The 144,179-nt window shown below is 41.7% G+C and overlaps 1 protein-coding gene and 1 long non-coding RNA gene across 6 annotated transcripts; one reads left to right on the plus strand and one right to left on the minus strand.

The window, feature by feature from the left end:
- Window positions 1–2,171: 2,171 nt before the first annotated feature.
- On the minus strand, window positions 2,172–30,998 carry LOC138849008 (uncharacterized). The gene is made up of 2 exons (XR_011387320.1): window positions 30,861–30,998; window positions 2,172–2,476 (listed from the first exon to the last, which is right to left on the minus strand). It is a non-coding gene; the product is annotated as an uncharacterized lncRNA (long non-coding RNA).
- Window positions 28,932–88,206, plus strand: ACTR3 (actin related protein 3). 5 transcript variants are annotated; one of them, XM_070071013.1, is made up of 13 exons: window positions 29,880–30,278; window positions 49,924–49,979; window positions 54,095–54,141; window positions 54,729–54,853; window positions 58,302–58,412; window positions 60,175–60,270; window positions 62,812–62,919; window positions 65,855–65,998; window positions 69,141–69,314; window positions 82,569–82,661; window positions 82,842–82,967; window positions 85,767–85,850; window positions 86,954–88,206. In XM_070071013.1, exons 4-13 carry the CDS (start codon window positions 54,782–54,784, stop codon window positions 87,047–87,049), a joined length of 1,104 nt encoding a protein of 367 aa, XP_069927114.1. In that variant the 5' UTR covers window positions 29,880–30,278; window positions 49,924–49,979; window positions 54,095–54,141; window positions 54,729–54,781; the 3' UTR covers window positions 87,050–88,206. The 5 variants fall into 5 exon arrangements, with proteins under 5 accessions (XP_002712451.1, XP_069927114.1, XP_051705590.1 ...); XM_051849632.2 differs by lacking the exon at window positions 29,880–30,278 and adding an exon at window positions 30,608–31,347; XM_002712405.5 differs by lacking the exon at window positions 54,095–54,141 and having other exon boundaries at window positions 28,932–30,278.
- Window positions 88,207–144,179: the final 55,973 nt, after the last annotated feature.

The raw sequence follows: 144,179 nt of genomic DNA on the forward strand, positions 1-144,179 counted from the left end.
ATTGTGAAATAGTTCATGCACATAGGGAAGAATAGAAACTGATACAGGAACACATATTCATCTACCATTTAGCCTTTTTTTTTTTTTTTTGACAGGCAGAGTGGACAGTGAGTGAGAGAGACAGAGAGAAAGGTCTTCCTTTTTGCCGTTGGTTCACCCTCCAATGGCCGGCGCGCTGCGGCCGGCGCACTGCGCTGATCCGATGGCAGGAGCCAGGTGCTTCTCCTGGTCTCCCATGCGCGTGCAGGACCCAAGGACTTGGGCCATCCTCCACTGCACTCCCTGGCCACAGCAGAGAGGTGGCCTGGAAGAGGGGCAACCGGGACAGAATCCGGTGCCCCGACCGGGACTAGAACCCAGTGTGCTGGCGCCACAAGGTGGAGGATTAGTCTAGTGAGCCGCGGCGCCGGCCCCATTTAGCTTTTTAAAAATCTTAACATTGTAATATATTTGCTCCCCTTTAAAAAAAAAGAAAGCATTAGATGCTTGATCATGTAGTGGTTAAGTTGATGCTTGGGATGCCAGTATCCCATACAACAGTGTCTGGTTTGAGTCCCAGCTCCTCTGCTTTTGATCCATTTTCCTGCTAATGAGATCCTGGGAGGCAGCAGATGTGGCTCAAGGACTTGGGTCCTGACCACCCAGGTGGGAGCTCTCTCTCTCTCTTTCTCTCTCTCTGTACCTCTGCCTTTCAGATGAATAAAATAAATCTTAAAAATAATTTTTTTAAACAGAAACCATTGTCGATTTATTGCCAGCTTGTGTGCTGCAGAATGACTCTATTTCTCTTCTACCTTAATATTTATCATGACATCAAAAGTTTTCTCATTACCCAGTATTTACTCTTCTGCCACATGATTTTATATTTTGATATACACTTTGCCATCTATACACATTATATATCAACAATGACATTTTCAAGCATAATCTGGAAGCTTCTGGGAATTGGTGAGCACTAATCTTTCTAAATTCTCAGCTATTTTTTGTAAATCTTACTGCAAAGCAAGCAAAAAGTTTCCAGAGCATGACTCACAGGCATAAAGTACACCATAAAAAGGCAAGAAAGAATAACTTTGTGGCTTAAGAAGTATGGGACACATCAAAGGAAGGAATACAACAGATTATTTTTAATTTAGCACCAAGACAAATTTTAGATTGGGTCATCCATGCAAAGAAATTGAAGAGGGTGTTACCTAGTAGTGTCTTCTCACCACACTCATGAGTGGATAGAAAGAGTCAGGGAGAGAAAAGTACAGACTAGAACAAATCACACTTCACAGAAATGAAATTTAAGGAAGAAGGAACAAGGATTTGCATAGTGACCTCACTTCAGCTTATGCATAATTTTATAGCTAGAATAGAAAACTTAGAAGGAGTCTGACTCTAGACATTTTAACACTTGAACATAGACTAGAGAAGGAATAAGAGTCACAAAGGAAAATACAAAATGAAAAGAATAAGGGCAAAAGAAAGCTTAATGGCATGAAGACAGAAATTTAACATACTTTTCTTTACTACAAAATAGACAAACATCTTTGCAGTTTTTGTAGTTAGCCATAATTCCCACATTACTGTTTAGTAAGTATTGTTCCTTCATATTCCTTTCCAATTTTATCCTCCTTTTTCTACTATGTATGTGCATAAGATGTACACAATGTCTATCTAGCTTTAATTGCAGTATAATACACAATGTGGAATGCCACCTTTAAATTTTAACACATTTAAGGGCAGCCATTTTACCAGGTGGGTAAGATGCTAGTTGGATGCCTCATAGCATATCAGAGAGCCTGGTTTGATGCCTGACTGCAGCTCTCAGCTCCAGCTTCCTGCTAATACAGACCCTAGGAGGCAGTGGCGATGACTCAAGCAGTAGATTCCGGACACCTACAGGGAATATTTGGGCCTGAGCCCAGCCTCAGCTGTTGTGGACATTTAAGGAGTGAACAACTGATGTGAACTTTCTGACTATCTGTCTCTCAAATTAAAAAATAAATAATTTAAAAATAATTTACCATGATTATTGACCCAAATTCATCCATTAGACTTATGAGTTTCAAGATTGTTTGATATTGGGCCTCTCATTCCCAGGCTTACTACTGTAAATTATGCTGCTATAGGGAGTACTCTCAGCATAAACAGGGGAGAGCATGCTGAAAAAATCAGAAAAAAAGTAAAGATTCTATTTTTATTTATTTGAACATCAGAGTTACAGAGTGAGGAAGAGACAGAAAGTGATTTTCCATCTGCTGGTTCACTCCACATATGGCCATAATGGTCAGGACCCACAAGGAGCTTCATCCAGGTCTCCCACATGGGTGCAGGGGCACAAGCATTTTGGGCCATCTTCCACTGCTTTTCCTGGGCCATTAGTAGGGAGCTGGATTGGAAGTGGAGCAGCCGGGACAGGAACAGGCGCCCATGTGCAATGATGTCACAAATGTTTTTTGGCTTTACTCACTATGCCACAACACCATCCCTGAAAAATAAAAATTTAAAAACAAAAAAGTAAATGTGAGAGATTTAGAAGTTACCTTACAGAGATGGTTGATTCAATAGAATTGGGTCCTGTTTCTCGTACATAATTATAAATATTTTAGCGTTATCTAGTAGGTATGCAGTTATGTGCATGGGGATTTTGGTTTTCTTTTCTTCTTTTTTCTTTTTTGACAGGCAGAGTAGACAGTGAGAGAGAGAGACAGAGAGAAAGGTCTTCCTTTGCCGTTGGTTCACCCTCCAATGGCCGCCACGGCCGGCGCACTGCGGCCGGTGCACCACGCTGATCCGATGGCAGGAGCCAGGTACTTCTCCTGGTCTCCCATGGGGTGCAGGGCCCAAGCACTTGGGCCATCCTCCACTGCACTGCCAGGCCACAGCAGAGAGCTGGCCTGGAAGAGGGGCAACAGGGACAGAATCCGGCGCCCTGACTGGGACTAGAACCCGGTGTGCCGGCGCCACAGGGCGGAGTAGATTAGCCTAGTGAGCTGCGGTGTTGGCTGGATTTTGGTTTTCTACTTTGGAGATGTTTACAAATAAAGAAAACCATATATAATAATAAGATTACACATGTACCCAGAATTAATCAATGTTCATTACATTTTAAAATTTGTATGTATTTATTTATTTTACTTTATTTGAAAAGCAGGGAGACAGAGAGTATTCACACCTCAAATGTATTCACTCCTCAAATGCCCACAACTGCTAGAATTGGTCCAAGCCAAAGTTATCATGCAGGAACCTCATCCAGGTCTCCCACATGGGTGGCAGGGACCCAATTATTTGAGCCATTACCTGCTGCCTCCCAGGATGCACATTAGCATGAAGCTGGAATCCGATGTGGAGCCAGAACTTGAGCCCAGGGACACTGATATGGAATGTGGGTGTTCCAAGTGGTGTCTTTTTTCTTTTTTTATTTTTTTTCGACAGGCAGAGTGGATAGAGAGAGAGAGAGAGAGACATAGAGAAAGGTCTTCCTTTTGCCATTGGTTCACCCCACAATGGCCGCTGCGGCCAGCACACCACGCTGATCCGAAGCCAGGAGCCAGGTGCTTCCTCCTGGTCTCCCATGTGGGTGCAGGGCCCAAGCACTTGGGCCATCCTCCACTGCACTCCCAGGCCACAGCAGAGAGCTGGCCTGGAAGAGGGGCAACCGGGACAGAATCCGGCACCCCGACCGGGACTAGAACCCGGTGTGCCGGCGCCGCAGGCAGAGGATTAGCCTGTTGAGCCACAGCACCGGCCCCCAAGTGGTGTCTTAACTGCTGACCCAAATGCTGGCTCCATGTTTTTTAAAATAAGTCTCCCTTGTACCCTTCTGTAGTCACATGGGCAACCTCTTAATGATACCAACGAATTACAAAACAAGTCCTAAAATAGTTCCCATAAATGATGGTAAAGAGGGATGAGTGTAATTTATAAGGAAAGAATTTACTCTTTAATGGGTTGCTGTATCTAACATAATTGCAATAATACTTTACGTCTATATGATGCTTTATAGTTTGCAAAGTGCTTTTGTGGCCTGTACTCATATAACAAGGGATGTGAGGTAACTGTCAGCCAGGACTGCCCCACCACAAAAAGGGTATGGAATGATGAATACATAAATTTCAGCAGCTAGGGAGGATGCTTACTGGAATAGCATAGAAAATAGTTTTTGGCCTCATTGGGGAATTTTTATCAAGTGACACTTTTCAAGTTTTCTTCATGTTAAAAGGTGAGCAAGATGAATCTCTTTTCTTTGAACCAGTGCAGCTCACAGGCAGGTGAAGGAGGAACAACTTTAGACAGGTTGAAAGAGAAATCAAGCAAATATACTATTAAGAGAAATGGCTCCATCAACCTTCAGCATGAAACTTCAGAGTTTAAACATCTGCATGGGTTGGAGGAGTCAAGTTCTGTTCAATCTGTAACACTCATCTTCATATCATTAGCATCCAGTGCAGTGTTTGGCCAATGTATGCACTTGGTACATCTTGCTGAAATGGAACCACTGCCAGTAACAAACAGATCCTGTTGAAGCAACCTCTCTCTGCCTTCTCATGCAGTTGTAAAATCACTTTTCCCCCTTCAGGCAGAGAATGAACAGCTATTCTGTCAAGTTCACAGGGGCTTTCCTATATTTTCTCCCATAAGGGAATAAATTACATGCCTTTTCCACTGAGGTTAAGACACTAATTCTTCTTATGTAATGTTAAAAAAATAATAAGGCCTATTAGAGACCTAATACTAAGACTAAATAAAAAAGTTTTACTGCCAAGTGGGGAAGCTGGCTCAGGCAGAGCACAGGAAGAGATTTATGAAGACAGAAAGGGGGTAGGTCTTTTAAGGCCAAACCACTACAACTGTCTCTATCCCATACCAGGAAAGTCAAATGCTTGAGTGATGTTGATTGGCTGGCGAGGTCTGGGTTTGATGTTGCATAATTTCAGAGCTGTCGAGGTGTTCTGCTGTACACATGGAGGGCACATGTACCTCATGACCTGCCCAAATGGGGACTGTATCATTTACTTGGGTGTCAGAAGATAACGTGGTTTCACAGGCTTGATGGACTGATCAGAGGTTAGCCTTACACACAATTAACCTAGGGTTCAGAAGCTTCCATTTCTGTCCCTAATAAGATGGTACACCCGCCTTTGTCTCCTGAACTGTGGGGGACTCCTCCCTTTGGCAGTCTTCCTTTCACAAGGCAAAGAAGAATGAACTCTCATTCATTGCTTGCTATGGTAGGAACTCTACTGTGCTTAGAGAAACTTTACAAATGACATTATTTGGGTATCACCACTTGCAGCAGATACCACACAGCTATTAGATGGTAAACCCAGGATTCACAGTCTGGTCTAATCTGGCATTACAACCTTAGTAGAGAGCCACTAAAGCCTGTCAACACCTTCAAAGGGCTCAGTGGCTCTCTTACTACCAATTAATGAGCTGGGCAGCTGGCTATGACATACAGGGCTGGATGTTATCCCAACCCAGACTTCTAGGTCTGACAGATCTTGTGTTAGTTCATTAGATTGAAAGAACAGCAATTTGTCAGAGTCAATGAATGGACCAGCAGCATAAGGTACTCTCGAATGAGGAGGAAAGAGGAAGGAAAAACTAAAGAGGAAACAGTGGAAGGCTGAAAATATTGAGGTTAAAAACACTAGCCATGTTGGATGCTTTGTTGGTGGGAAAAGGGTACAAAAATGCTCTTTATGTTGAAAATTCACTGAGATTCAAATGAGGTAATGCATCTGATATGCTTTAAAAGTATAAAGTGTTATACAGTGTTAAAAGTATAAAGTGTGAGGGATTACTCATGAAAGAAGAAAGTTTTTATAAAAAAAACTTGAAACTTTGGTGGTATTTTTGCCTCTTGAAGAACTGGAGCCATTTTGACACTTGCTTTTTGTTGAAGAAATAACTCATTTATTTTCTATTTGGCAGGATCAAAATTAAACAACAAAATTACCTGTAGGAGAAGAAAGTCGTGGAGTATATGAGGTTCCTTTATCTTTCTCTGAGCTGTGTCCAAGAAGATTGGATAGCAAATTTTAGGGATAATTTGAAATAAAAAGTATGATAATTTAGATGCAATCTAAATTAAACATAAATAGTATGCCTAGACTACTTTATAGTATACTAGACTACTTGGAACTAGTGAAATATTTTTACCTAAAAAATCAATTTTTAAAAAGTATTTATTTGAAGGCAGAGTGACAGAGAAAGAGGGAGAAACAGAGAAAGAAATTTTCCATCCTCTGGTTCATCCCCCAAATGGCTGCAACAGTAGGGGATGGGCCAGGCTGAAGCCAAGAGCCAGGAGACAAAAGCTAGGAGCCCAGAACTCTACATGGGTCTCCCACCTGCATGCCAAGTGCCCAAATACTTGGGCTGCTTTCTGCTGCTTTCCCAGGTGCATTAACAGGGAGTTGGATGGGAAGCCGAGCAGCTGGGACTGGAACCAGTGTTCTGAAATGGGATGCTGATATTTCGAGGTCGTCTGCTGTACACAAGGCCAGCCCCTTAAAAAAATCAATTGTTGTTTGATTTTTTTTTTTTAAGATTTTATTTGTTTACTTGAAAGTCAGAGTTTCGGAGAGGCAGAGGCAGAGGGAGGGAGAGAGAGAGAGGTCTTCCATCTGCTGGTTCACTCCCCAGTTAGCTGCAATGACCTGAGCTGCGCAGATCCAAAGCCAGGAGCCAGGAGCTTCTTCCTGGTCTCCCATGTGGGTGCAGGGGCCCAAGGACCTGGGCCGTCCTCTACTGCTTTCCCAGTCCATAGCAGAGAGCTGGATTGGAAGTAGAGCAGCTGGGACTTGAACCGGTGGCCATATGGGATGCCGGCACTGCAGGCAGTGGCCGTACCCACTACACCACAGCGCTGGCCCCTGTTGTTTGATCTTTTGCAGATATTCCATCTGTTTCCATCTTCTTGTTTTGGTAAACCCCTCCCCCCATTCTCTCATTCTTTTTCTTTCCAATTTGTCATCTCTCCTTGCACTAATTAGAAGAATTGTTATTTTACCATTCCTTTCTCCTAAACTATATCTTTTATCCTTTATGGCATCTGATAAAACATGTGGTTCTTTTAAAAGTTTGTGGAAAAGTGGAATTAAAAGATAAATTTACTTCAGTTCAAAAATTTGAAACCATGTGTGACTTTCCAAAATTTCATAGAAATGCCTACTTTGAAAAAATTATACATGGCTGGCGCTGCGGCTCAATAGGTTAATCCTCCGCCTGTGGCGCTGGCACACTGGGTTCTAGTCCCAGTTGGGGCGCTGGATTCTGTCCCGGTTGCCCCTCTTCCAGGCCAGCTCTCTGCTATGGCCCGGGAGTGCAGTGGAGGATGGCCCAAGTGCTTGGGCCCTGCACCCGCATGGGAGACCAGGAGGAAGCACCTGGCTCCTGGCTTCGGAACAGCGCGGTGTTACAGCCGCAGTGCGCAGGCCGCAGTGGCCATTGGAGGGTGAACCAACGGCAAAAGGAAAACCTTTCTCTCTCTCTCTCTCACTGTCCACTCTGCCTGTCAAAAACAAACAAACAAAAAAAACAAACAAAAAACAACTATACATGAATTTCAAAAATTTTCCATCGAAATCAATTTGCTTTTTCCACTTTCCCATAAAGGTTTTGAAATACTCTTATACTTTCCCTGTGTGTCTGGGAACACATTGTGCCTTCTGTCTTTTATTCTTCCCTTCTGCTTGTTCCTTTATCCATACCCTTACAACCTTAGAAATTCAAGCTTCCACAATTTTAAATCTAGAATATTTTGCTGTTCCTCCAACTAGAGAGTTTAAACTGTCTCTAATTACACCGTTTTCCAGCCCATTTCCTCTCCTTTGCGATGTACATGGAGCACTCAGCACAGTCTGCTGACTCTCCTCGGATCACTTGTGCTATTTTGGTGGAGTGCCCCCTTCCAAGAGTCTCCGGTCAAGCATTTCTTCTGCCAAATATGTGCCACGAGACAGTTGCCCAGTTTTTGTGAGTCTTGGGTATCTCATCAATAAAATGGAGACATTAACATGTGATTGAGGTGGTGGCCACTACATTTGGTGTAGTGGTTAAGAGGCTGCTTGCCTACATCCTATATTGTCGCACCTATTTCAAGTCCTGGTTCTGGGTTCTGACCCAGCTGCCTGCTGATGCATACCCTGGGAGGCAGCATATGATGGCTCAAGTACTTGGGCCCCTGTCATCCTTGTGAAAGACCCAGACTGAACTCAGGGTTTGCAGCCCTGGCCTAGCCAGCGCTGGCAGTTGCAGCCATTGAGGAGTGTATCACCAGATGGATGATTTTCTCTCTCTCCCTCTCTCTCTCAATAAATAAATGTTAAAAATAAATACATTTTAAAGTCTGCCTATCAGTTTTCTTCTTTTTCTTATCTTTGTCCTTCTTTTTAAAGTTTAACTTTTTAAAATACTTTCTCATGGTTTAAAAACCAAAAGGTATACAAAGAAAGAGAGAGGCCGGGGCCGGCGCCGCGGCTCACTAGGCTAATCCTTTGCCTTGCGGCGCCGGCACACCAGGTTCTAGTCCCGGTCGGGGCGCTGGATTCTGTCCCGGTTGCCCCTCTTCCAGGCCAGCTCTCTGCTGTGGCCAGGGAGTGCAGCGGAGGATGGCCCAGGTGCTTGGGCCCTGCACCCCACGGGAGACCAGGAAAAGCACCTGGCTCCTGGCTCCTGCCATCGGATCAGCATGGTGCGCCGACCATAGTGCGCCGGTCGCGGCGGCCATTGGAGGGTGAACCAACGGCAAAAGGAAGACCTTTCTCTCTGTCTCTCTCTCACTGTCCACTCGGCCTGTCAAAAAAAAAAAAAAAAAAAAAAAAGAAATAGAGCAAAATCTCCCAGCAGAACAATGCTCTCCATCTCTCTAAAGTACTATTTCTTACATACATTTTTCTAATATTTAAACATATTTAAATGTGAACATTGTAAGTTCTAAAAATAGTTTAAAATCTATATATTAAATACTATGTATTTAACATGCATAAAATCTGGGTTCCAAAACTATCAGTTTATGAATAATAAGCTAAGACCCACAGAAATTCAGTCTCTTTGCCAAAGGCACTCAGAGAATTAGTAGAAGGGCTTGAATATTAATTACACTTGTCCAGCAGTCTTTGGGGTCTCACATTTAATAGGCTAAAGCAAAAGTTATAACAACCTTGTTTGTTAGGCAAGCAAAGCCCACCCATTCCCCCATTTCTGCTTTATGGGCATAGAAGCCAGGTGGAGTTAGAATCAGTTCTATTAGTCCTTGAGCCCCTGCACCTGTGTGGAAGACCTGGAAGAAGTTCCTGGAGCCTGGCTTCAGATTGGCCCAGCTCTGGCCATTGCAGCCATTTGGGGAGTGAACCAGTGGATGGAAGACTTCTCTCTCTCTTTGCCTCTGCCTCTCTGTAACTCTGCCTTTGAAATAAATAAATAACTCTTTAAAAAAAAAGTTTTCATAACCCCAAAATCAATGTCTAGCACTTTTGCAATCATTTGCAAACATATGCAGAAGAGCAAAACACTTGAGCTGCTCATTGCACACATTTCCAGCCGAGTTTGAAGACAACATTCAGCCTTTTTGATTCAGCCTGCACACTGTATACAAGAGTCCTTCTTCCATCTATTTACCACCATGTTTCTCATAGTTTTGGTCTTTTTTGGATGATACTGCTACCTAAAATGGCCTCCAAGCATCATGCCAAGTGCTGTGTAGTTTTCCTAAGCACAGCAAGGCTTAAGGAGAAAATATATGTTAGATAAGTTTCATCTACACATGAGTTATCATGCTGTTAGCTCTGAGTTCCATGTTTAGTTCTAAGATTTATTTATTTATTTGAAAGGCAGAGTTACAAAGAGAGATCATCTATTAGCTGATTTACTCTCCAAATGGCCACAACAGTTTGGGCCTGGGCCAGGGCAAAGCCAGGAGCCTAGAACTCAATATGGATCTCTTATGAGGGAGATAGGAGCCCAAATCCTTGGGCCATCTTTTGCTGCTTTCCCAGGTGCATTAGGAAGGAGCTGGGTCAGAAGTAGAGCAGCCAGGACTTGAACCAGAGCTGGTATGGGATACCTGCATTGTAGGCATCAGCTTAGCTCATTGTGCCACAACTTTGGCCCCAGGAATCCAACCTTTTATTTCCTCTAGGAGTAATAGCTTAGCACTATGAATTCAAGTCTGGAATAACTTCATACTACATAACTACCATGAATAATGAAGACTGGCTATATTTTAGAGCAGAAGACATGAATTCAAATTCTCCCATTATGTCTTAGTTTTTGGTGTATGTTTAACTTTTACTTAAATATGAGAGTTGTGCTATCATATCCTGTATTCTCGAGATAAAAACTGCATTTTGGGGACTACTGTTGTAACACAGCAGGTTAATCTGCCATCTGCAATACTGGCATCCCATATCACAGCACCGGTGTGAGTCCTGCAGTTCCATTTCTAATCCAGCTCCCTGCTAATGTGCCTGGGAAAGTAGTGGAAGATGACCCAAGTTCTTGTGCTCCTGTCACCCATATTGAACACTGGATGGAGTTTCACGCTCCTGACTTTGGCCTGGCCCAGCTGCAGCTATTGTGGCTACTTGGGGAGTGAACCAGCAGATGGAAGATAGCTCTATCTTTCTATCTCCTTCTCTCTCTTCCTTCCTCTCTCACTGTCACTCTGCCTTTCAAATAAATAAAAATAATTCTTTTAAAATAAACTACATATTTTATAGGGTGCAAAAATGGCTCCTAAGCACATATTTGGAGAGGTACCTAAGCAGAAACGGCTGTTGCTCTCTGTGGCTTAAATATTTTGCTAACTGCATAGCCTCTGATTCACTCATGAGGTAACATTGCTGATATATGAGTAACTACCAGGATTTGAAGTTTCTTCAGGAATATTTCTATCTTTCATTAGTATTCAAGAAAATATTTACAGTCATCAGTAGATAATTATGAGTACATATAACTATCACCAACCTGGATCTCTATTTTAACAGTCAGAAAATACAGCTTTTGTGTTAATTACAAAGAAAATCAAAGCTTTCTTGACAAGTTTTTACTCAAAATCCCAAGTTTTGCCACCAAAAATTGATACTTTAAGAATGGGTATAATCCCTTGTGTCTGTTTAAAAGCATATATTTTCAAGAAGGTCAACGTATTAACATTAACCAGTTCCTTATCGTCACTTTATACCCTTTTGGACAATTGTAGACAAAGAAAACTGGCTTCTTAGACCTCAGTGTGAATGTATTAGCCAGATGTTTTCCTGATCATACAGGTTCTACCAAAAGAGGATGAAGGAGGAATATGGCTAAGTGGGTATATATAAGAGTTCGTAAAGAGATGGTAGGCTAATCATTCAGTCCAAACTGCCTGTTATGGGTTGAATCACATCTTCCTCCCAAAAATGATCTGCTGAATTCTTAACCCTCAGTACTTCAGAAAGTGGCTTTACGTGGAGATAGTATCTTCACAGAGGAAATCAAATAAAAATATGATCATTGGGATAGGCTGCAATCCATTATGACACAAGCACAGGGAGAATGGCAAGTGACCATGCAGGCATAGGTTGTGGGAATGCAGCAGGAGCCCAGGAAGGCCAAAAGTAACCAGTAAACCACTAGAAACTGGGGATGAGCATGGCACAGATTCTCCCTCATGGTCCTCAGAAAAAAACAGCCCTACCTACACCTTGACCTAGGACTTCTAGGCTCTGGAACTGTAAGATAATAAATATCTGTGATTTAAAGCCATCCAGTGTGAGCCACTTGGTTATATAGCATTCTTAGCAATCAAATACACAGTTCATCATTGGTTAAAGAATAAAATGAACCCTCACTGTGGCTTCTTGTTCTGCTCTATTCCCACAAAATAAAAAAAAAAATTTTGCTTAGAAACTAGCCATGATGAACCAAATGTTGCCCAAGATCATGAAACTACAGCCTAAATGTTTCACAAACACAAACAAATCTGATTCTTCAAAACCTCTTACAAAGGATGGGTCACTCCCAGGCCATTTAAGTCACAGACTACTGTACTGGAATTTTCCATATAATAAGCTTATATCACTTGATGTATTGCATGCTGTTGTGTCTTGGGAATTGCCAAATTAAAGCAGGGAGAGAAAGAGAGAGAGTGAGTTCTGGTGGGAGAGCAGCAGGGGTCTTCAGAGAAAGTGTAGTGTTGAATGCATTTTGTTACCTACTCTGGGTTCTAATTACAACTTTCTTTCTCTTGTGCAAGCAAATCCATTTGGAACTATTTTGGGCTTAGCGTGGGCATCATTCTTTGTACTCTGCTTCATCCCCATGGTTTCCCTATTGATGGGAAATTGCTAAAGAACAAAGATAAGAACTAAATGAAAGTAGCTTTAAAGAAAATTTAAAAGACTCTGTCTCCATTGAACTATATACTTTCAGTAACATGTTCATGAGTTATTTTACTTCTCCACTGGACATTTCTTGAAAGTGATCCTTGCAATACCTACATGAATTCTATGATTATGATAATTATTGTGCTCTTTGCATAACAACTTGCCAAGTGTTGTCACCTCACTGTGTGGGATGGGGTTCAGCAAGAAATCAGGGCCCATGTCAGTTGGTTCAGTTGAGGCATTTCATACCAAGAAGGAAGGGCAGGGAGCCAAATGTGGAAAGGAAGGGCATCCCAGACAGTAGCAATAGTAGGAAGCCTCTATTATTCATCTATGGGGCTGAAGAGGTTGAAAGAGGAGGTAGGTTAACAGAGCCAGGGAGCCACTGCCTATGGCTAGAAGAACAATAACTGTAGAGGAATAGTAACCTTCTTGGAGAAGTTGCTGGAATTAAAGAGGGGGGATGGATGTTAGATTCTCCTTTTATTCTTCTACCCAAATTATGATTCCACTTTATCTTTTTATCTTTACTGTATTGTCCTAACTCCTTTTAGCCATGGGCAAATGAGTCTAGGAAAGGCAGCTAGCAGAAATCAACATCCTGCCCCTTAGAACCAGAGAATGGCAAGTGATGAATGGAACTGGGATCAAGGAGGCAAGTGCAAAGCTTGTGCAAGATGTTATGAGTATTTTGGGTTTGGGGCAGCAAAAGATCAAAGCAGGTCTGGAAAGCCAAAACGAGGTCTGGACAAGGTCAGTAAGGTCTAAGAGCATTGCATACAAAACAGAGAGTCATACACAGGAGTGGTGTCAGTAGAGGAGACTAGCACATACACACCATAAATTATAAATAGAGAATCATAAAACAGCCTTCTGTAGATCAGAGGAAAGAAGATGGTGTAGATTTTCAGGATAATTAGACTATATCAATGAGATGAACATCCACACATACAAGGAAGTAACAGACTTCCAGAGGTACAATTCATTACTCACATATAGGATTCCTTGCAAATAATTAGTTAGAAATGTAGGCATGAGACTGTAAAAATTTGCTTTTAGTTTTTACCAATACCCTTGCTGTTTACATTTAATTTTTATAAGTTATTTATTTTATTTGAAATAAATAAGGTTGAGAGAGAGAAACAGATAGAGATCTCCCATCTACTGGTTCATCCTCGAGTGCCTATAATAGCTGGGGTTAGGCCAAACCAAAACAAGGAAAAAGGAACTCAATCCAGGTCTCCTACACAGGAGACAGGGACCAAAGTAGTGGAGTCGTTGCCTGCTACCCAGTGTGTGCATTACCAGGAAGCCAGAACCAGGAGCCAAAGCAGGCGCTCAAACCCAGGCACTTCAAAATGGGGTGCAAGAGTCCCAAGTAGCACCTTAACCACTAGGCCTACCTAGTGTCTCCCTCCCATTTTACGTTTTTTTGAACATCCCAAGTTAACATCAACATTTTTTGGAAATTTTGTTTTGAAATTGTGGATATTAGTTTATTGTCACTCTTCTTTCTCTTGAGATTATAAAGAAAAGTGAAAGCTATTTCAATTTTTTGATGATCTGAAATCTCAAAATAGGACATTCCTATCTGATGCTCAGAAGGCACTTATTTGCCAAGAAGGCAAAGATGATAGAGAATAAACAAAAGCAGGAATCATTAAATCCATGAACAGAATGAAACCATACACATAGACTGATACAAATTACAAACTTGTCAAAATTTTTTTAAAGACTTATTTATCTTGAAAGTCAGAGTTACAGAGAAGGTGGGGAGAGACTGGGTTGGGAGAGAGACAGATCTTCCATCCACGGTTCATTCACCAGATAACTGTAAGGGCCAGTGATAAGCTAGGCTAAAGCCAGGAGCTATATCTGGGTCTCCCATATGGAGGGCAGGGGCCCAAACACCTGGGCTATTTTCCTCTGCTTTCCCAGGCCATTAGCAAGGAGCTGGATTGGAGACACAAAATGCAGCCATGTAGGATGCTGGCATCACAGGTGGCAGCTTAACCCACTATGCCACAATGCTGGCCCCTCTCTTACATTTTCTTTCTTATATTATTTGTGTGTCATTCATGGTAGTTAACTATATTGGGGCTTGAGTAAATTCTTTCTTATTTATTCCATGTAACATCATATGAAAAAAAGTTACATAGATACTTTAGAAGTGATTGCAGGCTGGTGCTGTGGCTCACTAGGCTAATCCTCCGCCTGTGGCGCCGGCACACCGGCTTCTAGTCCCGGTTGGGGCGCCGGATTCTGTCTCGGTTGCCCCTCTTCCAGGCCAGCTCTCTGCTATGGCCCGGGAGTGCTGTGGAGGATGGCCCAAGTGCTTGGGCCCTGCACCCGCATGGGAGACCAGGATAAGCACCTGGCTCCTGCCTTCGGATCAATGCGATGTGCCAGCTGCAGCGCGCTGGCTGCAGCGGCCATTGGAGGGTGAACCAACGGCAAAGGAAGACCTTTCTCTCTGTTTCTCTCTCTCACTGTCCACTCTGCCTGTCAAAAAAATAATAAAAAAAGAGAAGTGATTGCAATTATTTATGAGTCAATTCAAAAGAAAAAGAAGGGTGGGCATTGTGGGGCAGTAGATTAAGCTGCCATTTGGTATGTCTGCATCCCATATATTGGAGTGTAGTTTCAAGTTCCAAATCCTCTGTTTCAGATCTAGCTTCATGCTAATACACCTGGGAAGGCAACAGATGATGGCTCAAGTGCTTGGGTTGCTACCACCCAAGTGGGAGACCTGGATGGAGTGCCTGCCTCCTAGCTTTGGCCTGACCCAGCTCTAACTATTGCATGCATTTGAGGAGTTGAATCAGTGATGGAAGATCTCTCTCTCTCTCTCTCTATCTTTCAAATAAAGATAAAAAATCGTTAAAAATGAAAAAAATTATTATAACAATCCATTTAAAAATAATCTCTATGAATCCACAGAAGCTTATTTAGATAACTATACTGAAAATTATTCCTTGCCTTTAATTAAATCCATTGAAAAATTTAAAAATAATTTTTACTAATCAAGTGCCTTTTGGTGGGATTTAAATTAATATGTGTAAGAGAAGCCTCTTTCACCAATAACACAGTCGTCGTGCAATAATTAGATGTATTTTGCTTACTCTCTCATTTATCACAAAAATGTGCTTTTTGGAAAGTAATAATGGAGGCATGTAGAATTACAGAAATACAAGTGTATATAATTATCACAAAAATGAGGCCAAAGGACTATTCAGATATAATGAGGTGCTGTAGCTGTGATTATCTAGGTAATAGATAAAATCCATTCACCTAGAAATTGTTAGTGAGGATCAAATATGTGCAGATATTAGACTAGGCTCTAAGAACATACAAATAAACCATAGTTTCTGGCTTCAGGGAGTTATATATAAAGAAAATCTAACAATAGGGCTATGAGAGTGACTACTAGCAGGTAGCCATAGATAGCACAAAGGCAAGGTGTCCCTGGACAAGAGGTGGCTAGCCAGCCTCCAAACTCAGAGTTCCCAGATCTGAGCCTCTGGATCTTGGCTAGCGTAGGCCCAACCTTTGGCTTCTTGCCCATGGCCAGTTCCAGCCTGGTCTCCCCCCTTGAGCCAACATCATGCTGTAGTATACACAGCCACACCTCCTGCTTACCACTCACTCCCAGGTCTCAAGGGCACCCTTTATGAGCTGGAATACACTCTACTTCCCACTTCTTTTCCCACATCAAAAGACCATGTAGTCCTGTGAATTACATTTCTTATTCTTTTTTCTTGTAAAGATTTATTTATTTCATTCAAAAGGCAGAGTGATGGGGAGGCAGGGCGGGGGAGAGACAGAGAGAGATCTTCTACCCTCTGGTTCAAACCCAAAATGCTCAAGCAGAATCTTTTTTTTTTTCTTTTTAAGATTTTATGTATTTTTTTTGAGAGACAGAGTTATAAACAGACAGCGTGAGAGATATAGAGAAAGGTCTTCCACCCACTGGTTCACTCCCCAAATGGCCACAATGGCTGGAGCTGGGCTGATCTGAAGCTAGGAGCCAGGAGCTTCCTCTAGATCTCCCACAGAGGTGCAGGGACCCAAGCACTTGGGCCATCTTTCACTGCTTTCCCAGGCCACAGAAGAGAGCTGGATTGGAAGTGGAGCAGCCAGGACTTGAACCGGGTCCATATGGAGTGCTGGCACCGCAGGTGGTGATTTTACCTGCTCCGCCACAGTGCGGGGGGGGGGGGGGGGCAGGTGGCATCTTAAGCATATCAAATGACCACACCTCTACATCTCCTGATTTGATTTGCTCTACTACAATGATCCAGCAGCAAGCAAAAGGCCCCTCCTTCCAAAACGGGTTGTTCTCTTTTCCAGTACTCTGTGATGGGTACTGCTTGTCTGCATACAATGGTTCTCAAAGTTGGCTGGGCTCTGGAGTCAGGTGGGGAAGTTTTTAAACACAGATTCCTCATGAACCAAAATTTCCAGAAGTAGGGCTGGGACGATCTAAATTTCTAACAAGTTCTCCTGGTGGCTCTTTCCTGTTAGTCTGGTTTTAGTCGAGGGACCAGGGTTTTGAAATTACAAGGTAAAATCCAAGTACACAAAGTCATTCTTCCCTGGTACACAGCCTAGAATCATTACCCATGTCTTAAATACCCAGAGTTTTTTATTTTAATCCTATGTCACTGCACCTGTTCTTCTCTTCTGAAGGGCCTTTCATCTCCTTTACTACCCTGAAAAGCATTCCCTAATCTCTCAGTTGACAGTCCTCCTCTGCTTCTACGGCTTTCTCATGGTGTACTTTGGTTTTTCACCTGTCTATTTCCCTTACTGCACTTTGACTCCTTTAAGGGGTGGGACTGCAAATTACTCATCTCTTTAATCTCAGGAGTCCATCTATGTTCCTGGTTCATAAGTGGCACATATAATTAATAAATGAATGAACAGAGTCCTAGTTATATCATGATAAAGAATTAGCTATGTATGAGGCCATTTTTCTTTATGAACTGAATAATTATATACATTCCATTAAAATATTAATTATAGATTGTACAAGCTCATCAGCAATTGAGATAAAATGCAAACTAAAATAAACAAATGCTACTGCAAAAAAAGTAGTGATTTCTTTTTCCAGTGAAGGACTGATTGAATCATTAAACATTTAGATTAATGCAATGTTTGGCAGATTTCCAGTGTTTTTATTTTTCATTTACCTTTCTGATCATTTGTGGTCTGACATTAAAATGCACACATATGGCACATCACTTTTTTTCAGGCAGTGATTTTTTTCAGTGCATTTCTTTGTTTAATGTATTTACAGTATCCTTTTCCTCAATGTTGGTAGTTTTTAAAATAAAAATACAAACCCCTACTAAGCAAGAAATTGTTTAGTTGTATCACTGTACAGTATAAGGTAAACGTAAGTGGAATTTTTAATGGACCTATTTTTTTTCTTGTTTGCCTTACATTCATTACCCTTCTTGGGTACTTAACACCTACTTTCTCTTTTGTGAATGTACTCTCTGTTCATGTGGTTCTTTTCGGAGGTGGAGTTTGTGATAAGAATGGGACATGTTGGGGCTGGCACTGTGGCGTAGTGGGTGGAGCTGCTGCCTACAGTGCCGGCATCCCATGTTGGCGTGGGTTCGAGTCCTGGCTGCTCCACTTCTGGTCCATCTCTCTGCTATGGCCTGGGAAGGCAGTAGAAGATGGCTCAAGTCCTTGGGCCCCTGCATGCACGTGGAAGACCCAGAGGAAGCTCCTGGCTCCTGGCTTCCAATCGGTGCAGCTCCGGCCGTTGCAACCAACTGTGGAGTGAACCAGCGGATGGAAGACCTCTTTCTCTCTCTCTGCCTCTGCCTTGCCCTCTCTGTAACTCTGACTTTCAAATAAATAAATAAATCTTTAAAAACAAAAACAAAAACAAAAAAACAAAAAAGGACATGTGATCCAAGCTTGGTTAACTAGACACACAGTGCTATCCTCAGGAAGGGCACCTGATTCAATTCAGCCAATGAGTTAGATCCTAGGTCTTTGTTGGGATCTGGGAGAAAGGTGTACCCTTTCCCTGGGTTCGTTCAACTGTTCAAATACAAAACGTGATCACCAGCACTTGAGCAGCACTGCCCGAGAATGAAGCCGACACAGAAGCAAGCAGAGTCAAGGGACAAAGAGAGACAGATTCTGATGACTTTTTTTGAGCCTTTGTATCTAGCTATGCCTGAATCCAATGTGTCCCTTAGAATTTACACTTATCAGAGCTTCACTCATTCGAAAGAAAAACATTCCTTTTTATTCTTATCCTGGTTTGAGTTTGGTTTCTCTCATGTATTAGCAAAAGACCACTGGGACAGTATGCCATCCTTGAATTTGCTATTTTCCAGAAGAATTATGTAGATTTTCATTGTAGCTTTTACCTTCTATGAATTTTAGTTTGTTGTCAGATCCTAAATCACTCCTCTGAGTGCCAATTACCCTGTTTGCTAAACCAGGGAGCTATAATGTCCCTTCTGCAAAACTATTGTTTTGTGAAATACTCTAGAATATCTGATACAGTATTAGATAATCAGCTGCTATTTAAGGATTGTAATTCCCTAGGCAAATGCTGTAATAGCACAGGTTGTGTGTCAGCAGCTTGGGTGGGGGAAGGAAGTAGGAGGAGAAAGTTTGATAATTTTCATTTTAGATAAATTAAAAAGTCAAAAAATTATAATTCATCTTATTATAATTATCAGCTTCTTCTATAATTGGAACACTTATTTCAGACATGTGAGAAATGTCACAGTCGTCAGAGTTACCAAAGGATGAACACAGATGCGTCAGGCAAAAATGTACTCTCAGTTCACTTTCTTCTCCTCAGACCAGGACCAACTGCAGTTTCAGATTGAAATGAGAAGGCTGAGCATTGTTCAAATGTGTGTTTTGAAGAGAATGGCAATGCCTGAGACAGAAGTAAGGGGAAAAATGACTATTTTAAAATTTTGACTGTTCTAAAAGTAGAAATAGTTTTAATAAGAACAATAGGATTTGCTATACCAAATGAAATGTATAAATAGGGCCACACTGTAATCTCAAACAACTATGAATGAACTTCTTTCTCTTTCTCTCTTTGAAAAATAATCAAGATACTCTTTCTTGGAATACTTTTTTTCCCTTCAAGTTTGCAAGGTTGCAAGGCTAATGCCTGACTTCCAGTACACTTACAACTACCGAAAGGCACTGCAACTTACTGTTTTTGTTTTCTCTCTCATGTCCATATTTTCAAGTTTTAGATATTGACACTTAAATAAATGGCCTATTCCTAACATAGACTGGATTTGTTCAGGCTGAATTATCCTATAACTATAAGTATTTAAGTTATGACATTTGCATTGGATTTTCAGTCTGCACAACTTCTCAGCAATTTCCTCCCTACCTCATTAGATTTTCTTCAGGTTATAAAATTAATGTATGTTCATTTTAATAATACAGAGTTATAGTGAGAAAGGTAATAATGTCCAGCTCCAATCTCGTCCTTCCAGGTTCCCACTGTTTAGTGCACAATGTTCCATAGCATCTCTAAGCTTATACCGCATATACATATACACATGCAGGGCCCACCTTTCCTTCCTCCCTCTCTTATCTCTGTCCCCACCCCTTTCAGTGTAGTTTTCCAAGTGTTAGATCATGCTTCAAAGGTCATAGACTGGTAGCCTACAGTCTACATACAGCAGGGAAGTTTTTTTTGGTTTTTGTGGAATGTTGGGGGAAATTTAATACGAGAAGCTGAAAGCTCATAATCCTCAGGCCTACATGGTGATGCTAATATTGATGCTGATGGGTTTTCCTGCTCACCTGTCCTCTCCATCCCCTGCTTTTTATACCTTCCTTAATCCACCTTTCTATATTGCTGGCCTAACAACCATAAATATTTGAGTTTATAGTGTTTGGATATTATTTAGCCACTTATTTTTTGCATTTGTCATTATATCATGTATTATCAATGAGAATTAGATTCAGTTGCATACAACCTAACATGCCAAACTTCAGTGACTTAAACATTGAGTTCATTTTTTTTTTCTCATTTAAAATAAACCTGGAGGTGAGTAGTCTAAGGCTAATATGGCACTCCAGGGTCATGAGGGTCCACGGCTCCTTCTTTCGACCTTCCTCAGGACATGCTGAGAAGTTCTGTTTACTCCTCTGTATTTCAGGCAGAAAGGTGGAGAGGAAAAAATGAGGCACCACCTAATTGAATCAACTTAAAGATATTTTCCAGAAGTTCTACCAGATACTTTTGCTTATAATTTACTGGCAAGAACTTAATCACACAGCCACACCCAGCTGCTATGGGGATTTAGACATGTATTTTGGCTGAGCACGTAGCATCTGAACAAAATCCAGGTACTGTTACTAAGGAAGAAGTGGAAGGATCAGCCTCTACTCCCCCTAGGTTAATATACACATATGGAAAAGACTGCTAGTTGCACCTCAAGAGTCAGTCTTGCTCTTCGGCACTCAGAGAGCTCCTTGAGATGTACCTGGCCGTAGTAACATTTGGAATAAAAGGTGTATTTCTAAATCTGATTTTTTTCCTTTTTGATTTTTATTTTTTTCTTCTTTTTTGTTCTGTTTTTTTTTTCTTTTTTCGTTTTTCTTTTATTTTTTCTAAATCTGATTTTTAAAATAACTCTTCAACATCATAATCTTCTTTCTCTCTGACATCAATATTTTTATTTCTTTAGGATTCACCCAAATTATGTTTTCAGGTGTAATAGTAAGAGGGCTTCAAAAAGTTCATGGAAAAATGAGTATTATGTAAGGTCTATGCATGGATTTAAACATTCTTTGCACTAAAATTAATTGATCTTTTAATTAAATTTCCACAAACTTTTTCAAGCCTTTTTTTTTTTAAGATTGATTTATTTATTTGAAAGTCAGGGCTACACAGAGAGAAGGAGAGGCAGAGAGAGAGAGAGGTCTTCCATCTGTCGCTCCCCCTCTTCGTGGAGGAACGACACTAAGCCCTGCCTAGGCTTCCTATCCGAGTCACGGCACCATTATGTCGCTCCCCGTCTTCGTGGAGGAACGACACAGGACCCTGCGCTGTTCTTTGGTCTGCTCGGCCCTCCCCGGGTTTGCTGCTGGTTCTTCCCGGGTTGGCTGCTGGTCCTTCCTGGGTTGGCTACCGTCCCTTCCACCTCCGTGGAAGGGCAGTTCCCCCTGCCACATTCCCCACTTCCGCGGGGGAGTGGCACACTGCTGGCCGGCTCTCTCGGGGGCTGCACAGGTGTTCCTTCAGGTAGATGTTCCTCTTAGATGTTCCTGGTGCATGCCGTCTCTCTCCTCCTTTATAGTCCTCTTCCACCAATCCCAACTCTGCTACCCACACGCCGAGTACGCTGCTCTCCTCCAATCAGGAGCAGGTCCCACAGTTTATTGGTTGAACTGGAGGCAGCTGTGTAGAAGCTGTTTCCCTTCTCAGCGCCATATTGTGGGAAAGCAGATGCATAGAATAAGTCTTAATTCCAGTAACTTAGTCTAGTCCGAGTTGCTCCCAGTTGCTCCCCACATCCATCCACTAGTTCACTCTCCAATTGGCTGCAATGGCTGGAGCTATGCCGATCCAAAGCCAGGGGCCAGGAGCTTCCTCTGGGTGCAGGGGCCCAAGGACTTGGGCCATCTTCTATTGTCAAGCCTTCTTGTGCATGTGAATTTTAAATTGCAATGGGGCCAGCACTGTGGCATAGTGGGTAAAGCTATCCCCTGCAGTGCTGGCATCCCATATGGTCGCTGGTTTCCAATTTAGGCTGCTCTGCTTCTGATCAGCTCTCTGCTATGGCCTGGAAAAGCAGCCGAAGGTGGCCCAAATCCTTGGACCCTTACACCTGTATGGGAGACCCAGAAGAAGCTCCTGGCTCCTGGCTTTGGATTGGCCCAGCTCTGGCCATTGCAGCCATTTGAGGAGTGAACCAGTGGATGGAAGCCCCCTCCCACCCCCCCACCCCCCGCCTCTCTGTAACTCTGCCTTTCAAATGAATAAATAAATCTTTTTTTTTTTTTTTTTTTTTTGACAGGCAGAGTTGGACAGTGAGAGAGACAGAGAGAAAGGTCCTCCTTCCGTTGGTTCAACCCCCAGATGGCTGCTATGGCTCGCACACTGCGACAATCCGAAACCCAGAGCCAGGTGCCCCTTCCCGGTCTCCCATGCAGGTGCAGTGCTCAAGCACTTGGTCCATCCTCCACTGCCCTCCCGGGCTACAGCAGAGAGCTGGACTGGAAGAGGAGCAACCGGGACAGAATCCGGCGCCCCAACTGGGTCTAGAACCCGGAGTGTCGGTGCCGCAGATGGAGGATTAGCCTAGTGAGCCGTGGCACCGGCCATAAATAAATCTTTAAAAATATTGTAATAATTATTGCTATATAACCTTCCAGGAGGGTGTGGTGATCTACATTCTTAGCATGTCCACTTTCCCATACATTTATCAATTTGGAATTTTTTCTCCAAGTATTTTCTTCCTTTTCTATTGCTTTAAAAATACTTTTAGACATTGAAAATTCAAATATTTTCCCAAATTTTCTTCTGATACATTTATAGTTTTGTTTTCTACTTAATGCAACTTATTGGCTCAATCAATAAATATTTATTGAGCACTTATTATATGCCAAGACCTCATTAAATTCTCATGGGAGCATTTTCTGGCTGAGAGACTAAACAAATGAACCAAAAACTAGCTAAGACATTTCCCTGAAGGAATATACAGGCTAGAAAGCTAGGCAGGCCACCTACGACTGGGTGGACAGAAAAGGGTTGCCTGAGCAGTGACTGATTCCAGAACAGCTAAGGAAGGTGCAGGTGGGACTGGCTTGATGTGTGTGACCAGCAGCAACAAGGCTCACGTGGCTAACCAATCAGGGGAAGAGACCAGCTGGAGAGGGAGGTGGGTACCATGAAACTCAGGACTTTGCAGACCACAAGAAGCAGTGCCAAGTTTACCTTAGAAGGGAGTTTTTACTGCATCTAGAATTTTTTTGCATTATGTTGCATTTTAAATAAATTATTTATTCTTTGTAGGAATGAAGAGTCCAGGGTGTTACACAATCTTACCTAATTCCAAACATTCTAGAAAATATATTTTCAATTGATATTAAAAATATAATCAATGTTTTTAACAACGTTCATTTTCATCTTGAAAGGCAGAGAGGGAAAGAGAAAGAGAGAGAGAGAGAGAGAGAATTTTCCCTCTGTTGGTTTATTCCCTAAACACCTACAACAGCCAGGGCTGAAACCAGGAGCCCAAAACTCAATCTGGTTTTCCCATGTGGGTGATAGGGACCCAAGCACTTGTGCTATTATCTGCTGCCTCCCAGGAGGCATTAGCAAGAAGCTGGATTGGAAGTGGTATAGCCTGGATTTGAACTGACACTCCATTATGAGACACAGGCATCCCAAGTGATGGTTTAACCTGCTTTGTCATTATGTCTGCCTCATAGAGAGTGAGATTTTTTTTTTAATTTTATTTTTTAAATTTATTTGAAAGGCAGAGAGACAGAAAGAAGGCGAGATACAGAGAGATAGAGAGAGATCTTTTATCTGCTGGTTCACTCCCAAATGCCTGCAATATCCAGGGCTGGACCAGGCTGCGGCTATGAGCCAGAAATTAAATCTGGGTCTCCCATGTGAATGACATCCAGGTACTTGAGCCATCATCTCCTGCCTCCCAGAGTGCATATATTTTTAATATTTATTTATTTATTTGAAAGGCAGAGTTACAGAGAGGCAGAGGCAGAGAGAGAGAGAGAGAGGTCTTCCATCTTTCGGTTCACTCCACAAATGGCAGCAACGGCCACAGAGCTGGGCCTATCTGTAGCCAGGAGCAGGAGCTTCTTCTGGGTCTCCTACACGGGTGCAGGGGCACAAGGACTTGAGCCATCTTCTACTACTTTCCCAGGCCTTAGCAGAGATCTGGATAGGAATTGGAGCAGCTAGGACTTAAACCAGTGCCCATGTGGGATGCTGGCAGCAGGTGGTCACTTTACCCATTATGCCACAGTGCAGGCCCCTCCCAGAGTGCATAATCACAGGAAACTGGAATCAGTTGGTATTTGAATCCAGGCACTCTGATATGGGATATGGATATTTCAAGTTATCTTAACTGCTGCACCAAATTTTTGCCCCTATAATGAGTATTTTCACCCTAGTGTCTTAGGTGAAACTGCTGTAACAAAATACCATATGTTTATAAACAACAGACTGTTATTTCTCACAATTCAGTAGGTTCGAAAGTCCAAGATCAAGGTGTGGACAGGTTCCATGTCTGGTGAGGGTCTGCTTCCCAGTTCTTGCTGTGTCCTCACATGGTGGGAAGGGTGAGGGAGTTTTTTGGGTTCCCTTCTATAAGGGCCCTAATTGCACTCAAGAAGGCTCTACCCTCATGACCTAATCACCTGTCAAAAGTCCCACCTCTAACATCATCACCTTAATGGGGATGCTTTCAGTCTATAGTCCTAAAGGATGTGTTCCTTGAATAAAGTCTTCCTAGAACTTCACTGTAAAACCATGATAGCAGTTCGTAAATCGCACATGAAAATCAGCTTTATTTACAGTCATATAATATTTTGGACCAAAAATACAGCCCTAGCGGAGCAGACATTTTATTCCCGGGACTTGACCCTGAAGAAATTACTTTTGACCAATTCCAAAAATTAAATCTACCCAAAAAAGGGCAAGATAACCCACCAATGAAGACACTGAAAAGAATGCCACGAGGCCAGCCTTGTGGAATAGCAGGTTAAGCCACCTCCTGTGGCGCTGTCATCCCATATGACCACTGGTTCGAGTCCTGGCAACCCCACTTCTGATCCATCTCCAAGCTAACATCCCAGGAAGCAGTGGAAGATGGTCCAAGTCTTTGGATCCCTGCCACTGTCGTGGGAGACCCAGATACAGTTCCTGGCTCCTGGTTCCAGCCTTCCACAGCCCCGCCAATTGCAACTATTTGAGAAGTGAACCAGCAGACAGAAGATCTGTCTGTCTATCTGTCTATCCCTCTCTCTCTGTAATTCTGCCTTTCAAATAAATGAATAAATATATATTTAAAATAAAAGGACTATTTTGAAGGCAAGTCTGAAGGAGCACTTCTGCAAGTAATTTGCACAAAGGTAGCACATGGGCACCAAGATAATGTTGGAGAAGTGATGGGCAAGTTTTAGTATGCTAAAGTCTGTATGTTTAAGTAATGAGGAAAAGGGCCATTTCTTTACAGTTAAACCATATTCTTCTTAATCTTTCTGTACTCATTCTATAATTCATAATATGCTTTTAAAAAAATTCAAAGGCCTACAACCTGAACACTGTCTGCCCACTCCCCACATTCCCAACCTGCACACATTTGTCATCTTGATAAGCTCAGAGGATGGGGGAGAGGCAAGAGGTGGAGGATTAGCCTATTGAGCCTCAGCGCCGGCTCTATCTGTTTTTAATCAATGCTCTCTGTGGGTTTGATGGGATCTGCCACTATGCAAATAGTTATCACTGTAGTAAGTACTGAGGGCATATCTTTACTTATCCATAATTATCATTTATTTTTTTGAAAGATTTATTTGAAAAGTAGAGTGACAGAGGAGGGACACACACACACACACACACACACACGAAATTTCTAGCTGCTGGTGCCTACAACAGCTAGGTGGACCAGACTGAAGCCAGGAGCTCAGCACTCCATCTGAATCTCTCATGTGGTGGCAGGGCCCCAGATACTTGGGCCATCATCCAATGCCTTCCTACTTGCACTAGCAGGAAGCTAGATGGGAAGCAGAGGTGCTGGGACTAGACCTAGCACTTCCATATGGGATGCAGGCGTCTCAAACATCTTAACCCGCCTTAACACCCACCCTGTTCTCATTTAAAAAAAAAATAGAGATCAAATGACATATGAATTTTCTGGATACGTTTTAAGATCCAAAGACATGTGGTAAGTGGGCTGTAATGCACAGGAATAACCTAGACAATCTTATGATGATTGGTAACCAGTGTATCTCTCAAAATGAAACATTGTTTATGGCATTACAATGAAAGATCCCTGAAATGGGGTTGAAATTATGGTTTGGTCTGAACTCTGTTCTTTAGTTTAATATATTGGGAAAATAATTTAAATTCTGTGGGCTCCAATATCACTCAGAGTCCTTAAATTTATTGCAAGTAATGGGGATTGGTCACGGCTAACTTAAGCCAAAGGATAATTATTGGAAAGATACTTCAAGACATACCAATGTTTGAAAAGTTGAGAATCAGGCTTGGATATAGACAAGAACCAAGCGTCTGGTTGATCTGAACTAAAAGAAAAACAGGTGCTGTAAGGGAGGAATTGATGTATGGTAGTCAAACATTGCTTTCCTTTTCACTTTGAATAAGATAATCTCTAAGAGGCCCTTTAACTTTGGTGTGCTCTACTTCTGTGTTTGGAGAAGATGAGCAGGAGCAGTGAATATGCAAACAGGATGACCAGAAGTGCTTTTGCTGCGTGTGTATCTGCAGGTTCTGTGCTGCTCACCACACCGGTAGCTGACCAGTTTTGCATACAGCAAACAGGAAGTAGGAGGGCTCTTAAGCAAGCAAAGTTTAGGTCGATAGATTATGAAGAACAAGCACAAATGCTTTAGCATTAGAAGTTTCCAAATGCTTCCAGCAGTTACTGCCTTTACAAACATAGGCTGTTATGCATTATGTGAGACTGTGATAGATGCCTATGAGATAAGAGGTAATACCTACTACTGATATGTCTTCCTATTTGAAAGAACACACTGCTAAACTACAAAGCCAAAGTTATAAAATGAAAGCCCACAAGTCAGATAAGGCCTGAAGAAAATTAGTTACTGTATTTTTTTGTGCTGCTGTAATAGAATACCAGGGACTCGGTATCTTATAAAGAATATTTAATCTATTCTCATAGTTCTAGAAGCTGGTTAAGTCCAAGGTTGAGGGTCCAGCACTTAGTGAGGGTCTTCTGAAGCATCATCCCCTGGCAGAAGGCAGTACATGGAGGGGTGGGGAAGCCTGCACTCATTCTTTGATAAGGGACCCACTTCCACGATAATGATAATGGATCCACTCCTGTAATAATAGCACTAATCTTTTTGTAAGGCTAGAGCTCTCATGACCTCATCATCTCTTAGAGGTTCCATCTCTTAATACTACTGCATTGGGGATTAAATTTCCAAAACATGAACTCTGGGGGACACAGTCAAACCACAGCAGCTACCAAAGACAAAAACAGATTTCAGATTTCTCTTGTAAAAACAACAATAAAATAAAGCCCCAATGGCTCTGCTAACACCAGGCCTGAATTTCTCCACAGCAACAGCTGTCTGTCGTCAGGGGAGGGTTCTCCATGTTGTCGCACCTGCCCCATGGCCCCCTTAACTTGTAACCTCACCTTGCCTGGACCTGAAAACACTCACTTTCTGACACTTGATGTAACTACTTCCATGACAACCACCAAAGACCAGTGTGGGCTACCGAGTGGCATCTTCAAGGTCCTAGTCTCTGTCCTTGTGATCCCTTTGTGATCTCTTATTACCTGTAACAGCTGGAAACAACATTCACTCTGCCCCTACTGAGTCACACCTGTCTCTTCTAACAGCAATTTTCAAGTGTATGCTCCCCCAAATGCTCCTGATTATTTGTGGAAGTGGCAGCAACCAATCCCCATCTAGAACCTTCTTCCAAAATCTAATGGAAAAACCAGTATCAACGCATTTGAAAGAACCATCTCTGTTTGACTTCTTTGAAGACAAACTCTTAGAAAAGCCTTGCTTTAGGATTATTTAGTATGAATAGCTATGAATTTGTTGCACACTAATTGATGATGATACCCTTTGGGGAGCGTCTTCTGCACGTGTTGGCTCTCATGTGACTACTGGCCTTCTAAACTCCAGCACACAATCCATGATTCATTCTGGACTTAGCTGGACCCATTCTCTACAAGGCAGTCACAACATTTGCTTGCCTGTATCCCTTGGACAGTCTCAAGTTGCTTTTAGGATAGACTTTAAAATGCTTACAGCAGCCAAGATTCTTACATTGTTTGATTCTCCCTTCTCTCTCAGGCTTCACCTTCCAATATTTCACTTCCCATCGCATGTTCCCTGGCTCACTTCACTTTGACCACTTTGGTCCTTGAATTTGTGCAAGAGGTCAAGCTTGTTCTGGCCTCAGGTCCTTGACGTTGCTGTTCCCACTTCCTGGGGGACTCCCCTTCCTCTCAGCTCCTACCACTCTCAGGCTTCAGTTTTAAAATATTTCCAGGTCAGAGAAGCCTTTTTTATCCCCTTTCCAAACTCCCACTCCTCACTATTTCTCACAGCTCCCTGCTCTCTTCCTTCCATTGCCTTTACAGACACAATCTGTCTGTAAACTCTGGAAGAGCAGAGATCTTGTATCTTTTGCAACACACTGAATATTCAGAGTCAGCACCGTCTCTGCCAGAACAGAGTAGGTGAACAATATTTTTTTTGCCAAACGAATGAATGAAAAACCCATATTCCATTCCCCGGGCCAGCTCAACATCACATTGCATGATCTTCTGGACTGAATAAGACACTTTCTTATGAAAACTATTTTAATTTTAGCCTCATATAAACAAGCTCAGGATGGTTTATCAGAAGATACAATGCCTGGCAGAGAGAAAAGCTATTAACCTTCTGCATTCTTTAAGTGGAAACCCAGCTATTCGTGAGAAATGCAAATTCTCAGGGTTCTCTTTAGACCAATTAATCACAAAACTCCAGGGCTGTGGCTCAGCAAGCTGTTACAGCAAGCCTTCCAGGTGATTATCACACAGGAAACCGTGAAAACCCTTGCTTTAGGTCTTTCAGTTTTAAATTTAAAAATATTATTTTGACCCTTAATCCTGGTAGTTATTCTGATGGTAGAATCTATTTCAGAAGGAAATGTTCCTCCACAATCCAAAAGCCTTGCATAAAGGGCATTTGTAAAGCATGTGCCCTATAATATCCTGGAAGGCAGGCCCTCCTGGTTGACAGGGGCCTGCCCGCTGGGGGGCCTGCAGTCGACAGCGTGGCAATGCCCAAGTGTAGCTGAACAGAAGCGTGGAACAAAAGCCAGAGGGCCACCGTGCAAGCCTTTGTTCATCCGTTTCCCGAATGAGCACCCACGATCACAGGAGGACTCTTTCCCACCCAGAAAAACAGCCATTCAAGTTCCAACAATGGCTGCAGGCCGCGAACGCCGTTTTCAATTAGTCCGTTTTCCCCCGGGGCACTGGAGATACACGTAGCTGCAGGATGCGCTTCCATTCTTCCCTCAAACTCGCACAGAAATAACTGAAACTAAACCAAAGGGTTGCACCGAAAAGCTTCAAAAAGACAACTGGAGGAGGCTGGGGCTGCGTTCTCCGTTTCCACCTTTTTGCAAAACCCGAAACGGATCGCGTCGACGTCCGGACAGGAGCCTCGGCCGGCGGCCGCACCTCACTGCGCATGCTCTCTCGCCCCTCCCGCTCGGAGCCGGAAGGGGGAGCGCTCGGGGCCTGGGCCTGGCCTGGCCGGGGCGTCGGCACCGGCGGCCATCTTGGCTTCCTGGGGAAAGGCGGCGTGAGGGGGAGAAGTTGTAGGGTGGGGGCAGGAGTGAGGAGGAGGGAAGAGAGAGGGGGAGGAGGCCGCGGCGGGGCAGGGCGGGGACTGCCTGGCTGCCTGGGTTGCGGAAGTGGTAGCCGCTGACCGAGCCTGCTGCTTTCTTGCTACTGCTTCGGCTTGCCAGCTTCCCCCCCGGACGGAGAGGGCGGCCCGGCTGTGGATGGTCAGATAGTTCCCATCTCCTGCCGCCAATCCCTGGCCCCAAGCAGCACGGAGCAGACGGCGGCGGCAGCGGCAGCGGCAGCAGCAGGCGAGGAGGAAGATGGCGGGACGGCTGCCGGCCTGTGTGGTGGACTGTGGCACGGGGTAAGGGGGCTCACGGGCGGGGGTAGGGAAACTGAGGCGGAGGAAGGAAAATGGCGGGGGAGGGAGGAGGCCGGGAGATGAATGGTGCGGCGAGCTGCAGCCGCCGGCTTGCAAGGGGTGGGGCCCGCAGCCAGCGCCTCCCTCGTCCCCTGGCTTCACCCTCGTGGGACTGGGACTGGGGCAGGGGCAGGGGCGCGGGGCCGAGAACCCCCCCGGGAGCGGCTTCGTTCGCGCGACCCCTTCCAGCGCTTCCGTCCCCGCGGTGGGCAGCGCCGCCCAAGGAGATCTAGGTGGGAACGTTCGCCTCCCCGGGGGCCGCAGTCATCTGGGGTGGTCGCCTTGCCTAACCCAGCCCACCTGGCTTCCTTCCCCGCTCTCCGCGCCGCTTCCTGCCCGTGGGGCTTGGGGAGCCAGGGGCGCGAGCGCGGGGACCAGCCTGGCAGAGGGGCGAGAAAAGAGAAGCGCTCCTTGTGGGTTTTGCAAGACTGCTGTGACAACACCGCCCCGGGTGTGGGTGGGGAGAGGGAAGAATGGGACTCGGAAAATGGGAAGCTGGGACGGGGCTTTCGTTCGACCACCCACCTCGTGTCCACTCCCGGTCTTTTCCATCTCCCAGGGGGTTTCTACCGGTGAACCAAGTCACATCTTAACTCGAGACAAAAATGTCATGTGTTACTTCTCTTGCCTCAAAAAAGTCCCCTAGTGAGCAAGCGCGCTGCAACTTCCTTAGTTTTGTCAAAGCCGCTTCCTGCTTTCAGTCTTTTATACCCTTATAAGGTAGTTTTTCGTTTCCAACCTGAACACATCTTACTAGAACTTTCAAATTTAACCAGGTTCCAGAGACACTTGGATTGGCAGTGCTAGATAGCAGTTTAGGGGAAGGGGGAAGGGAAACACCCTGGAACAGAAACCGGGATCTTAAAGCCAGGGGGAAGGTGTGGAGGTATAGAGGAATGTGCTTCCTTTGCTGGGAGTCGTTTGTCATAGAGCTGTAGAGCCCTTTACTAAAACAGAATGGCTTGAAAGTAGTCTTTCCTTTTGCATTAATATAGACATGCAGAGAGTTACGGTACGTGCTATATCCTTACAGAGAGAATAAACTGCTTATGTTTTAATGTAGAATGACTGTTTTATGTTGGTGTATTGGAAGCGGGAGTTTAGTTTTCTTTTTGGCCCATGCTGATCATATCTGTTTAATCCCTAAAACCTTCCAGTTTTTTTGAGGGGAAGGGAGCTGTTGATAGCCTTTTCTCCCCCTTTTATTATTCACCATACTATTGTTACTTAAAATATGACATCTGCTTCTTTCTTTATATACTCTATTTAAAATTTCCCTTGTCTTAGTTCTCAAAACTTGATGCTAGAGTGACAGTTTCTGAAGCCCCAGTAAGGCAGAAGGAAACAATTGACTTCTTAATATTTTTCCTTGGGAACCACTCTTCGCTTAGCTTTGGAATATATGTATGTATTTATTTTGATGGATATCTTATGGATATCTTATTATACCTTATTCTTCTTGGAGTCTTGTTTCCCTGAACTAGTGTTTTTTAAACATTTCTCTGTTAATCTAATTGCTGAGTAATTTGTGTGGAAGATTGGTTTTAAAATTAAATGTAGCCTGAGTAGGACTTTTCAGGTGTGTTTTGTTAAAGTGACAAATATTGCTGCTAGATGAATGCTTAATGCTTTAGATATTACTGGATTACCCATAAAAGTAGTATCGATAATTGTCAAACTAATAAATAACTTGGTAATCTAAATATGTTAATTTTTCTCTCCATTTATGTTACAGTTTTGGTTACTTTTGAAATATTATATTAGGTTATCTTATTGAGGGTAACTGTATTTAAGTGACCTCTTTTCTGAAAGATCAACCTTGGATTTTTTTGCTGAGTGATCAGGAGGAATGAAGAGAGGGGTTAAATCTATTTTTGTTTGTTTTAATATGTCAATTAATACGTTATTACACTAATCTTACCTCATAAAGAGAAGTTATTAACTGGATGCTCAATGACTGTAATGGCACTGATTACAGTTTCTTTTATTTTGGGCCTCAAAAGGGTTTTTTGGTCTTTCCAGTTGCCTATTAAATGCCACTCCTGGAAAGTTAACACCTTCAACTTTATTTTTAGCGTGTAGAGGTAAGTCCTTGAGGTTGGGTCAGATAAAAAAGCATCTGTAAGGATAGCCTTAACAGGGAGTTTTGGGTTCTAAGATACTGTGGTCCCCAAATGCAAACCACATGTATAATTTGTATACTTCTTTATGCTTAAAGAATGCATTCCTCTCTTGGGTCTCTAATTAAAATTACCCACTCAGTATAAGTGAAAAATTATATCCTGAATCAGGTTGCTCATTTCATTTCATTATGTAAGTTAAGCAAAAGGTGACCAAAAAAGTGACCGTCTATGAAACTTGGTGGTCTTAGATGATAAATGTTGTGAGAGTTAGTAATCATGAAACTCAACCTCTAGATTTTAAATTAGGGATCTTCCTCAAAATAAGAATGACCTAGACTTAAGGTCATAAGCAAAAATACTTATTTTCAAAAACATTTAGAAATACTTCCTTCATATTTATACCTTATCTACACACTTCCTGGTCTGTATTGGAAAAGCATTGTAGAATAAAATTTGGGCACACAGATTCCCATTGATGGAGCTGGTTGTTTAAATAAAACTGAATTACAGAACTCAAATTTGCCATTAGTGATGAGAAAAACATTAGCAAATTTTGTAAAACATTGTAATATTTGTGAAGGTTAAGATTATCCCAAGTGGGTTCCTTTTTTGTTTTGTTTTTTTGGCATATTTTCACTCATATTTCTGCAATATTCAAGTCAAATAAGGGAACTCCTGCTGTCCTGCTAAGGTCTAGCATGTTTATAGAGCTTTACTTTGTGATTTTCCTTTTCCCTTTTATGTCCCCCTCTGACTCCTAAACACTACATTGGTAAGTTATTTCTGGTGATTATGATAGTAGAGGTTAATACAGCTTGTTATAAAAGGTATGTTCAGATCTAGAGTAAATTAAGAAATTTCCCTAATTGACTTTAGCTTCTTAGCAATCTTAAAATGTAGCATATTTTGTAGAAGTCAGTGAATGATGAGTTTATTTAATTCATCTAATGGCCACATTCCAGAAATTATGTAGATAAAACATGATCTTGTTTGAAAGCAGTGAGGAAGAGCTGGGTGGATGAGGGAAGACTTAAGTGGGAAGTACATGTTTCTTCCATGAATTCTGTACCTATGTTTAATAATAATGTATTTTCTCTAGCCACAGGGTTGAAATATTCAAAGTATCTTGTTAACCAAAAAAGCATTAATTAAAATCCTTAATCCGCGATAGAACATTTTTACATGCTGTTTGAAGGAGATACAGCAGCCTTGCTCCTGTTGAGAAGTCAGTTTCTTAGACTTAGCTAAAATCTCTTCTCTTTTCCTGCCAGTATTTTTTCCTGCCTGCCAATTTTGTGTTTAAATACCTCTATTGATCTTAAATTATTGTATCTGGTGAACTTTCCAGCCTTACTGTAAAATGCAGTTGAGAATTTTTATTTTTAAGCACAGGAGGGAAAGATCCACTGTGAGTAGAAGACCTGCTGGCCAGGCTTTTTACATGATCTGTGACAGCTATTTTTGCTTCATTGTACAAGTAAGAAAATAGCATTAGAGAATTTAAATAACTCTTCTAGTATCATGCAGTTGTTTGAGCTGTTATTTGGACCTAAATTCTTCTGTATTTAAGCCCTGTGTTCTTTCTATTAACTGCAGGTACTCCTGAGCCCCTTTTTGGAACTATGTACATTTGCTTTATTTTTGTTGATAAAGTTAACTCATTCATAATTTTACAAAAAAAAAATTCTATCCTTAGGCATTTGATTTAGAGAAATCTTCATGGCTTTTTTTTCTGGATATGTGAGTTATTAGAATTTTCCTTGTCAATTTGCTTAAATTTAGTTTTTAGGAAATACACTCTGGGTTTTGTTTTTAAGGAAATAATTATAGCTGGCATTTAACAAGAAGTTTGTGTAAAAGCCTATGCTAAATGCTTTATGAATATTATCTCATTAACTTTTCACAGCAACCTGAGATGTATTATCTCTGATTTAGAGTTAAAGGAAATTTAAGTTTGAAGAAGTTAAGCTATTTGCCCAGAGTATTGTAGCAAGTAAGTGTGGCAGAGCTGCTACACTATGTCACACTTACGTGGAGGGGGATCCTTTAGATATTTTGAGCTTTTAAATATTTTTACTTTTTTTTTTCGGAGGAACACCTTGTAATGCTGTAAAGATAAACATTTTTAGTGTCTTAAGGATGACTTACACAGGTTGGAAGATATTATTGTCAAATTGAGGCTTACCACGTACTTAGTAGCAGCTAGGCACTCTTGGAATTATAATGAAAATTTTACAGTCTACTTCCAGGAACGTTAATTGAACAACCTAAAATCATTAAAAAAAAAAAAAAAGGATGGTAGACAATTACATTTAATCAAATGTTAGGATATGTGTTTTTTAGACAGTGGTGGCTATCTAAATTGTAAGGAAAGAAGGAGATTTTTGTGTTTAGAAGTTAAGCAAACTTTATGTCAGAATTGAGCTGTCTTTTTTTAAGAATTTGGATGGATACAGGACAGTATTTTGCAAACGAGAAGGAAAAGACAAAAGGAAAGAGTGGCTGCTTCTTGTGTTTAGCACTTTTAGCATGATGTTGGGCTGTACCCCTCCAATATGAATTGTGTACTATGTAGTAACATGTGGATCTGAATTATATAATGTGAAAGGGAACTAGCATTTGTTGTGCCTCTTCTGTATCAGGTATTCCTATGTCAGCAAGGCTTTGATTGCAAAAAAGTTTTGCTTGATAGAGTATAAAATTTTCAAATAGAGGTATGAGATATTGAAAATAGGGCTTTTGGTATATTTGTAGAATGCTGTAGGATCAGTTGTACATGAGATATTTGGAATGAAGTTATGGATCTTTGTTGAAGTGATAAATGAAAATAGGAATTAGGAATAATCAGAAACATCTCATATCTAGAATCTCAAGGATTGGGCCTATTTAAATGGGCTTTTTACATAATTCTTAAGCAGCTACTCAGTTCCAACCTTGTAAAAATTCTGCCATAGCATATTGGTGGTGAAAATAGAGTAGAAGATACACATTAGGAAAATACTGCTTTTTTTTTTCTTACTTTTTTAAGATTTATTTATTTGAGAGGCAGAGAGAGAGAGAGGGCATGAGAGAGCAATCTTCAATCTTCCATCTACTGGTTCACTCCCCAGATGGCTGCAACAGCCAGGTCTGGAATGAAGCCAAGAGCCAGGAACTGCATCTGGGTCTCCCAAGTGGGTGGCAGGGGCCTTAGCATTTGGGCCATCCTCAGTTGTCTTCCCAGGTGCATTAGCAGGAAGCTGGATTAGAAACAGAGTAGCCAAGACTTGAACCAGCACTCTGGCCAGTGTCATAAACGGTGACTTAACCTGCTGTACCACACACCAGCCTCTTGTCTGTACTTTGCTTCTGGCATTTTTTTTGTATTGTTCACTTACAGCTAGAAAGGGCTTTTTTAGTTTGCTGTTTTTTGAGTTCAACCTTTACCACTACTAGCTGTATGACTGTGTGCTTCAAAGCCTGCAGGTTGTCTTACTCCCATCTAATCTGAAGGTCAAATTATGGCTTTTTTTTTTTAAATAATCAAGATGGCTCAGCATAGTGCCTGGCACATAGTAAGAACATAATATGTTTCAATTATTTTAAGCATGAGTTATCCTAAGGAGAGGAACATTGTTTTAGCCTTATTTTCTTACCTCTTGCAGGTCTTGGGCTGCCTACCTCACTTCCTTGCAGAATAATTGAACAGGTCTTTGCAATCAGGATATTTTGTGATTTGAGAGATTGTGAGTGTGTAGCTAGGACCTGGCAGTTGATTCTAATGGATTATAAGTAGGCATCAATGAAGATTTCAAGATTGAGAGGTTGAGTGACTGGGATAATAATGGAGTTTGTTTTAAGTAAATGGATAAAATTGGAATTTGTTGTTGAATTTTTAATGATGATCTGTAATTGGAAGTGTGCTAGAGGAAGTTAAAAACTTGGGAGTGGGGGGCTGGCACTGTGGTGTAGTAGGTAAAGTGCTGGTGGGCACTGGTTTGGGTCATGGCTGCTCCACTTCCAGCTCTGCTATGGCCTGGGAAAGCAGTAGATGATGGCCCAAGTCCTTGGGCCCCTGCATCCACGTGGGAGGCCCGGAGGAAGCTCCCGCCTGGCTCCTGGCTTTGGATTGGTGCAGCTCCAGCCATTATGGCCATCTGGGGAGTGAATCAGTGGATGGAAGAACTCTGTTCTGCCTCTGCCTCTCTGTAATTCTGCTTTTCAAATAAGTAAATAAAACCTTAAAAAAATAAAAAAAAAACTTACAGAGTGAAAGTGAAGATTTGGGAATCATAATAATTTATAAAATTGAATGTAAAATAATGAACGAATAGAGAGAAAAGAACATTTAAAACACTGTGGCTATGTGGTCCTGCTTCTTGAGCATCACAAGGATGAGTGAGTACATGTGGCTGTGAAGCGTCATCAGTTATGCTGATTGTCAGTCTTCTCTGGTCTCAGTCTACTTTCTTTTCATTTTTTTTTTTTTAATATTTATTTTATTTATTTGAAAGACTTAGAGAGAGGTAGAAACAGAGAGAAAGAGGTAGAGATAGCGTTCTTCAGTCTGCTGGTTCACTTCCCAAATGGCCTCAATGACCAGAGCTGGCCAATCTGAAGCCAGGAGCCCAGAGCTTTCTTCCAGGTCTCCCATGTGGGTGCAGGGGCCCAAGATCTTGGGCCATCCTCCACTGCTCTCCCAGGCGTATTAACTGGGAACCGGATTGGAAGTGGAGCAGTTTGGACTGGAACCGGTGCCCATATGGGATGCTGGTGCTACCGGCCAGGGCTTTAATCTGCTGCATCAAAGCGCCAGCCCTTCAGTCTACTTTTTAAGAGTGAAATCCTTAAGCAGGAAAGTTTAGCTCAGGGTAGTGTTAAATTTCCCTTGGCCAGCAAGCTGTACCTGTCCCAACAGGTGGAAACACCTAAGTGCTTAGACTAGGGGCAGAAGTGTAGAGTGGTTAAAACGTGGCTCTAAGTAATATATTTCCAGCAACAGGATTCCGTTATAATAAAAGCATTTGAATACTCCCCTGTAATTCTTTCAGAACTTGTATCTTTTTTTATGATATTACCTATCTGTAATAACAGCAAACATAAAGAAGAGCAAAGCAATTAAGTGGTTATACTACAAAAATGTGTGCTGTAGCTTACCAAGCACTTACAACATTCATGAATTATTAAGCAATGCAAGATAAGGTGATGTTATTGGATTAATGTTTTAGATTTGGTTATCTAAGATAGTGATTGTGTCTCTTTGCTTGTTTTACAATTTTATGTAGGATTTTCTATCATAAAACATAACTATTATATAATTGACTAATACCACAGTAAAGACATCTAAATAAATCTAAATAATCTAAAGGATTATTTTGTGAAATTTTAAATTTTTTTTTCAAAATCCTTTCCAAACATGTTCCCTACAACCAGGAAAGGAATATCCTTGAATTTGTATAATGTGTGTATTTTATTTTTCTACTCCTTCTTGTCCCCAACCCTGATACATACCTCAGAAGAATATTCATCTGTTATGCTGCTGAATATTCCATCTTTAAGCATTCTCGTTGCTCTTCTTGCCTTTTGTGAAAATGCAGTAGTCCTGAGAAAGGATGTCTTTGGATATTTTTCAGTATTTAGTGTGAATTAGGGATTGCAGTGAGGATAATAAATGTCTTAAAAGACAAGGTGTAGAAGACCTTACTATTTAGAGTTGATTTGAAACTGTAAATATGGAAACAACGATTTTAGTAATGGTCTGTGATAGAACACAAGTATTGACTTAAGTTTTTGAGAATTGTAATTAAATTTAGTGTGTTTTTCTTCCGATGTATGCATTTCTAAAACTAATTTACTTTGAGACAGAAATAGCTTTTAATGTGTATTTTTGAAGCTTGCTTTAGTGAATTAAAGGAAATACCTAATGATTCATGTAGAATTACAGAGCTGAAAAAAAAAACTTCGAAAATAATTTAAACCACTCTTCATATACAGACTAAACAGACTCAGAGTTGAGAAATGTCTTTAGGAATGTTACTAGTTAGTTATTAATTAATCAGTTTATTTATTTTAAAACCCGAGAGAGAGATCTCCCATCTATTGGTTCACTCCCCAGATGCCCTCAACAACCAGAGCTGGGCCAAGCTGAAGCCAAGAGCTGGGAACTCACTCTGGGTCTCCTACATGAGTGGCAGGGACCCAGCTACTTGAACCATTATCTGCTATCTCCCGGTGACACATTACCAGGAAGGAGAACTGGATAACAGTCTATACTCAAAAAACCCAGGCACTCTGATCTGGAATGTGGGTATGCCAAGTAGTGGCTTAATTTCTGTACCAAACCTTACCCTGTTCCTGCTTACTACTTGCTAGTACAGTTATATTCTCTTAAATTTTCTTATGAATTCACATATATGAGTTACAGTAATTGAAATTTGCTTTTGGTAGTTAGAATAACGTAATGTAGGGGTAGATGTTGTGGTGTAGTTGGTTAAGCTGCCTGTTGAGACACCCACATCCAGCTCCTTCCTGCTAATGGCACTTGGGAAGCAGCAGTCTTTGCCATCCACATGGGAGACCTGGATGGAGTTACTGGCTCTTGGTTTTGGCCTAACCAGTGCTACTTATTGTGTGCATTTGGGAAGTGAAACTGTGGATGAAAAGAAGCTTACTCCATCTCTGTTGCTGTTCTACCCCTTCCCCTCCCCACCTTTTAAAAAAGATTTGTTTATTTATTTGAAAGAATTAGAGATCTTCCATCAGCTGGTTCACTTCCTAGATGGCTGCAATGGCTAGAACTGAGCCAGGCTGAAGCTAGGAGCCAGGAGCTTCATCTGGGTCTCCCACATGGGTGTTAGGGGCTCAAGCACTAGGCCATCCTCTGATGCTCTTCCCAGGCCACTAGCATAGAGTTGGATGGGAAGTGGAGCAGCCAGGGCATGAACTGAAGGCTGCATGGGATGCTGGTATGGTAGACAGTGGGTTTCCTGCTATGGCACCACACCAGTCCTGTTGCTATGCCTTTCAAGTAAATAAAAATGAATACGCATTTAAGAAAATGAAAAAATAATTTTAAAAAGAACAACATAATGTGTGTTATTTATAGTTAAATAGTTAAAATAGGCCTGATACAATACATGCATCAGAATTCTTTAGTGTTTTGTTATAATGCAGAAGCATACTGCAGGACATAAATGAAAAACTATTGTTTTCTACAACTGCCATTTTAAACTAAGTTTAGAAACTTTTTTAAAAAAAGATTGATTTATTATTTATTTGCAAGGCAGAGTTACACAGAGAGAGGAGAAGCAGAGAGAGATAGAAGTCTTCCATCCACTGGTTTCACTCCTCCATTAGGCGCAATGGCCAGAGCTGTGCCGATCTGAAGCCAGGAGCTAGGAGCTGCTTCCAGGTCTCCCACGTGGGTGCAGGGGCCCAAGGACTTGAGCCGTCTAGAATTTTTTTTTTTTCTGTAGGTATACTGTGGGGAGCAACTGGGAGCAACTCGGACTAGACTAAGTTACTGGAATTAAGACTTATTTTATGCATCTGCTCTCCCACAATATGGCGCTGGGAGAAGAGGAAACAGCTTCTACACAGCTGCCTCCAGTTCAACCAATAAGCAGCAGGACCTGCTCCTGATTGGAGGAGAGCAGCGTACTCGGCGTGTGGGTAGCAGAGTTGGGATTGGTGGAAGAGGACTATAAAGGAGGAGAGAGACAACATGCACCAGGAACATCTATCTGAAGGAACACCTGAGCAGCCCCGAGAGAGCCGGCCGGCGGTGTGCCGCTCCCCCGCGGAAGTGGGGAAAGTGGCAGGGGGAACCGCCCTTCCACGGAGGTGGAAGGGACGGTAGCCAACCCAGGAAGAACCAGCAGCAAACCCGGGAAGGGCCGAGCAGACAAAAGAACAGCGCAGGGTCCTGTGTCGTTCCTCCACGAAGAGGGGGAGCGACAGTATACTTTATAGATACCATGACAAAACTCTTTCTTTCTTTCTTTCTTTCTTTCTTTCTTTCTTTCTTTCTTTCTTTCTTTCTTTCTTTCTTTCTTTCTTTCTTTCTTTCTCTCTCTCTCTCTCTCTCTCTCTCTCTCTCTCTCTCTTTCTTTCTTTCTTTCTTTCTTTCTTTCTTTCTTTCTCTGAGAGGCAGAGTTATTTAGAGAGAGAGAGGTTGTCTTTCAGATGGCTGCAATGGCTGGAGCTGGGACAGTCCAAACTCAGGAGCCATGAGCTTCTTCCTGGTTTCCCATGTGGGTGCAGGGGCCCAAGGACCACACAGGCCATCTTCTACTGCTGTCCCATGCCATCAGCAGGGAGCTGGATTGGAAGCAGAGCAGCTGGGACTCGAACCGGCATCCATATAGGATGCTGGCACTGCAGGCGGAGGCTTAATCTACTAAGCTACAGCGCTAGCCCCTGACTACTTTTTTTTTTTCATTTTCTAAACTTTTATTTAATAAATATAAATTTCCAAAGTACAGTTTATAGATTACAATTGTTTTACCCCCCCCATAACTTCCCTCCTACCCGCAACCCTCCCATCTCCCGCTCCCTCTCCCATTCCATTCGCAACAAGATTTATTTTCAATTATCTTTATATACAGAAGATCAATTTAGTATAAATTAAGAAAAGATTTCAACAGTTTGCACCCACACTGAAACACAAAGTGTAAAATACTGTTTGAGTACTAGTTATAGCCTTAATTCACATTGTATAACACATTAAGGACAGAGATCCTACATGAAGAGTAAGTGCACAGTGACTCCTGTTGTTGACTTAACAATTTGACACTCTTGTTTATGGTGTCAGTAATCTCCCTAGGCTCTTGTCATGAGTTGCCAAGGCTATGGAAGCCCCCCCTGAGTTCACTGACTCTGATCATATTTAGACAAGGCCATGGTCAAAGTGGAAGTTCTCTCCTCCCTTCAGAGAAAGGTACCTCCTTCTTTGATGGCCCGACAAACTACTTTCATAAAATGAATGCTCTTCTGAAGAAATATGCTTTTTAAATGTTTCAGAGATTTAAACCTTGAATTTTAGTTATTCAAATATATACTAAATTAAATGTGTACATGGGTCGGTGTTGTAGCACAGTGGGTTAAGCTGACGACATGTAACAGTGCTGGCATCCCATACTGGCAGGTTTGAGTCATGGCTGCTCTGCTTCTGATCCAGCTTCCTGAAAATGCACCTGGGAAGGTGGTGGAAGGATGGCCCAAGTGCTTGGACCTGTGTCACTGCTATGAGACCAGAATAGAACTGACTCCTGGCTGTAGCCTGGCCAGCCCTGACTGTTGTAGCCATTTGGAGAGTGAAGCAGTGGATGGAGGATGTCTCTGTTTCTCCCTCTTTCTCTCTGTCATTTTGTCTTTCAAATAAATAAATCTTTAAAAAAAAAAATAGAATGTGAGCATATCAGCTGTTTTAAGTTCTTTATATACATCCTACAAATTTAGTTTTTGAGATAATAAGTTACTACCTTTATAGAAACTTGATGAAGTAGGTACTGTTGTATAATCTCTATTTTAAAGGTGAGGAAATTGAAGTATACTTAAATAGTAGATCTAGAATTTGAGCCCTCTGGCAGTCTTACTCCAGAGCCCATTGTTACACTGTTCCTAGTTGGGATGTACTGTAGTCAGTAAGAGTGGTTAAATTGTTAATCTAGTTTTTGAGTAATCCTCTCAAACATACATACTTAAAAATCTATTTTTAGGACTACTAATTTTTAGTACAAAAGTAACATATATAGGGAGGCCTTAGTAAACCTTTTTTTTATTATTGTTGATTGAGGCTGAATTAAGGACATAATGTCTAATTTCATTCTGTGTGAAAATGAAGGCATACGTAAATTTGAAGCTGCAATTTGAAAATGAATCTCTACTGATGCGTGAAAAAGGTCATTCCTCTCATTAATGACTGCGTAAGACACAAATGAAAAAATCAAAAATAGAATTACTTAAGGAAACAGATACCCTTGAAAAAGGAAACATTTTTTATTAGATGACTTAAATTTGGCATTTGAATCTGAAGATAACTACTATATTGGTGTTACTAGAAAGTAGATATATTCTAAATTAGGATGAAAGAGTTTGTTATCTGGAGTATATTACCAGTTTGGGAGTGTTTCCTTTGAAAAGCAGAGGGAGAGGAGATCTGTCTGCTGGTTCACTCCTCAGATGGCGGTATCTGCCAGTCCTGGGCCAAGCTGAAGCCAAGAACTGCATCCACGTCTTCCACATGGGTGGCAGGTGCCCAAACACTTGGGCCATCCTCCACTGTTTTTCCCATGCTATAAGCAGGGAGCGGGATTGGAAGTGGAGCAGCAGGATTTGAACGTGCCCATCTGGGATGCTGACATCACAAGTGACAGCTTTACCCACTACACCAAAATGCTGGGCCCAGCACACAAAGTTGTAGTGAAAGTGTATATGCTTCTTGTTTGAAAGTCTTTTAAAACAATTTTGCTTTATAATAAAAAATATAGAAGTGATAGAGCAAAGGAAAGGGACTTTTGGGGGGGCATTTTCCTATCTTGGCTAATTTGTTATTTATATAAAAGATTGAGAATTTTATTGCTTCTGAAGTGCCTTTCACAGGTGTTTTAGCTATTTGGGTTTAGAAATTCTTGCTAAAAGATGAAGATACTCCTTGATTGCCATTTAAAACCTGTGAATAACTTGCCTAACTTGTTTCACTTTGCCTTGTTGTTAAGAAAGTTACTTAAATCAGGAAACAAAGCTTTGAATCTTTAAAAAAAATAGATTTTAAAATTCAGGGCCGGCGCCGCGGCTTACTAGGCTAATCCTCCGCCTTGCGGCGCTGGCACACCGGGTTCTAGTCCCGGTCGGGGCGCCGGATTCTGTCCCGGTTGCCCCTCTTCCAGGCCAGCTCTCTGCTGTGGCCAGGGAGTGCAGTGGAAGATGGCTCAAGTGCTTGGGCCCTGCACCCCATGGGAGACCAGGAGAAGCACCTGGCTCCTGCCATCGGATCAGTGCTGTGCGCCAGCTGCAGCATGCCGGCCGCAGCGGCTATTGGAGGGTGAACCAATGGCAAAGGAAGACCTTTCTCTCTGTCTCTCTCTCTCACTGTCCACTCTGCCTGTCAAAAAATAAAAATAAATAAATAAATAAATAAATAAATAAATAAAATTCATAAGAAGACTCTGAGAAGTAAAAATGAGAGAAATGTAACTTGTGACTATGTAGACAACAGCAACAAAATTATTTCAGCTAATAAAGCCAAAAAAAAAAAAAGGATTATTGAAAGGCTGAGGCTGTGGTATAGCTCATAGACAGGAACACTTAAGACTCTTAGAAAAGGAACAGTAAATAATGAAGGTAGGTGGCAATTCACCCCCAAAGTTGCGCTGCAGACTGGACTAGCAATATGAATTCAAAGCTGTCTCTTCTTCATATAATTGCTCATTCAGAAGTTCTGACTTAAACTCAGATGGGCTGGACACATACCATGTGTTACATAGTAACTGACAGCAGTCTGATGGATTATTGTCAGTTTCATCTTACACAGAGCTGTCTGGTTTTGCAGTCTACTAAGACTTAATTATTGGTGAGTCCCTCAGGCTAGGAGCAGGAATTAGAGTTCACTGAAAGAGAAAAGATGGGGATGGGATACCCATTTTTCTTTACATCACTAAAATTTATTTCCTTTTTATAACTGCTTGATTTATTTCTAATTATCAGTTTACATTAACACAGTTTTCCAAAGGCACAAAAACTCCTGTGAGTTTCACAAAGTATTCATTCTGAACACCTTAGAAAGCAGTGTTTTTTTTTTTTTTTAAAAAAGAATGATTCATAATGTAATAACATAGGATTTTTCACTAGGACTGGTATAACAAGTAATTTTGGGATTATGGAACATTTTCATTAAGTAGAACTGAATCTATTGTATAATCGGCAATTAAAAATATTAAAGATATAAACTAGGATATAAAGAACTTGAGTTGTACTCAATTTTTTTCCTAGAAGATGGGGTATCTACATAGATATATAGATAATGATATATCTAGATAGATATATTTATATTGATAGATAATGGTATCTCTAGATACATAGGTAGGTATTAGTTATTTTACATATGCGTGTGAAAGTAGGAGTGGGAAGTAGTTTATGCATTCAGATTGTTTATAGTTGGAGAAGTTTTCATAAATAAATAATTATCAAATATGTAAATGAATACTTATGATAGTTGCTATGAGGAATATAAAGATGTATAGGAAATAGTGCCTACCTTAATGAAGCTGACGTGTACACATTATAATATGGTAAGTGCTCTGACACCAAACTTTTTTGGAATAATAGATTAAGGAATATGTGTTTTCCAAGAAGGATGAAAACAAGCTTCCTGGGGGAGATAGGAGGAGGGCCAGTAGGGATGAGTAAAGTATGAATAGGTAGAAATAAGACTAGTGTACCAGGTAACAGAACAGTGGAAGGACAGAAAGTGCAGTTGGAAAGCCGGCGCCGTGGCTCAATAGGCTAATCCTCCACCTTGCGGCGCCGGCACACCGGGTTCTAGTCCCGGTTGGGGCGCCGGATTCTGTCCCGGTTGCCCCTCTTCCAGGCCAGCTCTCTGCTATGGCCAGGGAGTGCAGTGGAGGATGGCCCAGGTGCTTGGGCCCTGCACCCCATGGGAGACCAGGAAAAGCACCTGGCTCCTGGCTCCTGCCAGGATCAGCGCGGTGCGCCGGCTGCAGCGGCGGCCATTGGAGGGTGAACCAGCGGCAAAGGAAGACCTTTCTCTCTCTGTCTCTCTCTCTCACTGTCCACTCTGCCTGTCAAAAAAAAAAAAAAAAAAAAAAAAAAAAAAAAGAAAGTGCAGTTGGAGAAGTGAAGGTTGAATCTGGGGATGCCATGCATGACTGGCATGTTAGATATGGTACAGTGAAGTAGTGATAGAACCTGATGTATGGTAGTTATTATAATTAAAACAGCCTGTTGGAACTGGTCTATGGAGATTTGAAAGTCCTTGAATTCTACACTCAGTGTGGTCATGAAGCCATGATGTGTTGTAAACCAGACTTTTTAGAGTAGGAGGAATATCTGATTACTTCATTCTGGTGATTTGTGATGATAAAATAATAGCCAACATCACCTAGTATATATTAATGCTAGCTACTGTTCTAGTTAGGGATGAGTAAAGTATGAATAGGTAGAAAAAAAAAAAAACTACTGAACCAGGTAAAAGAACAGTGGGAGGAAAGAGGCAATTCCTGTTGCCCCCTTTTACTGTGGCACAAAGTGTAAATTGCTTGTCAGAGATCATGTAGCTAGCATGATAAACTGCTATCATCACTACAAAGAAACACTGATTTTGTAGGTTGATTGATACTTGAGATTGAATCTAGCTTTACTATTTCTTTGAATATTTACTGTTTCTCTGAGCTACAGATTCCCAATGTGTAGAGACAGAGTATTCATTTTGCAAGGTTCTGATGAAGATTAGAGATAATATAAAGCTCATAGCAAAATAATTAGTATTTAAAAGCAATTAATGTTAGTTACACTTAAAATGATTATATACAGTTATTGAAAGCGATCAGTTACTTTTTTTTTTTTTAGATTTATTTATTCGTTTGAGAGGCTGAGTTAATAGAGGGAGAGACATAGAAAGGTATTCCATCCACAGGTTCACTCCCCAATTGACCTCAATGGCTGGGGTTGGGCCAATCTGAAGCCAGGAGGCAGGAGCTTCGTCCAGGTCTCCCACATGGGTTCAGGGCCCAAGAACTTGGGCCATGTTACATTGCTTTCTCAGAGCATTAGTAGGGAGCTGGATTGGCAGGTGGGACTCTAACTGGCGCCTATATGGGATGCCAGCACCGCAGGCAGAGTCTTAACCTATTATGGCACAGTGCTGGCCCCCAAGTTACTTCTTTCATTCGTGTTATATGCTCAACAGTATGCGCAATTCTCTGCTGAACTATGGCATATATAGAAAACTAAGGTATGATTTCATACTTGAGGCTTACTGTTTAGTTCCAGAAATGAAACTAAATTTACTGTTTAGTTCCAGAAATGATTACGAATGACTTCTTGATGTTTAATTGTTTGGAGAAACTATGTATTATTTGGAGGATAGTTTATGAAGGAACTAAATGAAATCCTTGGAAGAGCACAAACATGAGGAAATAGACAGATATAATCAAGGAAGACTTCATCAATATGAGATACATGAGCTAAAATGAAGTCTCTATGCTGGCAGGAATTCTCTTGTTCATTCTTTCTCCATGTGTTGCCTTAGTGTATAATATTGAATGATGCCCAGTAAATATTTTACTGGTGAGGGGAAGTCAGAAAGAGTTTCATCTTTGGGGGAAGGGTCAGTTAGGAAATTGCCCTGTTCAAGATTGAGATATTTCTTTTGGAAGCTGTGGAATAGCAAGTAGCTTATTTTATTTATTCATATCTTGCTCTATTTCAGAAGGATTTTAGTAGGGAGGAATGGTTTGGAATTGCATTGATTTGAATTAATTTGATGGACAGTAGTAGATTGCTTAGATAATTGAGAACTAGAGTCACAAAAATTTATGCAGTGTTTGAGTCTAGTATTCTGTTTTAAATAACTTTATTGAGATAGAATTTATGGTGTGTATGTATGGTATATAATTAATTGGATTCTAGCATTCATAATAAATTATAAGGTATCTTCATCACTCCAGAAAGAAATCCTATTCTCATTAAGCACTCACTGTCACTCTCCGTTCTCTATATCCTCACTCCTTTGGCAGACACTGATTTACTTTCCATCTTTGTGGATTTGCCTAATTTGGTCATATTATATAAATAGAATCATATAATTTGTGGCCTTTCTGTTTTCCTTCATAGGGCAAGTATCCACTGCTGTAGTGTATGCATTCAGTGGTGATATTGGATTTGGTAGTAGTGAGGAGTTAGGGAAATGTTGTTAAGAAACTTTGAAAGGATAATTACAGGAATGGAAGAGGGATAAAAGGAGATCTATGGATAAAGGAAAATTATCTGGGGGAGGAAGTGTTTACTAAATAATTATTGACTGCCATCCATTGTTAATGCTTAATCTGTATAATCACTTTGTGAATTTAGTGTAGTAACTTAAGCATTAGGAACCTGTGTCTGTGATCATAGACCTGTTTTTAGAATCATAGGATCACAGGCTAATAAATGGTGGAAGAAGCATTTTCATTCATGTCGTTTTCTCTTTTAAATTAATTTATTTGAGGGGCTGGTGCTGTGGCATAGCAGGTAAAGCTGCCGCCTGCTGTGCTGGCATCCCATATAGGCTCCAGTTCAAGTCCCAACTGTTTTACTTCCAGTTCAGCTCCCTGCTAATGCACCTGGGAAAGCAGTAGAAATGGCCCAAGTGCTTGGGCCCCTGCACCCTGTGGGTGACCCAGATGAAGCTCCAGGCTCCTGGCCTTGGCCTGGCTCAGCCCTGGCCATGTGGCCATTTGTTGGGGGTGAACCAGCAGATGGAGGAACTCTCTTTCTGTCTCTCCCTCTCTGTAATTCTGACTTTCAAATAAATAAAATAAATCTTTTAAAAAAATTATATTTTGAGAGAGAGAGAGGTGTACACAGAGAGATCGCCCATTTGCTCAGATTTGCTCTCCAAATGCACACAATAGCTAGGGGTTGGGCCAGGCCAGTCAGGAGCCAGGAGCTCAATCTGGCTCTCCATTTGGGTGGCACAGACTTAACTATTTGAGTCATTACTGCCACCTCCCAGGGTCTGCATGAGCTGGAAGCTGGAGTCAGGAGTTGTAGATGGAGGTGGGTATGGTACCCAGGCACTGATATAGGATGCTTATGGGATGTAAGATTAGACCAGTCCCCTTCTCACTCACAGCTTTTTGATTCTGGGGTCCTCATTTTCTCTCTGCTCATGAAAAGCAGTTGCATTCTAAGGTTTAGGCTTGAAAGGACTGAAAGACTGTTGTTTCTGTTGCCACAAAGAAGTCCAGCTTTTTTTATTCAACAGTTTATCAGTCCTTTTTGTCTGGTTAAATGTTTATTTGCATCTAATGAGAAAAACATTGGAGGAAATTGGTAAAGCTTTTTAAACAATTATTATTCATCTTTGTAGCTAATGTTGTCTTACTTGGCAGATTTTCCTGTGAATCGGATACTGTATTTTTGTTCTTAATGTCCCTAACAGCAAATTACCTTTTTTTGAGCTTTGACATGGTATGAAGAAAACTATTAAGTAGAGACATGAGATATTATGGGAGAAGCATTGAAGTTAATTTGTAGAATTTCATTAAAAATTTGGTAATTTATATCATATAAAAGTCATGTGATGTTTTGTAATTTTTTTTTAAGATTTATTTATTTGAAAGAGTTAGAAGGAGAGAGAGAGAGAGAAATCTTCCGTCTGCTGGTTCACTCCCCGAATGGCCACAATGACTGGGGCTGGGCCACATCAAAGCCAGGAAGCAGGAGCTTTTTGCAGGTCTGCCACATGGGTGGCAGGGACCCAGGTACTTGGGCCATCTTCCTCTGCTCTCCAGGGCATATTAGCAGGGAGCTGCTGGGATTCGAACCAGCACCCATATGGGATGCCAGTGCTGCAGGAGGCAGTTTAACCTGCTGCCCCACAATGCAGGCCCCTTGTTTTTGTATTATGGTATGGATAGATTCAATGTTAATTTTCCACAAATATTGATCAGACGGTGGGCTTTTATGTGGTGTTCTGCTTCAGAAAACTTTGGACTGCCTTGTTTTATTTATTTATTTAAACTCGTGTTTGAGTGGCATGGAGATAGAGCTTCCGTCTGTTAGTTCACCCTCCAAATGTTGGCAGAAGACAAGGCTGGCAGATTGCAATGCAATCCAGGTCTCCCACCTGTGTCCAAGAGCCCATTCACTTGAGGCATCACAGCTGCCCCACCACTACCTACAGAGGGTTATTATTAGCATAAAGTTGGAATCTGGAGGCAAACAAAAGGTCAGGCACACTTGTATAGGACGCAGGCGTCTTAACTACTAGGCCAAATGGCCACTCCATTGTCTTGTGTGTGTGTGTGGTTTGTTTTTTTTTTTTTTTTTTTTTTTTTTTTGACAGGCAGAGTGGACAGTGAGAGAGAGAGACAGAGAGAAAGGTCTTCCTTTTCCATTGGTTTACCCCCCAATGGCTGCTGCGGCCAGCGCACTGCGCTGATCCAAAGCCAGGAGCCAGGTGCTTCTTCCTGGTCTCCCATGCAGGTGCAGGGCCCAAGCACTTGGGCCATCCTCCTCTGCACTCCCTGGCCACAGCAGAGTGCTGGACTGGAAGAGGGGCAACTGGGACAGACTCTGGCGCCCTGACCAGGACTAGAACCTGGTGTGCCGGCGCGGCAGGCGGAGGATTAACCTATTGAGCCGAGGCGCCCGCTCCATTGTTTTGTTTTAAAGAAGTGTATGTTTTAGAGCGCTGTAGGAATTAAACTTACAATTGCTGAGATATTAGTGAAGTCTTTATAATTTCTTTTTTTGGTTTGCAGGTATACAAAACTAGGATATGCTGGAAATACAGAACCACAGTTTATCATCCCTTCCTGTAAGTATTTCTTTTAAGTCACAAGTTAAAGATCTCTCATAAATTAAAGAACTCTTCTCTAGCAATTAAGCATTCAATTCTGACATTCTATAAGGTTTAGTTCTTTAAAAACATGTTTTTTCAAGATCTTTCTCTGGCCTCATTTCTATCCCTTTGACCTTTCATTTCAGCTCTCTCTTCAGCTCTCTTTGCCTAATCCATCAAGCATGTATTTTTAAGGAAAAAGATGAATAAGTTGTTAATGAAACAGTTTGCTTTGAGGGTATTGCTGCATAGGTGTATAACTAATGATTGCATCCCATAACACACATCTGAGACTGACTTTTAGATTGTGAATGTGACTATTTGTATGGCCTGTGCCTGTTGACATCTCCAGTGACCATCCATGTTGCAAAATAAGGTTGGTTATCTCAGTTTTAGAAATGATGATATCAGTTGTTTCTACTAGATATCCTGCAGTCATACTGATTTTATACATTATGTCTTCAGGTAGTTTTGTTCTTTCCTATAGTTTTGGTTTTTCCTATTCTGTTCTTTCCTATTTGTGTTAGCCATCATGGCTCCCTATTCACACATCTTTATTATCTACAGTGACGAACTGGTTTGATTTGCCTTTTTTTTTTTTTTAACATTTCCTCCCACATTTATATGTTGTTACATTGATTAGTTTTTGTTCTGTTTTAAGAATTTGGTGGGGCCAGTGCTATGGTGTAGCAGGTAAAGCCGCCACCTGCATTGCCAGCATCCTTTATGGGTGCCAGCTTGAGTCTGGGATGCTTCACTTCCAATCCTGCTCTCTGCTATGGCCTGGGAAAGCAGTAGATGGCCCAAGTCCCTGGGCCCCAGCACCCAGGCTCCTGGCTCCAGGCTTCGGATCGGCGCAGCTCCGACTGTTGCAGCCAATTGGGGAGTTAACTAGTGGATGGGAGACCTCTCTCTCTCTGCCTCTCCTCTTTCTGTGTAACTCTGACTTTCAAATAAATAAATAAATCTTTAAAAAAGAATTTGGTGACAAATGTTGACTGTTGCTTATGTAGAGATTCTTCAAAAGACTAGTACTTAGTTATATTTTAATTTAACGTTAAACCATTGTTTATGCTCATAGTAGTTTCCTAAGATGCAGTAATAAAGTTTTGAAGACTAAGTATCTTAAAAACAACATAAACTTAACAACTCTGTGCTTTAGAAGTACAAAATGAACATGTCAGCAGGGCCATGCTCTTGCTGATGGTTTAGGGGAGAAATCTTCCTTGCTTCTTCTAGATTCTTCTATATGCAAATAGACAGTTTTGGTTTTCATTCTCTTTTTTATGAGCAGCTATAGTATGTTAGAAATATATTTACCTACTGCAGGACTTTTGAGTTTTGAATTTTTTACTCATTCAATTTTGATGCAGTTTTGGAAATGTTATATTTATAACTGGCCAAATGTCTTGGGCCATTTTCTGCTGCTTTCCCAGGCCATAGCAGAGAACTGGATTGGAAATGGAGCAGCTGGGTCTCGAACCAGCAACCATATGGGATGCCAACACTGCAGGCAGCCGCTTTATCCGCTACGCCACAGTGCTGGCCTCTCATCTTTGTTTTCTGCCTATCCCTGTGTGTCCAAATTTTTCCTTTTTGTAAGGTTACCAGTCATATGGAATTAAGCTGATAACTGCATTTTAATTTGAAACACCCATTTCCATACAAGGTCACAAGTTGAGGTTCAGGGGCATGGTAGGACTTCAACTTTCTTTCTTTCTTTTTTTTTTTTTCCCCCCAAGAGGCAGCTTAATCCATAACAGTGCTAATTATGTGGTTTCTTGTAACCCATTATGTTATGATTGCTTATTTTAAGAGAATGGAAACATTATTGCCATCTTTGCAAAATTTGGTTTTGCTTATATCTTAAATGGCTATATTATCTCTGTTGGACACCCATATGAGTCTTCATGTTTTGAACCTTAAGATCTGATCACCATTGAATTTATTCTTTATTTCAACTCTGCAAAATAGACAATTTTGGTTTTCACCTTCTTTTTTTATGAGTAGCTATAGTGTGTTAGAAATATATTTACCAGGGCCGGCACCATGGCTCACTTGGTTAATCCTCTGCCTGCGGCACTGGCATCTCATATGGGCACTGGTTCTAGTCCCAATTGCTCCTCTTCCAGTCCAGCTCTCTGCTGTGGCCTGGGAGGGCAGTGGAGGATGGCCCGGGTCCTTGGGCCCCTGCACCCACATGGGAAACCAGGAAGAGGCACCTGGCTCCTGGCTCCGGATCGGCGCAGTGCCGGCCATAGTGGCCATTTGGGGAGTGAACCAATGGAAGGAAGACCTTCCTCTCTGTCTCTGTCTAATAAATTATTAAATTTATAAATTTAAAAAAATTTTAAAAATTATTTATAAATTAGAAAAAAAAGAAATATATTTACTTACTGCCAGGCTTTTGAGTTTTGAATTTTTTGCTCATTCAGTTTTGTGCAGTTTTGAAGATGTTGTATTTATAACTGGCAAGTACATTGCCATTTTCTTATGATGAATATAGATATTTGACCTGGCAAACTTATAGATTTCGTTTGTATCTTTTGTTTTCCAGGAAATTAATAGTAAGCCATTTGGATATATGTCCATATTGTAAATAAATTGCCAAAGAAAATTTCTAACATTTAGAAAGTGTGAACTATAAACTTACACCATTTTTCCTTCAGTTGTTTTCTGCCTGCCTTTTTTTTTTTAACCTAGAAACTTACTTAAGATATACAGACTTGATGCATTTCATATATACAAATTTAGGAACATAGTGATACTTCCCATACTGCCATCCCTCCCACCTGCACTCCTATCCTTCTTCCTCCTCCCTTTCCTATTCCCATTTTTATTTATTTTTTTACTAAGATCTATTTTAAGTTAACTATACCCATAAGATTAACTCTGTACTAAGTAAAGAGTTTAACAAATAGTATGAAACAACCGTTCCTCAGCAGTCGAGATATGGGCCATTCAAAGTTACCGCGTTTTAAAATGTCTGTTTCACTTCTATAGATTACCTTTTAGGTACTCTGTTGTTACCAAAGATCAGGAAGAACATATAGTATTTATCTTTTTGGGACTGGCTTATTTCACTAAGTATGTTTTCCAGTTGCATCCATTTTATTACAAACGACAGGATTTTATTTAAGATTTATTTATGTATTTGAAAGGCAGAGTTAGAGGTAGAAAGAGAAGGAGAAAGAGATCTTCCATCCACTGTTTCACTCCAAATGGCCGCAGTGGCTGCAGCAGGGCCATCCGAAGCCAGGAACTTCTTCTGGGTTTCCCACGTGGGTACAGGGGCTCAAGGACTTGAGCCATCTTCCACTGCTTTCTCAGGGCATAGCAGAGAGCTGGACGGAAGTGGAGCAGATGGGATTCTAACCGGTGCCCATATGGGATACCGGAACTTAGATGTCAGCTTTACCCGCTATACCACAGCACTGCCCCCATAATTTCTTTTTCTAGTCTTCAGTTGATATACATCTGGGTTGATTGCATATCTTAGCTATTGTGAATTGAGCTGCATCTGCCTACCTTGAGAATAACTGTTTTATGTGAAATTAATAATTGAATACCAGATTAAGTTCAGTGTATTTAGATAATTATTTTGAATTAAGAACTGCTTAACTTGAAGGATTCAGAAATGTATAACTTAATTATAAATACATAATGGGTTTTATCTCTGGAACCAGATCCTGGATGGTTGAATAATTTAAAAGGGGATTGGTGTGGGTTTTATCTAATGAATGACGATATCTTGTGTATGTGATTAAAATTTAATAGATACTTATTATATTTAAATTACTAGATCATAGTAGTGAATAGGGTAGAAACATGAAAAAAGTTTGTTTTTTAAAAATTACCTTGTAATTTTCCTCACCTTTTGTTAATGTTTTTCAGTTTTTCCTATTTGGTTGTTTTTTAAGCATGTGTAGATTTGGTGAGATTATAGTTTTATTTAGCTCAAAATAGAACTTAGTTTTTAAAACTGTAATTGAGGGAGGGCAGGTGTTGTGGTATGATGGGTTAAATTGCTGCTTGGGATGCCTGTATCCCTTATCAAAGTGCCAGTTCAAGTCCCAACTGTTTCCCTGCAGATCCATCATTCTGATACACACCAGAAGCAGCAGATGATGAGAGTCAGGTATTTATGAGTCCCATAAGAAGCCTATGACAATTCATTTTACATAATAAAATCTCAATCACTAGTCAAAGAAAGGTCTTAAATGCAAAAAGCCAAAAAATGAAGTACTTTTGTGGCCTTATTTTGGTTATTTCTAAAAGATTTGTGTATGTATGTATGTATTGGAAAGGCAGAGTGAGAGAGGAACAATCAGAACGTGGTGGGAGATGAGGAAGGGAGAGAGTGAAAGAGAGTGAGAGAAATGTCTTCTTTCTGCTGTTTAACTCCAGAGGCTGGTCTAGGAACTCCATCAGTTTTTACCATATGGGTGGCAGGGGTGCAAACACTTGGGCCATCTTCCACTTTTTTCCCAGGCCATTAACAGGAGCTGGATTGGAAGTGGAGAAGCCAGGACATGAAATGGCACCCATAAGGGATGCTGACATCACAGGCAGTGGCTTTATCCACCCACTACACTACAATGCCAGCTCCTGGCTTGACAATTTAAATGTAGTTTAAATGTTTCATAGAGGAAGAGTGTAAGTTAAAAGTTTGCTTTCTATGAAGGAAATGAAGTTTTTGACATGTCTAAATATCTTATTTTAAAGGTATTGCTATTAAGGAGTCAGCAAAAGTGGGTGATCAAGCTCAAAGGAGGGTGATGAAAGGTGTTGATGACCTAGACTTCTTCATTGGTGATGAAGCAATAGAAAAACCTACATATGCAACAAAGGTATATTTTTATGATTTGTATAAATATATAATTTGTCTTTCAAAAAATGAGTTTGTTCAATTTTGTGCTTTCTGAAATTTCACTTTATTATAGACCTAATATGCCTAACTTCTTCACAGTAGAAATTTCTTCTTCCTTGTTACTTTAACTCTGCCTCTTTTCCCCCCAACAGGAAAATTTTATTCCAGATGGGCATTATTTACTTTTCCATTCTATTAGCTCCGAGGATTTCAGAGGGATTGGCCTTCTCTTGCCTTCACATTTCCATATATAGAGACATTTCACTCCTATTTTTATTTATTTTTTATTTATTTATTTTTGACAGGCAGAGTTAGTGAGAGGGAGAGGGAGAGGGAGAGGGAGAGGGAGAGAGAGAGAGAGAGAGAGAGGTCTTCCTTTTCTGTTGGTTCACCCCCCAAATGGCCGCTACAGCTGGCCGCGGCGCACTGCACCGATCCAAAGCTGGGAGCCAGGTGCTTCCTTCTGGTCTCCCATGTGGGTGCAGGGCCCAAGGACCTGGGCCATCCTCCACTGCCTTCCCAGGCCACAGCAGAGAGCTGGACTGGAAGAGGAGCAACTGGGACTAGAACCCTGGGTGGAAAGCGCAGGATACTTGGGGCATATATCACAGGAGTAGCCAACCTAGTTTGGGATTCGAGAAAGTATTTGCAAAGTCAGGTTTTTTTTTTTTTTTTTAAAGATATATTTATTTAAATGCAAAGTGACAGATATATCTCTATCTATATCTTCCATCTGCTGGCTCACTCCTCAAATGGCTGCAACACCTGGGGTTGGGCCAGGCTGAATCAAGCACCCTGAAACTCCATATAAGTACCAGGGAGTGGCCCAGATACCTGAGTCATTCATTATCTGCTGCTTTTGCAGGCACTTTGGCAGGGAGCTGCATCAGATGCAGAGCCCCTGGGATTTGAATTGGCGCTCCATTGTGGGATGCCTTGGCTTAACTCTTAACTTGCTGCACCACAAGGCTGGCCCCGAGGAGTAAGTCACTGGAAGCATAAAGATAATTTGCTATCTTTGGCTACACAGAGATCTATTGTAAACCTTAATGGAAGAGTTTGAGAAGGAAAGCCTACAATGGCATATAAAATGCTCGATTCTGAATGCCTCTAGATACCATCCCTGAAAGAACTGAATTTTTAGTTTGATCAACCCAGTTAATGTCTGTTTCTTCAGTTCAGTCAGCATTCTTTATACAGGCAAGTTTAGGGTGGGGTCATGCTGAGTTGAATTTTGGTAGATGGGGTGGCAAAAGGAAATGTGAATATTCAAAGTGATGGGGCATAAAATCTAAACTATGTGTTGTTGGCTGGGGGATAATTAGAAGTTAGTGGACTGAAAATTATTGTGATCAAAAAAAGGAATAATGAAGTGGTAGAATAAGTTAAAAAAAATAAGAGGTTATGATTAGAGAGGAGCATACCTACATTTCAGGGATGTAGAAATGAAGTGATGATAATACCTAAACTGGCCAAAATAGAAAAGAGAAATCATCCAAGTGATAAAGTCGGTGAGTTAAGAGACCAGAGTTCTGTTCCATTGCTTCTATTCTCATCTTAAATAATTTTCTTTTTTTTTTTCTTTTTTCTTTTTATTTATTTATTTATTTTTTTGACAGAGTGGACAGTGAGAGAGAGAGACAGAGAGAAAGGTCTTCCTTTGCCATTGGTTCACCCTCCAGTGGCCGCCGTGGCTGGCGTGCTGCGGCCGGCGCACCACACTGATCCAATGGCAGGAGCCAGGTGCTTCTCCTGGTCTCCCGTGGGGTGCAGGGCCCAAGCACTTGGGCCATCCTCCACTGCCTTCCTGGGCCACAGCAGAGAGCTGGCCTGGAAGAGGGGCAACCGGGACAGAATCCGGCGCCCCGACCGGGACTAGAACCCGGTGTGCCGGCGCCGCTAGGCGGAGGATTAGCCTATTAAGCCGCTGTGCCGGCCTTGTTAGTGTTTCTAAGGTACTGTCCTGGGTTCTCTCTTAAAATTTTTTCTCTAGATAATCTTATTTCTCTTTTCTCTACAATCTTTTTATCCACAATCTAGATCTCTTCCAATCTAGCTGCCTGTCACTGGCTTAGTCCCTGGCTCTTGAGTTTAATACAAGATGGTACTTTAAAAAGTTCATGGAAAATTGAATTAAAAGATAAGTTTATTTTGGTATATATAAAGAAAAAATTTTTCGTGGATTTCAGGGTTTTTGGCCCCAAAGTAAACTTATTTTTTTGTTTTATTTTTTACTCGAAAGACTGAGTTATAGAGAAAGGGAGAGACGGGAGAAAGAGAGATCTTCCATCCACTGGTTCACTCCCCAGATGGCTGCATTATCAGGGCACACTGAAACCAGGAGGCAGTAACTTTTTCTGGGTCTCCCATGTGGGTGGGTGCAGGGGCCCTAGTACTTGGACCATCCTCCACTGCTTTCCCAGGTGCATTAACAGGGAACTGGATTGGAAGTAGAGCAGCTAGAACTAGAACTGGGACTCATATGGGATGCCAGTGTTCCATATGGTGGCTTATCCCCCTGTGCCACAATACCATCCCTAAACTTATCTTTTAATTCTGTTTTTCCATGAACTTCTTGAAGTATACTCATATCTAATAATTTTTTTTTATTAAATAGTCCAAGTAATTCAATAGCTGCTTGAAAAAAAAAATGACATTTACATTGAAAAAAATTCCTTTAATTTATTAGTTAATAATTATTATAAGGATGCTTATACCTGATAGAGCACAAGTGTTCAAAACTAGAATCAAATTAAACATTTCTATCTTTATTACTTATTTTACTTGGATTTTGTTTGTGTGCTACACCCGGAAATGGCACACAACCCAGCTTTTCAGAGAAATGCTGTCACTGAAGGGAGCACAGTATGATCTGATGTTGAAAATGAACTACCTTATGACAGCAGATCATGCAGTATCCAACTGATGATTGAGTATCCCTGGAAATTTTAAAATATTTGTGATATCCATATGAATTTTCTTTAGCACATTGGAGTACCTTGGCACAGTTTTGGAAGCATGGTTTGTACAAATATTTACCCTTGGTACACAGTTTTGGGAACATGGCTCTGTATAAATCCATGCAATTTTTCTTAGACTTAGCACAGACATTGTGATAAATTTTTTTCATAGACTTAATTGATAAAGTTTCCTCATTACAAAGTTTTCAGAAGTCTGAAAAAGTTAAATCCACATTTAACAATTTGTAAAATTTTGATATCATCTTATTGATACATCTGAAAATTTGCTGTAGAAATAATTTTATCTCTCTCTAAAGACAGGTACATCGTTGTCACTCCTAAGAAAATGTATACTTGTCTAATATCCACTAAAGATCTAACATTCTCTATTTTTGTGGGCTTTTTTGTGGGTATTTTTACTTATTTATATTTATATTTAGTGAAATTTTTTAAAATTTGTTTTAATAGTGGCCAATTCGCCATGGTATAGTTGAAGATTGGGATTTGATGGAAAGGTTTATGGAACAAGTGATCTTTAAATATTTAAGGGCAGAACCTGAAGACCATTATTTTCTTTTGGTAAGTATAAATTATAATTTTGCTGAGGAAATTTTTGTTAGGAAGAAGAAACCTAGTGAACATTTTCATCATACCTGTATTCACTAGGGCATACTTTATTGTATATTAAATTGTCATACACCTAAAAGACTTTGTAACAAAGCTGTATTGTCTTTAAGACAGTAGAGTAGTGGTATGTTGAAGTAGCAAAGTGTTAGCATCAAAGAGGAGCTTTTGGTAATTAATATGTAATATTTATGATAAGGAGAGTAATATTTTTAAAAAGTTAAAAAACTGATACTTTCCTTTTTGTGAAAATAGCTATTCTCATTATTTTATTGGTAGCTTTTAGTGACAAAATATTATTAATAGAATTTTAATTTTAAGCTTCTTATAAAAGCAGTGTTTTTATTGCTTTGAAAATCAAGTACCTTTATAAAATTGAAAAAAATAGTAGTTTTTACCTCTCCCAACCCTTGATTTATAGTCCCCAGAGGAAAAGCCTTTTCAGTTTTTAAGTTTCTCCTGATAGTTCATAAATTTAAATAATATGTTTCTTCTATTTCTTGTTTTTTAACATTATACACTTTCTACTAGTTTTCTAGTGGGAAAAATGATGATTTCCTTTTTCTCCCTCAACATAAAATGGCTATCTTTTCACCCTCTCTGCCTTATAGTGATATTACAATTTTTGAATAAACCAACAGTCTGTATTTTATTTATTTGAATTAAAATGTTTATTGTCTTTTGTTAGGGTGATTTATGAGTGTTTATGGCTGCACTATAAAGTTGAAAGAACTTTACAATGAATGCTCATACACCTGCAACCTAGATTCAACAATTAACATTTTACTATAACTGCTTTATGACATCTATCTGTGTTTAATCCATCTGTCACCACATTTTATTTTCTGTGTCATTTCAAAGTAAGCTGCAGATGACAGTCATTGCACCCCTAAAATACTATAGCATGCATGTCATCAATCAGTGTTTAAGGAATCATTCCTTCTTTCAAGGTTAAAAGATAATGCAATTTGTCCTTGCCTTTCACTTAAATGTATTTGAGATACCACAAAGGTTTGGATTGTCAGATCAGACTCTTAAGAATTCAAGGTCTCACCAGTGTCAGGGTTTTTGTAAACCACTTTAAGTGATCATGAGGCACAAGTGAAACATGAAGTCTAGGGTTGCCTTTGCTGTTCCCTAGGTCCTTACTTCACCTCCGTAGATGTGTTCTGACCCAGACTTAACCTATGAGGTTTCTAAGTGATATTTACCGTCACATAGCTGAAGTAGAAGAGAGTTGTGCGACTGTCTCTTTTATTCTTTTAGCCATTGTATAACTTACATTTTCTAGGAGGTTATCCAATTACATCCATCCAATCTTGAGTTATTTATTAAACATCTCCAAACTAAGAACATCCTGCTGAAAACATTACTTAGATGAGAATTCTCCTATAGCAAGTGCTATTGGTGTGTTTGCCTGGACACCTGTCTTCCCAAGTGTAAGATGGCTTGATTGGATCACCATTTCGCTCTCCCTGCTTTCTCTTTTTCAATTTTTAATCCAGATGAGCAGTGTGATACAAAGTTTCAGTTTTTGTGTATGTGAATAATTATATTGTTTTTAAGTATGTATAGATCTGTTTGACTTTTTTGGTCATTGTCTTAGTACCTGTTTAGTTTAATGCCTTTTAAATACAATATTTGAACTAAATGGTTTCTATTTAAAAAAATTATCAAAATAGTCTGATTTTATCTATTTAAAATTATTATTCAATAGACTGAACCTCCACTGAATACTCCAGAAAACAGGGAATATACTGCTGAAATAATGTTTGAGTCTTTCAATGTTCCAGGCTTGTACATTGCTGTACAGGTAAGCAAATTCTATTTATTTAAGCTTAATTTTAAGTTTTAATCTGACTTAATTTGCGTCTAACACATGAAAGCTTTTATTTTTCCATAAAGGCTTAAAACATAGCTTCAAAGCATATCATAGTTCTCCCCTGAACTGAGACTATAGAAACAGTATTAGAGGAATTGGGGGATAATTTAGTCAGAGAAATATTAAGGAAGTTAATGGCCTGTAGATATTTCAAGGGCTTTCATGGGACAAAAATAAAGAAACTGACATTTATTGAATGCTTACTGTATGCCAAGACCTTCACAGTTAATGTATCACTTTAAAAAAAAATGTGGTGAAAAAACATGTATTTAGAATTAGTTAGCTGCACTCAGTTTAGATGATCCCAGTTTTGTTGGCAACATTCAAAGCATCATAATCCGGAGCCAGTCAAACATACTCCTTGTCTCCATGAGGCCTGATCAGGGTATTGACTTTGGCCACGTTAGTGTTGTAGTTTCTTTACAGCCTGTTTGATCTGTGGCTCGTTGGCCTTGACATTTGCAATGAACATGAGTGTATTGTTGTCTTTTGTCTTCTTCATGGCAGACTTAATGGTCAGGGTGAATTTGATGATTACATGCTGGTCAAGCTTGTTTCTCCTGGGGGCACTTTTCTGAGGATATTTGGCCTTGCTGCCACAGGCTACCAAAATGTGGGTGATGTGCAGATGCTTTTTTGTGGTTTTGGGCACCTTTTAGTACTGCCTTCTTTTTAGTACTTCTTTTAGGACTGTCTTTGCTTTGGCTTTGGCTCTGATAGGGATGCAGTGGTGACGACTGGGCCAGGCTGAAGCCAGGAGCCTGGAACTCTGTTTGGGTCTCCCATGTGGATGACCAAGGCCCATGTACTTGGACCATCTTCTGCTGCTTCCCTATGTGCATTAGCAGGGTGTTGGATCGGAAATGGAGCTGCTGGGATTCAAACCAGCACCCATATGTATTGCTGGCACTACAGGTGGTGGGTTGACCCACTGTTATACCACAATGCCAGCCCTTTAAATAGGAATTTTTTTCAAAACTAATATTAGTCTGGAAGTTATCATTGTAGTACCTTCAAAATAATGTATAATTTCTTTAGCACTATTACAGTGATTATGTAGTCATTGTGTTAAAGTGATCTTAAATAAATTAGGAAGATGGCCTACATATCTTTATAGATCTCTTTAAGCTATTGATTGTATTTCAGGTAGATAAAATAAAGCCAGGTTAGCTTTGTTTTAAATTAATAGTCATATACCTTCTTTGGAGGCTTGGATCGTAAGAAACTTTAGTTTTTAAAAAATGAACTGTGTTGGGTTCAGTGTTGTATGGTGGGTTAAGCTGCCACCTGTAACACTAGCATCCTGTATTGGTGCTAGTTCCTGCCCCAGCTGCTCCACTTCCAATCCAGCTACCTGCTAATGGCCTGGGAAAGCAACAGAAGATAGCCTGAAGTTTTAGACCCCTGCCACCTACATGGGAGAACCAGATGAAGCTCTTGACTTCTGGCTTCATCCTGGCCCAACTCTGGCTATTGTGACCCTCTGGAGAGAGAAGCAGCAGGTGGAAGATCTCTCTGTCTCTATGTGACTCTCCCTTTCAGATAAATAAATCTTTTTCTAAAAAATGAATTGTTAATTTTTTAATGTTTAAACAAAAAATTTTCATACACCAAGATTTTTTCTATTGAAAAATATTTTCATGAACTTCGCTTCCTAATTAGTAGTAATATTTGGAAGTGTGCAAAAGTACTTGTTACATAGTCCTAAATACATGTTCCATTTAAACAATTTGAAGCTTTTTTTTTTTTTTTTTTTGACAGGCAGAGTGGACAGAGAGAGAGAGAAAGGTCTTCCTTTTGCCGTTGGTTCACCCTCCAATGGCCGCCACGGCTGGCGCGCTGCAGCCGGCGCACCGCGCAGATCCGAAGGCAGGAGCCAGGTGCTCCTCCTGGTCTCCCATGGGGTGCAGGGCCAAAGCACTTGGGCCATCCTCCACTGCACTCCCTGGCCACAGCAGAGAGCCGGCCTGGAAGAGGGGCAACCGGGACAGAATCCGGCGCCCCGACCGGGACTAGAACCCGGCACCACAAGACGGAGGATTAGCCTATTGAGCTGCGGCGCCGGCCTGAAGCTTATGTTTTTAAGAGTGATACTGTTTTATAGCCACCTGTGTACTGACTAACTGGTTGTTGGGTGGTTTTGTACTTTTTACCTAACTTTGTGGTTTGCAGCAGACCAGCCCAAGTGGATATAATTTAAGTTCTAGCCATTTAATACAATAGTGTTTCATGTTAATCTTCCACAGTTTACCTTTATGAGCAAAATAGTCCTCACTAAAATGTATAACATATACATACATATATGTATATATATGCATCTGAAAGCAAAAGGAAGCCTGTAAGTTTGCCTTAATAAAATGTAGAAAGTAAGCATTTTTGTTGGACATACAAAATTAATTTTGGGTAATTTCTTACCATAGTTACTGACTTTTCATTGTTTTCATTGTTCGCTTGTCATATTTATCTTTCAAGGCTGTTCTTGCCTTAGCGGCATCCTGGACCTCAAGACAAGTAGGAGAACGGACATTGACTGGTACGGTAATAGACAGTGGAGATGGTGTCACTCATGTCATTCCTGTGGTAAGGATATTTTAACATTACTGAACAAAGCCCGAATTTCACATTTGGAAAACTTATTTATATGAATTAATACTATTTTGAAAAAACTTTAAGCATTAGACCTTAAAATTATATGGCAGTTTGGCCATTTTACAGCTGCATTTTTCTCCAATTATTAAAATGTTACATATTCTAAATTTTTTTTGCTACAGGTTTGCACTGCAATGAGGATAATTATGAATTCTGATTTCTGGAAAGGAAATATGTTATGACTGTCTTAAATATAGAAGTCTGTTTTATAGTTGTGTATAAATATTTATGTTAACTACGAAAGTTGTAAGCACATGAACTGTAATGGCTTTTGGGCATCTACTATTGAGTAAAAAAGTTAATGATTGTGCCTTATGATTTAGTAAAGCACATTAAGAAATATGTGTCAGAGACAGGATTTTTCTGCTTAGAGAGGTTTATCTTTTAAAATGAGTTTTATATTACATTTTTCTACTCTTCTGATAGGCCAGAATAATTGTAGTAATAACTACCATTTTCTAAATGGTAGCTTTATTGAGAAATAATTAACATACCATATCACTCAACAATTTATACAATTCATTGGCTTTTGATATCTTCACAAGTGCATCTATTACCACAGTCAATTTTCATTACCCAAAAAATAGATCCTGTGTCTATTGATAGCCATTCCTCATTTCCCCCCCTTTATCTTCAGCTCCTGACGACCGCTAGTCTATTTTTATCTGTGTAGATTTGCATGTCCCAGCCATTTCATGTAAATTAATCATACAGACTATGTGGTCTACTGACTTAAAAAATTTAGGCTAACTTTTTTAAGGTTCATATATACTGTAGCATGTATAATACTTCATTTATATTTATTGCCAAATAGCATTTCATTGTATGAGCATTTGATTTAGCCATTAGGAGATATGTTAATATAACGGAAATTAGGATATGTTCATTTGTTAGCTTCTTTTATAGTTTATTTGGCACCTTATTTTTCTTAGTAATGCATAAAATAATTGTTGACTTTAAAATTTTCATTTAAACCTCAAAACCCCTTTGTGATGTAGATTATTTTTTTGAGCACCTCAGTTTACTCATTAATAAAATGCAAATAAACAACTTCTGTAAGGTCAGCAATAAAACAAAAGAATTTGAACTCACTTTGCCTGACTCTAATTTTTCCTGAACATTTTTCACAACTAAGCAATAATAGAATTTTGTTTTCTCACAAGCCTGGAGGCTAGACGTCTAAGATCAAGGTGTTGGCAGGGTTGATTTCTTGTGTCCTCTCTCTCTGGTTTGTAGATGGCCATCTTCTTTCTCTGCCTGCACATGGTCTTTCCTATGTGTCTATGTCTTAGTCTTCTTTTAGGTCATATTAGATTAGGGAAAGTGCCCTTAATGATTTCATTTTAACTTAATTACCCCCTAAAAGACTATCTCCTGGAGCTGGCATTGTGGCAAAGCAGGTTAAGCCACTGCCTGCAACTGATATCTCATATGGGTACTGGTTTGAGTCCTTGCTGCTCCACTTCTGATCTAGCTCCCTGCTAATGTGCCTGGGAAAGCAGCAGAAGATGGCCCAAGTCCTTCCACATGGGGGATCCAGATGGAGCTCTGGCTCCTGGCTTTATCCTGGCCCAGAACTGGCCATGACGGCCATTGGGGAGGTGAACCAGAAGATGGAAGATCTTTCTCTCCCTTTCCCTCTCTCTCTCTAATTCTGCCCTTCAAATAAATAACTCTTTTTTTTTTTAATATTTATTTATTTGACAGGCAGAGTTACAAAGAGAGGTGTCTTCCATCTGCTGGTTCATTCCCCAAACAGCTACAACCATCAGGGCTGAACTAGGCTGAAACCAGGAGCCAGGAGCTTCTTTTGGGTCTCCCACGTGGGAACAGGGACCCAAACACTTGCACCATCTTCCACTGCTTTCCCAGGCACGTTAGCTGGATAGAAAGTGGAGCAGCAGTGGCATTGCAGTCAGTGGCTTAACCTTCTATACCTCAGTGCTGGACCCATAAAGTAAACCTTTTTATTTTTAAAAAGAAAACAAAAAAGACCATATCTCCAAATACTATCACATTCTGAAATATTAAGGACAGGACTTGAATTTGAGGTTGAGAAGGACACAATTCAGTCCATAATAATAATCTTTCAAATAGATTTTGAAAAAGAGATAATTTTTTTGATACCTACCAATAACCATTATCTAGTATTTTGTATTTCTTTGTAAAGGTCCTGATTTTCTTTTAGTATGATTTTCTTTCTACCTAAATGATATTCTTTATCATTTCTTACACTGCTGGTCATGTGAAAATGTCTTTAGTATTATTTCTTAGTAAAGTTAATTTTGCTACATGTTTTTTTATACTTCTGACTAATATCAGTAAATTCATGTTTCCATTCTACAGAATTTAGTTATTTTGGCATTGTGATTGTACATGGAATGTGTCAGTCTTGTCAGTTGGTACCTACTTCATTAGGAAAATGAAAACCATTTTGTAAACTAATTTCTTATTTGTAAACAGGTTTCTTATTATGCAGTTTGAAATTTTAACTGAAATTATAAAAGATAGCAAAAATACCTTATTTTCCATAAAATATGTATGATTTGACGCATATCTTTTAAAATTCATTATTTCTGTGTTCAGTCATTTTAGTCATCGTTACAAACTACTGATAGAGGGAGAATAAATCTTATGTTTCTGGGCATTGCTGTTCATAATTTGTCTATGATTTTATGAGTTCTGTGATAAGTACAATATGAGGCATACAATTGCAGGAAAAACATGAAGCATTCTCCTGGAATAAAGCAATATTTGAGAATACAGCTATACTAACTTGAGATAATGATGGTTAAATGTTTCTTAAGATTATATCAATTTCAAAACAATGAAAATAATTTTGGCACCTTTTTTTACCCCCACGTAGGCTGAAGGGTATGTGATTGGCAGCTGTATTAAACACATTCCAATCGCAGGACGAGATATAACATACTTTATTCAGCAACTGCTGAGAGACCGAGAAGTAGGAATCCCTCCAGAACAATCCCTGGAAACTGCTAAGGCAGTAAAGGTAAAAAGTGGTGATAGAAGTGGAATTCAGTTAAAAATTAAAACCACATTTAAAATGTTTATATGAAAACAATTCTTAAGTGAAGAAAAATACATAAGGTCTTTTGTTTCCCAGTTATAAATCATTACTCTTATTTTTTTCCTCTGTATTTCTTGCAAAGAAATCACTGATGAAAGTCAACCCTTTGCATAGTTTCTCTCTGTATTTCACATTTGAGAGGACTAACAAAAACATTTTATCAAAAGACTTCAACATATGTTTTTGTGATTGTTCATTTTATTAACAAGAAATGATTGTTGCAAGATTATTGTGATTATTGCACTAGATAGTGCTTGCCTCTCAGTTTCTTCAGTGAATTATTTTAATCCTAACAATTTTTTGTTACAATTATTTTGATGTAATTGATTCATTGTGCCATAGTAAAGAGGGAATATTTGGTTCAAATGTACGTCAGTAGAAGAAAAATGTAAAGAGATCTTTAGGTATTTAGTTGCCTGCCACGTATGTAGCTCTTTATTATTTTTGTTCATAATGTAAACTATCAAAATATTTAAAATTGCTTTTCAAATTTATCATTTGCCACCATTACTAAAGGATTTCAGTGATAGTGTTTTGAATATATTAAAAAAAATTGCATTTTTTTAAACATTCATTCTTTCATTTGAAAAAGTGAAGAGAGATCTTTCATCTACTAGTTCATCGCCCAAATGACTACAACAGTAAGTTCTGGACCAGGCCAAAGCCTGGAGCCAGGAACTCTATCCTGGTCTCAGATGTGTCCCTACTTTTCTGCTGCCTTTTAGGCATAGCAGAAAACTGGATTGGAGGCAGAGCAGCTGGCACTCAAATAGTACTCTGATACGGGGTGCTGGTATTACAAGCAGTGGTTTACCTTGCTGTAATCACAATTTATTTGTTTTTCTTTGAATGTTTATAGGGTTTTCCTTGCCCTTCAAAACTTAAGAATAAAGACAAATGGACTGCTTCCTAGCTAGTTAAGAAATTACTAAAGAAATTACTAAAGGATTGACAAAAGTTACCCTAACTTGTTGGCTTGAAAATTAAATATGTTAAAAAATTAATGGAATACTACTATTTCAGCTTCTGAGAAATCTGTAGAATTGAAAGAAAACAGTACTAGGGATATAAACATTTCAGGGAAGACTAATGCTCAGTCTGAATGACTTTTAAGGAACATGCTTTCCCACTTTCAAGATTTAAAGAAAGAAGACCTAATATAATTAAGTTGTCCTTTGTTTTCTAGTATTTTTTCCCTTTATGTTTTGTTATTTTAGTAGTAGTATTTGGACCTATCTTGAGTGGTGTCCTTGATGTGGAGAAATGTGTATGTATTAGGGTTTCCCAGAGGAGAATCAGTAGAATAGTTAGAAACGATATATGATATATGGTAAGACATTTATTGGAGAATTGGCTCATGTGCTTATTGGAGACTGAGAAGTTACATGGCAGCTATCTGCAGGCCAAAGACCCTAGAAATCTGGTAGTGTGGCTCAGTTCAAGTTGGAAAGTCTCAGAATCAGGGAAGCTGATGCTGTAACTGTTAGTCTGAAGGCCAGAGAATCTGGCAGGGAGGAGAGAGCACTTGTGTATGTCCTGGAGTCCCAAGATCAGAGAGCCTGGACAGGTTCAAGGAAAAGAGAAGACTATCTCAGTTGCAGAAGATATAAAGGGGAAAATTGCCTTTTTCTGTCTTGACCCCTAGCTGATTGGAAGGTGCTCTCCCACATTGACAGTCAATCTTGCCCACTCAGTTCTCCAATTAAAACACCGGTCTCCTCACTAAATATTCTGACAGCTATAACAGGAATTAATGTTTCATCAGTTCTATAGACATTCCTTAATTCAGTCAAGGTGAAACTAAAATTATCTGATCTTCCCCCCCTATTTCTTCCTTTTTTTGATTTATTTACTTATTTGATAGAGTTACAGGGAAAGAGAGATTTTGCATCTGCTGGTTCACTCCCCAAATGGCCACAATGGCCAGGGCTGAGCCAGGCTGAAACCAGGAGCTTCATCCTGTTCTCCTGTTCTCCCACATGGGTGAGGGCCCTAAACACTTAAGCATCTTCCACTGCTTTTCTGAGGCCATTAGAAGGGAACTAGATCAGAAGTGGAACAGCTGGGACATGAATCAGCGCCCACATGGGATGCTGGCTTCACAGACAATGGCTTTATTCGCTACAGCGTGATGCCCCCCCCCCCCCCATTTTTCTTAATAGGGAAAGAAGAGGCTGGAAAGTCAGGAATCTGTAAATTGCAAAAAGAATAGTATAACCTATAACATTTTTGAATTATGTATATATTTCACTTTTATTTATTTACATTATTGACTTGAAAGGCCAAGAGACAGAGTCAGGCAGAAAGGGATCTTCTGTCTACTGGTTCATTCCCTAAGTGCTCAGAAGAGTGGGGATTATGCCAGGCTAAAGCCAGGAGCCTGGCACTCAGTCTGGGCCTCCTACCTCCAGTGTGGGTGGTAGTACTTAAGCCATCATCTGCTGCCTACCAAGATAAGTCGTAGCAGGAAGCTGGAACTGCAGGCAGAGCTCAGACTTGAACCAGGCACTCCAGTATAGGTTGTGGGTATCCCCAGTGGCATCATAATCACTAAGTCAAACTCCCACCCCAAATTACACTTTTGATGAAAATTTTTATTTAGGATAATAAAGTAACTTACATTTTTAGCTTTTTTTCTTTGCTCATTTATTTAGACCATAGTTGATTTTATTCCAGATAGGTTTAAGGAGTAATTTGTGTAGTTGTGTCACTGTTTTTTATTTTTAACTTCTCTGTAATTTATGCTTTCTTCTTTCTAGGACACAAAATTCTTTACTAAAACAGTAGAAAATTGTTAGAGAACATTAATGTTTTGAGAAAGTAACGTTAAGTAGTAGAAAACGACCATTTGGTCTTTCAAATCTCAATTCTGTTCATATATGAAGAGGGAATTATGTACAGTTGAGCAGTTTATTTGTATTACATATATGACAATATCCTGATGTTAAATTTTCTCTTGATTTTATTTTTCTGAAGACATTTTAAAATTCCATTCTAGTTTACTGATAATATGCCATCTTTATTTACTTCCCTTCTTTTGTTTCTTTTTTCTTCATTTTTTTAGGAGCGCTATAGTTATGTCTGCCCAGATTTAGTAAAGGAATTTAACAAGTATGACACAGATGGGTCAAAGTGGATTAAGCAGTATACTGGAATCAATGCTATCTCTAAGAAAGAATTTTCCATTGATGTTGGTTATGAGAGATTCCTGGGACCTGAAATCTTTTTTCATCCAGAGGTAAGCATTTTTTTATGTTTTTGGAATATTCAGCTGAAAGTATGAACTTGAAGATCTTAAGGAGAATCTCAGAAACATTCTTTAATATACTAAAATGCCATAGTCATATTTCAAGGGAAAAATTGCTTTTGCTAAAGCAGGCTAAACTGTTAATATGTTTTATGCATTTAGAAAAATGAAACCTGTTTCTTGAATATTTGTGAATTATGGGAATAATGGGAAGAGAGGGTCCCTTAAAATTAATGGTTGTGTAAAATATTTTGGGAAAGCTCTAGCAAGTCCTGACTTCTGTATCCATATAAAAGGACCATGATACAAAGAACTTTCCTTCAATTGACCATAGCATATTTGACTAGTATCAAAATGATTTTCTATTTACATGAAATTTTAGCGACATAAAAATTGTTATATTATTAAAATGCCTACTATTAATTATGCACAATTCTTATAGTGATTTAGTATCAGAAATTTAACTTAATAATGCTACTAATGTTAAATGCCTGCTCAGTTGGGAAGTTATTTTTTCCTTTTGTTTATTCACTAAGAAATGTTAAGTGATACAATTTTCACGGTCTTAGTGCCTTTCTTTTTTTTTAAGATTTATTTATTTGAAAAAGAGATTTTTAATATCCCATATAGTATGCCTCTGTTTCCGGCTATGGCTTTACCTTCTATGCCACACACCTGCCCTAGGTCTCAGGTGTTTCTTCTTTTAAGATTTATTTTATTTAATTGAAAGGCAGAGTAGAGAGAGAGAGAGAGAGAGAAAGAAAAAGAGGTCTTCTACCTATTGGTTCACTCTGCAATTGGCTATAACAATCAGGGCTGGGCTAGGCCAAAGCCAGGAGCTTGGAACTTCTAACAGGTCTCACGCGTAGGTGCAGGGACTCAAAGCACTTGGGCCATCTGCTGCTGCTTTCCCAGGTGCATTAGCAGAGAGCTAGATCAGAAGTGAAGCAGTCAGGACTCAAACCGGCGCCCATATGGGATGCCAATGCTGCAGGCTGGGGCTTTAATCTGCTGCACCACAGTGTCAGTGCATCAGGTTTTTTTTTGTTTGTTTTTTTTTGTTTGTTTTTTTTTAAGATTTATTTATAGCAGAGTGACAGGAACAAACATCTTCCAATATCAGTCACTCTCCAAATGTGCACAATAGCTGAGGCTAGGCCAGGCTGAATCCAGGACCCAGAAACTCATCCAGATCTCTTACATGTGTGACAGGAACACAGATACTTGAACTGTTATCTGCTGCTATATAGATGTATTAATAGGAAGCTGGATTGAAGGCAGACGAGCCAGGACTTCAACTGCCTCTCTGATAGAGGATGTAGATGTCTCAAGCAGCGGCTTAACCTGCTGTACCACAATGCCAGTCCCTATGGTCTCACTTAAAGTACTGAGTATTTGAAGATTAAAAATTATCTTATCTTGTTCTTATCAAGCTCAAACAGTAAGAAAGGGTTTGGTGCAGTGATTAAATTGCCCACATTTTTATTGGAGTTCCTAAATTCTAGTCCTGGCTCTGCTTTCAGTCCAGCTTCCTGCTAATGCTCTTCCTAGTAAGCAGCAGGTAATGAATGACTCGAGTACTTGGGTCCCTGCTTCTCATGTGGGAGACCTGGATGGAATTCTGGGCTCCTGGCTTCAACCTGGACCCACATTGGCTATTGCAGGCGTTTAGGAGTGAACCAGTGAATGGAAGATCTGTCTTCTTCTCTTTCTGTCACTCCGCCTTTGAAATCTTTCTCCTTCCCTCTCCCCCCTCCCTCCCTCTTTTTCTGTGTGTGTGTGTGTGTGTGCGCGCGTGCGTGCTATGCGTGTCTCAACCATTCAAATAAGTAAATAAAAATTCAGTTTTGAAAAAGAGATACACATATTTAAAATAGGTATAAGTGCTGTAATGAATGCATGTGTCTGGTGAGGACATGGGAGCAAAAAGCATCTAAGTCTGCTTGGGAGTACCAGGAAACTTAGAGATATCAGTTAAACTGAGACTTAAAGGATGAATAGCTATGTGTCAGGCAGGTGTGTTAGGGGAATATATTTTTGGCAGAGGAGATAAGCTTGACAGACGTGTGTTAAAGGAGTGGCAGGAGATAGATCCAGATAGGTATTCAAGGGCCAGGTCATGAATGACAGACACACTATAGAAGGACATTGGTTGGATTCCTAAGACATGCAGAAGCTTTCAGCTTGTAAGTGACATGGATGGATGTAAAGGTTTCAGAAAGATTACTCTAGCAGCAGCATGGGGTTGGATGGATTGGGACAGAAAGGTGGGTTTATTACAGTTTTTTGGATTAAAAATGAATAACGAGAAAAGAGGTGAATGAAAAATAATAAACTTAACGTGACTTAGTAATTGCCTAGATGTGGAGGGGCAGTAAGAAAACCAGAAATCTGCGATGATTCCCTGGTTTACAACGTGAGCAAATAGATTTGCCAGCCAGCAAAATTAGAAAGGGAGGAAAAACAAGTGAGTTTATACTATATGCATCTCTATAAAGGTTCAGAAATAGACACTTTGTTTCCAAGTTTTTGTCTGGGCTAAGTGTCTTAGAGTGAAGATGGACATAAAGTCATCATCCTATGTGTGGCAAAAGAAGAAATTGGCCAGGGAGAGGCTGTAGAGTGAAATGAAGGTTAAAAAAAATCAGGCCTCAGTGAACATGAACACTGGACAGAATAAAAAGACTGTAAGTAAGAAGAAAATGAAAGATTACAGAAATGATTATAGCCATAAAATTACAAGATACGTGAATGTTTTAAGGAGGACGTTAAGCAGTGCCAGTTGCTGCAATGGAGCTGTGTTAGAAGAAACCTGGGAAGCACTCATGGGTGTTTCAATATCACATTATTGATGATCCTAGGGGCGCAGTTTCAGTGGAATGGTATGATAGAGGCAGCTTGACACCTCAATGAGAAGTAAAAGTTTAGAAATTGCCAATATGAGCATCCTGGGTCTGTGAAGGAGAGTAGTACCTGCTGGAAATGGAAAGAAGTCACTTGCAAGAGTAAGGCTGAGGATAGTTTTTATTTTAAAGAGAGCTTATTCCAGTGACAGGAAGTTACAGGTTAATATGGGTAGTCTTCTGAACTTGGAAGGGCAGAGGAGTAGGGAAGTAGTTAAGCAAGTTCATCATTTATAGTTCTTAAATTTTTTTCACAAAGGAGAATCTAGCTGATGTGTTGGGGGGAAGGTATTAGGCATAAAGTTGTATGAGGGGACTTCAAAGAGTTTGTGGAAAATGTAATTAAAAGTTAGAATTTAAAACTATAAGCTATTTCACACCATCACATTCAAGACATTTCTGTAAACCACACCAGCCATTTTGATTCATCCCTAAAGAATTGAGAATCTTGGGAATTTAATCATGCCAATGTAGTCTTTAACATTATTGAATGAAGGAAAATGGGTGCCCTTGAGTGATTTTCTTAAGATTAGGGAAAAAAAAAATGCTGTCAGAAGGAATCAAATCATGACTAAAGGAGATGCTTAGTGATTTTCCATAGAAGTATTTGGCCAGATTGACCTGTTTGATGAGAAAGAAGAGCAGGTGCATTGTGGTAGAGAAGGACTCTGGTTAAATTTTTCTGAGAAATATTTGGCCAGCTTTCTCAAAATGTTCTCCTAGTAAGCAGATATTGTGGTTCTTTGACTCTCCAGAAAGTCAACAAAATGCCTTTAGCATCCTCAAAATGTGTTGCCATGACCTTTGGTCTAGACTAGTCCACTTCTGCTTTGACTGGACCACTTCCACCTCTTGTTTCAACATTGCTTTGTCTTGAGGATCATACCGAAAAAACTGTGTTTTATCCCCTTTTCCAATTATTTGAGGAAATGCTTCAGTATCTTGATTGCATTTGTTTAAAATTTCCATTGAAAGTTTTATCTAGTCTGTAATTGATCTGCATGCATAGTTTTGACAGAAAATTGCTCTCCTATTATTTTTCACTCAGAACTATGTGAATTGAACCAGTTGAGATGCCTGTCGTGTTGGCTGTTGTATATGCTGTCAGTTGTTGCCCATTTTCAAACTAACAAGATTAGTTTTTGCCTTGCAAATTGATGTAGGTGATCTTCTATGTGCTTAATTTTTATCATTTTCTCATCCCTTCTTAAAATGAATTATCCACTTGTAAATTGCTGATTTCTTTGGAGTGTTGTACCCATAACTTTTTGTAAATCATCAGTGATTTCACCATTCTTCCACCCAAGCTTCACCGTAAGTTTGGTGTTTGTTCTTGCTTCCATTTCAGCAGAATTCATGTTGCTCTGATATGGGCAACCTTAAACTTTTTAAACTGGTATCATCCTACTTCCAGCCTTAAACTAGATCCTACTCAGACATGTTGTAACAGGTTAGTACCAGTTTATTTTTTTAAATCTATTAATAGTTTCTTCATAATACATGTTTTCCTGTGAACTTTTTCAAGACCCTGCCTGGAGAATAATGACTTCTAGTCACTAAGGAGTATCTAATTAATAGTAGTGGGGCATCCATTTTCTACCCACAGCAGTGATGTTAAATACTTAAAACTTACTTGGCTCATAGTAGACTTTTTTCTAGGCATTTGTGGGCGAATAACAAAAGGTTTGACAGGCAAAAAAGTTATATTGTTAATAGTAGTTAATAGTAGAGGAAGGAGTGAATACAGAAAGTCAAATTATTTAGCAATAATGAGGAATGCAGGCATGGATTATAGATCATGATGAATTGGTATATAGTTAAAAACTGGTGGCAGAGGAGTTGAGTAACAGAAAGATAGGACTTGTGTACTGGAGTTTTAAGCTTTTAATCGGCACAGTTTTTTGTAATTTCTTTAAGAATAAAAATTGAAGTATACACAGTTGCTTTTTTTTAATTCATTGAAAGTAATAAAACTTTGTTTATTTGGAAGACAGAGTGGCAGAGACAGCAAGATCTTCCATCCATTGGTTTACTCACCAAATGCCTGCAATAGCTGTGGCTGGGCCTGGCTGAAGCAAGGATCCTGGAATTCCATCTGGGTCTCCTATGTGGGTGATTGGGACCCAAGAACTTGAGTTATCACTATTGCCTCCCAGGATATACATTAGTAGGAAGCTGGAATTGGAAGTGAGGCCAAGACTTGAACTCAGGCTCTCAGATACAGAATATGGGCATTCCAAGCAGAGTTTTTAATGCTATGCCAAATGCCTACTACAGCACGATTTTAAAAGGTCAAATAACCACCTACTCCCCTTTGTGTCCTACAGAACAGCCAATAGCTGTTGGAAATTGCTCTTGGTAATCATCTCTAGATTTCCAAATACTGTGCTTGTTAGTGCTATGTATTGATATGCAAATGTTTGATAGTTTGTCTAACCTCCTCTTGGTTAATTTTTATCTAGAATATCTTTCTTCCCAGCCTTCCCACATATTAGCTTATTGTTAGGTAAATCAGTAGTATTACAGTATTATACCTGTGATTATTCACTTTTGAGGCGGGTTAGTATAATATGATTTCTTCTCTTAAAATTCACCTTTTCATAAACTTTTGCCTTGTTTCATATCCTTCATTTTCTGTGTATTTAGGTTGGAATTAACTGCTTGGTTGTACAAAACCTGGAAGGAAATCTGGAGGGTCTCATTCCATATAGAAAAATTTAATTGTTTCCCTTTTTTAAAGTTGGTTTTACTTCTCCTTATGAGTCTACCTTTATTTTGTCAGTTCCTAAGGCTTTGGAGTGTTCTACACTCTGCAATGTGAAGTGATTTCATTCTTAACACTATGCCCCCTCTGGTGGAACTTAGGATGTGGTATTTCCTTTTTGTCCTTGGACATTTACTTTTTCTTATAATTTTGTTGTTATTCTTTTGGTGGAGATTCAAGAGGGTGAAGAAATAACCACATGTGGCTGGATGTTGAGGCAGATCTGTCTGTGGGGTCAGGTATATGTAAGTGGCTGAAACAGAAGTGGATTAAGGATCACTTGAATTAGGAAACATCAGTTGTGTTGAAGTTGAAAATGCTGGAGATGGGCCAATGCTGTGGTTCAGTGGGTTAATCCTCCGCTTGCTGTGCCAGCATCCCATATGGGCACTGGTTCTAGTCCTGGCCACTCCTTTTCTGATCCAGCTCTCTGCTATGGACTGGGAAAACAGTATAAGATGGCCCAAACACTTGGGCCCCTGTGCCTATACAGGAGACCTGGCGGAAGCTCCTGGCTTTGGATTGGCTCAACTCTAGCCTTTGTAGCCATTTGAGGAGTGAAATGGCAGATGGAAGATCTTTCTCTCTGTCTCTCCCTCTCACTGTCTGTGGCTCTCCCTCTCAAACAAATAAACAAAATCTTTAAAAAAAAAGAAAAGAAAAAATGTTGGAGAAAGATTAAAACCCTAAGTTGAGAACAGTAACTAGAGAATTGTGGAAAATCCTGATCCAGAGGCCTAGATGAATAGAATCCTCTCCAGGATAGATAATAGCATTGCATGGGAAGTAGGAGATATCTGTTCTTCAATTTAAGTGGATTGCCTTTTTAATATTGATTGATTTTTATTTGAAAGACAAAGTGACAGAGACAGAGGGAAAGAGAGATCTTCTCTCTGGTACTTCATTCCCCAAATTCCCATCATAACCAAGGTTGGGCCAGGCTGAAGCCAGGAGCCAGCAACTCCATCCAGGTCTCTAGGGTGGCAGGAATATAATTACTTAAGCCATCATCCTCTGCTTCCCAGGCACATTAGCAGGAAGCTGGATTGGAAGCAGGGTAGCCAGGACTCACACCAGCACTCTGATATGGAATGTGGGCATCCCAAGTGGTGACTGAAGCCTCAGCACCACAACCCACCCCTAGTGGACTACTGTTAAAAAAATATGTTTAGTTAATGTCTCAGATGTCTTAAAAACACTGAAACTTTAGATAGGTAAATGAATTAAATTTGGGTTGGGAACATTCCTTTGGAAAGGAATGGATATTTATTTGAATTAAAATTTGTCTTGCTCATGTTTTCATATATCAGTTTTTACTTTAAATAACCTTTATTTGACATGCCAATATTTTCTGCATTAAAATGTTTAAAAGTCAGGGTTTTGGGCTGGTTATGGCACAGTGGGTTAAATCACCACTTGTGATTTTTGGCATCCCATATCTGAGTGCCGGTTCAAGTCCCAGATGGCTCTGCTTCCTGTCCAACTTCTGCGAATTACCTGACCCTGCCACCTGTGTGGGAAACTGGGATGGAGTTCATAGCTTCAGCCTGGCCCATCATCCCTGGTTGTTGTGGCTATTTGGGGAATGAACCTGCAGATGGAACATAGTTTGCTTGCTCTCTCTACCCACACCCCTGCTCTGCCTTTTGAATAAACAAATAAGTAAATCTTTTTTTTTGCAGTCCTTGTTTTGCAAAATCTAAAACAGGTTTACCCTGTGTGTTTCTTTCCCTATTTTCTGTTGCTAGAGGTTTAACTACTTCAGACTCTCCTTAGTTGAGATTTTTTTATGATGGCATTTATACCTAAGAATTGCTTGGTTATTATGCAACTTTGTTTATCAGTGTTAGGTATTTTCTATCAATTTCCAGGTATGGAAGAGGAGGATTGCCTTTTCTTTGCTTCTATTCCCAGCACAGTAGTATCTATCTTCACTCCTGTGGTTACATTATGCTTACTTAGGGGAAGTATTTATACTTTTGTTACTTCTGTTCAGATAGGAGCTTTATAGTTAGCCATGAAATCTCTTCTTGTCCTATATTTGTTTTTCATAGAGTTATTAAGTATTTATAGTTTAAAAATATCACTCATTGGCTTCCAGATTCTCTACTAGTTTTATAAATCTCTTCATAGGATATTCAGATGCAAAGATTTTGTTGTTATTCCATCAATTTAAATATATGGATTATGTGATATCTCCCAATATGAAACCACTTTTTTTTTTTTACATCTGATATTGAGGTTCTCTATTCTTCCCTCATCTTTCTGGGAATTCTTTTTCCAGTATCCGGAACGTTTTTTATTCTCATTGTCTACTTTATTGTATTGGAGATCGTCTACCAATAGGTTCCTGATAAAAGATGATGAAAATTACAAAATCTTACATGTCTGAAGTGTATTCATTTTGTGTGTATACTTTTTTGATAGTTTGAGTATAGAATCCTAGATCAAAAATCATCTTCCTTTAGCATTTTGAAACCATTGTTTTTTATTATAACTTGAAGTTAAAAAAAAAAAGTTCTGATTCCTGGTATAGGAACTGTTTTATCCTCTACAGATATTTGTAGGATCTTCCCTTTGTCCTCTGATGTTTTGATATGCTATTTTCCTTGTCCTTTTGTTTTATTCTCTAGCTGACTTTTTCAGTTTTATCTACTGAGTTTTCTATTTAATTTTTAAAATTTCTGACAGTGTCTAATTTTCAGGAGCTCCTCCTCACCTGCTTTTGAATATTTTTGCTACCTTGTTACTGTTTCATGGCTGCTTATCTCTGGCTCTTTAATCATATGTTAAGATACCATTGTTGAAGACATTAGAAGATGTTGTTAAGGAATATCTTTACTCTTCTTCAAAAAATATAGAGAATAGCAAACATACCCAGGTAAACACAGTAGTCCAAATTTTTCCTATACCTTGAACTTTATTATACAGATTTTAAAACCTAGGAAGATGTTGTTTTTAAAGATATATTTATTTGAAAGTTGGAGTTAGAGGAGGAGGAACAGAGAGAGAAAAAGAGCTTCCATACATTGTTTTACTTCCCCAACTCTGTGATGGCTATGGCTGGGCCAGGCAGAAGCCAGAAGCCAGCAGCTGCATCGGTTCTCTCCTGTGGTTTGTACAGGCCCAGCCACTTGGTCCATCTTCTGCTACTTTCCCAGGCTCATTAGCAGAGAGCTGATCTGAGGTGGAGCATCTGGGAGTCCAACTGGAACCCACAGGGGATGCTGGTGTCTCAGGCAGCGATTTAACCCACTAGGCCACAATGCCAGCCCTGGAAGATTTTAAAATTTTAATTTCATTAAGAAGAAAGTGCTGAATAGTTCTTTCTAGTATTTGTGATGAGCTCAGTTCAAAAATATATTTCCTTATTCTTCAATATATTATCGTCTTCAATATAATTCACATGCCCATTTCTTTTTCTTTTTTTAAGATTTATTTGTAGGAGAGGCAGAGAGATCAATCTTCTATCTTCCATTTGGGTCACTGTCCAAATGTCCACAACATCCATGTCTTCTGGGCAAGGCTGAAGCTAGGAGCTAGGAACTCCATCTGGATCTCCCATGTGGGTGGAAGGGGCCCAAGTACTTGGACCATCTTCCATTGCTTTCCCAGATGCTTTAGCAGGAAGTTGAATTGGAAACAGACAGGCAGGACTTGAACCAGCACTCCAGTTTGGAATGCTAGTTGCAGGTGGTAACTTAACCTGCTGTGCTGCAGCACTAGCTCCTCTATTTTGTTGTTGTTGTTGTTAAAGAGAGATCTAATAGAAAGGTTTCATCTGAACAGTGCCTCCTACCTTTCTTTCTTCTTTTTAAAAAATTTATGTGAGACAGAGATAGGCAGAATTCATTCCCCAAATGCTGACACCTGCCTGGATGCCAGAGCCCTGAGCTGGGAACTCAGTATGTGTTTTCTGGATTTCCCACAAGGTACACAGAGCACCCATCCTCTAGTTCACTCCCCAAATGCCCTCACCAGACAGGTCTGATCCTGGGGCAAGAGACTGGAACCAGGAACTTATTCCAGGTCTCCCACATTGGCTGGTAGTAACCCAACTACTTGGGCCATTCCCACTGTGTCCCAGAGTTTGCATTAGCTGGAAGCTGAAATAGAAAACTAAAACCATGAATCCAACCTAGGTACTTCAGTATGAATGCAGGCATCTTAATTGCTAGGCCAGATGCCAGCTCCTTCATTTCTTTCTATATCAGAATTTCTGTGGGCATATTCAGGATTTGATTAAAAGATAATTACGTTTTTTGTTTTGTGTATTGAGTAAAAACTATTATGGAAAGTCTACAGACATACAGTAGATAAACTTGTCTTAAAAGTAGAGAAAGGAATATGGACAGGTTAATTTTGTGTGTGTGCGTGTGTGTTACTGTTTTTGGTAAACACTGAAGAATATGACTAACAAAGGGACAATTAAAGAATTGGCAAGTTTTACATTATCAACTTAATACTTTTAAAAATGAATATAATAGGAAACTTTTGTCAAATTGTTAATATTTGTCCAAATTTGGGGGAATTAGATCTCTTTTTTTATAGTTAGAGCAAATGACATGTTTTAAGGTTAAAGTATTGCTAAGGGATCATAAAGAGCATAATGTTTTGAGAACTAAAAGTTCTTTGGAGAGTTCACAGACCAAGAGAGGTTGTCCAGTATTACAGATGTGATCATGGAAAATAAAATTTTCAATATCCCAATTACGCTGCTTAATCATTTACTAAGCCATTCTGTGTTGGCATGTGAACTTGTCTTTAAATGAGAGTCATCTAAGTTGTGCTGTATTTCCTGGTTTCTTCTTATAATACAATATGGGCTACTCTTGAGAGAGAAAACACCTTAGTTGTAGTTGGTCTGTGCAGGCTCAGTATGAACCACTGTATCCATTTCTGTGTCCCTCTTAGAATTCCTTTTGTAAATTCCTAGCTTGCTTCACACAGATTTTGGCTGCCACTCTTTCTCTTACTATGATAATGGAGATCAATAGAATCTTTTTTATTAATGTTTTAGTTTATCTGAATTAATCAATTTTGTGTCGTCATGCTTCACATCATTAACATTAAATCTCTCCTCATTGTTTACCCAGGCTCTAAATAATTTAAAAATCTTGAAAACTGGAAAATATTGACACAAAGTTTAAAAATCATCAATTGAATTATAGAATTGGTTTAATAAATAAAGGAATGCTGTCTCATTTGGTCAACCTAATTCATAAATGAGAAGTCAAGAGAGGTGGAAAATATTTCGAATTTCATTTTAATAAAGTAAACTTGTTTATTTTTTAATTAGAACTAGATTTCACCCTTTTATTTTTAAACTAGGAAAACCCTGCTAGAATTTCCTTTTCACTTGTAAAGAGCAATATGTGGTCACTTAAGTAATGTTGAAAAGTTTCATTAGAGTTAGATCTTTGTTTCAGAATATAAGCTTAATTATCAGAGCTAGCATTTGAAAACTATGTCTTCCTTTTTGTACTTTCTACCAGAAAATACACAGGATTGTTTAGGAGAGGCATAGGGAATAAATGATAAGGAAGAAAGGAGGCCTTCCCTAATTTTTATGTCTCTGTGCATAAAGCCTCTTTGTTATATGTATTAATGTTATCCATTAATTATAAGTTTTAAAAGTTATTTTTAAGCTCTTATTTCCATTCCATAACTGTTTTGTTCAAATACCTTTCCTTCATCTCAAATCTCCCTACCTACCTACCAAATCTGCTTGAAAAAAAGAAATCTGGAAAATATGCTGTATGACACGCATGTACCTTTCACTTCAAATACATCCTAATATTAAGACATGTATCAGGCCGGCGCCGCGGCTCGCTAGGCTAATCCTCCGCCTTGCGGCGCTGGCACACTGGGTTCTAGTCCTGGTCGGGGCGCCGGATTCTGTCCCGGTTGCCCCTCTTCCAGTCCAGCTCTCTGCTGTGGCCAGGGAGTGCAGTGGAGGATGGCCCAAGTGCTTAGGCCCTGCACCCCATGGGAGACCAGGATAAGTACCTGGCTCCTGCCATCGGATCAGTGCAGTACGCCGGCCGTAGCGCGCTGGCCGCGGCGGCCATTGGAGGGTGAACCAATGGCAAAAGGAAGACCTTTCTTTCTGTTTCTCTCTCTCACTGTCCACTCTGCCTGTCCAAAAAAATAAATAAATAAATAAATAAATAAAAATAAAAAAGCATGTATCATATCATATTCAGAATTTTTTTGAGAACTAAAATCTAGAAAGAGTATCCTATTCTGACCCTTTCTCTGCTTCTCATCCTTTTTCCCTTTTTCTCCTAAAGAAAATTAATTTAATGTATAGCCAGTCCATGTTTTTTTCCTGTACCTACATTCAAGAGATACATATTTTTTTAAGATTTGTTTTATTTATTTGAAAGAGTTACAGAGAGAGGTAGAGACATAGAGAGGTCTTCCATCTGATGGTTCACTCCCCAGATGGCCGCAGTGGCTGGAGCTGTGTCGATCCGAAGCCAGGAGCTTCTTCCGGGTCTCCCATGTGGGTGCAGGGGCCCAAGGACTTGGGCCATCTTCTGCTGCTTTCCCAGGCCATAGCAGAGAGCTGGATCAGAAGAGGAGCAGCCAGGACTAGAACTGGTGCTCAAATGGGATGCTGGCGCTTCAGGCCAGGGATTTAACCCACTGTGCCATAGTGCCGGCCCCTAAGAGATGCATATTTTAAAAGATGAATCATTCAAGTTTTTTTTCTTTTCTTTTCTTTTTTTTTTTTTTTTTTTTTTTTTTTACAATTCTAAAAAACAAGTTTTGCCTTTGAGTATCATCTCCTTTAAAATAGTTTTGTTTTAGTTATGGTAAATCATCATAGAAATAGACAGTTGATTCTCATTATTCAGAGTAAATATTCCAGAAAGTTACTGAGGACCTTACATTGGTTAATTTTGAACCATTGCTACCTGGAGAAATATGGTATCAGGTTCCTGCAAGACTGGTCACATTTTCATCATCTCATCAGTATATAACCTTTTTTATGTGCACTTTTTTTTTAAAATTAATTTATTTATTTGAAAGAGTTACAGAGAGAGAAGGGGAGGCAGAAAGAGAGAGAGAGAGAGAGAGAGAGAGAGAGAGAGATCTTCCATCCAATGGTTCACTGCCCAATTGGCCGCAACGGCCAGAGCTGTGCCAGTCTGAAGCCAGGAGCCAGGAGCTTCCTCTGGGTCTTCTCATGTGGGTGCAGGGGTCCAAGGACTTGGGCCATCTTCCGCTGCTTTCCCAGGCTATAGCAGAGATCTGGATTGGAAGTGGAGCAGTCGGGACATAAACTGGCACTCATATGGGATGCCAGCACTGCAGGTGGTGGCTTTACCCTCTACGCCACAGCCCTGGCCCCTTATGTGTACCTCTGTTTAAAATATGCTTATTATAATATGCGAAAGGTACTACAAAAAGTTTATATCAAGTAGAATTAAAATAAGTTTATTTTGGTGCATAATATTTTGAAATGTTTGCCTATGAGGGGTCATCAAAATGTTTTTGGAATATGCACGTTATGAGAAGCTTCACTTGAATTTCATTTGTGATCTGATCTCTCTACAACTTATTTTTCAGTTTGCTAATCCAGACTTTACGCAGCCTATCTCAGAAGTTGTAGATGAAGTAATTCAGAATTGTCCTATTGATGTTAGACGTCCTCTCTACAAGGTATTTATAGCAAAATTGTTACTCAGGATCACAGTTTTAAAATACTCCCTTATTTTCTGCCCATGATTGAATATTAAACATGTCTTTAAAAGGATATAGTAGAGTTTTACTATTAACTGGTTTTTTGATCCTTAATTTTTTCTTTTAAAATAAAAGTCATTTTTTTCCCCATTAATACAGAATATTGTCCTCTCTGGAGGTTCAACCATGTTCAGGGACTTTGGACGTCGTTTGCAAAGAGATTTGAAAAGAACTGTAGATGCCAGGCTGAAGTTGAGTGAAGAATTGAGTGGCGGTAGATTGAAGGTTGGTGTTCTTAATTATTGGTGGGAAAGTTAAGGGTGCCTTGGTTATTATAATGGAGATGAAAAATGCTTTCCAACTTTTATTTAAGAAAAATAAGGGTACCTATTAAAGTATTCTAGTGGAAAGTGATTAATATCGTGCATTCATATCCATGATGTTCTGGGTCATTTGAGTCTTAGTGTCTGCATTTCTGAAAGCTTTGGTGTTTTTGTTTCTTCTGTTTTATTTTTTTATTATTATTATTCTGTTTTATTTTTAACATTTTTGTTTCACAGCTAGCTTATATAGTAGGTTTCTGTGCGTATTCCAGCAGCAGAATTCATTATTGGACCACAATTTTTTTTTTAAGATTCATTTGTGTATTTGAAAGGTCGAGTTACAGAGAGGGAGAGGCCGAGACAGAGAGAGAAGAGAAATCTTTCATCCACTGGTTCATTCCCCAAATGGCCACAACAGGCAGGACTGGGCCAGGCCAAAACCAGAAGCTCATCCGGGTCTTCTGTGTATCCACGGATGCAAGGGCCCTAGGACTTGGGCCATCTTCTGCTGCTTTTCCCAGGACAATAGCAGGGAGCTGGATTGGCAGTGGAGTAGCCAGGACTTGAACTGTTATCCATATGGGATGCCAGCTTCACAGGCTACCTGTAAGATCACAATGTGGGCTCATGATTTATTGAATTTTGAGTCCCTCCTGAGGTCATCTTAGCAGGGTCATGCAAGTGATTTCATGGGCCTTACCTGGCCTACAGGCCAGACGTTTCCCACCCCTATAAAACTTAAAGAAACCTATCCCTTGGAATGTAATAAAAAGTATGTTTTAAGTTCTGTCACTAATAGTGGCCTGATTTCACATTTCAGTCTGCTCATGTAGTAGATTTTTCACAATGTTGACTTGTTTGTACCCTCTTCCTTACTAACCAATACATCTATCCCCCATCCATAACCTACTCATCACCCTTCCACCTATCTACGTACAAAAACAAAAGCTAAGAATTTGCTCAATTTTACAAGTATAATTTTAAGTTCTCTATAATGGAAGTCATGCCAATTACAGTGATTGTGAATCTAAATCAGATTTTAACAATTGTGTCACTAATGTCCTACAGCCAAAGGTAAACAGGCTTTTTTCTCTCTGGTCTAGGATCACAAGTTTGATTTAATTATTGTGCTCCTTCAATCTGAAAGTTACTCAAGATTTTGGTCTTTCATGACCTTAACAGTTTTGAATAATACAGTCTGTTTCTTTTGTAGAATATCATGTTTTGGTTTGTGTAATGTTTTCATGCGATTGGGTTTGGATTATGCACTTTAGTAATACTGCAGAAGTTATGTTGGATCATTTTTAGTGCAGTGTATCAGTAGAAACATGATTTGTTCCATGTGTTAACTTTGGCTACTTTGGTTAAAGTGGCTACCAGATTTCTTCATACTATTTTTTCTCTATATTTAAATCATAATCTTATGGGAAAACACTTTCAGATTATTCCTGCTTCTCATCATACTTTTAACCACTGATGTTGGCATCTATTATGAATCTTCCCAAAATACTTGTTAATATAGAAGTTGCCAAATGGTGTTTAGCAAATTCTATCATTCCTTCTATGTATTTTAGTCTTATTTTGCTATAAAGTGCCCTCCTCTCTTCTTCCCTCATTTATTCATTCATTCACTTATAGAAACTAGATTTTCCATTGTTTTATGAACTATATCATTAATGTTGTGATAAAATGTTAATACATTAATTTTGATGCTGAATTTTCTTCTCACATCTGACCAGTGGGAATCATTGAGGTAGCTTTTAGTGGAATACTACATCTAGGCCATCTTGGTGGTCAGAGCTAGAATGTGTGCATGAATGATGAGTACACCCTTCAGTTCCAGAATAGCAGAGGGAGGATTCATTCTAGCTTTTTTTTTTTTTTTTTGACAGGTAGAGATATAGACAGTGACAGAGACAGACAGGGAGAAAAGTCTTCCTTCCGTTGGTTCACCCCGCAAATGGCTGCCACAGCTGTTGCTATGCCGATCCGAAGCCAGCAGCTTCTTCCTGGTTTCCCATGTGGGAGCAGGGCCCAAGGACTTGGGTCATCCTCCACTGCCCTCCCAGGCCACAGCAGAGAGCTGGACTGGAAGAGGAGCCACCGGGACTAGAACCCGGCACTCATATGGGATGCCTGAGACGCAGGCGGAGGATTAGCCATGTGAGCCACGGCACCTGGCCCCCATTCTACTAGCTTTCTACTTTCCCCAATTTGTACTGCCATTTTCTGACAGTGAGAAACTTGACTGCTGCTATCCACAATCTGTTTGGTTTTTTTTGCTCAGTCCTGGAATTTATTTGTAATAGCTTTGGAATTGTTCATCCTTACCATTGTGAAAAATAGGCCTATTGACTAAAGTTCAGTATTTGCTTGATTTTTATCTTTAGCCTGAGGGTGTAGTATCAAAACAGTCTGTTCAGGAGATACTGTCCCTTTCCTTATTTCAGCCAGGTTATGTTCTTTAAAAATACAATTATTCTGTTTCTGTTGTACTTTGTCTTGCTCCATGCGATTCTCTACTTTAAAATTTTTATTCATTTTTGAGGTATGTGAAACATTAACATGATTCTAAAAATCAGAACTGTATAAAATGAATGCTCATTCTTTCCTCTCCTTACATTCTACCCTATCCTTCCACAGTGTTCCCAGTCCTTTGTAGATAACATTATTTTTGTGTATGTACATTTAAGGTTAAATAATACAGAAATTGTTATTTGAATTTACTATTAAAATAATTTTGCTTTTTTTTTTTTTTAAGCCAAAACCTATCGACGTACAAGTTATTACACACCACATGCAACGATATGCAGTTTGGTTTGGAGGATCGATGCTGGCTTCCACAGTGAGTGTGATGAAGCTTATTCTTAAATTTTGATTTTTTTTAAATAGAAGAATTTGTCAGTATTTATAGAAGAAAAACAATCCTTTAGGTATAGTGTAAGAGACTTTAAAAATATGTACATACTCTTTTAAAAACTGAAAATCATTTCAATTAATGTTCGAGTAATTTTAAGCTTGCTAGTCATTATTGTGGAATGGGCATTTTATACCATATTTTAAATTTCTGTAGGAAAAATCTTCTTAAGCTTGTGGTGATATGTATAGTCATCAGAAGAAGGTCATTTTTTTTTTGGCAGATATTTAGAAACATTAAGGAAAAAGTTCTGTTTTATTGCATAGGAAGTGTGATGACCTAAATGGAGTAAATGAACTTTCTAAAACCCTGTCCCCAAATCAGAATTCTTTGGAGTACTTTAAAAGATGTTCTAATACCATTAGCCTTGTAAATACTGGCATTTTGTTTTGTTGAAAGGAGCTTATAAATTAATGAATAACTGTACAGCTTCAGACTTAAAATCATTTAAAAATAGGAACATTTAAAAAAGAATTAAAAATTTTTAAAAAGAAAATCAAACATTTTCTTTTGTAATTTTAATTGTTTTCAATTTTTGCATATAATCTAATGGAGTTTTTGACTTTGCCCTTTAAGAATGAGGTAACAGAGCGCATAGGTAGTCTGTATTTACCAGACCTTGAGTGAGGAAGGCAGGAAGATCTAGAAATGTGTATGTATGATTAGAAATAGTGTATCTGTATCTTAGGCTAATACTTCTTCTGTAGATTATTGGTTCAGTGTACAGTGAACAGACTGAACATTTGACACTCAACCTGCCATTCCTCAAAATTTCAAAATCTTTGTAGCAACAGTTGTTGGGCAGGAGGTTTGGGAGACATGAGTTAATTGCTCCTTTTCAATTCTGATGAAGATTTACAGCTGACTTTAAGTCATGGTTGCTAGAATTTCTAAGTTTGTTGAAGTACCACGAATGGACAAATAAATATTTTAGATTTAGATTTAGCATCTGTTTTACAGCATCTCTTTTAAAACATATTGAAAAATGGTCAGTTTTTGATCTTTATGAAAATATGTGTTTTTGTTTTCAGCCTGAGTTCTACCAAGTATGCCATACCAAAAAGGATTATGAAGAAATTGGACCTAGCATTTGTCGTCACAATCCAGTGTTTGGAGTCATGTCGTAAAATTGACTTCATAGTTCTTGGGGTTAGGGAGGTGGAGAAGAGATAATCTTTCTGATTACCTGTTTTGTCTGGAAGGCTGATTTTGAGGTTTTAAACCTGACTTGAAATAGTTAAGACCAAACATGATTATACAGGAATATTTTAATAAGTGTATCAACATGCACATGTAGAAGAGAGCCAAAATGATTAAGTGTTTTTCTTTAGATTGAATATTTGAATCTTACGTGTAACAAAAGAAGTGGGTTTTAGTTCTTTCTGTGCCCTGATATTTTGTATATTATTGAATTATCCAAGATTTGATGGGATTTATCGGTATGTAGATAGCTCTATAATGCTTGAATTGTACACTTCTAAATGTACAATGCAAGAGCTTGTTTATATTTCATACTTTTTATACTTTGAGGAAAAAAGTCAAAGAAAAACTGTAGTATTTGAGGAAAAAAGTGACCAAGTAAAGGATAAATTTAAAAAATAACCTCATGAGACTTGGTGTACACTCATGGGATTCCAGTTATTACAAATTGCTCCCCTCTCCTTATCCCTTCCCTCCCTACCAGTGGTTTTCTTTGCAAGTGCTTTTGGAACTAAGAAGCTGTATCTTGGATTAACTGATGCCTGCTAGTGCTTTCTGATACTTGCATTCTGTTTCTTGCTTAAAAGAAAAGTAAAGACAAGACTGTTGGACCAGTGTTGCAGTTCTCTAGTGTCATTTCTTACTCCCACCCCCAAAAAACACCCAAACCCACAATAATTTGACTATAAAAATTGGTATATTTAAAGCCTAACACAATTCTAATAAAGGCACAAACTTCTTTTTAATATTTGTTTCAAGCTCTTTAATATCTTTATAAGTTAACTAATGCATCTATTTTCTTCAAACTTCTGCAACAGTTCTTTAAATCACAACAGTTGGTTAGCAAAGCTGACTTTTTTATGTGCTCTGTACAAAAAATTGTGAACTTTTAATATGTTGAGTGCATTCGTTTTGATAACTGGATCTCCATTTGATATTTTCATTTGTATAACTCATTTGCAGTCTGAAAAAAATTTTTTTTAGTGCCTGTCCCTGACATATCATGGAAAGTTCATTTCTTTGCATTTTAAAATATCTGGATCATGAAGAAAAAATGTTGAAAATAAATTAAAATTGAATTACCTTTTCTAATATGTTTTCTTTTTAAGCAATGTAATTATACTTTGTCTACATGTTTTTGATATCATTTCTATTGAAATGATTATATAGAGATTGAAATCTCTATAATGTGTATGTTAAAAGATTTCTTGTGAACTTAAAATTTTACCAGTTATTTATAGGATAAAATGGAAAAGGTTTTATTTGCTTTTTAGAATATAAGCAGTACTATCAATGAACACTTGAAACTGTTATTTATGAAAATAATATGTGGCTTACAATGCCTGTGTCTCAAAGTTACAGAACATTGAAGTTTTTGTTTATTTTTCTTATAAAGATACAAGCTGAGGGGGGCCAGTGCTATGGTGCAGTGGGTTAAAGCCCCAGCTTGCAGTGCCAGCATCCCATAGGGGATGCCAGTTTGAGTCCTGGGTGTTCCACTTCCAGTCCAGCTCCTTGTTAATGGCCTGGGAAAGCAGCAGAGGATGGCCCTAGTCCTTGGGCCCTTGCACACACCTAGGAGACCTGGAAGAAGCTCCTGGCTCCTGGCTTCGAATCGGCTCAGCTCTGGCCATTGCAGCCATTTGGGGAGTGAACCCAGCGGATGGAAGACCTCTCTCCGTCTGTAACTCAATATTTTAAATAAATAAAATAAATCTTAAAAAAAAAGTTGAGAGTAAATATTAGTTTGTATTTAGAGTAAATTTGGATATTTAACATTTTCTTAGTCATTTATGTGAATTTAAATTCTCTATATGGAAGTAAAGAAACAAAATATCTTATAGTAGTAATATCAACAGTATTAGTATCAAAGTTTTTTTTTTCCTTAATTTGGAAAAGTGTTTCATGAACATTGCAAAAAACTGTTCAGTCAGTATCAAGGAGTAGATGATGAACATAGGTTTCTTTGCCACCCTCACCTGTCTCATGTGTCCTAGTCATTTTCTTTGCATATAGAAATAAATAGTGCTTCCTTGTTTTACACAAATAGGAACTTATTGCACATAGTATTCTATACTTTGCTTTTTCAAAGAACTTTTGGTACAGAAGTACCTTGATAGGCAGTAAAGATTCCGTTCTCCTGGCCCAATAAAATATTGTTAGCATTGTTCCTAAGTACGTCTTTTCCACTTGGGATGGTTGAGTTACAACTGAATAACTAGAAAGGTTTATAAACTTGTTTGATTACAACCTCAGGCATATTTGTATGAAGTTGTGCTTTACTATTTGATATGAAAGTATGAAGGGCAAAAACCTTCAAGGGGGCTATCAAAGAAGGGTATACTTTTCTTTGAAGGGAGGAGAGAACTTCCACTTTGCTTATGGCCCTGTCTAAATACTGAAGGAGTTTGCAGACTCAAATGGCTTCCATAGCTTTGGCAGCTCATGTCAAGAGCCTCAGGTGGTTGTCAAAAATAAGAGTGTTAATTGTTAAATCAACAACAAGAGTCACTGTGCACTTACTCCCCATGTTGGACCTCTGTCTTTAATGAGGTACTCTAAGAGAATTAATGATAAAACCTGCCTTCAAACTGTACTTTGTGTGGGTGCAAATAGTAGAAATCTCTACTTAGTATAGAGTTGGTCTTTGTATATAAATTGAATTAAAAACGAATCTTAATGAAAAATAGATTGGGAGAGGGAGTAACAGGTGGGATGGGAGTGGGGGTGGGAAGACAGGAATGGGGGGAAGAAACACTATATTCCTAAAAAATATGAAATTTGTATTCATTAAATAAAAACCTTAAAAAATGCCTTCAAAATTATACATACATGGAGAAACAAGAAAATTCTGACCTTTCCTGAGTATTTCCTGGTAGTTATTTTGCTCAGTTTTTAGAGGCAATACTTTTGTTTTCCTAAATATCCCTCCTATACTTACAGACCATTTCTTCAGTTATACTAATTTCAGTTGCAGATTTGTAACACTGATTCATTGTCAAGCATCCTATGCATAGTACATTGGAAAAGCACCAAGCTGAGCCAGTGATTGAAATTTTATATTAAAATTTGGGGGGCCGTCACTGTGGCACAGTGGGTCAATGCCCTGGCCTGAAGTGCTGGCATCCCATATAGGCGCCAGTTTGAGACCTGACTGCTCCACTTCCGATCCATCTCTGCAATGGCCTGGGAAAGCAGTAGAAGATGGCCCAAGCCCTTGAGCTCCTGCACCTGCATGGGAGACCCGGAAGAAGCTCCTGGCTCCTGGCTTAGGATCTGCTGAGCTCTGGCCATTGTAGCCAATTGGGGAGTGAACCATCTTTCTGCCTCTGCCTCTGCCTCTGCCTCTCTCTGTGTAACTCTTGACTTTCAAATAAATAAATCTTTAAAAAAAATTTGGAAAATATAGCTATAATTTTTGACATTCTTTAAACTTTGGGCTTCAGTTCAATTTATAAGGTAAAGATGTTAGGGTAGATTAGCAGCAATTTCTATGAGTTGTTAAGAATATAGCCTTTTTTTTTACTGATTATTTGTGAGTAAATATACCATGTCTCCTTTTTTTTTTTTTTTTTTTTTTTTTTAATGGGCAGGACTAATTGGGAAGCAGTAATGGACAAAAATAAAAGAGATGATCATTTTCCAACTTGATACCTACTTTTTAAAAACAAACTGGGTCGGTGCTGTAGTGCAATGTGTTAAAGCCCTGGCCTAAAGTGTCGGTATCCCATATGGGCTCTGGTTCTAGTCCCGGCTGCTCCTCTTCTGATCCAGCTCTCTGCAATGGCCTGGGATAGCAGTAGAAGATGGCCTGAGTCCTTGGGCCCCTGCACCCATGTGGGAGACCTAGAAGAAGCTCCTGGCTTCGGATCGGCGCAGCTCTGGCCTTGGAGGCCATCTGGGGAGTGAACCATCGGATGGAAGACCTCTCTGTGTAACTCTGTCTTTCAAATAAATAAATCTTTAAAAAAAAACCTTTCACACCTTAACTCTTGAACATTAACCTATTGTATATACTGCAAGTTATCACCTCATGTTGATGATAGGTAGGGTGGTTATCTATTTAGGTCCCTAATACAATTTGTTAGCTTGTTTTTAAAGCTATTTAAACAAAATAGTTCTTGCTGATATTTCTGGAAATACCTTAAGAAATAATATGGAATATAGGGATAATATTTATTATATAATATGTATTATATAATACTAATATTTTAATATATGATACATTATATATTATATGATATAATATTTCACTTAGTTTCTACAGAGATGTTGCAGAGAATACCTATGTATGCATGAATTTCAAAATTTGTTTGCAATAAGGTAAACTCACCTTTGAATTGTTTTCCATGAACTTTTTAGGTACCCTCAAAGATAAATGGAAACTTCTTTCATATAACCCTAAAGATGACATCCAAAGCACCTACAAAATTATTGAAGAAATTACTTGTATTATATAAAAGCTTGTTTATTTCATCATAAGGAACATTGTTGTACCTCTTCACACTGGGCTAGTCTGTCCGTAATAAAGCCTAGTGTTTTCTTGACAGTCAGGCTTTGACTCCTGTGACCCATAGCTATTCCCTGAACATCTGTAGATCATATCACATGCAGGGGTACCTCTAGATTGCCCTGTGAAATCTCTTAACAGTTAATACCCAGAGTCCTACCTTAGGTCAGTGGCTACCGAGCATAATAACTAGAATACATGCACCCCAAAACGTGTGCAAACTCTTGGAGACAAGCATTCTTCCATTCAGATTGGACTCTGTCTTGGAGCCTATTTCAGTAGAATAGCAGAGCAGATGGCCAAGAACAGAGTTCTTACCAAGATGTGATGCGGAACTTTCACAGCAAATCCTGAAAGTAAATACCTGTTTTTGTGTTAGGTCCATATGTGAATTGACGAGAATTTGTAGATCTGGAAGTCAGGAATGTTTTTATATGTCAGTGAAAAAGGATTTCTGCTGCTTACTGTTGATAATTCCTCAATACTTATTAAATATCCCTTTTCTATGTAATTTGTTACCTAGTATACCAGAACTTTTATTATAACTTCTGTAGTCTTGTTAGTTGTTTTGGGTATTTTCCCTGCCAAAACCCAGCAGAACACACTTGGAACTTGGAAGCTGAAAATTAAATGAAACCTGTTTAAGGATTGTATTAATGTTCCAGTGGTCACAGTGGCAGTGGAAAAGGAACAATACAGAAGTAAGTGATTTAGGAGAAAAGGCAACTGGAAAGGTGAAAGGAGAAAAGTATTACTCTGTTTATTTGGATTTAGCAATGTGATTATTACTGGTTTACAGTGTTCCATCGTTTTTTATTTACTTTTATACATTACGCTAAAGATTGAGTCATTGTAAGGTTTCACTTTTATTAAAATAGTAAACATTATACTGCTGTGTATATTGCATCAAGTTTGGGTCTGTAGTGGCTGCCTACTGTGTAGTTCAAGCACTATACATAAAAGTAAATGAACATTTCGTTCTGAGCTTAGAGGCTAGTGTAATGGAAAAGGCACTGTCAGAGGAATGAGGTATATTTTGCCTAAACAGGATTTGAGAGAGATTTTAGTTAAGATTTCTCTTCATAAATGTGGTGGTTTGGGAGAAACCCAGCTAGGTTAAGGAAAGGGCTTTGGTTTAAAATTAGCATTTTGTGTGCTCCTGAAATTTTTTTTTAAAAGATTTATTTATATGTTTGAAAGGCAGAGTTACAGAGAGGCAGAGAGAGTCTTCCATTCGTTGGTTCACTCCCCGGATGGTTGCAATGGCTGGAGCTGGGCCAATTCAAAGCCAGGGGCTTCTTCCGGGTCTCCCACGCAGGTTCAGGGGCCCAAGGCCCACGTAGACATTTTCTACTACTTTTTCATGCCATTAGCAAATAGCTGGATCAGAAGTGGAGCAACCAGGACTCACTGGCACCCATATTGGATGCCAGCACGGCAGATGGCAGCTTTACCTGCTATGCCATAGCACCAGCCCTCTGAAGTTCTTTCTTAATGATTAATGTTATACCCAACAGATGAAGAAAGTAACTTTTACAATCAGGACTGTCGTATTTTATATAATTAGTGCCTTATATATTCTCCAGCATACAATAGTAGTTTAGTAGTTGTATTTAATAAGTGAATGAATGAAATTTATTTTTTATTTTGGAATCAAGTGTCAGTATACAATATTTTTCCTTTAAAATACTCATTTTTTCTGTTAAGACTAATTTTTGCCTTAAAAGTAAAAAATAGTGACATTCTATATAAAATAGAGATTAAGTGATTATAACTTTTTGAAGTAGGTATTAGTCTAAGTTTTCATTTATTTTGAAATCTCCATAGTATAAATTGTTGGTACTGTAAGAGCATTGTGCAGATAATTGACATGCTCCAAAATTTGTAGCATTCAGTATCAGGCTTGGAAACACTACTGATTTGTACATCTGGCTATTATTGTCAATTTTGATTTTTAAAAATACACTTGAGAAAGTGACAGAGGGAGGGACAAATTTTCCATCTGTTGGTTCACTTCTCAAATGGCCCCAATGGCCCAGGCTGGGCCAGGCAGACACTCAGAGCCTGGAACTCTTATCTGGGTCTCCCCCATGAGTAGCAGGGACCCAACCATTTGGGCCATCTTATGCTGTTTCCCAGGAGCATTAGCAGGGAGCTGGATTGGAAGTGGAGCAACTGGGACTTAAGCTCTAATGGGTGCTGGCATCTCAGGCAGTGGCTTATCACAATATGCCAGAATGTCAGCCTCAGTTTTTATTTTCTTTCATCATGCTTCATAATTTCTCAATTTTGAACAAGAGGTCCAGTGATATAGTAGATTGTTGATCTTGAGACTTTGTAAGAAAGTTGATAACTGGACCTGGAAGATATATCCTTTTTCTTATTGGAGGTGCATGGGATCTCCAAGTTCTTATGAATCCACTGTTCAGAAGGTGAGGCTGTAAGAAATTCTGAGGCTTGTATTTTGGTGCCATATTCATGGTTGGACTACATGCACTTTAAAGGGCAATTTCTGTTGAAATAACCTTTCTCTCAACCCAAGATCTATCTTGAGAGTTAGAGATTTTGGTAGGTGGAGAGTATGCAGAAATGTTTAAGAGAGGAAGCAGCAGCCTGAGTGACAATTAGTAATTGTAGTAGGGGTGAACTTGTGGTTTTTAGAAGAGTGAACGGTAAGACTGGAGGGTATTTGTCACTCTCAGTGGCTGAGAAACTTGAAAAGTGATGTAATAAGATTGAAATCACATATGCACAGAGTTGGCATTAATAACATTGTGGAATTTTTAGATTTTGATTTAGTCTACCTCACATTTTACAGTGAGAGAATGTGATATTTTAAATATTTCAGATGACTTGGCCAAAGGCCATGTAAGTAATGGCAGAAACGGACTTACTGGTAATGATTCTTTATGTTTTATACTGAATAGCATGTGGTTTATTAAGTATTAGGGATTTTTTGGATAAATCTGATTTGTCAACATTTCTAACTCTGACCCATTCTGTTGGGAAGGCTGATAATGTGCTAGATGTTGCTAGACTGAGGTATCGAATGACTGAGTCATGTGTGAGACTATAATTACCAGGCTAAAGTGTTAACAAGACCCCAGAACTCAGACTGGATTACACTTTATGAGGCGACGATCTTTAAAAAAAATACTATAATCAGAATAATCTTTTGGATTTCCAACTGCCCAAGTGAGACCAAGGTCATATTTGGACACTCTCACATTTTTTATCTACCTACAAATTGGTACTAAGTTGGCCTCATTTCACATCTCACTACTGTTGAAAAGTTAACTCCAGTGACATGACTGGATCTTCTATGAACTAGGAAATTTTTCAGGAGCAGACATTTAGCATAGTGGTTAAGACACCCACATCCCATTTTGGGGTATCTGGGTTTAATATCTGGCTCCAGCTTCTGACTCCACCTTCCTGCCTACCCTGAAATGGAGCAATGATCCCTACTTAAGTAGGTTTCTGCCATCCATCTGGGAGACTTGATTGAGTCCCACCTCAGCTTGGATCCCAGCTGTTGCAGGCATGGGGTGGGTCAGGTGAACCAGCAAATGGAAGATTGATTCATTCTCTCTCTCTCTCTCCCTCTCTCTTTCTTTCTCTCTTTCTCTCTCTCTGCCTTTCAAATGACTATATTTAAAGTTTTGAACTTCTAAGAGTTAAAATTTTAAAAATATATTTTAGAAGTAGAAAGAGATCTGCTGATTCACTCCTCAAAAGCCTGCAACAGGGCTGGTGCTGTGGCATAGCAGATGAGGCCACCTCCTGCAGTGTCTGCATCCCATATGGGCACCGGTTCGAGTCCCGGCTGCTCCCCTTCCAATCCAGCTCTCTGCTATGACCTGGGAAAGCAGTGGAAGATGGTTCAAGTGCTTGGGCCCCTGCACCCACGTGGGAGACCCAGAAGAAGCTCCTGGCTCCTGGCTCCTGGCTTTGGATCAATGCAGCTCTGGCTGTTGGAGCCAGTTGGGGAGTGAACCAGCAGATGGAAGACCTCTCTCTCTCTCTCTCTCTCTCTCTCTGCCTCTCTTCTCTCTATGTAACACCGACTTTCAAATGAATAAATAAGTATTAAAAAAAAAAAAAAAGCCTGCAACAGCCCTGCAACAGCCAAAGCTGGGTCACACTTAAGCCAGAAGCCTAAAACTCCAGGATTCCCATGGAAATGAGTTTTTGGGAGGGACCCAAAGTACTTGCTGCCTATTGCAGTTTACGTTAGCAGGAAATAGGACTGGGAGCAGAGGTGAGACTGAACACAGGCACTCCAGCGTGCAATCTGGGCATCCCAAGTGGCATCTTAACCACTGCATTGAAGCCTACCCCTCAGTTTTTTTTTTTTAAAAGTATTGTAAGTGGCTTCTTTTCTTAAGATTTATTTATTTGAAAGAGTTACAGAGAGATGGATTGATCTCTTCCTTCTGCTGGTTCCTCCCCAAATGGCCACAACAGCTGGAGCTGGACCAATCTGAAGCCAGGAACCAGGAGCTTCTTCAGGGTCTCCCACGTGGATGCTGCGGGCCAAGCACTTGGGCCATCCTCCACTGCTTTTTAAGGCACATTAGCAGGGAGCTAAATCAGAAGTGGAGCAGCCGGGACTCGAACTGGTGCCCATATGGGGTGCCAGTACTGCACGTGGTGGCTTCATCCACTGTGGCACAGCACCAGCCCCTTTAAAGATTTGGAAGACTTTACAATACAATTGAGCTGTGATTATGCACAATGTTTGGCATGTGGCAGATGCTCAAATATTTGTTGAATAAAATTACCTGGATCCAGAAGGTCTTGGGGGAATAGTATTTCTCATCCTATCATTCTTTATCCTGTATTTTTAAAGAATACTTAGAAATCAGCTGGAGTGATGTCTTTTTAAAATAGGTCACATATTTGGTACAAATTGAAATTCTGTTTGTACATCTGTTTATGGTTGCTTAAAATTTATTCATCTATATGGTCCTTCAGAAAATGAATCAGGTCTTAAACTGTAGATATGTTTTAACAGGCTCAGGACCAAAAATGTGCTAGTGATGTTGAGATTACATTTGAATTTTATGTCTGGGTTCACATGCTATTGGTATATCTCCAAAGAGATGGTTATTTGGGATGAACAGGACTGCCTTTTTCTCATTTTTCTTCACCTTTATAAAAAGTTGAAACTATGGACAGTGTCCCTCAGGGCACTGGAAGCATAAACAAAATTATGTACTTTTTTTTTTCCTCAAGGAGAAGGAAATGACGACTTAAACTCTTCAGTAAAAAGATTTTTCATCCAGGGGCCAGCGTTGTGCAGGGATTAAGCTGCCACCTGCAACACCCACATCATATATGAACATCAGTTGGAGTCCCGACTGCTCCACTTCTGATTCACCTCCCTGCTAATGCACCTAGGAAAACAGCAGCAGATGGTGCAAGTACTTGGGCCTCTGCCACCCTTGTGGGAGACCCAGTGTGTGAAAGGATCACATTGTCAGGAAGCCTACTTGGTTTTTAGAACTCAACCTTGGAGTGAACTACCTTCCAAGGCACACCTCCAGGGACCTCCATAGGAACTCAATGTTGGACCCACCTTAAGACTTTGGGGTTTAAAGTTTTGTATGAAATCAGACCAGATCCTGTTCAATCCATAGCAGGAAACTTTAAAGTGGTATTTCAAATCAGTACAAAATGTGTTAAAATTTAAAAATCAGAACCCAAATCATTTACATTCTTGCATTAAGGAATGACATGAGAGGTAAAGGATTGGGTAATTCTGTGTGTTTATTTATTTATTTTATTTTATTTTTTTTTGGTCATCCTTAAAGCAAGGGTTTTTACAGTATTTGCTAGTGTTCTCTACATTTCTTTACAATCTGCCTGTGTGTATTTTTCTAATGATATAGATAGTTGACAAGATACATAGTAAATTGCAAAGTAAACTAAATGTAGGATGAGTTTCTTTCTCTTAATGTTAAGGTACATGGACATGATAATCATCTTTAATTCATGATATAAATTTGAGGCACCCATAGTCTTCAGTCCCATATTCTTTCATTGATACTATATGTAGTGTGAATGAAGGTTTCTTCCCCAGAAACTGTTGAGAAACTCCATATTTTCAACATGGGATCGAGAACAAAGTGTGGTGTTTCTTACATGAGTTGAACTGAGTCATAGGTGAACCAACAGATTGGTTTAACTGGTTGCCGTTAATATTTTAGCACAGAACTGATCATTGATATCCTAATCCTAAAATACCTTTTTTTTTTTTTTGTAAAGATGTATTTGTTTTGAAAGATTTAAAGAGAGAAGGAGACAGAGATCTTCCATCTGTTGGTTCACTCACCAGAAGCAAGGAGCTTCATCCAAGTCTCCAACATGAGTGGCAGGGCGCAGACGGCTGGCCGTCTTCGGCTGCTTTTCCCAGGCTATTAGCAAGGAGCTGAATGGGAAGTGGAACAGCCAGGACATGAACCTGCACCCACATGAGACACTGGCGTCACAGGCGGTGCCTTGCCACATTTCAGCCCCCTGAAGTACTTTTCTAAGGGTGAGCTTTAGCATGGAAGACGATTGTGATTTTGGTTTTGTGTCCTGCAATATATTCACTCACAGTGTATCTTTCTTTGTATTCTAATTGTTTAAATTAGTTATTTCCCACAGAAAAATATCAGAAACTTGTTCTAACTGAGAAAATGCATAAAATTACATCAAGAACTAACTCAGAATATGTGTGTTCTGAGATACAGGCATTGTACACTCTGTCACTTATGACTTTGAGTAATTTTCCATTTCCACATAGTTCTGCTGCTAAGATACTTTAAGCTCAGAAATGAACAACCATAGCAGAAGGAAGTGGTTACAATGTAAGTACATGATTGTGGGCCATTTTAGCCTAAGTCACAATGAAAGAATGAGCTGAAGTTACCATTTATCAGAAAAGAAAGATTTTTCTTTCCTGTGCATGCTGATTTTTCCTCCTCCCAGAGTATTCTGATAAAATCTGTGAAATGGACTCAGTATATAACACAAGCCTAAAGCTATCACTGAAGGAATATCCCCCTCCAGGCTTTCTTTGAGGGTGGAGGATAGCACTTCAGGTTGAGTAAAAGCTGTCTCAGGGTAATACAAATGAGGACTCCTAAGGATTTTGAAAATAGAGTGTGGTGGGGCCGGCACTGTGGTGTAATGGGTAAAGCTGCCACCTGCACTGTCAGCATCCCATATGGGTGCCAGTTCAAGTCCTGGCTGCTCCACTTCCGATCCAGCTCTCTGCTATGGCCTGGGAAAGCAGTAGAAGATGGCCCAAGTCCTTGGGCCCCTGCACCCACAAGGGAGACTCCTAAGAAGCTCCTGGCTCCTGGCTTCGGATCAGTGCAGCTCCGGCCAGTGCAGCCAACTGGGGAGTGAACCACTGGATGGAAAACCTTTCTCTCTGCCTCTCCTCTCTCTGTGTAACTCTGACTTTCAAATAAATAAATAAATCTTAAAAAAAAAAAAAAAGAAAATAGAGTGTGGTATCTGACAGTGCAAAAGTATGTCACATGCTTTCCCTCTGCTGCTCACATTTTACCAAGAGAGACTCTTGCTCTAAGACGTGGTAGACCCCTGGCTTTAAGGGGACCCACACATTGAAAAAGAAAGTTGTTATCGCTGCTCTCTGAGTTTGTGCTTGATGTGTCATCTACAAGATGAAGGCCAGCTTCACCATAGCTGATGAATAAGACATGGTCCAGCACTCAGTAAGGAATGGTCTTTACAATGGTTTTCATTTGGTCATCTAAGTTTTCTTTTTTTAAAAAAAATTTTTTTTTATTTGACAGATAAAGTTACACAGTGAGAGAGAGAGAGAGAGAGAGAGAGAGAGAGAGAAAGGTCTTCCTTCCGTTGGTTCACCCCACAAATGTCTGCTATGGCCAGTGCGCTGCGCTGATCCGAAGCCAGGAGCCAGGTGCTTCTCCTGGTCTCCCGTGGGGTGCAGGGCCCAAGCACTTGGGTCATCCTCCGCTGCCCTCCCTGGCCACAGCAGAGAGCTGGACTGGAAGAAGAGCAACCAGGACTAGAACCCGGCGCCCATGCGGGATGCCAGCGCCACAGGCAGAGGATTAACCAAGTGAGCCACGGCGCTGGCCCAAGTCATCTAAATTTTCATTTAGTCACACAAACATTGGCTGGTGAATTCTTGATTACAGTTTGGTGCACAGTGCAACTAGTCTATCAGATGGGAAGTTGCATCTCATATTTGATAAACCCAATGTGAGTTTACTGCAGAATCATGAGGTACATAGAGAAATTCTGGTCTCATGTCTTCCAGTCATGAACAACAGCTTTTTGTACTATCTGTGGTGTGGTTGACACCCACCAGACCATTTACAAACAACTCCTTGCAGTGTGTTAACCTTTCATGTTGCGATCAAGTAGAAAGTGTTCCTGTGACACAAAAGCCCTTTACTTAAGGGGTACTGCGGGGTTAACAACAGTTTTCCAGCACAAATGGTTGCATTATGTTCTCTATAATGGATGTGATTGTTTAATGATGACATACTTAAACTGAGATTATTGAACATACATTATTTGAACAATAAAAACAACGGGCTGTGCCTTTTTAAGCAATTAATGTATGCGTAGGGAAGGATAAGACAGAAAAGTCTTGGTTGTCACCATCCATAAAAAGGAGAAAGTCTGAAGGATCCAACTTTGAAAGTGAATGTTTGTGTGAGCAGGATTTACACAGAAAGCTCTCCTGTGTGCATAGCTGTGTCCTTTGAAAAATTCCCTTGATAGGAACAGCTTTGTTGAATGGTTTCCTCTGGAAATCCTGTTAAAATAATGTTTCTTCCAGCTGAGAAAGAGTGGCATGCCTTCAGTAAGTAGGGAGTTCTTTTACAACAAACAATTTTTTGTTGTAGAAGAACCCCTCATCTGCCACTTGGCCTTATCTTAATTTTTCTTGGGTTTGATGGGCCTTTGACGAACTTGAAATCCTGGTTATGCTTAGTAATCAGATTCAGTCCAAGAAATGTTTTGAGCATCCACCAATGGTGGGAGATTGTACTAGACCTTGGTGGGGAGACAGAGCAGTTTGTATTTATAGCCTAGCTTGGAGACAGTCCTGACCGTTGCTAACCACAACACATGGCCGTGTGTTTCATATTGTGATGGAGGTGAGAAAATAAAAGTTAGCTCAGAATGAGAAAGTATCAATCTTCCTGTCTTTCATCAGACATAGTTAAGGCCAGCTGCAGAATTAACAGGACATAATATTTCTTTGAAGGACATGTGGCAACTATAACTTGTCGCTTTTTTAAAGTTTTTTAATTAATTTATTTGAAAGGCAGAGTGACGCAGAGGGAGGGGGAAAGACAGAGAAAAAGATGAGTCCTCTGTCCACTGATTCCCCAATGGCTGCAACAGCCAGGAACCAAAACCAGGAGCTCAAAACTCCATCTGAGTCTCCCACATTGTGGCAGGGGCCCAAATACTTAGACTGTTTTCTGCAGCTTTCCCAAGCACATTAGCAGGGAGCTGGATCAGAAGTAGAGCAGCTGGGACTTGAACCCAGCTTTCTGTTACGGGGTGCTGGCATCGCAGGCAGTGGCTTAACCAGCTGCACCACAATGCTGGCCCCTATAACTTGTCTCTACTTCCTTCCTTTCTTAGTCACTGAGAAATTTTATTCTCCAAAATTACAGACTATCAGAGAAATTTTGCTCTTTGAAATTAGTAAGAAGAAAACATCTTACTTTTTACATAATTCACTTTGACAGAGAGAAGTGGTCTTAAATTCCAAAGGAAATGCAGAACTTTCGGTAGAAGTTCTTAGACACGACATTCTACATCTAAACTTTATAGTCTAAGGATACAGGACCTGGTACATAGTCCTGTTGGTTCTGAGCCTATGCAATGCAATTCATGTAGATTTTACCCTTCTTCAAATCGTACACTTTCCATGATTCCTACATATACAGTCTCCTTCATAGTAATGGATCAATAAACTTGATTTTTGTCAGACTGCAGTTTCTCCCTGGGATGTCTTAGGCTAATTGAGATAGGATAGAGCATTGCATGTATAAAGTACAAAAGAATAAAGAAACTGATTTTACTTGAGTGTTCAGAAACACTTTTTTTTTTTTTTTTTTTTTTTTTTGACAGGCAGAGTGGACAGTGAGAGAGAGACAGAGAGAAAGGTCTTCCTTTGCCGTTGGTTCACCCTCCAATGGCGCACCGTGCTGATCCAATGGCAGGAGCCAGGTGCTTCTCCTGGTCTCCCATGGGGTGCAGGGCCCAAGCACTTGGGCCATCCTCCACTGCACTCCCGGGCCACAGCAGAGAGCTGGCCTGGAAGAGGGGCAACCGGGATAGAATCCGGAGCCCCGACTGGGACTAGAACCCGGTGTGCTGGCGCCGCAAGGCGGAGGATTAGCCTAGTGAGCTGCGGCGTCGGCCAGAAACACTTCTTGAAGTCAGTTTTATTAACACATTGTCACCATTTCTAAGCTTATTTAACATTGCATAAGTGAGACCAAAGTGGTCTGTATTGATTTTTCCATTTTGTAATTCTCAATTTAACCTTAAATAAATGTTGTATATATTTACACATATGTGTATATGTATAATACACACGTAATGTACATATACCCCTGTACTATATCCTGTTTTGTCACTTTTAGTGGTTTTATGTAAAGGCATTTTTCTTCCACAAAGTAATAGCTGTTCCTGGAGGGTGGAGTCCCTACTTAAATTTCACTTAATTTTTTTTCATTGTCTTGGCCAGCATTAGGCATGCAGTAGATGTCCCATAATACTTTCCACATTAAGTCAACTAGGCTTCTGTCTTAACCATTTCTTTGAGACATTCCCCAAGTTTGAAGCCTAACAGATTGTCTGTGGTACCCTCTTCATCACAACCCCACCTCTGCCTAATAAAGCACAAATTACCCCTAGGCAATGAGGCGCTGTGCAATTGAAGTTTTTTATAGCTCCATTTGTCTGCATCCCCTAAATGTCAATGGATAGCCGTGTTTGTCATAATGTGTGGCAAATGCAAGTAAACTCCCATTAGTAGTATCATTAGACATGAAATAGACCCACAGGAACTGAAAGAGGTGATAAACTGTCAGATTGCACTCTTAGGAAATGCAGGCTGTCATACGCAGTTGAAAATGTGCAGAAGTAAATGCAGCATTCTTCATCCCAACCCAATTTGTTTTTCAAGTCTTTGCATGTTTGCCTTTGTGCATCTACTTTGATTAAAGCACAATGAAATAAACCGCAATTTAAAGTAGCTCAGGAAAGCCACTGAAGAAATCAATGGATCTCAATGTAGCAGCATGCAGAAAGCAGCCTTGATTTACTAAGTGTGCCTTTCAGGTGGGCCATGTCCCTCATGTGGAAGCAGAAGTCTGCCTCCCAGTGGCTAATGGGGGATCTGTGTCATTGACCATGATAACCCATGGTGACATTTTTTCTATACTTGAAAGTTAGGTATGCAGTGAGTGCATCTATTCATAAAACCCGCAGAAAGAGGAAGTAATAGAGAAAGCCCACAAAAGGATTGGATAAAGTCCATATTCTCAATTAGCCTGTGCTCTTTTGATCAATTTTATTCCATATGCCTGCCTATAGCATTTCCACACACGGAGCCTCCCAGTTCTTGCTCATTTGGTGGTGCAATTCTGAAGCCATATTGCCTGGAATTCGGCTTTTAACCAATGTCACTATATTTTGAGCCAGTAAAAAGGGACTTACCTGTATTCCTGTCCCGATATCTCCCATGCTCTAACTGATTTGATGACGTCATGGCACCTAAGTTAGATAAACACAGAGCAGTTTTATTGCCAGCCCCCACAACTCAAGAAGGCCCCAGGAGGGAGTAAGCCCCAGCTTCCTCTGTTAAATCCGCTGTAATCTAATGAGTTATTCAAGTTGCATCTCAGGTCTTCATAACTCCTGCCATTATTCTCACCAAATTCAGATTAGGTGGAGTTGCTCCAGCAAGCTGGGGCTAAGAGGATCAAGCCAAGGCCTCAACCTGTCTTTCCTGCTCCAGTTCCTGCCTCCTTAGGGATGAGAGCTTGGGGAATTTGCTGTCCTGTCTTCTATGAGATGTTGTTGACAATCTGGATCTTGATCCCGTCAGTTTGTCATGGCCAATTAGGGGGTCCCTACTGACAAAGAGCCTGCTTCTCTGATGGTGAGCTGCTGGGAGAGGCAGCTGGCACATGTGTGCTCCTGCTGTGGCGGCCCCATGAGCCTGCAAACCCCCAATGTCTCCAACTCAGGGTAACTAGACACACACATAAGGGATAAGATGGAGACATCTGCAAACTTCAGGAAATATTCTTTTGAGGTCCTCTTTCTTGAGAGTTTAGGGACAAACTGAACACCCCTTTCAGTCCAGAGAAAAGGGAGAAGGAAACCACGTTGTCGAGAAGAAATCCTTGCGAGGTGGTGACAGGCTCTTGCTCGGCAGCTGGCTTTGTTTCCACCCCGAGCTGAGAGCCACTGCTTTACAGATCACCATCTCAGGTGTCTGCTACCAGAGTTCCATGATTCTGATTCTTGAATGTCTCCGGGGTGCTGTTCTTCCCGGCCTGCTAGGTCTGTTTGTACACTTAGGGCCAAGTTCTGCCTGGCCCAGTCTTTTTCCAGGGAGTGCTTCCAATTTTTAAGACCAGATGTGTTGCTCAAATTTGGTCCTACTCTGTTAATAGCAGATGGAGTGTGACTCTCCCACCCAGTGAAGACCAGCTTTGGTCTAGCCCTCTGGATAACTTGTGCATGTGCAGAGGAGGAAACTTTTAAGTTTAAATAAACACTCTTTGCTTCCTGTAGAACCAAGAAGACCAGAGCATGGCCCAAGCCTGAACACTGTAGCCCTTTTAGAAGTTCACCAGGAGAACCAGGGCTAATTTCCCCACTCACAACTTGCTCTGACAGTGCTTCCACTCATTAACCATTGTCCTCATTAACACATGAAACTGCCTGAGACCTAGGTGGAGTAGACAGATTGGGGCCTTACTTCCTGTCTCCTTAATGATAGATCTTGCAATAAACATTTCTACAACAGCTGGGGCTGGACAGGCTGAAACAGGCTTCTGGGAACACAATCCAGTTCTCCTTTGTGAGTGGCAGAGGCTCAGCTACTTGAGCCGTTATGTGCTGCTTCCCAAGGCATGCATTAGCAGGAGGTTGGACTCAGAAACAGAGCTGTGACTTGAACAAGCCCTCTGATAGAGAATGTGGACATCACAAGCAGCAGCTTAACCACTAAGCCAATGTCTCCCCTAAAGTCTTTCTTTTCTCAAAAGTGGATCCTGGGGCCGGCATCGTGGCATTATTGGTAAAGCCTGTGCCTGCAGTGCCAGCATCCCATATGGTGCCAGTTTGAGTCTTGGCTGCTCCATTTCCAATCCAGCTCCCTGCTAATGTGTTTGGGAAAGCAGAAGAAGATAGCCCAAGTCCTTGGGCCCCTGAACTCATGTGGGAGACCCAGATGAAGCTCCTGGATCCTGGATCCTGGATCCTGGATCCTGGCTTCAGCCTGGTCTAGCCCAGCCATTGTGGCCATTTGGGGAGTGAACCAGCAGATGGAAGATTCTCTCTCTCTCTCTCTATCTCTATCTCTCCCCCCCCCCCCCCACTTCAAAGTAAATAAATAAACCTTAAAAAAAAACTGGTGCCATAGTATTCTTTCCATGCATTTCTTTTACCCAACATTTTATAGGAAGGAGCTTCAAAAAGTCCATGAAACATGCATGCTATGAAAAATCTGCATGGATCTTGAATCTTGATGTGAATGGAATGGGAGAGGGAGCGGGAGATGGGAGGGTTGTGGGTAGGGGAGGAAGTTACGGGGGGGGGGGGAAGCCATTGTAATCCATAAACTGTACTTTGGAAATTTATATTTACTAAATAAAAGTTAAAAAAAGAAAAAGCTGCATGGATCACAGGCTTTACACCAAAACGCACTTCTTTAATTCCATATCCCACAGACTTTCTGATGTGTCTTCATGTGCAAGACATACCCACGTTGCTGTGATCAATTGTGCATTTCACTTGGTTGTTTAGTATCACCTTTTCATCCTGAATATTTTTCCACTTCCCTCATTTGTAAGTCTTTCCCTCTCCTCCTCTTTCCTTTAAAGGTGTCTTCTCTCTCCTCTTGCTGCCTTCAAAGGCACTAAGGGCACTAAGTGTGCTTTATTCAATAAAAGCCAGGATGTCTTTTCCTGAAACTAAGGATGCACAGGGTGTTTCACCTGGAATAGAGGAGGGAAAAGACAACATGAGAAACAAGTTACCATCTCAGTAAGTTGGCTGCCACGTGGTCACTCCAAGAAGAGACCCTTAGAATGAAACATGGAGGTGCTAGTGCTGTGGCGTAGGAGGTATAGCTGCCACCTGCAGTGCCAGCATTCCTTATGGGCGCTGGTTCAAGACTCAGCTGCTCCACTTCCCATCCAGCTCTCTGATTTGGCCTGGGAAAGCAGTAGAAGATGGCTGAGTCTTTGGGCCCCTGCACCCGCATGGGAGACCCAGAAAAAGCTCCTGGCTTTGGATTGGCCCAGCTCTGGCTGTTGCAGCTATTTGGGGATTGAACCAGTGGATAGAAGACACCTCTCTCTCTCTGCCTTTCAAATAAATAAAAAAAAAAATCTTAAAAAAAAAAAAAAACAAGGCCGGCGCTGCGGCTCACTAGGCTAATCCTCCGCCTAGCGGCACCGGCACACCGGGTTCTAGTCCCAGTCGGGGCGCCGGATTCTGTCCCGGTTGCCCCTCTTCCAGGACAGCTCTCTGCTGTGGTCAGGGAATGCAGTGGAGGATGGCCCAGGTGCTTGGGCCCTGCACCCCATGGGAGACCAGGAAAAGCACCTGGCTCCTGGCTCCTGCCATCAGATCAGCGCGGTGTGCTGGCCGCGGCGGCCATTGGAGGGTGAACCAATGGCAAAGGAAGACCTCTCTCTCTGTCTCTCTCTCTCACTGTCCACTCTGCCTGTCAAAAAAAAAAAAAAAAAAAAAAACAAAAAACAAAAACAAAAAAAAAACTAGAATGGAGCAAGGAGGCAGGGAGAATGACAGAATTTGGTGCCTCATGAGGCCTGGAGAAAGGCAGTGGAGGAAGGACCGTGCTGTTTAGCCTGCATGATGACTGCGAGGAATGCGGTGGAGGTGAGATGGATGTTGGGCTCAGTAGCAGTAACAGGAAGAGCAGCACGTTTGGGAGGGGAAATGATAAGTTGTTTGCTACCTGTGGACTTTGAAGGGTGTGTATAAGATAACAGTACAACTCTCCACTCAGCAGGTGCAAATAGAGATCGCCAGATCCATAGCATTTTCAGAACTAAAAGTGAAGATTAAGTTATACAGCAAAACTTGGGGCAGGAAATAAAGGTAAAGGAGAGAAATAAGCCAATGACAGGGCTTTGGAGAATGCCTTCCAGCGGTGCGCAGAAGAGTCCAAGGAGGAAGAAGGGGAAGGTCTTGCATTAGGAGAGAATCGGAGAGAGTGAAATGTCTCGAGAGCAAAGGGTATTAAGGCAGGAATGCCAAAGGCTTCAGCACTGACAGACGAGAGGCTGACTAAAAGGTTATTCCAAAGATCACTGATGACCTTTGAGACATCAACTTTAGAAGGGAAATGGGACTAAAGCAGTTTGCAGGGTCTGGCTTTGTGCCACTGCAGGTTAAGCCACTGCTTGGGATGCCAGCATCCCATATCAGAACACAAGTTTGAGTTTTGGCTGCTCCATTTCTGATCCAACTTCTGGCTAATGTGCCTGGGAAAGCAGCAGAACATGACCCAGTACTTGGACCCCTGCAATCCATGTGGGAGACCCAGATGGACTTCCAGGCTTTGTTCTGGCCTAGCCCTGAGGTTGGAAATTCTCTCTTTCTCTCTCCCTCTCTGTATCACTCTGTATTTTGAATAAATAAGTAAATAAATCTTTAAGGAACAAAAGTATTCCACTGTCTTTTTTTTTTTTTTTAAGCAGATTGCAAGGAGCTGTATGACAGGGTGTTGAGACAGATGCAATCATTGCAAATCTTTTTTTGTCAAGAAATGTATACTTAAAAAAGAAAGAGCTCATTGGCTGTGGCAAAGGTTTGAAACAAGTTCCTGGAGTTTGTTTACATGGGATGCTTCGAACATGCCTGTGGACTGAGGTGAAGGAGAATGGGGGCTGGGTTTTGACTCAGTTTCTCAGAATAGGTAAGAGCTGATGGGCTGAGAGAAAGTGAAGGGGTCTGTTCTCTTGGGAGAGTCACAGAGGAGAGGATGGTTGAGACATTCGGGGCTGGGGGTAGGGAGAGAAGGATTCCCAGCTCCAGTTGTCCTCAGCATGGCCATGACTCCTCAAGAGATGTCTTTGCTGTATTTACTCTGCATATATGAACCTTATGAAGGACCATAAGCTGCACACATACAGGAGGCCTTTCCGAGCAGCCCCAGGCTGGCTGGTAGAGGGCATCTCCCCCTCCACCCCCTGAGGCCATCTGTAACTCTGCTGTTGTGTTTCTGGCAAATAGCAGCAAGCCATAGAGTAGGAACCAAACTAGGATGTGTTAACAAGAAAACTGGGCTCTGTCCTTTGATCAGACTAATCAGGGACTGAACCACAGGGTATTAACAATTGAGATTAGCATTGGCTGGGTAGGTTGGCAAGGCCAAACTGGGAGATGCCAGACTTGGAATTCAGAAGCAGCTCTTATTTGCATTCATTTTCAGAATTATATCTGCAGCACAAAGGGGACTCCAAACTGATTGAATTGGCTTCTGAATTAACAGCATGCTTGTGAACATACGGTTTGCTCAGACTAGAATTATCCTCTGCCCCTTGGGTGCACTGCAGTTGGTGGTAGAGGGAGGCAGTGATGCTGTGATGTTCTTGCCTGTTCTCTACAATATTTGTTGTCTCTGGAGGCTTGAAATCATCAGAAGTGTGGTTACCTCTTAAAGGGATGTTATAGCTCTTTAAAATTCCAGCAAGTGTTCTTAGCATCTCCATGTAACAGGCCCAAGATACTCCAATTGAAAAGAATACAGGTGCATCTGTTGACCTTTTAGGTAGAGGGGGATGCTCTGGGGCTGCCCTACACCTTCGCATTGTATGACTGCTTTAATTCAGTATTACAGCTTTTATCATTTGTCATTCTAGGAAGAAATGTCACTGTTCCCCTCCTTTTCCCATTACTGGGATCTTAAGGAATTTTTTTGTTAGTTCGTTCCTTATCTTCAAAACTACTTTTAGTGGGCAGGATAGGTGTTAACATACAAAAGAATAAACAATATGTCCAAGAGGCTTCTCTTTTTCTGGAAGACTGGTATACTTAAGGATGCTACCTTTTCAAACTGTTTAGAAATCTATTCCTAAAACTCTCACAATGCAAAGTGGGTTTGAGGAGTATTTTAGAAACTGGAGGCTGCCACAATTCTTCCATTTCAGTCTCCTTTCTCTCTTCCCATTATGATCTTGGTCTTTTTTGTATGTTAACTACCTCTGCCTAGAGTCAGACAGGGCACAGCACTAACCCCCTGGGAGGAGATGTGCTCCAGGCCTCTGGGAACTCACATGCTGTGACAGATGGTGGCAAATTACACTGGCAATTGAAAAAGCCAGAGTGTTTTTGGGGCCTCTGCTGGAGGAGCAATTCCAGAGAGGGAGAGTCTGGGAAGATAAATAGCAGGAAAGCAACCAGCAACTGTCCATGCTCAACACTGATTCGGTCTGTGAACTCTTCGTAAAAACCTACATAGAAGAAGCTGTCCTGGACCCTGTAGGCTCACACATAGATGAACGACCTGCATTCTGCCTATAATCCAGTCACACTGACGGCACACAAAGGGCAGCAGGGAGAGTTCTAGACTAGGAGGGAGTAAGAACAAAGGCTTATATGAAATTGTGCACCCAAATTATAGACACCATGTGGAATTAGCCCAGTGTGGAAATGCATGTTGATAGGTGAGCCTTGAATGGTGGATGAGGGTGGGAGAGGCTGAATCCTGGAGCAGGTGGGGAGGCTAGCCATGATCGAGGTAATTCCCCAACTTAAAGATGCAGAAAGTCAGACTGCTCTCCAGCAAGATCAAGTGATTTGTCCAAGATCAAGGTCACTCAGGTATTTGGTACTCAGTATTTAAGAATAGGCTAAGACTATCAAGCACTTACTAGTGTGGGCCACTATTCTAACTACTGTAGGCATAGTGACTATGTGATCCTCACAGCAGGTTATGTTGTTCTCACCTCTGCTTCATAGATGGAGAAACTGAGGCAGAAGAGGACACATTCTTTGCCCAAAGTCACACAGGCAGTTGGGCCCCAGGGCCTGTTTTTTTTTTTCTTTTTTCTTTTTTTAAAGATTTATTTGAAAGGCAGAGTTAGAGAGAGGCAGAGGCAGGGGCAGAGAGAGAAAGGTCTTCCATCTGCTGGTTCACTCCCCAAATGGCCACAATGGCCAGAGCTGGGCCAATCTGAAGACAGGAGATTCTTCCAGGTCTCCCATAAAGGTATAGGGGCCCAAGGACTTGGGCCATCTTCTATTGCTTTCCCAGGCCATAGCAGAGAGCTGGATCAGAAGAGGGGCAGCTGAGTCTTGAACCGGCGCCCATATGGGATGCTGGCACTGCAGGCAATGGCTTTACCTGCTATACTACAGCTCTGGTCCTGGCCTGTGCTCTTAACATCTGATCTACACTGCTCCTCAGGTCTCCAAATCCTGCCCAAAGCTGCTTGTCCTTGAACTGGACATGTGTGGGGTTGAGGAGACACTGTATGCCCCTGAACAAGGGAGTGACATAACAGAAGTGATATTTAAAGAAGCCTGGAGTAGCTTCTGTGGTCAAGGGGACTAGAGACAACATGGAGAAGGGAGACAGGGTAGAACTGTCCCGTTAAGGTGAACAGCTGGACTGCAGCAGGAGTGGAGAATACTGCATTGGACTGGAATCATTGCTTGGCGATCATTTACTCTATGGTATGAATCATTTACTTTGTAGTTGGTCCGTTGCTTATCCTCAGGTAAAAGAAAAACTTTGACGAAGGGAATGGAGAGAGGATAGAAAACAATAAAAAGGTGGGGTGAATAGTATGAGGATATATCAGAAGTTTTTGGAAAACATATATTAAAAAGTATGCATGAATTTCAATTTTTTTGTACCAAAGTAAACATATTTCAATTCCATCTTCCCATGAACTTTTTGAAGTCCCCTTGTATGGTAAAAGAAAGGGGCAAAATGTCAAACTAGAAACCAGACAAATATGCTAAGTTATACTATTCCTTACTTTGTGGGGGCAGTTAATTTACCTTTGGTGAATGCCAGTGTTCATTTCTCATTGAATAAGGGCAAGAAGAAAGAGAATGAGAAAGATGCCATCTGCTATTGGGAATGAGACCCTCACAAGGCAGACAGACAACACTATGAGCCCAGCTTGAGGACTCGGGCAGGGGAGGACTTGTCAGGTCCCTGCTAGGGCCCCTGTCAGCCCACAGCCTTCAAGAGATCCTCCTTGGTGCCGGTGCTATGGCGTAGTAGGCTAAACCTTACCTGCAGTGCTAACATTCCATATGGGCGCCTGTTCAAATCCCTGCTGCTCCACTTCTGATCCAGTTCCTTACTAATAGCCTGGGAAAGCAGCAGAAGATGGCCCAGGTGTTTGGGCCTCTGCACCCACGTGGGAGACCTGGCAGAAGCTCCTGGCTTCTGATAGGCCTCGCTCTGACTATTGTGGCCATTTGGGGAGTGAACCAGCAGATGGAAGACCTCTCTCTGTCTCTCCCTCTTTCTGATGTAACTACCTCTAAAATAAATAAATAAATCTTAAAAAAAAAAGTGCTTGAGAGATCCTCCTAGTCCAATGTCCTGGCCTTCGTGGGGTGACCCACATCCAGTGACAGACACAGGATAAAGGCCAGATGATTTTAGCCCCACATGGGCGGCCCTGCCAGGCCATTAAAACACCAGTCCCCGTGGGGGTGGCCTCAGCTGCTTTTGGCTGCATCATAACTGGACTTCTCTCTCCACCCACACCCCTGCTCTTTCTTGTTCTTTCCACAGGGATGGATCCCCAGAGCACTCCCCAATAAACATCCTGTCTACCAAACCAGCCAGAATTGTGGAGACCACCTCTGGACACCTCCTTTTCCATCCCACTGCTCTCCAACAATTTGGGAGGCAGAGGGCCTCCTTCCCTCAGCCCCATGCCTCATGCTCCTCAAGCTGTTTGCTTCCTGGAAGATGAAGTTTCCCATTGAAAATGACTGTCTTTTGTTGCACTGGGGAAGAGGGTTAGCCACCTCCCTTGCCAGAACCTTCAATGTGGCTCAGGGCAGCTTGGTTTAATCTCATCGTTGACTGAAGATGCTATGTAGAGCATGAAGTCCCTAGCAAGTTTTTGTTTAGAAGAGACTTCTCATTTCTGTGAGCTTTGGCTGGTCAGGCTTTATCATCTGCAGATACACTCTGTGTGTGTGTGTGTGTGTGCGTGTGTGACCGTGAGTCATCCTGGAGTCTGCTCCAGCAGTACGGTCATGACACACAATGACTCATAAAGTCCAAGGTCCAAAATGCAGCTTGGGGACACAGAATGCTCCAGAGGTCTGGCAGAAAGGTCTCTCTTGCTCCCTCTGTCCAAGTGGGTGCCACTCTCTGCAGCTTGGCTTTGCTTCCTCCCTGTGTACCCAGCAGAAGCACCGGCCCCTGAGTGCAGGAGTCCACCACACTGAGTTCTAGCTGCACTAGTTTGTGGTTTCTAAAACCTAGCTCCAAATCCCAGGAGAGCTTGGGTAGGATGAGCATCTCCGCTCAGGCAGCCATGGGTGAATGACTTCTGGCACAGAAGAGGAAGGCTCCCCTGGCCTCCACTATATGCGCAGAATCTGAGACAGGGGTTAGGGTGAGCTGAGCTGAGGACCACAAAGTGTCAGTGACAGTGGGTGAATGTGTCATCCAGGGAGCAACCAGAAGTCTTTGAGTGAGGAACAGCTCCCCTGATTTCTCAAGAGGCAACCCCTGTCCCTGGGTAAATGCACCTTACATAGAGGAACAAGAGAGGAAGAGAATAGACAATGCACGGCAACTTGAATTGACAGTGAAATGGACACACTGCAATCAGCGAAGACACTGCTTGAGGCTGCTCACTGTTTCTAAGAAGAAATGTTGGCACATGGAGTCCCCTATTTAAGGGACACAGTGTGTACTGAATGCTGCCCTCGCACTGGTCCCTGGAGTCCCATTTCCATGTGCATTCTGATAGGTGAGCTGCCCGTTCACACACAGGCTGCGAGCAGTTTCACAAACATCCACCAGATGGTACCTTCCTACCAGGAATTGGGTTTCAGACGGTGGCAATCCAAATGGTTTTACCACTCCACAGATAAGCTACAGAATTTAGATGCCCGTCCTGGCTACAGTCAAAGGGGGAAAAAGCTGCCACAGAAAAAGTTCCTGTAACATTTTGAATCTCCAGAATATGAAACAGGATTTATTTAAAGTGTCCTTTTCGTGTTGAGTTGTAGAGACATCGAAAAGGCCAGGAGGGAGGGAAAGACCATGATGCCAGCTCCTGAGAGGGCCACTGGATCCCCTGTGACGCCTTGAGCTGACAATTGGCTGGTTGTCACATGCCTTGTGGGTCTGTACAGTGCTGCACAAGTTTTCTGAAACGGTAGCGTCACTCTAGAAAAGGACATCTTCGCAGAGACACTTCATGTTCAACCTTTCGGATCCTAATCCTGGGCCACAATCTTCACAATTTCCCCAGGTTGTTTGTGCTTTGGGACTGGGGAGATAACTAAGTTTGCAGTAGGGTGACCTTCGTGTCCTGGTCGGATGGCTTCTTTCCCGCTTCTGGCTCCAGAGGTAAAGCAAATCTAGACAAGGCGTTGGCCGATCCTCCTGGCTCACTAGCCTGTACACACAGGCGACAAAGCTAGAGTCACACATGCTCAGTGAACTGAACAACTTGAGGGGGTGGCAGATTATTTGTAAGTTATTGATTTCTTTTTTTAAAGATTTATTTATTTATTTGAAAGACAGAGTTACAGAGAGGCAGAGAGAGTGAGAGCAAGAGCAAGATAGAGAATCTTCTATCCACTGGTTCACTCCCCAAATGGCCGCAATCGGCAAGAGCCGGGCTGATCTGAAGCCAGGAGCAAGGAGCCTCCTCTGGGTCTCCCACACGGTTGCAGGGGCCCAAGGACTTGGGCCATCCTCCGCTGCTTTCCCAGGCCATAGCAGAGAGCTGGATTGGAAGTGGAGCAGCCAGGACTTGAACCAGTGCCCATATGAGATGCCAGCACTTCAGGAGGCGGCTTTTCCCACTACCCCACAGCACTGGCCCCGTTATTAATGTCTTATTTGTGATATTTTCTAACTAGATCTCCTTGCCCTATTTGCTGGTCAAGAACAAGGGTATTTCAATAAGTCCATGGGAATCAGAATTAAAAGGTAAGTTTGGGGGTGAACATTGCAGCACAGTGCATTAAGCTGTCACTTAGGATGCCTGCAACCCAGGAAGGCCTGGGTTCCAAGTTCCACCTCCCTTTTTGATCCAGCTTCCTGCTAATGTGCGCCCTGGGAGACAGCCAATGATGGTAGCTGAGTCCCTACCACCCACATGGGAGACCTGAATGGAATTCCAAGTTCCTTGGTCCAGCCCTGGATGTTGCAGACATTTGGGGGGTGAACCAGGGTATGGACTCTCTCTCTCTCTCTCTCTTCTTCTCTTTGTTGCTCTGCCTTTCAAATGAATAAAAATAAATATTTCAGCTTTTTAAAAAGGATAATTATATTTTAGTACAAAATAAAATTGAGATCCATGCCGACTGAGGGTTCTTCAAAAACTTCATGAAAAATGCATATTATGAAAAAAAACTGTGTGAATTTCAAAATATTTTTCACCAAAATATATATCTCTGATTGAACTTTCCACAACTTTTGAAATACCCTTGTATGTATTAGAAAATAAAGAGGTCTTTTCTAGATTTTCAGAAGTTTAGACTTCTGAAAGAAGAGTTTCAGAAGTTTAGACTTCACAGAGGCAAAACCCAATAGATTTGGGAGAACACCTGGGTAAGTCAGTCAGCCTTCCCAGGTTGGGGAGCGAGGAGGGTGGAGAGGGGAAAGAGGATAATTTGGATCTGGTGAGCCACTGAGCAGGGAATTTCTTTACTCTTGTTCACCTTCAGCCATGCTCCCTGGGGAAGGGGGTTCTGTGGAATGTGGGGGTGAGGGGCGGGGCCTCCCTCGCTGAGTAGAACGCAGGAAGGGTGTGATGATCCCATCCCAGAGGGGAGGGCACTGTCACCTCACCTGCTGCAGATGGGCAGGGAGAACCCGTTGCTTTCAAGAGCACAGAATCAGCAGAGGAACTCTGTGGTCTGAAGGTGCCTCTCAGTACACCGAGCTGATAGGGGACCCCCAAATCCACACCCGTCAGGAGCCTCAGAATGCGACCTGATTGGGAAATGGCCTCTTCACAGTGTCATCCAGTTAAGATGATGTCATATTGGATTTGTGCTTAATCCAGTTGACTGATGTCCTCATGGAAAGAGAAGAATCTGGACACAGAGCCGCACACAGAGAGACCGCAGAGTGGTGCAATGCAGCTGGAAGCCAAGGAATGCCAGGAGTTGCCAGCAATCACCAGAAGCTGGGCCAGGAAGCGTTCTCCCCTAGGCCTTTGGAAGAGCGTGGCCCTGCTGGCACCTTGGTTTTGGACCTCCAGCCCCCAGAATTGTGAGAGAATACCTTCCTGTCACTTTAGGTCACCTCCTTTGTGATTCTTGGTTACAACAGTTCTAGCACACTAATACAGGCAGGAATGGGTGATGGAGGAGTGGTCAGACTGGGTCCCAGCTGAAAAGCAGGTGTCTCTGCAGACACAAGCACAGAGAGGGGACAGTGGGCTGTGTGTGCTCACCTGCATGGATCCTCCGGTGTCGGGAGTCCTGGACTGTACAGGATTCCATATCTGCCACTGGACAGGATGGGGTTGAAGCAGAAACTGAGTAAGAAAATAGTAAAAATCACATTTTTGTACTCTTGAGTTTATGGACTAAAATTGAATGCCAGAGTTTCACCCATTCTCTTATTTAACTCTCTGAAGAGTGAAGGCCATTATCCACACTGGATGAGCAAGGAGCGGAGGCTTAGGAAGTCAGCCAGGGCCAGTGGGGTTCTAGGCTGCCCCCGCCTGCTCACCCAGCCCTCCTGCCTTTCGTCCTCACTTTCTCTTACTGGCTGTTGCATGCCTGATGTCTTGACCATGCTGAACTGGACCCTGCACATGAAACACAGCCCCTTGCTTCCCACGTGGGCCTTAGATCAGGCTGGTCCTTTGCCAGACAGGCCCTTCCCTTTGTGTTTCTCTGTCAAAATCCCACCTGTCCCAGGCCTGGCTCCTGAAGCCTACCCAGGTCCCCCAGACCAGCTGTCACCCCTTGTTCAATATTGGCTGCTGGGGCAGCTGAGAGCTGGGTGAAGGCAGCTGCTGCGTCTGTCCTGTGTTGTCCCTGTAAGCCTGGCACGCCGCCCCCTTGGGGGCTCTCAGTGCTGGCCTGTTGGTTTGTGTGGAGTAATCACTGCTACAAATACTGTTGTGACTAACCCCAGGTTCTTTGGCTTGCCTGCAAATAGAAACTGACCAGAGGTCAATGTGTAGCCCAGACAGGGTTTACTGGGCCTTGAGCGCAAGGGAGACTGCACAATGGGAAGAGATACCACTCTCTGGCTCCATGAGGGGTTTTGTCTAGTGGGGAGGCGTAGTGGTTCCCTCTCAGCACCAGGCACTCTGATTTGCATGTGGCTTGGTATTCCGTGCAGGTGAGATTTCTGCTTTTGCACACAACATGCTAACAAATGTTCACTAGCAACACCCCAGGAAGGTCATATATAGGTCACATTGGACTACTCTGGGTATGCATGTAGGTCCCCAACAGGGCAGAAGAGGGTCTTCTGCAGTTAGAGTCTGGATGCTTCTTGTTCCTGATTGGCTTGGAGCTGCATGGAATGGGCTGCACAGCCAGGTCGGGAGAAGGATACAGGTCAGATGCGGGGCTGGGCTGGGGGAGGGCTTGAATCCGTGCATCTTATCTATCCCGTCTCACTGTTGTACTCCGCGGTGCACTTTTAGACAGAATCCCTCAGTTTGTGACCAAGGCAAGCCGTTTAGAATTTGGCGTGCCACCTCTTTCCCGTGCTGCACTGGTGTAACAGGTAGAAGGCTCTGTCATCAGGACCAGAATATCACTGTACTTGTGGGGGTGGCTGTGAGTTTGAGAAAGGTGAAGGTAGAATAAGCAGCTGGGGCCATTCTTTCTGAGGCCTGCCTCAGCCTGTGTTGGGGTGCCTCTCACTCAGCCTCATAAAACAGATGGAGCCTGCAAGCCCTCTGGGGGCAGGGTTTCAGCTCCTTGCTGACTGCCTTCCACGCTGGTATCTCCCTCTGTCTGCCAAGGCCTAAAACCCCTTGACCTAACTGCACAGAGCTGGGTTCTGGAATCAGAAGTAAGACTTGGAAGGCAAGTTTTCCAGGACAGGAATGAGGTGATTTCAGTTCTCATGGGGTTATAAATGATAGATTCTTTCCCAAGAACAAGTTTCAACCAGGAGGAGGAGGCTGGGCAGGGAGGAACCAGCTCAAGAGCTGGCTGTCGACCAAGGGAGGCGAAGGCGGGGACAAGGGAGTGTGGTGTCAGGACAGGAAGCCCGGGGCAGAGGTGAAGGTCATCCGCTCTCCTTTGCTGCATGGGCCCTTCTTGATTCTGCCTTCCTTTGCTAATGCATCTGTGAATTTTGATTTCACAAACCTAAGAGGTAATTTTTAAAATTAATTAATCAATCAATTAATCGAAAGGCAGACATACACACACACACACACAGACACATACAGAAAGACTGGTTAACTCCCCAACTGTCTGCAACAGCTGGGCTAGACCAGGCCCAGATAAGGAGTGACAACTTCATCCAGGTCTCCTATGTGGGTGGCAGAGACCCAACTATTTGAGCCATCACCTACTGCCTCCCAGGACGCACATTAGCAGGAAGCTGGAGTTGGCAGCGAAGCCAAATCTTGAACCCCAGCACTCCTGTATGAGATGTAGGTGTCCCAGATGATGTCTTGAGCAAATGCCAAAATGCCTTCCTCTAAATAGTACTTTTGTAGGGGCTGGCACTGTGACGTAGAAGGTTAAGCCTCTGCCTGCAGTGCCGGCATCCCATATGGGCACCAGTTCGAGTCCTGGCTGCTCCACTTCTAATCCAGCTCCCTACTAATGCCCCTGGGAAAGCAGCAGATGGGCCCAGTCCTTGGGCCCCTGAACCCATGTGGGAGACCTGGAAGAAGCTCCTGGCTCCTGGCATTGGATTGGCTCAGCTCCAGCATTGCAGCCATTTGGGGAGTGAACCAGCAGATGGAAGACCTCTCTCTCTGTTTCTCCCTTTCTCTCTATAATTCTGACTTTCAAATAAATAAAAAACTAAATAAATCTTTTTTAAAAAGTACTTTTGTAAAAACATTTTCGACCACCAGAAAGTTGCCATTATTTATTTGATTACATAAGAACATCAACATTACAGACACAAAACAAAAATCCTCTCACCTATAGTAACCATCATTCATTAAAGGAGTATATTTTGATGACAAAAATGTAGCAAAGACTGCCTCCGAACAAAGGACATTTCTTAAAATTATATGAATATGATTTTATGGGAAAAAAAATGATTACCTTCTCCTTTCTGCCTCCCTCTGCTGTGACTCCGTGAAAACCTTGGGACTCACTTTTCCACCGGGATTCGGACGCCTGATACGGTTTGTAGTGCAAGACACAATGCTGCCCTCTGGTGGTTGAAAGGACTCATACCTCGGATCTTGTGTCCTAAATTCTATCTATTGAACACCCACCAAGCACTAAGCATGAGGTCCGTGTTGGGACACAAGAGGAGAACCAACCCCTCGCTATCGAGGGAGTTTCCTGCAACACTGCCGTTTCAACCAAAAGTTAGCAAAGTTTATGTTTCTGGGTTGAAGTGGCTGGGTTGAAGTTCCAGTGTAGGTGGTTTTGCATTACCTCGACTCCACTGCCTGCAAGAGGCACTCACCCTCACAAGCCTCAGAGCTGTTTTGTGAATTTGTGTCTGATTGGCTCCTTAATGCTTTATCACCACCTGCAAGGAAGCCTGGGGTCCTGGGGGCTCTAAAAAAGCCGGGACGTGACAATGGGGACAAAAGGTCTCCAGAGCACGCCTGCTCTCAGCCCTGCGTGGACCACAGCCTTTCCCTGAAGCCCTTTTATGCCTGCTCCAATCTCACCATGGCTTGCACATGCTCAGACTACTCCCTACTGTCCTTTTCTCTTAGTCTTTTTTCCAAGCCAAGGTGAAGTTTCCTGATGACGCAGGCTGTGTTTAGCAGCTTTCCACCCATCACTCTTTCTCAACTTTCTCTTTCTGCACATTTGTCTATTATGATGGACAGGAGTTGTCTTCTTCCTTTGAAATATTGGGGCTACATTTAGGCCTCAAACCACAGTATTTTCTCATCAAAGATGTGAAAAATTAAATCAGGGCAGGCTGCATTATTTGGCAAAAACAAACAATTCCTGCCTCTCTGTGACTTAAAATAACAAAGACTTCTTTTTTCCTGATGTTACATGGTTTCTATGAGTCATTTAAGGGTAGAGTTGCCAGATTCAGCAGAGAAAAACAGAAGATACCCAGTTATATTTGAATTTCAGAAAATCAGTGACTTTCAAAAAAAGTATAATACATATATGCCCTAAATACTGAGTACTAAAATTATTATTTTTTTCTGAAGTTCAATCGCGCCTAGGCATACCATATTTCATCTGACAACCCTGACCGGGGCCTGCTCCATAACCCTACTCTGGACTCAGGCTGATGGTGTTCCCACCAGGGCAGTATCACAGCAGAGAGAATGGGGATGGAGCCCTTTTGAAAGCATTGTACAGTCATAGTCACATCGCGAGGGGGACATGTTCATTGTTAGTGGATTCTGTGGTTGTGCAAACACCATAGAGTGCATTTACACAAAGTAAGGTGGCTATGATGTCATAAGGTGGGTCCTCTGTGGTACATTTGGGCCATCACTGACCGAAGCATCTCTATGCAGCACATGACTGCACGCCACCTCCAATCACATCTCTTTGGTTAAAGGTAGGCATTCAGCTGTTCCTCAGAGCAGAGGGGTTGTGAAAGGCTGTCATAGGCCGGCGCCACTGCTCACTAGGCTAATCCTCCGCCTGCGGCGCCGGCACACCGGGTTCTAGTCCCAGTCGGGGCGCCGGATTCTGTCCCGGCTGCCCCTCTTCCAGGCCAGCTCTCTGCTGTGGCCCAGGAGGACAGTGGAGGATGGCCCAAGTGCTTGGCCCTGCACCCGCATGGGAGACCAGGATAAGCACCTGGCTCCTGGCTTCGGATCAGCGCGGTGCGCCGGCTGCAGCATGGCCGCGGTGGCCATTGGAGGGTGAACCAATGGCAAAGGAAGACCTTTCTCTCTGTCTCTCTCTCTCACTGTCCACTCTGCCTGTCAAAAAAAAAAACAAAAAACAAAAAAACAACTGTCATGTGCTCAGGAGAAAGTGCCAGGTTACCTGCCAACAGCCCGAATCGTTGTCATGATTAGGTATATTCTGATAGCTGCTAAAAAAGTGACATTTCTCTACCTCGTTAAAAGAAATTATACTAAGCACACTCTTTGCCCTTGTAATTTCTATCACACGTTTTGCTATTGATTTTGAGGAAGCAGAGAAAGTGTCCCAGACCCATTTAAATATGCAATGACAACTACATGAAGCTTCCCTGTCTCTTTCCTTCTCTAGGTTAAACGGTCTTTATTGTCACTGTCCTCGTAAGATGTAGCTTCCAGATCTTTTATCATCAGTCATGTATGCTTACTTAATTGTAGCTGACTGTATTCGATGTTTTTAAATGAATGTAGTTAAGGGGGGGGGGTGGCTGGGAGGTATAGAAAAAGAAATTTCTGGAAAAGAGAGACTACAGATGACTTTTTGCATAGTATGCGAGTTTCCCCTGGCATTGCTTGTAGAAGATCAGCAGTTTCTCAACCCTCAATCATGATAGAATCATCCGGAGAAATTAATCAGTGCTGTGAATGTGTTCCTGCCAGAGATTCAGATCCCACCGGCCTCAAGTGGGTGTGGGTATCCTCCGTTCTTTTCCTTTTCTTTCCTTTTCCCTCCCTCCCTTCCTCTCTCCCTCCCTCCCTCCCTCCCTCTCTCTTTCTTTCTTCTAAAGACTTATTTATTTATTTGAAAAGCAGAGTTACAGAGAGAGAGAGAGGGAGAGAAAGAGAGAGATCTTTCATTTACCAATTCATTCCCCAAATGGCCACAACAGCAGGGCTTGGCCAGGCCCAAGCCAAGAGCCAGGAGCCAGGAGCCAGGAGCCAGGAATTTCTTCCGGGTCTTTCATGTGGGTGGCAGGGGTACAAGCCCTAGGGTCACCTTCTTCTGCCTTCCCAGGTACATTACCAGGGAGCTGGATCAGAAGGGGCGCAGCCAGGACTGATACTGGGACCCAAATGGGATTCCGGCACTGCAGACAGTGGCGTAACTAGCTGCACTACAGCACTGGCCTCATCTGCATTTCTTAAATTTTTTTTCCTGGCTATCTATAGCTGCATAATGAACTGACCTCACACTAAGGGGCTTGGAACAAAAATAATCATTTTATTATTATTATCTTTCATGGTCCTAGGGGCTGACTAAACTCTAATATATAAGAAACATTTGAACATTTTAAGAGAACTGTATGGGCAAAGGAACCACCAGCTGTAGTAAAAGAGACTGTGCTTATTTGAGACTTAAAACAATTTTTTTAACTTCCAGCTTTTATAGGTAGGAAGCAGGTTGCAGGCCCAGCTTAGCCCACCAAGGTGGGTGGTGACCAGGGAAGGCCTGCGTAGTGTGAAAGTTAGGGCTGTAGAAAACAATGCAGTTGGGGCCGGCGCTGTGGCATAGTGGGTAAGGTACTGCTGGCATCCCATATGGGTGCCAGTTCAAGTCCCAGCTGCTCCACTTCTGATCCAGCTCTCTGCTATGGCCTGGGAAAGCAGTGAAAGATGGCCAAGTTCTTGGGCCCCTGCACCCGTGTGGGAGACCTGGAAGAAGCTCCTGGCTCTTGGCTTCAGATCGGCTCAGCTCTGGCCGTTGCGGCCATCTGGGGAGTGGACCAACAGATGGAAGATCTCTCTCTCTTTCTGTGTGTAACTCTGTCTTTCAAATAAATAAATAAATCTTTTAAAAAAATAAACAATGGCATTGCGAATTTCTCTAAGGAAGACTGCTCTTGGGGCTATGAAGGACTATCTCCCACTCTTAGGAAGGGGGGCTCTCACATTGCCACCTCGGGGGATTTCACTGACTTGCATTAGTGACTGCCGTCCAGTGGAAGTGTTTCTTGTGATGCTGCCATCAAGTGCACATTGAGTTTGTGTGTGACAGCAGGTGCTGTGTTTTGCTGTCTCTTAGGTAGCCCCATCCAGAGGTGGCTGTCCAGACCCGCTATAGAGTTGGTGTTGCCTTGGCACAGATCCTGAACTTTGAGCTCAGCACAGTCTCTGGAGGGGAGTTTGGGGTTTTTCCCCTTAGAGAGCAATAAGTGTATTCTCAGGTGGAAAGGGGAGGGACCGGGTGATCCAGAGAAAGCTGTCATGTGGACGGGGTTGGGGTTGGGGCTGTACTGCAGGTTCCATTGTGTTCTCAGTGTAATTCCAATAAGTACATCTTTAGGAATACAGTGATTTTTTTTTTTTGACAGAGTGGACAGTGAGAGAGAGAGACAGAGAGAAAGCTCTTCCTTTGCCATTGGTTCACCCTCCAATGGCCACCGTGGCCGGCGTGCTGCAGCTGGCGCACTGCGCTGATCCGAAGCCAGGAGCCAGGTGCTTCTCCTGGTCTCCCATGCGGGTGCAGGGCCAAGCACTTGGGCCATCCTCCACTGTCCTCCTGGGCCACAGCAGAGAGCTGGCCTGGAAGAGGGGCAGCCGGGACAGAATCCGGCGCCCTGACCGGAACTAGAACCCGGTGTGCCGGCGCCGCAAGGTGGAGGATTAGCCTAGTGAGCTGCGCGGTGCCAGCGTAACTCCAATAAGCGATCATTGCAGCACTCAGTGAGCATCTCATGGGAGAGAACCGTGCTAGACGGTAACGTAAGAGAACTCTACATGAGTAAGATCCGTCAGCTCACCGCAGTTTGACAATTGCACACACATGCTTAATTGATTTGTCTCTCACAGCCACTCTGTGAAGCAGGCATTGATTCCATCATACAGACAAATAAGTTGAGGCCAAGTCACACAGACACTAAGTGCCAGAGATGGAATTTAAACCCAAGCTTACTTAAACAGGTTCTGTGATCTTAAAACCTAAAGAGACAGAAGTAAACCTTCGTTTTACAAATAAGGAAATTGAGGACCAGGGAGATGAAGTAGTAGTACAACTGTGCTGCATTTCTTTTCTTTTTTAACTAAAAAATTTATTATAGAGAGAGAGAGAGGAAGGAAGAGAAGGAAATCCCATCTACTGGTTCGCCCCTCAAATGGTTACAAGGCTGAGGCTGGGCCAAATCAAAGCTAGAAGCTGGGAACTCAATCCAGGTCTCTCATGAGGACAGCAAGAACCCAATTACTTGAGCCATCACCTGCTGCCTTTCAGGGACTGCATTGGCAGGAAAGGGAGTCAGGAGTGGAGCTGGGTGTTAAATCCAGACTCTCTGATTTGGAATGCAGGTGTCTTAACGAACATCTGTAACTACTAGGCCAAACACCTGTCCCTGTGCTCCATTTCTAACCATGGGTTTTCTGGCTGATAGACTCTAGTCCAGCACTCAATGCTCTCTGGTGTCCAGGTAAAAGTCATGCTTAGTCAGTGTCTTCAGAGTTGTTGCTTTCGAGAGTGAAATACGCGTAGAAGAGGCAGTACCTGCACTAACTTTTCTTGTCTGTTCCCTGAGAAAGCAAGCGTTTGGTCCCTCTCCTGTTTCGCTCCTGGCAGAAGCACAGGGGCTGTGACGTGGTTGATGAACAATTGTTGCTTCCACAACAACTGTAGCTGGACTGGTGTCCTTGCTTTTCTGTAGAGAGCATCTTTCTGAGTACACATCGATCCCTGGAGTCTGGCGTGGGTCAGAGAGATATCTGTGCTTCAGAGCATGGAAAATGGGAAAAATAGTACATCAGTGGGCCTGCTCTGGAATCCTAAGGTACTCAAAAGGCCACTCCTGTCTTGGTCTCTGTTGCTCTAGGCGACAGGTTCCACATCAGCACCAGCTAGCAGCAGGGGGAACTGTGAAGACACTGGGGTGGCCGATTCCATAGTTACAAACAGAACAGGCAGCCCACATGGCATAAAGAAAAGTCCAAATGGAGTCAGAGACTGCCTGAAGAGGAAGTATTTATGAAGCACTTTGCACCCACAAAATGAATATCAGTCATTTATCATCCAAACTCATAGTATTATAGTAAGATATAAGTATCTATGTTAAGGCTTAGGACCCAAACTGTGAAAAAAGAGTAGACATTTTTGTACATGTGAGCCCTATTTTTAATGCTATCGTGAAGCAAAGTCATAAATATTAAACATTTTAAGTACCTACATCTCTATCCAGACCCACTATTACTGTGCAAACCTGTAATTCTCTCCTCTGGCCTTCTGAAACTGCTAGCTCTCTGTCAGCAGGCAGCAGTGACAGGCAGACTCCTTCTGTTGAATCCGCAATAACCCTTTCGCCTTTCTCCCACAGCATTCAGATTTACCTTTGTGTAGCTCTTCGTGTTCTTAGGTAACCAGAGAACACATGGGATGTTGGTGATTGTGAATATGGGTACAACTGAGAATTCCATACCAGTTGGGTTTTATGTAGAATTCAAGGTGAAATCTACAGCGGAAGCTTCTTGCAAAACCAGGAGCTGATTGTGTCTGTTTCGGTGTCCAAGAAGCCTCCAGGAAACCATAGCTCTCTTACTTCTCCTCTGCCTGTTCTAATGACCTCTTTCACAGAAAGACTTCTGTACTAATCCACACTGTCTTCCCAATGTCTAACACTTGATTCACCTTTTTAAAAAGATTTATTTATTTATTTGAAAGGTGGAGTTACAGAGAGGCAGATGCAGGGGGAGAGAGCTAGAGAGAGAGGTCTTCCATCTGCTGGTTCACTCTCCAAATGGCTGCAACAGCCGGAGCTGAGCCAATCCGAAGCCAGGAGCCAGGAGCTTCTTCCAGGTCTCCCATGTGGGTGCAGGGGCCCAAGCACTTGGGCCATCCTCCACTGCCTTCCCAGGCCACAGCAGAGCTGGATCAGAAGTGGGGCAGCTGGGACTCCAACTGGCACTCATATGGAATGTTGGCTCTGCAGGCGGTGGCTTTACTTGCTACACCACAGTGCTGGCCCTGCTTCACTTTTTAATTAGAATTATTGACATAGGAGCTAAAAGGAATTTTATAGATCATTTAACCAACTGTTTTATTTTTCCCAATAAAGGAAACTAAGATTCTGAAAGGTTAAAAGAGGACTAGAAGGGGTGGGAGCTTAGCCAAGTGGTTAAGATGTCAGTTAGGATGCCAGCATCCCACATCAGAGTACTTGGTTTTGGATGTCTAGCTCCGGCTCCTGCCTCCAGTTTTCTGCTAATGCAGATCCTTGGAGTCACCAGTGATGATGGCCAAAGTAATTGGGTCCTGTTCACCCATGTGGGAGACCTGGATTGAGTTGTCAGCTCCTGGCTTTAGCCAGACCCAGTCCTAGCTGTGAGGGGCATTTGGGAAATGAGCCAATGATGGAACCTCTTTCTGTGTATCTATTTCTGTCTCTGTCTCTTCCCTGCTCCCTGTCTCCAAGTTTCCAAGTATTTCAAGTCTTTGTTCAATCTTGTGAGGTTTGATGTTGTTCAATATTGTATCCCATAGCTACTCAAACTGTCTTTTTCCTTACATTCTTCTCCATGCTTCTAGCATATCTTAAAAAGGGCTTGACCACAGCATAGAAATGTTTGATTGGCAGTGGAGTGGTAATGGCTGTCTGGGAGGCTATGTTGAGGAGGAATCAGTGGGATAGGCCTTCTCATGACTGGCTTTCTGACTCATCACATTTCTCCTCAAATGTTAGCCCTAGAGGACTTGGATCACCCTAGCTGAAGAGTCTCCCCATGCCCACATTCCCTCAGCCACACTCTATCCCTTCTCTTAACCTGTCTTCCCCACATCTTTCATTATCCAAAGTAGTCTACCTTGGCCTTCTTCCCACTAGAATAGAGGCTCAAAGAGGGCAGGGCCTTGCTTATCTTAGCCACTGAATTGTCAGCTGTGCTTTTTAGGGTGCTGACATGTAGGAAATACTTAACAATTTTTTTTAACAGATGGCCAACTGCTGTAATTCTGTAATTGGTTAGTGATGTCTGTCATAGGCAATGGAAGGGCAAGTATTAGAATTAATGCCAAGCTTTTATTTATTTATTTATTTATTTATTTTGACAGGCAGAGTGGACAGTGAGAGAGATAGAGAGAAAGGTCTTCCTTTTGCCATTGGTTCATCCCCCCAAGTGGCTGCTAAGGTCGGCATGTTGTGGCCAGTGCACTGCGCCTATCTGAAGCCAGGAGCCAGGCGCTTCCTCCTGGTCCCCCATGTGGGTGCAGGGCCCAAGGACTTGGGCCATCCTCCACTGCACTCCCGGGCCACAGCAGAGAGCTGGACTGGAAGAGGAGCAACCAGGACAGGAATCCGGCACCCCGACTGGGACTAGAACCCATTGTGCCAGCACCGCAGGCGGAGGATTAGCCTAGTGAGCCGCAGCGCCGGCCAATGTGAAGCTTTTGTCAGTGTTCTCATTGGCTAACCAATCCTGGTTTCAAAACTGGTTTCTCATTGTTATTTAATTGCCATAACCTGAAACCAGTTATTAGTACTCTGGAAAGAAGAATTTCCTTCAGTCACCAACTAAGCCACTTAAACAGACACAGGTACATTTTCTGCTGTTACTATCTCTTTTCAATATCTTATGCATCATGAAACTTCTAAGATGTAATATAAATCCTAGCACATAGTAGGTGCACTATAAATATTCATTCATTGACCACTTGTAGTTTCCAATGTCACTTTGAAGGGAGTTTTTTTTTTTTTATTTGACAGGTAGAGATATAGACAGTGAGAGAGAGAGAAAGAGAGAGAGAGAGAGAGAGAGAGAGAGAGAGAAAGGTCTTCCTTCTGTTGGTTCACTCCCCTAATGGCCGCCACGACCGGCGCTGTGCCGATCCGAAGCCAGGAGCCAGGTGCTTCCTCCTGGTCTCCCATGTGGGTGCACGAGCCCAAGCACTTGGGTCATCCTCCACTGCCCTCCCAGGCCACAGCAGAGAGCTGGACTGGAAGAGGAGCAACCAGGACTGGAACCTGGTGCCCATATGGGATGCTGGCACTGCAGGCAGAGGATTAACCAAGTGAGACATGGCGCCGGCCCCTGAAGGGAGTTTTTAAAAGAGATGTTCCTACTAACCTGGACTAGCTGCCCCACAGTATATAAAATGCAGTTCATAGTACACAGCATGTATTGCGGTGACTAATTTAGATTCAAATGTGCAAAGCCATGGGCGAAGTTCAGGTAAATATCTAAATTAAACTTTTCGAGTGTAGAGTGAACAGCAGCCATTACCATGGCCCTGAATATTGGCTGTTCTCATTCATCCTCTCCTTGAAGTCAATATTTGAAATAGGTTGGTGGGAGGCAGGAGAAGCTTAGAAAAATAAAAGACCAAAGTGAGATTTAGTGCTTAAGTATATTTATAAATTAATCTTGATTTCTCTTTATCTCTTTTTAAAGAATTGTGTATATGGAAACATTTGTAGCAGGTAGAGGGTTTTGGAAATTGGCTCATTTTTAACCCAATCGATACTGTTGTTTTGTGTCAAAAGCAAGATATGATTCACTGGCCTGATAAATCTAATTTAATATTCTCTAGGACTCTGGGGTTGTATACCATCTATACTCTCCTAAATTTGATGGTGTCAATATGACCTGACATTTAATTATTTGCATAGCCTATTTAAAATTAAAATAGCAACAGGCTCTGAGTTCTTTTCAAGCTTTAATACACTCTCCTTTTAAAAATATATTTTTCATAAATTACTGTGCTGTCTGGCAGGCCATCAGTTTCTTGAGTTCCTGTAATAAAAGGGGATGGTGTGATGTGGGTGTGAAACACAGAGGAGAGCTCTGTGGTTAAACAAGAGCGGACACTGATCAAGTCCATTAATCAAAGTGCCTTTTAAATCTCTGTGAGTTGAGAATGGTGGCACCCAGGGATTTGATTAAAGAGGAAATATAAAATGGCAGAAGAGGCCCCATAGCTGCCTGAACAGGTCACATCTCAGAGCCTCTGATTAATAGTACATTGCTTTCCATGGGATTTGTTTTCCTTGGGTCATCTTTTGGAGCTCATTTGCTTAAAAAAAGTACATTTGAGCTGCATTCTTTCCTTGTGGCCTCTGGATAAACACCAAATCAATATGTTGGAAACTTGCAAATCTCTTTGGATTACCCTGACTGTCCTGATTTCTATAAAACACAAAATGTCACTAGTCTAACTTCTCTGTTCAATTACAATGTTCTATACCCAAGACCACAAGGATTCCTAAGCACTTTTGAGGTGTGTTTTCACCCTGGAGGTAGCATCCATTGTTATCAGTTTCATGTAGTCATTCTTTGGTTTGTTCATTATTTTATTAATCAATTCATTCAGAAATATACTTCTTCAGCCCTTGTGTCTAAGCCCAAAATTACACATCAGAAGAAAGGTGAAGGGGCTCCATATAGCTGCATAGGAGTACTGTGGAGAGCGAGGTCAACAGACATCTATGAAGTAGTGTAATGTTGTGCTACCTGGAAGCTGTGCTCTGGAGCTGTGCCCAGGAGCAAGTAGAAAGGAACTCTGAAGTCTTCAGAGTGGTGATGGGCAGCTCCCAGGGAAGTCCTCAGGAGTGGAGGTTGGAGATTGGGATGGGGGAGAGGCATAGTGACACCAGCGACGGGTAGAGGTGACAGAGCATAAAGTGCTTGGGAATGGCAAGCATAGCAAGAGTGAGGAGAAGACGCATGTGGAGGTGTGGATAGGTCAGCAGGGGCCAGCTGGTAAAGGAGCCTACTCGAGGGGACAAAGGGTAACATGAGCCAACATATAGGCTTGAAAGATGGCTCCTGGGGCAGCATGGAAGATAGTTGGGAGTGACAGAGAAAACTAGAAGCTAAGCCCAAAGGCAGGAGAGAAATACAGTTGGATCATATGTCTGTGTAACCTGCTTTTCAACCCTAATGAACCTGTTCTTTTTTTTAAATTTTTTTAATTTTTTTTTTATTATTTAATAAATGTGAATTTACAAAGTGCAACTTTTGTATTGTTGTGGCCCCCCCCGCCCCGGCCCTCCCCTCTCCCACTCCCTTTCCCATTCCGCCCTTCATCAAGTTTCATTTTCAATTACCTTCATATACAGAAGATCAACTTAGTATACTCTAAGCAAGGATTTCGACAGGCTGCACTCACACAACCACACAAGGTATAGGGTATTGTTCAACTAGTAGTGTTGTTTTTAAGTTTCATAGTTAAACACATTAAGGACAGAGATCCTATGTGGGGAGCCTGTACCCAGTGACTCCCTTTGTAGATTTAACAATTGGAACTCTTATTTATGGCGTCAGCAATCACCCGATGCTCTTGCCGTGAGCTGTCTAGGCTATGGAAGCCCCTTGAGTTCACCTACTCTGAACTTGTTTAGTCAAGGCCATATCACAGTGGAGGTTCCTTCCTCCCTTCGGAGTGAACCTGTTCTATGTCAGCAAGTAGCTATCTGCAGAATAACTCCAAATTTTTTTTTTTTTTAATTTATCGGGGTGGGTGTTGTACAGTGGGTTAAGCCATCGCTGGGGACACTGACATCCCATATTGGAGTGTCTGGGATTGAATCTAACCTGCACTTCCAATCCAGCTTCCTGCTAATGCACCTGGGAGCAGCAGGTCATAACTCAAGTATCTGAGACCCTGGCATGCATGTGGTGGATCTGGATGGAGTTCCTGATTGTTGTTTTTGTTTGAGGAGTAAACCACTGGATGGAAGATCTCTCTCTCTCTTTCTCTCTCCCCTCTCACACACACTTTGCCTTTCAAATAAATAAAAATAATTAAATTTTTAAAGTATTTGTTTATTTGAGTGGAATTGGTAGGGTGTTTGAGGAACTGCTTGATCTCCAAAGTGACTACCATTTCACCTTCATGCCATGTATAAAGATTCTGAATTTTCCCTATCTTCATCATCATTTGTTGTAATATGAATTTTTTATTTTAAGCATCTCTATTAGTCTGGGATCTCCAGAAAAATATGTCTTCTATCTGTAGACATAGATATGTGCAGTATTTTGTTAGAGGAATTGGCTCATGTGATTATGGGGACTGAGAAGTTTCATAACATACCATCAACAGGATGGAGAACCAGGGAAATCAGTAGCATGGCTCAGACTGAATGTGGAGGACCAAGAACCAGAGAGACGGGGCTTGCAGGGTGATTCTCAGTCCACGGCCCAACTCCTGAGAAACTGAAAGATGGCTGGGGCAAGTCTTGGGGTCTTGAGGTTGGAGAACCTGGAGTTACGATGTCTAAGTTCAGGAGAAGGTGGGTGTCCAGCTCTAGAACAGAGAGGAAGATTTCCACTTCCCATCTATCTTATTCTGGGCTATCAGCTGACTGAATGGTGCTCAGCTGCGCTATGTGAGGAAGGATCTTCCTTATTCACTTCACTGATTCAAAGGCCAGTCTCCTCCAGAAACAAGCTCACAGATATGTACAGAAAATTCCCTCACCATCTATCTGGCTATCCTTTAACTTGGTCAAGTTAACATTTAAAATTGACCATCAAAAGCCCATCTGTTATAAGCTTGGCACTAATATACATCTTAAATCATACTTCATCTCCAAAGGTCATAGTTCCACCCGTGTACACCCGAGAAAAGCACTAATCCTTTCCATAGAAAAGTAGATTAAGTCCTTGAGTGATGTTCATTGTTCTGATATTCCATAACTTAAATACTATTATATAAATTTAATAATGCTGATATAAGAAGTAAGTCTAAATAAAATGTAAAATGATGACATAAAAACAATGTCTTATGTTATAAAACAAATGAATAAGACACAAAATAAAACAAAGATATTTTCTTAATATACATATATTCACATGTACACACAAACCTATTAACAAATTTGGGAGGGAATACTCATGATAATTACAGTCCTCATTCTGTAACCCATTGATCCCTATCTATAGTTTCCCATTGGCTGTGCAGGAATAGTAATACAAAGAGATGCCCTCAGGGATCTTCTGTCTTCCAGACATATTCTTTCTGACCTTCACAGTGGAGCAGTAGTCCAATTTTCACTTGTAGTCTGAGTAGGTCACTCCAACTAACACCCTAATTCCTTCTTTTAGCCTATTGACTTGGAGGCATGAGGAGCCCCAGGTGGCTGAATGGCAGTTTCAACTCCCAGTTCAATGAAGTCATTGTTGTATCTCCTGTTGGGAACATTCTTCTCTCGGAAACTAAGTCCTCTAGACCAGCAGAACGTAAAGTTGCAGGAATAGGAAGCAAAAATTTTGCCAGTGGGTCCCTAGGGACAATAATAAGTAGCACCATTTCTGTTTTCACTCCTTGAATTCTGGACTTGTACTTGAAAAAGTTACACAGAGAGAGAAGGAGAGGCACAGTGAGAGAGAGGTCTTCCATAGGTGGCTCACTCCCCAATTGGCCACAACAGCCCAACCTGCGCCCATCCGAAGCCAGGAGCCAGGAGCTTCTTCTGGGTCTCCCACGCGGGTGCAGAGGCTCAAGGACTTGGGCCGTCCTCCGCTGCTTTCCCAGGCCATAACAGAACTGGATCGGAAGTGGAGCAGCCAGGACTTGAACTGGTGTCCATATGGGTTGCCGGCACTGCAGGCAGAGGCTTAATCTTCTCCATCACAGTGCCGGCCCTCCTCGTCCTCCTCGTCCTCCTCCTTCTCTTCTCTTCTTCTCCTTCTCCTTCTTATTCTTCTTCTTCAAAGATTTATTTATTTATTTGAAAGTCAGAGTTACACAGAGAGAGAAGGAGAGAGAGAGAAAGGGAGAGAGAGAGAGAGAGAGAGAGAGAGAGAGGTCTTCCATCCACTGGTTCACTCCCCAATTGGCTGCAACAGCTGGAGTTGTGCCGATCCAAAGCCCAGAGCCAGGAGCTTCTTCCCAGTCTCCCACATGGGTGCAGAGGCCCAAGCACTTGGGCCATCTTCTACTGCTTTCTTAGGCCTTAGCAGAGAGCTGGATCAGAAATGGAGCAGCCAGGACTCGAACCAGGATTCTGGCTCTGCAGGCAGTAGCTTTAGCTGCTACACCACAACGCCGGCCCCATGCAACTGCATCTTCAAAAGGTCATTCCACCATTGTACAAAGCAGGACAAGGCTGCCTCCTGAGTCAAGGCAAGGGCTATCAGAGCTCCAGCTTTCTCAGTGTGTCACATTCAAGGTAAAGCATCAATTCCATGGGTGAGGATTGGGCAGAAGGAGAGAGTTCCCACCTCTTACAACTTGTACTGTGATTTGACTGTGGTTTGTTTCCATCAAACTTCATGATGAAGCATGGTCTCCAATATAACATAGTTGAGAGATGTTGAGGCCTTTCAAAGGCAGTCAGTTTATTAGGACGGGTTAAGGTTGGGAGAGGGTATCTGGGACTGCATTAGTTATTGGGAGAGTGGGTTGTTATTAAGCAAGTTTAATATCCTTAGCTTTTTCTTGCTTCTGTTGTACAAACGATGCCCTCCAGCTTTTCTTCCATGGACAGAGCAGCATGTAGGCTTCACCAGAGACCAAGCAGAGCTGTGTGTCATGCTCTTACATTTCTGGAATCATGAATTGGAATAAATCTTTTTCCTGTATAGATTACCCAGTCTCCAATGTTCTGTTATAAAAGCAGAAAATGGACTAAGACAGCTTGACCTTGGCAGCAAAATGAGAAGGGCAGGATAAGTAATACTGAAGGCTTGTCCTGTGTTCTTGGCTACAGTTTTCTGTGATGAAGTTTCCACATCACTGACTTGGTGGGGAAGGAGATGAAAGGAGTACTCTTGGTTCAGCTATCACAGAACCTCACATTTATTACTGAAGTTTCATGGATTTTCTTGAATAGATGCTTCTCCATTGGCTGTTTATCCTCAGGATGGTTTCCAGAGGTGATTCATAGACCACTATGAATATTGACTCTGCCTCTTCAAATCATAGCATCCAAGGGTGCTGCCGTCTTTGCCATTCAATCTCCCTGGGAGAAGAAGGAGTAGAGAGGAGTGCACATGGCGGTTTTTATGGGCCATGCCAGAAAGTGGTTCAGTGAATTTCATAAATGGGTAGAGATGATGTGTCTCACTCATCAGTGGGATGCAAGTGCTCACCGATGGTGAGGGAAGCTGAGAAATGTTCTTTACCATATGCTTGCTAGTTTTTCCATATGGACACTTTTCATTTCCTCTTAGTTTACCTGTATTTTCTAATTTTCCACTATAGGGCTATATTTATAATGCAAAATAAATCTGAACTTAATTTGAAAACAGAGAACAGACAGTGAGAAAGTAAGGATACAGAGGACGTAGACAATCCCTTCTGAGAGATTTTGCTGGTGCCATTTCTGGAATGAGGATCTAGGTTAAGAAAAGGTTACTAAACGTGGAGATTCTAGCATATTCTTGTAAGCTGTTAAGAATTATCCAGGAGAGAGAAAGCAATTGATAATGAGTCCTTGAATTGGTTCTCCTTGAGAAAGAAGAAGGAAATAAAAAATGATTTAAAATGATCACTCATGTATTTCCACTCACTAGAGGGGAAGGTTCAAGATTTCAAAGCTTTACTGGAAGACTTGTAAAGCAGGGAAAAACAAAGTAAAACCCAGTGTTTATTGAGCTTGACAAAGACACAAATTGTGAACGTTTCTAAAGCTAATTATTGTTGCTTTTCTTAAAAATTCTTTTGATATGCTAAGAGTTTTAATTAGGATCATTAAATACCAAAACCCCTAGGTTGCAATGAGCAGGGAATGACCCACTGATATGCTGATTATGGGTGGGTTGTATTTACCAAGGGGCCTCATCTGTGTGCTAAAAAGTGAGACCATCATGCCATGGGGCTGCCTTCACAAACTTCCAGAATTATCTCCAATACCAGGCAATGTTTTGGAAAATTTTATGATGGAAAAAAACAGCAATACTATGGAAACATAGAGGAGCTAATTCTCATGAGACTACTGGGATCTACCACAGAGAGGAGGTATTCTGGAAAGTCAGTATGATTTTTGACAAAGGGCCTTGCAGAGAAAGCATCATAGGCTGGGAAAGATGATAGGGCTGGAGAGCAGAGGACAGGCTATAGGAAAAGTTAGAAATTGGCTTGACTGTGGCTGGTGAATGTGACATAAATCCAGTGCAAGAGGTTAAGGCCATGGCAGAGAGGGTGCAAGGTCATGAACATCAGCTTAAGGAGTTGCAGTTTTCTTTTATTTTTTTTTTTAAGATTTATTTATTTGAAAGTCAGAGTTACACATACACACACACACACACACACACACACACAGAGAGAGAGAGAGAGAGAGAGAGAGAGAGAGGTCCTCCATCCACTGGCCCACTCCCCAATTGGCTGCAATGAACAGAGCCGTGCCGACCTGACCCGAAGCCAGGAGCCAGGAGCTTCCTCCGGGTCCCCCGCGTGGGTGCAGGGGCCCAGGGACTTGGGTCATCCTCTACCTCTTTCCCAGGCCATAGCAGAGAGCTGAATCAGAAGTGGAGCAGCTGGGCCTCAAATGGGTGCCCACATGGGATGCTGGTGCTTCAGGCCAGGGTGTTAACCCACTGCACCACAGTGCTGGTCCCAGGAGTTGCATTCTTCACTCTTGCTTCTGAATGTTAGGTAGCAAGGTAGACATTAGCCTATGGGTGTAAGAGAGGCTGAAAAAAAAAAATGGGATTTTTTTGTGCAGTGGGATGAGAAAAAATGTGGGAACAAGACTTGGAAGCAGACCCACAATCACAACTCTAAAACATTGTTCTTGTTTAATAACCTTGTTAGTTGGGTCCCAGCTCTCTCCGGGGTGCAGTGGGGGGAGGGGGCAACTTAGGGGAATCTTCCCCACTCTGCACCAAGGGGGATATGAGGTCCAGTAATGCTGTGCTGATAAGGTCCTGGGAGGAATTTCAGGAATTCCCTGCCTGAAAGTCCTCCACAGAGATTTCCCAGAAGAGGGAACAAGGAGGATAAACAGCATGTGTATGTGTGTGTGTGCGTGTGTGCGTGTGATACTCTTATCTATAAAAAGTGGACTGGGAGCTCAGTTCCTTCCTGAGACGCCCACTTGGCCTTTCAGGTGTATTCTTTTCATTGAACTTTGCTACCTCGCTTGCCACTATGCTCTGTCTCATGTCTGAACTCTTTCTTGGGTGAAGACAAGAACCTCAGAACCAAAAACCTTGGAGCAGCCTTCTCCTGTAACATGACCAGAGTTGGGGTGAAGTAGGGAGAAGTATTCAGGTGGTGGCAAGGATGTTGATTACAAATGGCATAAGGAGATGGAGGTGCTATCTGGAGTCCCCTCGAGTGTGAGGAGGAGGTTTTGCAATTTCCAGAGGAGATGCAGTGGTGATCACAGGTCTGCAGGGCTCTTTGACCCTCCCAGGACAGGGGACTGAGACAGATGCTGGAAGATGCTATTCTGAGTGCCGGTATACAGATTCTCTCTCCCCACAGGGCATCTGTGCAAATCTCCAGAGAAACCAGTGCTTCATGTTGTTAAAGTTTTACAAGTTGTGGCATAAATTGTTCCTCAAGTGCCACATGTATCAAATAATAAATCACCTGGAGAATTCTCTGAGATTTGCAATTGTGGAATTATTGATTTTGTACCTAACCTTGGATACACGAAGCTGGATCTGCTCTGAGGCTGCGTGCTGAAACTCTGCCCCATCCAATAAACCTAAAGAAGTCTCTTTTCTTGTAGGATTAAAAGATCTTTATATTCAGACTGTCCAGGTGAACCCCAGAGAACTGTCCCATTTGTTCTGGCTGACTGATGGCAAGTGTTTGCATCCAAACACTCTTCTCTGTTGATTCTTTTCATTTATTTATTTATTTGAAAGGTAGAGCCACAGACAGTAAGAGGGAGAGACAGAGAGAAAGGTCTTCCACCCGCCAGTTCACTCCCCAAATGGCCGCAAAGGCAGGAGCTGAGTTGAACCGAAGCCAGGAGCCAGGAGTGGCCTCTGGGTCTCCCATATGGGTGCAGGAGCCCAAGCACTGGGGACATCTTCTACTGCATTCCCAGGCCACAGCAGAGAGCTGGATTGGAAGAAGCAGCTGGGACACTAACCGATGCCCATATGGAATGCCAGCACTGGAGGTGGAGGCTTAGCCTGCTACACCACAGTGCTGGCCCCCTCTCTGTTAATTCTCGTTGGCAGCATCACTCTACCAATCACCCAGTCCTTGTGTTCGCTGTCTTATGTTCAGTTAGCAAGACTTCTCTGGACATTTAGAGGGCAGCTGCTTTGGTACAGGACCCCAACAGTGAAAACCACAGATGTGCCTCATTGGGGAAGATAGGCAAACAGACTGGGAATTGAAAACTATGGACAGTGCTCTGATGGGTGAAATCCATGATACCAAGGAAATGCAGGGGAGAGGTGTTGGGAAAGTTTCTATAAGGAAGTGGCCAGGGATGTACTTCCATCACCCAGGATGAATTCCTTTTCCATACTCTAGTCCTCACATACCATCACTCATGCAGTCTGCTGCTTTCCCCCGTAACACACCAGATCAGTGGATGGTTCCTTTCCTTTGTCTTCCCATAAAGGATTTTTACACAAGAACCTCCCAGGGAGGCAGACTTTTAGGATAACAGCATGCCTGGACCTATTAGCTGTGTGGTCTTGAGCAAGTTACTAAACTCCTCTGAGTCTCAGTCTTCTTCAAGCAAAAAATAGCAACAGCAATGCCTTCCTCACAGTTGGATGAGAATATTCCAAAAGTTCATGAAAATGTGCATTATGAAAAAATTTTGCACAGATGAATATACATATAATACTTTACTAAATTTTTATTATTTAATTGAAAGAGTGACAAAGAGAGGAGGGAAGAGATAGATCTTCCACCCACTGGTTCACTTCCCAAATGCCCACAATGGCCAGGATTGGGCCAGGCTGAAGCCAGAAGCCTGGAGTCCCATCTGAGTCTCTCACATGGGTGGCAGGGACTCAGACACTTGGGTCCATCTGCTGTCTTGCGAGTCATATTAGCAGGGACCTGGACTGGAAGTGGAGCAGCTGGGAATCCAACGAGCACTCTGATATGGAGTGTCAGTGTCACAAGTGGCAGCTTAACCTGCTACACCACAACACCTACTCCAAATACAATATTTTAAACACAGTCCTAGAGATAAGAGATAATCTTTGAGGTTTCTTTTGGAAGCCTGTGATCTCTTCCTTTGTTTAATACACTCAGCTCACAGCTGCCAAATTCATCTTCCCCAGACTAGTTCTTTATCTCCCCTGTTGGAACATGTTGGATTCCATTGCCTATAGAATGGTCTGCATTAGTTGGGATCCCCACAGGAATGACTAGAGAGAACATAGGAAGGAGGAAGGCGGGGACTTGGAGAACACGGAGAGGGACTGTACTCAAAGAGGCTACTGGGCATCTACGAGGTTCCCTGAAGAAGCAATCCTGAGCTGAGATCTGACGAGCAGTTGGAGTTTGCTAGGCAAGAAGAGGGGGAGAGGAAATGGAAATGGGAAGAACATTCCAGATACAGCCTCTTAGGGAGGAAGTAGCCGTAGGACTGCAGTGTTAGGAGTTGGGGTGGGGCAAGTGGTGAGATGAACAAAGGATCTGTCTAGTGGAATACTTGTTGTGCATGAAGCAATGAGAGCCACAGGAGAGTTGTAAACTCTTACTTATGGGTGCACTGGTTCCTCTTGCCAGGACAGGAATATGTTTGTAGTCTTCATTGTATGCAGCATAGGTGTTCGGTACATTTGGCTGACGGAAAGCAGTCATAATTGTAGAAATGAAAGGAAAGACTTCAAACACTTGCATTTTCTGATTATTTGGGTGAGAATTAATTGAGGATTCACTGAAATTCACCAGCCATAGAATGCCTGAGGACTGCTGTGGATACAGTATGAGTTGCTTTTGCTCTCCAGGAACACACAGATGTGACTTAAAAAAAAAAAAAAAAAAAACTACATTCCCCCTGAGTGAGAAAATTCATGCCACTCCAGAGACCCAGACAAAAGGGGAGTTAAGCTCATTTGGAACGGAGCCTAGGGACTAGGATGCTGATGGAGGCTTTGCAGATTCTAGGGTCTCCATGGAGATGGGCCGATTCTGGGAACGCTTCCTCCTTGGAGACAAAGGCAGTGTTGGCTGCTTCCTCTCTTCTGGACACCTTGAAATGCAGCATTTATGAAGCAGCTGTCTACAGATTCTCTGCAGACATGGAGTCATTTTGCACCATTTCTGACCTCTTCAGAGCTCTCATGCAGGGCTTGCTGGCACTTCAGTATCCGGCATGTCCAGCTGCCTTTCCAAACAGTGACAGCTCATCAGCAATGGGAGAAACAAGTACAAACAGAAGCCAAGTGTCTGGTTCATCCTTGTGTCTCCGGGCCCAGGATAGCACCTTATGCAAAGTGAAAGCTCAACATATTTTTAGCAAAAAAATGTGTGAAGAATGAAAAGCAATCATAGCCAAGTTCCCAGGTGGCTCTCTTCTTTTGAGTTGAGAAACACATACACACACACACACACACACAGAGCTCAGGCTTCTCAAAAATTTTTTTTAAAGATTTATCTATTTAAGGCCAGCGCCGCGGCTCACTAGGCTAATCCTCCACCTAGCGGCGCCGGCACACCAGGTTCTAGTCCCGGTCGGGGCGCCGGATTCTGTCCCGGTTGCCCCTCCTCCAGGCCAGCTCTCTGCTGTGGCCAGGGAGTGCAGTGGAGGATGGCCCAAGTGCTTGGGCCCTGCACCCCATGGGAGACCAGGAAAAGCACCTGGCTCCTGGCTCCTGCCATGGGATCAGCGCGGTGCGCCGGCTGCAGCGCGCTGGCCGCGGCGGCCATTGGAGGGTGAACCAACGGCAAAGGAAGACCTTTCTCTCTGTCTCTCTCTCTCACTGTCCACTCTGCCTGTCAAAAAAATAAATAAAAAAAATAAAATAAAAAAAATTATATATATAAAAAAAGATTTATCTATTTAAGGCCGGCGCCACAGCTCAATAGGCTAATCTTCCGCCTAGTGGTACCGGCACACCGGGTTCTAGTCCCAGTCGGGGCGCCGGATTCTGTCCCGGTTGCCCCTCTTCCAGGCCAGCTCTCTGCTGTGGCCCCGGAGTGCAGTGGAGGATGGCCCAGGTGCTTGGGCCCTGCACCCCATGGGAGACCAGGAGAAGCACCTGGCTCCTGGCTCCTGCCTTTGGATAGGCGCAGTGCGCTGGCTGCACCGCGCTCCGGCGGTGGCCATTGGAGGGTGAACTAACGGCAAAAGGAAGACCTTTCTCTCTCTCTCTCTCTCTGTCTCTCTCTCTTTCACTGTCCACTCTGCCTTTAAAAAAATTATCTATTTGCTTGAGAAGCATAGCTACAGACAGAGAGAGGGAGAGGCAGAGAGAAAGGTCTTCCATCTGCTGGTTCACTCTCCAAATGGCCTTAATGGCCAGAGCTGGGCTGATCTGAAGCCAGGGGCCAGGAGCTTTCTCTGGGTCTCCAACTTGGGTGCAGGGGCCTAAGCATTTGGGCCATCTTCTACTGCTTTCCCAGGCATATCATCAGGTAGCTGGATTGGAAGTAGAGCAGTCAGGACTCAAACCGGTGCCCATATGGGATGCCAGCACCACAAATGGATGCTTAGCCTACTATGCCATAGTACTTGTCCCCAGGCTTCTCAAATTTTAAGGGCATACTGTGCTGGGTCTTAGTCCACCCGAACGAGGATGGACTGGGTCCGAAGAAAGGTGAGTGGGCCACTCGCCCGTTCCCCAGCCTCCCGATCCCGGAGAGGATCAGACACAGTGGGGAGTCAAGTAAAGCAAGCAAGAACTCCGTTTATTGGCACATGGCAAAGCCTTTTAAAGCACAAGACCACATGATTACTGGGGCAGGGCTTAAGGACCAACCAATTACTTAAAAGGTCATTTTACAGGGCGACTTTTTATAGGACCAGCCATATGTCTGTACACTCATCATCAGTTGTTACCTCCCCTGATGCTGCGTGGCCAATCAGCTTTGGTGGTAAACGACTTTGGACACCGCCCACCTTACTTCCTTTGGGCGCCATATTTGAATTGCCTCCTGTGCCTAATTTCCCCACAATACTGCTAACCAGATATTTTGTCAAAATGCAATTTCTGATCCATGCAACCAGAAGTTGTATGTTGCTTTCAGAAGATGATCATGCTACTGGTCCAAGGACCACCCATGGGTAGCAAGGAAATAAATGGAGCAGCCAAATCCTGAAGAGGGATAGTCTCTTACATACATTTGTGGTCCATCTCCAGGATAAAGGTGAGCATGCACATTTACTTGCATGAGACCCAGTTAGTTTTGGAATATTCATTTCTTTTACACTTGTGGGGAATGTGAGTATGCATGGCAACTGTGTGTGTTGAATGTCATCTCCACACTAAAGCTACTAGTGTGGACAACTCAAGTTGGCACACAATCTGAAGTGATTTTGTTAATGTTTCAGAATAATAAAATAATTATATTTTTGGGGGCATACATTCTTTTATTCAGCAAGCATTTGAGAGGCACCATGTATGAAGTACCTCTTTGAGCACTGTGCCTGTCTTCCTTGCACTCCCAGTCTCATGAGTGAGACAGAGCTAAAACAAATAGCAGTATAACGAGTAGTGCACAGCAGCATTATTCAGCAGAAATACAGTGTAAACCACAACTTTGAGCCGCAGATCTAATTTAAGATATCATAGTAGCCATGTTGAAAAAGTAAAAGAAACAAATCAATTTTAATAGTATATTTTATTTAACCAATTGCATATGGCCATGTGTTTTACACCTGTGAAATCAACCAAATGTGGATGGAAAATATTAAAATAGTGCAGTCTGTACTGAACATGTACAGATTTTTTTCTTGTCATTATTCCTTACCAATACAGTATAATTACTATTTATGTGATATTTACATTGTAGTAGGTATGATAAGCTATCCAGAGATGATTTAAAGTATATGCGAGGATGTGTATGGCTTACATGAAAATGCTATGCCAATTTATGTGGGGAACTTGAGCATTCTTGGATTTGGTATCTGAGGGAGAGTCTGGATACTGAGGTAGGACTGTATACCTGAAATATTATCATTTCAATATGTAATCAATCTAAAGAGGTATCAATGAAATATTTTACATTTTTAAAAGTATTTATTTTTTTTTGAAAGTCAGAGTTACACAGAGAGAGGAGAGGCAGAGAGAGAGAGAGGCCTTCCATCTGATGGCTCACTCCCCAATTGGCCGCAACGGCTAGAGCTGTGCCGATCCGAAGCCAGGGGTCAGGAGCTTCTTCCATGTCTCCCATGTGGGTCCAGGGGCCCAAGAACTTGGGCCATCTTCTACTGCTTTCCCAGGCCATAGCAGGGAGCTGGATCAGAAGTGGAGCAGCCAGGTCTTGAACCAGGGCCCATATGGCATGCTGGCGCTTCAGGCCAGGGCATTAACCCACTGTGCCACAGCGCCAGCCCCAATATTTTACATTTTTTAAAAGGCAGAGTCATCTAGGTCTGTGTGCTTTTTGCCCTTAGAGTACATCTCCGTTTGCATTGGTCTTGATCATTCAAGTATTTAATAGGCACATGTGACTGAGTATGACGACCGCCTTAAACAGTGCAGGTCTATACAGCAGGGTAGAGAGTGACTTCCTTTGGCTGGGGAAGCCGAGGAGTGGGTCAGGAAAAGGATAAAGGTCAGTGGGTTAGGGTGAGTGAACCATGTCTGGAGGACAGAGAGGAGCCTGGAGCCCTGCCATGGCCCGGGACTTAGGGTGTACTGGGTGAGCAGCTGCTCCTGGAAATGGTTGAAACGGAAGCCTTCGTGCACACAAGCAGGGCTTGGGCAGAAACCCTGCAGCTCTGCCTGCCTGCAGTGCTTAGCGTCCCTCAGGTAGCAGCAGCAGGTAGTCAGACTGCTGTGAATATGGGGTAACGATTTTGGCTTTTTTTTGTTGTTGTGAAGGAGACCTGAGCCCAGGATGAACCCAAGCCCCAGGGTTCCCATTCTCAGGGAGAGTCAGTGTCTTCTGTGTTCAGAGAGCCTTCCTCAGGTGCAGGTTTGGTGTGGCTGTGCCCTCCTCCTGATTTCTCTCTGTTCTCTGGAACTCTAGTGCTCCTCCTAAAAGAAGCCTCATTGTAACCCCTGCCTCCTGTAAAGGAGTTATTCTCACTAGCTCTGTCCAGCAGTGCACCACTCAACTGGAGGAAGGCAACCAATTCTTTCTCTGACTCAGGGACCTGATGAGCCAGGCACTGTGCTGGGCCATTCCTGATTTATTCTTCTTAATAAATCAATGGCAAGTATTGCCATGCCCATTTTACAGATGCAGAAACAAGTAGGTTAGGGCTCCTGTCTGAGGTTGCACAAATGATAAGTAGTAGAACCAGGGTGGACACATATGTGTCTTTCATGCCCTGAACTTTCTTTGCAGCAGTGTGACACCTGCCTGAGGTCTGCATCTTCAGCTTAAAACAATGGTCAGTTTATCTAATCCTAATCAGTGGGTGAAATGCTAGGCCAGGCATGGAGGACTCGGCTGCCTCCTCGGTTGCTCACACTCCAGGAAAGACAACATACAAATACCTGTGACATGTGAACAAGTAGTTAAATCACAAATGAGAAAAACAAACAAATATCAAAATAACATCTGGAGAAACTTGTGAGTGAGCTTAGACATGATTAGTCAGCACTTAAATTCATTAAAGTTTTAACCTAGGTGGCAGGAATATCAGGCAGCAACTTGAAGAGGTCAAGGCATGTTTCTGGCTGAGGGCAGGGCAGGCTTTCACACTTACAATTTGGTCAGATTTGAAAACGCTTTTTCTGCTTCCTACCCTTCTCAGGACAAATATTTGCCCAACATGATAAATGAGGATTCCTGAGTCCTATTTTTCTAGAAGGTATGTTCTCAGGCACCGATATGAACATCAGGACATCGGTGTGTCCATCAGGGGATATAAACACAGGCCTGGAGGCTAAAACCCCCAGAGTTTGTAGGCATGCCTTTCTTTTTTTCTCTTCTATTTTTCTTTTTAAGATTTAGTTATTTATGTGTAAGGCAGAGTTTGAGAGTTAGAAAGGGAGAGAGAGAGAGAGAGAGAGAGAGAGAGAGAGAGAGATCTTCTATCCACTGGTTCACTCCCCAAATGGGTGCAGTGGCCAGAGGTGAGCTGGTACAAAACCAGGAGCCAAGAACTTCTTCTGGGTCTCCCACATGGGTGCAGGGGCCCAAGTACCTGGGCAGTCTTTTACTACTCTCCCAGGTGCATTAGCAGAGAGCTGGCTGGGGAGTGGAGCAGCCGGGACACAAACTGATGCCCACACAGGATGCTGGCACTACAGGTGGTGGCTTTACTCGCTGTGCCACAGCGCTGGCCCCTGGGCAAGTTTTTCAGTGTCTCTGAACTTTGTTGTCTGAACTTTGTTGAATGCGGATCATGTCACTCATCTCACAGGGCCATCTTCAGGTTGTAAAGAATGAAACAGTACATAAAGTGTCTACCAAAGTTCCTTACCTGTTCATTTTTCCTCTTTCCCCTACACCTAACACTCTAACTTTGAGGATCTTCACCTAATAAGAAAAGACAGAATTTGAGCAGCTTTGCTATGATCATTTGCAGGTAGTGGAAGGCTGGGAATGTGTCTAAATAAAGAAAGGCAGAATGATCCAGTGTGGCATACCTCATCTGTTGGCTACTGAAATGTCATTCCCAGTTCCCTTCTCACTCATCGCCTTTTACTCTAGAGACCAGAGGACCAAAAACTTGCTACTAGAGGTCATGAAGCTAGTTCTACCCTGCTCATTCTTTCATGTTTCCAGGCATTGCTTAAGTATCTGTTTGTGGCCATCTCAGATGTGCCAGGCACTCTTCTCGTCTCTGCAGACAAAAGATACAGACACAAATACAAAGAGAGACAATTCTATGAAAAAAAAAAAAAAAACAGCAAATAACACCTGTAAAGGATGGAGAAAGGGAGGTTGGAATTAGGAACAAGTGGTGAGAGGTCTCACTGCAAATTTTCTTTGCAGGCAAAGGCTGAGGAGGGAAGAGAGTAAAACCATGGAGTTATGGAGAAGAAGAGCACTCCAGGCAAAGGAACAGCAAGGGCAAAGCCCAGCGGAGGTTGGTATTTGTAATGAATACCATGGGTAATGAAATACCAGTAATGAAACTGTGGGGACTGATGTGGTGGGAG

This window comes from Oryctolagus cuniculus, chromosome 3, assembly GCF_964237555.1.
Source record: "Oryctolagus cuniculus chromosome 3, mOryCun1.1, whole genome shotgun sequence".
Lineage (NCBI taxonomy): Eukaryota > Metazoa > Chordata > Mammalia > Lagomorpha > Leporidae > Oryctolagus > Oryctolagus cuniculus.

Bases quoted from the DNA above. Each gene is read 5' to 3' on its own strand.
- ACTR3 (XM_002712405.5), top strand. From the start codon at position 30,235: ATGGCGGGACGGCTGCCGGCCTGTGTGGTGGACTGTGGCACGGG. The intron at 60,271-62,811 runs GTAAGCAAATTC...TTATCTTTCAAG, and splicing joins GCTTGTACATTGCTGTACAG to GCTGTTCTTGCCTTAGCGGC. The intron at 85,851-86,953 runs GTGAGTGTGATG...TTTTGTTTTCAG, and splicing joins GATCGATGCTGGCTTCCACA to CCTGAGTTCTACCAAGTATG.